The sequence below is a fragment of the Tursiops truncatus genome, chromosome 1 (assembly GCF_011762595.2).
Source record: "Tursiops truncatus isolate mTurTru1 chromosome 1, mTurTru1.mat.Y, whole genome shotgun sequence".
NCBI lineage: Eukaryota > Metazoa > Chordata > Mammalia > Artiodactyla > Delphinidae > Tursiops > Tursiops truncatus.
In genome coordinates, this window is record NC_047034.1 from 24,330,189 (window position 1) to 24,431,323 (window position 101,135).

General features: G+C 41.5%; 2 protein-coding genes and 1 non-coding gene across 4 annotated transcripts; 1 reads left to right on the top strand and 2 right to left on the bottom strand.

Moving 5' to 3' along the window:
- The first annotated feature begins 5,613 nt into the window (after positions 1-5,613).
- On the top strand, positions 5,614-32,771 carry LOC101323955 (kinesin-like protein KIF28). The gene is given in 15 exon segments (XM_073796807.1): positions 5,614-5,718; positions 5,974-6,064; positions 7,601-7,655; positions 9,198-9,321; positions 10,348-10,492; positions 15,737-15,855; positions 16,491-16,598; positions 26,709-26,983; positions 28,501-28,635; positions 29,375-29,541; positions 29,793-29,899; positions 30,159-30,236; positions 30,238-30,307; positions 30,592-30,782; positions 32,619-32,771. Coding segments are annotated over 15 exon segments (1,923 nt in total).
- On the bottom strand, positions 21,344-21,450 carry LOC117309678 (U6 spliceosomal RNA). Its single transcript, XR_004523988.1, has one exon. It is a non-coding gene; the product is annotated as a U6 spliceosomal RNA (small nuclear RNA).
- Positions 31,705-75,743, bottom strand: SCCPDH (saccharopine dehydrogenase (putative)). Of its 2 annotated transcripts, none has more exons than XM_019920541.3 (12): positions 75,424-75,743; positions 73,606-73,718; positions 68,169-68,249; positions 65,870-65,999; positions 63,504-63,553; positions 57,445-57,575; positions 56,664-56,781; positions 54,281-54,400; positions 54,135-54,191; positions 38,285-38,396; positions 36,943-37,024; positions 31,705-34,749 (listed from the first exon to the last, which is right to left on the bottom strand). In XM_019920541.3, the coding sequence occupies exons 1-12, from the start codon at positions 75,611-75,613 to the stop codon at positions 34,641-34,643; spliced, it is 1,293 nt and encodes a 430-aa protein (XP_019776100.2). In that variant the 5' UTR covers positions 75,614-75,743; the 3' UTR covers positions 31,705-34,640. The 2 variants fall into 2 exon arrangements, with proteins under 2 accessions (XP_019776100.2, XP_004324445.3); XM_004324397.4 differs by lacking the exon at positions 31,705-34,749 and adding an exon at positions 35,245-35,878 and having other exon boundaries at positions 75,424-75,740.
- Between the last annotated feature and the right edge of the window lie 25,392 nt (positions 75,744-101,135).

Sequence of the window (101,135 nt, forward strand, 5' to 3'; positions counted from 1 at the left end):
TTCTAAATCCGGCACATTCTTCTAGTACCCTTATACTTGATGGGCTGGCGTCTTGGGAAGGGGTCCAGAAGAAGGAAGAACAAAAGGATTTGTGAGAGAAGAGTGAGAGAAAATAAAACAAATAAAAGGAGGTCGAATTAGGGGCTCAGGACCCTCCTGAGCCTCTCATTTTGTCGCTCCAGCCCTGGATGGGGGAGGAGCCGTGGGCTCAAACCCATGGGAGGAAGCACTGATCCCAATCCTGATGTGGTCACTTATCTGTCCCCCTGCGTTTTCCTGCCACATAGCACGACCATTCACAGATTCCCCTTCTGTCGTCTGGGACACACGTAGAGCATAGTGGCAGGCAGGGAATTTTTGTGCTAATAATAAAGATGAGCACGTCAGAGGCACTCCCAAAGTTGGGAACCAGCCCCCGGCTCTGCCGCTTTCCGTGAGCTGCTTCTCATTTCTCCAGGTCCCACACAGCAGGTCACAGGCGTCTCCTCCCTGTGCGGGTAGAGCGGGGCTCTCACTGCTGGTTCCCTCCCTTCGGACTGGCCGGGGAGACAAGCCCACTCGATTAGCCCCTGCAGGACGCTGTGGAAGAGCTGAGTTCCTGCTTTTCAAGGCACGTAGGAGCCTACTCCTCCTGACCTGTCTAGGCAGGTGAGGGTCTGGGGAGAGGAAGCCTGTAACCAGGGGTAGAAACCGCGTGCCGCCACCACCCCGGCAGCGTATTCATGTGGTAGATTTGAGAATCCACCTCTGCCGTGTTCCCATCAGCTCCTTTCAGGAGCTTGGAATTCTCAGCCTGTGTTCCAGGCAGCTGCAGCTGACATGTGAAATGGACTTGGTTCCTATTCTAATAGGTACGGGCCTGTGTGTCAGAATCTGGCCCTGCCTGCCACGGGACCTGACCCTCGCTGGCCCTTGGTGACCTCACGTGCTGAAGGAGGTGATACCTCACTCGCTGGGTGTGGTGAAGACCACCTGAGATTGTTCATGAACCGTTTCTGGCCAAGTTCTGCTTGGCATGGGGCTGAAGCTCAAAAGTGGTAGTTGCTATGATGTCCCCAAGTAATCGCCTGTCCTTCTGGTCTTCCTTTGGCGTCTTCTCAGGGAGGGGCCCTTGCATTTTAGTCACAAACACTTGCATTCTCATTCTGCGCTGCGTGGTCTCCATATCATCTGACTCCAGTAGACATTTTCTTCCAGCATCTGTACCACTCAGATCTTGAATTTTGTCTTTAGTATTACTTAGAATGGTCATTTTCTCTCTGCTTATCAGATGTAAATCTGTTGCTAGCACTTTTTACGTGAGACACTGTGTGATGCAGAGGAAGGAGAAAATGGTCCCCAGGGGCCCTGGGCTCCAGGTCCAGATCTGCCGTGGACTGTGCGACTGTGGGCTTGCCTTGGAAACCCTCTTCCTCAGTGAAAGGAGTAAGGTTGCCAGATTTAGCAAATAAAATATAAGATGCCCAGTTAAATTTGAATTTCAGATAAAGAGCAAGTCATGTTTTAGCATAAGTACACCCCATGCAGCATTTGCTGGGAGTGAACTAGGTAATCTCTAAGCCCACTGCTGGCCTGGCGCACATGGCAGAGTCACCGGGAGCCTCCAGGGTTTGTGGTGCTATAGCAGCAGCAGCAGCAGTGACTGAAGAGAGTTTTTCATTAACCAAGTCAGCCCAGCTGGGGGAGTGTGTTCAGGGCCCAGAACACGTGGCGGGCAGGCTCCAGGCCTCGGTTGAGCTGCTCCTATTTATTTGAACCCTGGATATCTCTGAGTCCCTTCTGGTCTTCATGGTTTACTGGAACCTTACATGGTGGAGTTTCGAATCACTTGGGCATGAAAGGCTCCCACTTTGACCTTCTGAGACCAGAGCCCAGTTTCCAGCCAGTGATCTGGTGGTACTGCTCCAACTGCAAAAGGTCCAGGGCCTGGTTGTGTGTCCACCTTTGCACAGGGCTAAGAAGATCCGGAACAAAGCCGTGGTCAACACCTCGACCCTGATGAGAGAGTCCAGGGCAGAGAACAACAAACAGCTGCTTGGGTGTGGAAACTCCAGAATGGCAGGTAAACCAAGTCAGGAGTCAGCGCGGGTCCAAGCCAGCAGCCAGGAGGCTGGGAGTGGGAGGGAGGAAGGGAGGGGCCGTGGCCAGGCCCAGGCCTGGGGGCCAACCCCTGGGTAGAGTCTTAGGGGAGCCCTAGGGCAGGTTGGGGCACCCCTGGGCCTTTGTCCAGGACATTTTGGCCTGAATGTAGAGTCACAGCAGTTATGAGAAATAATGGCCTTGTCCTTTTTAAATGGTCATTTTTTTTTTATTGCCATTTTTATTTTGAGATTATTCTTTCCACCGGGACTACTTTTTCCTTACCAGATTTGGACGGTGGCCCTAAGGGCGTTTATTCGGCTGATGGCCTCATGCAGTTAAGTGATGTTTGGAGCTAAGAAGCACCACCCCCAGCACCCTCTTCTAAGACTCTGCCCAGCCCTGGCTGCACGTTGAGTCACCTGGTGACTGTGCGCCATCTGGACCAATTAATCCATCCCGGGGGCAGCAGTGGTTCTTAAAGTGCCCACCTTAAGGTGGCCCACTGTGCAGTTATTGAGGACCACTGCTTTGAGTGAAGGCCTGAGATTTCAGCATGGCAGCATGAGGTATGTGTAATTTTATGCCCATGAACAATTTAGAATGGTATGGATGGAAAGGACAAAATATAAAACTGTTGAAGTAGAATTGGTAAAAGCGTTCAGCATCAAAACAGCCAGACCAGAAGGTCTGAGAGCCCTGCGCTCAGTGCTCTTAGTGGAGTGTGACCCCACTGTCATCGTCCGGCCCTTGGTAGCTGTTCCCCTCGCCCGGCCGGGCTCCCTCGTGCCACACGGGCTCTCTGTCTGGCGGTGGCAACACTTCCCAACCACAACCCGCTCCCGCATGCACGCACACCTGGCTGCCCCCATGGATGTTCTGTTCGAGGACAGGTTGGCCCCATCTGGCATATCTCTGGGTTCCCAAGTCCTGACTCACTAAGGCTTCAGACTCAACCACGCACTTCCTAAATTAGAGGCTCTGCCCACATCTGGTCCAGGCATGACTCTGCTCTGTCACAAATCTCCGTACCTCTAAAATCCGGACATGCAGATGTTGACCTAAATATAGCATCTAATTCCCATTATTCATAAGCACAGACACGGAACACATGAAAAACAAGGTAAGATAAATCTTTGATTCTTCCTGAATCCCCTGACTTTACAGGAATGCCCTGAAATGCTCTCACATGCCCACATGATTAAAAAAACAGATTGCTGAGGTTCAGCGCTCCTCCTACAAAGGACCTCCTTGCTCTAGTTTCCTTTGAATTAAGAGGTGATCCTAGTCTTTTTTTTCTCTTAATTATTGAAGTAGAGTTCATTTACCATGTTGTATTAGTTTCTTTTTATTAATATATTTATTTATTTATTTTTGGCCGCGTTGGGTCTTCGTTGCTGCACTCAGGCTTTCTCTAGTTGCTGCGAGCGGGGGCTACTCTTTGTTGTGGTGCACGGGCTTCTCATTGCAGTGGCTTCTCTTGTTGCGGAGCACGGGCTCTAGGTGCGTGGGCTCAGTAGTTGTGACTCACGGGTTCTAGAGCGCAGGCTCAGTAGCTGTGGTGCACGGGCTTAGTTGCTCCACAGCATGTGGGATCTTCCCGGACTAGGGCTCGAACCCGTGTCCCCTGCATTGGCAGGTGGATTCTTAACCACTGCGCCACCAGGGCAGCCCTGTGTTAGTTTCAGATACACAGCAAAGTGATTCAATTATACACCTACACATATGTATATATATTATTTCTTTTCCCATATAGGTTATTACAAGACATTGAGTATAGTTCCCTGTGCTGTGCAGTAGGTCCCTGTTGTTTATCTATTTTATATATAGTAGTGTGTATATGTTCATCCCAAACTCCTAGTTTATCCCCCTCCCACCTCCCAGGTATCCCCTTTGATAACCATAAGTTTGTTTTCTCTGTCTGTGAGTCTGTTTCTGTTTTGTAAATAAGCTCATTTGTGCTATTTTCTTAGATTCCACATATAAGTGATATTGTATGGTATTTCTCTTTCTCTGATTACTTCACTTAGTATGATAATCTCTAGGTCCATCCATGTTGGGCAAATGGCATGATTTCATTCTTTTTTTTGGCTAACCTTCCGTTGTATATATGTACCACATCTTCTTTATCCATTCATCTGCGGATGGACACTTAGGCTGCTTCCACATCTTGACTATTGTGAATAGAGCTGCTGTGAATATCCTAGGCTTTCTAGAACTTGCCAAGTGCAGTCAGTGCAGTGCTATTTCCCACTCCTGCTGAGAGTGCCATGTTTTGACTGAGACATTCTGTGCCTCACCTTTGACACTGCAGACCTTAAATTGGCCTTAAGTTGCTTAAAGTATCTCCCTCCTTCCAGAGCTGCCAGCCTGTCGGCTCAGGTCTCGCCCTGAAGAGCTGAGCTGGGTGCACCAGCTGGAGCAGGCCTGGAGTGAATGGCAGCAGTACTACGTGGCCATCGCCCAGGTGAGCTTACCATCTCCACCTGCCGAGGCTGACAACCTGGCGGGGGGTGGGCGGCCTTGCCCCTTACCCAGACAAGTGCCAATGCCTGGGTTGATGCCAGGTGGATAATCGGGGTGAGGTGTATTATGTATAATATGTGAATGTGACATGTTATATGTGACGTATGACTTAATTAAATTATTGGCAGAGTTGGGGAGAGAATGACAGGGCATGAAAGGGAAGGAAGCAAAGAGGCCATGAGGCTGAGAATAGAATTCAAGGCTGTGGATAATTAGAATTTGGGGAGGATCTGAGGAACATGATTGTCTTCTGGGGTCTGTGAGTTGTGACCCTGAACCACGTATCTGGTATTCACCGCCAATTCCAGATCATAAATGGGCTGGGGTGTGAACTCTGTACCTGGGCCAGGGAGATGCCCTGCCTCCCATGACCTTCCTCCCCAAAGCCACGAGGCTCTGGACAAACTCCAAAGTCATGGGCCAGCTCTGGAGGACTTTAGAAGTAGTGGGATGGGTCCAGTCCAGATTCCAAAGGGCTCATGACACCAGGATAGATGTGAGCTCCAGGCGGAAGGAGTGGAGTCGGGTGGAGGTCTGTGGCAGCAGGGGGTCAGGTTAAGTTAGGGTCCAAGAACTCTAGAGGCGTGGATGTAATATGGCTGCACCCAGCAGCCAGAAGGGCCAAGAAAGTAACATCCTGTGTAAGGGGTACCTGGGTTTGTGACCCTTGGCTGCAGGGGTCAAGTAGGATCCAGAGTGAAGAACCCAGGACTCTGTTCTGTATGGACAGTTAGAACCAGGACTCTCATCTTCTTTATTCTTTATGAGAAATTCAGGATTTAAAAGCTTTCCTTGTGCCTGCATAGCTTATTCCAGTTCTGCTTGACTATCAAACCTCTATAACCGCAATACCAATCAACACCTGTATTAAAAAATGAAGTGCATTTTGGTCACCAAGAGAGGGTGATGCAATAGGCCCCATTTTGCTCGCCAAAGGACTTGGGGGAGTGAGATGTAGGGCAGGTGGTTTAGTGGAACCTGGGAAGAATTACCCAGGCGAGCACCAGTATGGGGCCCCCTGACAGCTGGGGATGCCGGGGGCCTGAAGAAATGGCAGGGGTAGAAACCAAAGTGCAGGGAACCATGCGAGAGCAGCTGGGAATGGTGAACAGAGTAGGAAACCGGCTGTGCTTTGCAACAGTCCTGACGGGATGAATGCAGGCCCCCGACCGCTGACCTGCCAGGATCGCACCCGCTCTGTCAGCGAAGCCCCTGGTCACACTTTCCTCCTCTGGGTTTGCTTTATGGGGTGAGTTGACGGGATGCACAGACAAACAGCTCCGAGGAGCAGTGGATAGGAAGGAACATTGCTGTCTGTGCTGTGCTGCCCTGTCTGGCGAGGAAGCCCTCTCTCTGCTCCTCCTCCAGGAGCAGCAGATGATGAAGACCTTCCCGCACCTCCTCAACGTCAATGAAGACCCGCAGCTCACGGGGGTTCTCAAGCACTTCATTGAAGCTGGTACTCACTCCTCTAGACCTGCCCTGGTCCTGCTCATGCTTCCTGCCCCTTTTTTCTTTTTGATTTTTTTTGTGGTGAAATACACATAACAGGGCTTCCCTGGTGGCGCAGTGGTTGAGAGTCCGCCTGCCGATGCAGGGGACGCGGGTTCGTGCCCCGGTCCGGGAGGATCCCACATGCCGCGGAGCGGCTGGGCCCGTGAGCCATGGCCGCTGAGCCTGTGCGTCCGGAGCCTGTGCTCCGCAACGGGAGAGGCCACAACAGTGAGAGGCCCGCGTACCGCAAAAAAAAAAAAAAAAATACACAACAGAAAATTCCCCATGTTAACCGTCTTTGAGCGTACAGTTCATTGGCATTAAGGGCCTTTGCGTTGTTGTGCAGCCCTCACCTGCACTCACCTCCAGATTGATTCTGTCTTCCCAAACTGAAACTCTGTCCCCTTTATGCAATAATTCCTCATTAGCCCCTCCCCCAGCCCCTGGCAACCACCATTCTACTTCCTGTCTCTATGAATTTGACTATTCCAGGCACTTTGTATAAGTGCAATCTTACAGTATTTGTCCTTTTGTGTCTGGCTTACTTCCCTTAGCATAATGTCTTCCAGGCTCATCCATGTTGAAGCCTGTGTCAGGATTTCCTCCCTTTTTAAGGCTGAACAATATTCTATTGTATGTGTGTACCACATTTTGTTGATCCATTCATCCACTGGAAAACGGCGCCAATATTTAGTCCCATTTGGCTTTCCCACCCTAGCCCTGTGCACACTCAGGACAGGAGAGGCTCATGCAGGACGGCAGTGGGGGCCGAATGAGGGGGCAGCCCCAGGAGGTTGGTGTGTTGCTCCCAGCACTGTCCTTGGGCTCAGTCACTGGACAGAAACAGAGCTTCACAGACCAGGGCCTTCCCTGTGGCCAGGCTTCAGTGGGTCTCCTAAGGCCCAGATGCAACAGTTTCTTCCTCCAGAACTCCCTTGAAGAAGGTAGAACTTTAAAAAAGTGAGGAAATTGAGACATTGGGGTTGACATATACTCACTACTATATATAACATAGATAACTAATAAGAACCTGCTGTATAGCACAGGGAACTCTATGCAATACTCTGTAATGACCTATATGGGAAAAGAATCTAAAAAAGAGTGGGTATACTTATATGTATAACTGATTCGCTTTGCTGTACACCTGAAACTAACACAACATTGTAAATCAACTACACTCCAATAAAAATTAATAAAAATTCATTTAAAATAACAATAATAAATCCATTAAATGTTAACATAAATGACACATTCTTAAATAAAAAATATTTTCCTAAACAAACAGAAAGTTAGGAACATCACAAAAAAGGTAGAAAGTAGAACAGTTATCCCCAAGGCAAGGTGATGTCCATGTACCATCACGACTGAACATCGCAGTGAAAAAATCCCTTCACATGATCTAATTGGAGAGGATATGGTACTTCCCAAACATCAAACATGTTAATTTACTAATGTCAAATCCTGAAAACATTTGAAAACAGCTTACCGTAATTCTTTTCAGGTTCGTGTGATGCTGGTCAGGCAGCTTCAAACGCCATCACTCTTCAAGGTTTGGGGTAAGTTGACGTGACCCAGCACCTCTGTCCAGCATTAGAGAATTGCGACCACTGCACCCAGAGGAGACTCTCAGAATTCATCCAGTCGTCCTCAGGCCAGGCCACAGACCCTGCCGGACAACCAAGGACAAGATATGACCAGACCTTCCTCGGGACCGACTCTAATGCTTATGGAAGATCACCTTCAGAGGGTTTTCTTCTGTCACCGAAATCCCTTGTGCTGCGCTCACTTTGTTTCCTTGGCTCTGAGCTTGGGAGGAAGGGAATAATTCTCCACAAATGGACATGAGTAGATGGGGCAGGAAGTGAAGAGAGTTAGGAGGACAGGCCCCCTATGGGTGGCCTATGCCTTTGTGGTCCCACCACCAAGAGCAAAGCATCCTTGGATCATGTGCTTAGAGCCCTCACCAACCGGCAAAGGCAAAGCCCAGACTTTGAGCTGATCCCCTCCCTGAGGACCCCTCAGGATCCTTGTAGGAGCCCCTGTGGAACCTCAAGGTGGGTTCGTAAACTCACAGTGGGGCCCTACCTCCGTGGCCTCTCTCCTGGGGAGGCTGCTGCTCCAGGGTTTCTGTCCCTCTTCCAGGACCACTGTGTCCTGACTGCCCACAGATTTCCAGTCAATAGACTCAATCAGCCCCTACAAAGAGGGACCTTACTGACCAGTCCCCCCGACATACCTCAGCCCTCCTGAGCCCGCCTGGGGAGCATGTGTGTGTGTGTTTGTGTGTGTGTTGGCGGCTGGGAGGGGGGTGGAGAGGGGAGGCGGGGGACCTGTGGGCACTAACTCACCCTGACCACTGGCCTCCAGGCCCTTTGCTCTGATTGTTCCTGGGGACCCCCTCATCTCCCTTTCCAGACCACTTCCTGCAGCGACCCTAGTCTAACACACAGGTCTGGAAGGGCTGAACTCCAGATGAGCTGAGGGTCAAACATTCCCACAGGACCCCTGAGCCCCAGGCAGACAAGGGCTCCGGGTGGCTGTTGTGTGTCTCGACTTCCCGAACATTCCATGACAGCCAAGGAGTCCAGGAACATTCTAGAACAGCCAGGAAGCCGGTCATTCAGGGCACAGAGATGACGTCTGTTGGGCAGCCAATCTGACACCTCTGATACTGACCCCAAATCCTGTAACATCTCAAGTCTGGATTTGTATAGATAAAGACCAAGAACCAGACCTAAACTTCTCAGCAATATGTGGCCACATTATTAAGTCACCTTCCAAGTGTCTCTTCTGAAACACCTTTCTTTCCATTTCCCCTCATCTTACCGGCCTGTGCATCCCCTGAGGGCTCTAGTACTAGGGTGGGGGAGGGGCGGGGTTCCACTGAGAAATGATTGCTTTGTTGTCTCCCCGCTGGAGGGCAGAGTCCCTGCACCCACCTCTCCATCTCCACCCCCGGAGCCAGCACCCAGGAGCCCCACAGGGCTTCCTTGGCAGCTGTAGGGCTTACCTGATTGTGCAAATGAGAAAGGACGATCTCAACTCTTCACTAAAATCGTAATTTATTTGGTCTCTTAGACACAGTCTTATCCTTTTAGAATTTCAGATAAACACGCTTCCTTCACAAATTCGGATGGTAAAGTGACGGTGACTCCACACGGCAAGGGCAAGGTCATCGTTAACGGGGTGCCCATCACGACCAAGACGAAGCTGCAGCATTTGGTAAGCTCTCCTGCGGAGCCACAGGGTTTCCTAAGTTTGTCCGAGAGAGCTGGAGGGAGGTGGGCAGGGCTGGGAGCTGACGCCCTCGTGTCCCTCTGCTACGTGTCACAGTGATGACAAGGTCACAGCTGTGGGCTCAGGAGACCTGAGATTAACTCCCCGTGTGTCCTGGGGAAGTCACTTCACCTCCTTGGACCTCGCCCATAAAGCAGAGAGGGGTGAACTAGCTGATCGCCAAAATCCTTCCAGCTCGAACCCCCTTATGACATTTTAGATTTTTAAAACCTGCCGTGGAGAGGGACTGCCAGCCCCTTGCCAACATCAGGCTCTCCCCGTCTCCTGCCACCACCCTGGCCCGAGTCCCAGCAGCACAGGGGCTCCAGTCCCTTTTCCACCTTTAGCCACAGAGAGCCTTTGAGACAAGCACACTGGAGCAGGCCACCCCTTTCTCGGAAATCCTTCGATGACCTCCCTTTTAGGACACCCCAGGGAGCCGGCCCATCTCCTGCCTCTCTGGCCTCACTGCTCTGCCTGGGCTTCCCTCGGTCACACGACCCCTTGGATGCTCAAAACGTGCCAGGCTCCGGTGGGCAGTGGCCTTCTCAGCCTCGCTGAAACTTAACACACTTGATGTGTCACCTTAAGTAGTGCACCTTCCAAGAGGTCTCCTCTAATCCCCAGTGTAAATTAGGCCCCATACACTCTGCAGAAGGCCCGCCCTTTTCCTCCCAGCATCCCGCATGGGCTGGGCTGTGATTACATCACTGTGATTACATCGTTAGTTCATCAAGTCCCAGAGGGGAGGGATGGGTCTGCCCAGTCCCCACCGACTCTCAGCGCCTGGTGGAGAGTGTGGAATAAAGGAAGGAGTCAGTGAAAGCACGAAAAAGCAAGAGGCCCCCTCTTCCCTCCTCGTTTACGGGTCTCTTTCCTGTTTGGGGGATAAACGGGGTCTCAGGATTTACACAGAGGAGCTGGCTCACCTCCTCTGGCCTCTTCCCTCCGAGCCCACTCTCTCCTCCCTAGGACCGAATTATTTTGGGATCCAACAGCGCCTACCTCTACATCGGGTTTCCTTCAGAGCGAGGCAGTGAGGACTTGAGCAGATTTGATTACGACTTTTTCCAGCTGGAGAGAGCGGCTTCGGAGGGAGTGAGTGTGGACACGCTCGGTGAGCAGCCTGGGCCTGACTGCTGGCATTTTCCACGGGTGGATGTGAAAGCAGCTGCTTCCACTGTGTGCTCTCCTGCTTTCCTTAAGAAAATAATCTTCTATTGTGTCAAAATACAATGTTTAGAAAAGTAAAGGTATGATTTTCATACAGAGTGAGCACACGTCAAAGATTTGTTTCGAGGAGTAGAGAGTGGATACAACACTGGGATAGGAGGATGCTGAAATGCGATTGCTGGGTCCGGCACAGCTAATTCATGCCTTCAGGGAGATAATCTTCTCCTGGACAAAAATTCATTTCAGTGTGCCAGTCTTCTAAATTTAGTCTTCTGTAAATTAATATCTAACGGCTCAGAGTCTGGCCCTAATCAGTAGTCAGTATTGAGGGTACCCCCTGCCCCCTTTGCAGCCCCTGGGGGACCGGAAGCTCCTTACACGGGCTCTGCTAGGAAAGGGAAGTCATCCTTTGGCCCCATCTCCATGCTTTGTATGACGTCTTGACAGCTCTCCCTTTTGCCCCTGAAACCTTTTCTTCTGTGGTCACCACGTGGCTCTCTCATGGGCACACTTCCCAAAGCATCTTGGCCAAGAGTCAGCCAGCCTGTCTTTGAGCTCAGACGCCTTTAGCCCCAGTTCTCTGCAGCCCCTTGCCAAGGTGGGCAAGCATTTTGTGGGTTATTTTTAACTCTGACATTTCTTGAAAGGTACGGAAAAGTTTCAAGAGTAGTGCACTGAACTCTCAAACACACTCTGCTCAGATTCCTGTTTAAATACTTTACCACATTTGCTTTATTATATATGTATATGTGTGTGTATATATATATATGTACACATATATATATAATTTTTTTCCTGAACCATTTCAGAGTAAGTTGCAGACATGGTGCTCCTTTATCCTTAAATACCACATTGTATACTTCCTAAAGGCCAATCATTTTGTATAATGTTCCTTTGTTTGGGTTTTTGTGATGTTTCCTCCTGATGGGACTGGGGTGATACATTTTTGGCAGGAATGCCAGCAAAGTGATGTTGTAGCCTCCGTGCCTCACATCAGAAGGCACATGGTGTCAGGTTGTCCATTTTTTGTGATCACTTGGTTAGGGGGGTGTCTGCCAGGTTTCTCCACGGTACAATGACTAATCCTATCTTTTTAATGAATAAATATTTTATGGGGAGAGACTTTGATATGTAGGTATCCTATACTCATCACACTTTCATCCACTAATTTTATCACCCTTTGATCATTGGATGATTAGTATGATTTTTGTCAAATGGTGAATTTCTAGCTCCACCATTTCTTCTACCTTTATTTGAAACAATGTTACTATAAGAAATGTGTTCCCTCCTATTTATTTGTTTATTCATTTGTTTATGTCCCTGTGAACTCATAGAGTCCTGTTTTACTCCATAAGTTATAAGCTGTTGCTTTCATAATTTATTTTGAGGTGCAAACTGTCCTGGATTTGGCCAGTGGGAGCCCCTTCAAGCTGGATTCTGTGTCTTCCTGACATTCCTCCTCATTCTTTAAACACTAGCCTACTTTCTGGCATCAAAAAACGTTCCAGGTTTGTCTCGTGGGCTCTCAGTCCCAGCTATGGTGTCAGTCATTTCTCCAAGGATCCTGATTCCTTTTGGTGGAGAAGGACATTGATAAATCAAGATCTGGGACTATGTGTGCAAACTGCTGTATAGATACGTGGTTCCCACACACATCTTATAGCTTCACCTATTCTGTAAAACCATAAGTTAGTAATACCTCCAATTCCAGTTCAATACCACAGGGTTTATTTTTATCTTTCTCTTGGTGGGCGAACATAGTACGTTTGCCCATTTTCTCCATCTGTCCTCTGGATTCCATCCCTCTCACCTTCTCAAGCATTTGTCTCTGAAGAGCCCCCTCCTCTCACCCTCCTGCATCACTAAATGCTCTCCATGGGTCATTCTATCACATGCAAACATGCTCCACTATCTTCCACCATAAAAACAAACACTTAGACCCACATCTCCCTCGAGCTACTGCCATATTTCTTTTTGTTCCCTTTTATAGAAAACTAGGAAGTTGTTTCCATTTTCTCGTCTCCAGTCTGGCTTCTGTCCCACTCGTGCCTGACCCTGATCCCTCTGCGTTCCAGATCTAGCAGGCGCTTGTCTGCACACATCTTACCGAGGTCTCAGCAACATCTTAGGCGGTTGAGCCCTCTCTCCTTTTTGAAATATTTGACTCTTGGAACTGTATGTTCTCCTGGTTTTCTTCTAGGCCACTTCTTCCACATTCCCTTTCCTGGCTTCTCCTCATCTTACCCATCTTGAAATTCGGAGAGCCCCAGAGCTTGGACCTTGGGACTCTTCTCTAGATGGATGCTTTCCCCACTCTGCTCTCATCATTCTCAGTGGCTCTAAGTGCCATCTGTGCTGACAACCCTCAGCTCCTCTGTCTTCTTGCTGTCCCTTGATATCTCTTGATACCCCCATCCAGCTGCCTTCTTGATATCTCTGCTTGCATGACTCACAGGCATCTCAACATGAAAGTGTCCAAAACAGAGCCTTGACTCCCCACTCACTCCAAGCCTGTTCTCATTCCCAGGACTTATCATCTTGGCAAACAACTGCTCAAGGCAAAAATCTAGGCCTCCTCCTTTCCCTCACTTCTTCATCCAGTCTACCTTTTCTCCATCCTCCTGTGCCACCATTTCAGTGCAAGCCATCATCTTCTCTTACCTGAACAGTGTAGTCGTCTCTGAACTTACCAGATCATGATACACTCGGGCTGCAAAGTATTCACCAACTTCTCAGTGTTCTTAGAATAAAACCCAAACTCCCTACCACGTTCTTAAGGCCCTTTATGATCTACCTCACACTCTCTCTCCAACCCCATCTCACACCACTCTCTCCTCACCCCAGTTTGAACCTCACTGGTCTCCTTTCTGCTCCTCCAACACATCAAGCCCTTTCTGCCTCAGGGCCTTTGCCCTTATTGCTTGTTTTTCTTTCCATCTTTGGCTCATTTTCATCTTTCATCTCTCAGCTCAAAAATTACCTCCTCAGATAGATCTTCCCCTTTCTTGGCTTCGTTTGTTTATTCTTTCTTATTTAACTCTATTTCTTTCCTAGCATTCATCACATTTTAAAATTATTTTATTTATTAGTTTGATTATTATTCATTTGTCCACCTGAGAATATAAGCTCTAGCTGGGATTTTTTTTCTCTTGTGTACCCATTCACTTATATATTCCTTCACTCAACAAGTATTTACTGAGCTCCTACTATGTGCCAGATGTGGTTCTAAGCCCTGGGGATCCAGCAGTGAGCAAAGAAATGCCCTGTCCTTACAGAGCTGACGAGAGCGGGTTCACTTCTGAATCCCCAGAGTCTGATAATGGCCTAGCAATGGGCCTTCAGCAAGTGTTTGTTGAATGAATGATGAATGAGATTAACCAGATCAGCTCCCACGCAGAAGCTTAGTCATGCACATGTGCATGACCTAGGGCCCAAATGTGGGCACGTCCTGCTCTGTTCTGTCTGAGAACACCCTGCCCCAGGAGGCCCATGCCTGGACATCGGGTTCCCCCCAGGGCAGGGCAGGCTAGGGCCTGTCCTCCCCACTCACCTCCCAGCCCCACCCAGGGGCCTTTTGGGCCTATAGAAGCTATGGCCCAACAGCTAAAGATGCTGACTGGGAGCCTGGAGAGACGGTGATGAACGAAAACCAGACCCTAGCCTAGAATAAATTACAGCCTTAGGTTTCTGAGTCAAAGTCTCCCCTTATCCTCTCAGACCAGCCTCCACTGCCCAACAACCTGGGATTCCTCGTCTGTAGGAGCATTCAGGAGCTCTGGCATCTTCCTTTGTCCGTCTCTTCCCTCGCCTCAGATGGAGGCTCTTGACCACCTTACCTCCCCTCCCATCTCCAGGCCCCGGCTCACTCCCCTCAGGGGAGACCATGGTACCAGGGCACCTGGAAGCCACCTGAGCTTGGGCTCCACTGAGGTCTCTGGCTGTGCTGGGCTTCCCAAACGAGGAGCGTCTCACGTGTGCCGGTACCTTCTCTCCAGCCCGCGCGCCCTGCCTGAACTTGCCTTATGAACCCATGCTTGGAGAGCCGTGGGGTGTGCCTCATGGGGTGTGCCTACATGTGTGCAAAATAGTTCCCCCCTTTTTCGTATACCAAAGACTTTTCTTCAGAATTTTAGCAAAATAAATGGACGGCACACCTGCCTTTCCAGCCCAGGGCTGGCAGCACAATGAGGTCGAGCAAGCCCCAGACGCTGGGCTGAAGGTGCTCAGCGCCAGCAAAGACTGTAGGTCCTCAGCAAGGCGGCTGGTGGGCAGTTCTGGGGAGTCAGACCTCAGGGCAGGGAATCCCTAAATAGTTGAGAGTTCCTGGCACAAGGCAGCACCAACCGAGGTCTGGCAGGGGGATTGGCTCACCCTTCATCTCCGTGATCCCCTCCTCCAAGCCACCCCAAGCAGAAGTAAGAACAGGTTGCTTCTGTGCCAGCTGCGGTTCTCGAGAAATCCCCAGACCTTCCTTTAGCCAACTGTATTCTTCCTGCCGCAGCCTCCTCCCTGGAGAGTGTGGAGCCACCTTGGGTCAAGGACCCTGAGACCAAGACGGGAAACTTGAGGCAGAAGGCCTCCTGTCACAATGCTGCTGAGATTCTTGGGTTAAGTGGAGCAATTGCTTAAGTAAAGCCAGGCAGTGTCCTCTCCTCCTCACTTAGTTTTCTTTCTTGGTTTTTGTTTCTTTGTTTGTTTTATTACATGCTTGTAATTTTTTTTTTTTTGCGGTACACGGGCCTCTCACTGTTGTGGCCTCTCCTGTTGCGGAGCACAGGCTCCGGACGTGCAGGCTCAGCGGCCATGGCTCACGGGCCCAGCCGCTCCGCGGCATGTGGGATCTTCCCGGACTGGGGCGCGAACCTGTGTCCCCTGCATCGGCAGGCGGACTCTCAACCACTGTGCCACCAGGGAAGCCCGCTTGTAATTTTTTTTAACTTTTTATTTTATATTGGAGTGTAATTGATTAACAATGTTGCGATAGTTTCAGGTATACAGCAAAGTGATTCAGTTATGCATATACATGTATCTATTCTTTTACATGCTTGTAATTTTAAAATGTAAATATTTGGTGAACAGTTGAATGAACGACTGAATGAAGGAACCAAGGAGTGTGTAAATTTATTCATGGCTGAAAAGTATCCTAGAACCAGTGAGTGACTTTCCCTTCCTCTCCAATCTTTCCTAGGTGCTGTGAACAGTGGGGATGGCAAGGCAGACCCCAGTGTCCTGGCTGTGTTCCAGGACTACATCAAACTGATGCCACTGGTTGCAGAAGCAAATCAAATGAGTGAAGAGCTGAAGAAGGTAAGGCTAGAAAATGGTAAAATCCCAGCTCCAGAAAGGACCTCAGAGAACAGGTTCAATGTACCCCTCACTCCCATTGGCTGGCTTCGTGGTGTAGACATGCCTGACACGTGGGCCTGGAGAGGGCGGGTGCTTTGCCTAAGACCCCACAGTGAGCTAGTGACGGGGCCTCAGCCAACACCCGGGCCTCCCCAGTCCCAGCCTCGAGTCCGTTCCTTCCACCTCTGGCCCCCACGGCTCTGGGACCACCAGGACCCCAGACCAACACTAGCTTGCCATGGCCACCCCACCCCAGACTGTCCTGCAGAGGCCCTCTCTGGGTGCAGGCACCCTGGTGGCTTCTCTGCCACAGAGGAGGCCTGGGCTGGCATTCGCTCTCTGGTGACACAGGGTCCCAATCATCGGGAAACTTGCATGAGATTCAGTCACTTGGTGAGGCCTACACGTGTTAGTTCCAGAAAACTGTTGAGAAATTCTGGTGCTCTGGCTTTTCTCTTGATGGGAATTCCAAGGAGCAAGAGGTAGACCATCTTCTTTTAGAAAGCCTGAGTATGGAGAGAATGAAAAATAAATTTCAAAGATGGTATAGGCTGATGAAAGTAGGATTATTTAGTGAGAAGTATTTTTCTTATCAGGGACTTAACATGGAGCTGAAAGTGAAGAACTTAGCGTCATCAGATTCCAGGGGCTATGACCTACAAAAAGAGGTCATGGTGAAGGTGACCAATCAGAGGACTCGTCAGGTGAGGCTGCCCCTTGGGGGCAGGTGTGAGACTCCACAAAGAGTTTCTGAGGAGCTTTCCTAGGGATGCAGGTTAGTTTTACTTGTTACAGCTTGTGGAGACCCAGCGAAGGGGCCAGACAGGTTCCAAGTGTGAGTGGGGCTCTGGGGGACAGCCTCTGGGGAGCGGGGACCCTCTCCGTGATCCCCTCCTCGGCGTCTCTCCCCGACAGCACCAAGACCTGGGATCTTTCCCACCCACGGGCTTTCCCACCCATGCTTTCTGCTTATTTTTATCATGACTCCAGAGCTTTAGAACCAGAAGGGAGCCTGAGAGTGTGTCCAACTGATAGTGGTGTTCGTGCGAGTGCCCGAGAGAGACAGAGCTGCCGTTCTGAGCAATGAGAAAATCCGCACTTTCATTAAGACGCCAGAAGAGGCCGTAACCTCCACTGGCTGGTCCATTCCCATTTGTGACATTGCTCACTGTCAGGAAGGCCCTTCTTAGGCACTTCAGACCCCTTTCCTTTCCCTCTGCCTAACAGAAAAGAGTGGGCCTAGAGTTGGTGTCCCTTATGCCTTCAGAGCAGCCCTCCAGCCAAATGTTCACTCCCTACTGCATCTTCAGAGGATGTGCCCCTAATTCTCAAGTGACCTTTGGGTGGGCTGCTCCCTACCAATCCTTGGTGTGCACATGCCTCCTTAGCTGTGAGTCTTGTAGCAAACGTGCCTCTGGAGGAGGGGCTGGCTGTGGCTGGGGACTTTTCCGTCATTGGATGATCTGCTCCGCCGAACGACTAACTGGTGCTTCTCTGGGTTTAACTTTTCTGCTCGTTGCCCTAAAGTTGCCAAAATTTTCTGGGTCAAGACCAATCTTTAAAAACTTTTTAAAATTGTGAAATATGACAAACAGAGAAAAGGTTATGAATGTATCTGTTCACATGGTAAACGCTGGAGTACTCATCAGCCGGGTCAAGGGGCTTTGTGTCTGCCAGGTGCTGGGGACACCAAGACCACTGCTCGAAGTGTGGGCGCCCAGAGGCACACCTGAGCAAGGCCGTTCCTGAGCCACAACCCCTGAGATGTGTTCCTGTCCTTTTCTTCTCTTCCTCTGACCAGCACCAAGGTGGCCTCCCCTCCATCCCCTAGAGTTGGAAGAAGGCAGAAACATGTCTTGTCCACCCAGGCTGCTACAGCAATATACCAAAGACCAGTGCGCTAAACAACAGTTATTTCTCACAGTTCTGGACATGGGAAGTCCGAGATCATGGCAAGGGCAGGTCCAAGTGTCTGGTGAGAGCCCACCTCCCGGTTCGTGGATGGCCGTCCTCTTGCTGTGTCTTCAACATGGTGGAAGGGCTAAGGGAGCTCTCTGGGGGTCTCTTTTATAAGGGCACTAATCCCACCATGTGGGCTCCACCCTCATGACCTAATCACTGCCCAAGGCCACACTTCCTAATACCATCACACTGGGGGTTAGGATTCAACATGAATTTTGGGGGCATACCAACATTCAATCCATAGCGGCATGTTTGATGCTGGCTCACCTCACACTCCCAGTGTAGCTGTCAGGGGTCTCAGTAAGACCCCACATCCTGGAAAGTCAGCCTTGACTTCTATGCCAAGTCCCATGAGGCCTTTGGAGCTGTGTGTGTGACTTCTGTTTTGTTTAATCCGGCAGATGCCATCAGGGCAAAGAAGCTTTGGTGATCCAATATTCCATATGCGTCTCTGGGGCCAGGCGTTACCCCAGAATTTGTTCTGGCAGTTTCTTACTGCCTTGTCAGACTTTGCTTTAAGGAGATTTTTAGGTTTTTTTTGAACTTTTCCCCCCAATGTTATTCCTTTTTATTATTGTTTATTTTTATTACAGTTTAAAGGTGATTTGAAAAAATATTTCATTCAGGCTTTTTTATTGTTAGCAGAGGGGTTACCTGAGTAACAGCCTGCCATTACCAGAAAGAGAATGCAAGATGATGTTTTCACACTTTACTCAGTGTGCCATGTGGGAGAGCTGAGGGCCCGCGCGCGTTCGGAGGTGCTGTTCTTTTGCTCCAACCTGGCATCCCGGTCACGGCCACAGATAACTGTTTGATGGGAATGCGTCTGCATAAACTGTACTGCGTTCTCTTTTAAGGGATTATGCACTAATTAATTTTATGGTGATTTCTTTTCTAGTTTTCTTTTTTCTCATGCAGAGATTAATCTTACTGATCTGTCATCTTCAAGTCTGTCCATTTTCACCTTTTAAAAGTACTAGTTACATTCCTCAAATGAAGCCCTGCCTTCCTCAAAAGCCCTGTGAAACGCTGGTAGTAACCTCTGGTAGTTTCTTGGATCGTTCGTGTGTGTGTGTGTGTGTGTGTGTGATTTTGAAGGCTAAAAGACAAGACCGGTGAAGAGCAGCAGTGGGTTCTAGGTATGGACACGAGTGGCGGTTTTTTGGCGGTCGATCGTGTAAATGTTCACCCCTGCACCACGTGCACCGTGGGTGCTCCGCCGCCGCCGCAGGGTTAGGGCAGCGACTGTCAGAGCCACCCGGGAGCAGCCAGGGCCGCTGGGGGCTGGGAGAGCCTTCTAACCGCCAGTGCTGCACTTGCTGCACCTACCAGGCCCAAGAGCTGCGAGAGCCCAGCGATCGCTCTGCGCCAGGCCCACAGGCCGGCTGCCTCGCTGACCTGCCCGGGTGACGTCAGTTTATCCGCCGCAGGGCACAGTAACGAAGCGGTGGACTGCTTTCATTACCTGGATTCGCATTTTCTTAGTTCCCTAGCCTAAAGGTCTCTAAAAACCCACGTGACTAGAATTCCTGTTGTGCTCGGCTCCAGCGCTGCGTGCGCCACAGCCAAGGTCTCCTGTAGCCTTCACCACGCCTCTGGGGATGGAGTACTGGGTTCTTCGCCATTGCTTGGGGCAAACAGAAAAAGAATGGAGTCTTTTTTATGTCTGGAGGATGTCCTTTTTTTTTTTTTTTCTAGGATGTCCTTTTTATATGAAGATACATAACACTCAGAGAGAGAATGACTTACCTGTTAGTTTTTTGGTGTTTTCCAAGTTGCTCAAAGAAGGAATTGCTACTCTTACCTGGTAACCGCGTTGTTTTTTTTTTCCTTCTAATTTTATTCGGAGATACTTGACGTACAGCACCGTGTAAGTTTAAGGTGTAGCGCATAAATGATTTGACTTGCATACATCAGGAAATGATGACCACGATAAGTTTAGTGAACATCCGTCATCTCATATAGACACAACATTAAACAAATAGGAAAAAAATTGTTTCCCATGTGATGAGCACTCTTAGGGTTTACTCTCTTTAACAGCTTTCCTGTACGACGCGCAGCAGTGTTCATTACATTCATCGTGTTGTACACATCCCTAGTACTTATTGATCTTATAACTGTAAGTTGGTACCTTTAGACTGCCTTCATCCAGTTCCTCTTCCCACCACCCCTGCCTCTGTAACTACAAGACTGAACTCTTTTTCTATAAGATTGTTTGTTTTAAAAGTATAACTGACCTAAAACCCTGTGTTACTTCCTGGTACCCAACACAGTGATTTGATATTTCTATGCATTTCAAAATGATCGTCAGTCTAGTTACCATCAAACAAGATACAAAGATAGTTTCATAATTATTGACTACCTTCCCCATACTGTCCATTTCATACCGAAGACTCACTTACTTCACGCTTGGGAGTATGTACCTCTCCATCTCCCTCAACTATTTCCTTCCCCCACCCCCTTACACTCTAGCAACAACCTGTTTGCTTTCTGTATCTATGACTCTGTTTCTTTTTAGTTATTTTTTTAAAATTGAAGTACAGTTGATTTACAATATCATACTAATTTCAAGTGGAAAACATAGTGATTCAATATATTTATATATTATACTCCATTTAAAGTTATTATAAAATATTGGCTATATTCCCTGTGCTGTACAATATATTCTTGTAGCTTATTTATCTTATACATAGTAGTTTGTAACTCTTAATCCCCTACCGTATTTTGCCCCTCCTCCTTCCTTCTCCCCACTGGCAGCCACTAGTTTGTTCTCTATATCTGTGAGTCTGTTTCTGTTTTGTTATATTCATTCGTTTTATTTTTTAGAACCCACATATGAGTGATAACATACAATATTTGTCTTTCTCTGTCAAGCTTATTTCAATAAGCATGATACCCTCTAGGTCCATCCACATGGTTGCAAATGGCAGAATTTCATCCTTTTTATGGCTGAGTAATATTCCATTGTGTGTGTGTGTGTGTGTGTGTGTGTGTGTGTGTGTGTGTATATATATATCACATCTTCTTTAACCAGTCGTCTGTTGATGGGAACTTTGGGTTGTTTCCACATCTTGGCTGTTGTAAACAGGGCTGCTATGAACATTGGGGCGCATGTATATTTTTGAATTAGAGTTTCTTTTCTGGATATATGCCCAGGAGTGGGATTGCTGGATCATATGGTAGCTCTATTTTTAGTTTTTAAAGGAACCTCCATACAGCTTTCCATAGTGGCTGTGTGAATTAACATTCCCACCAGCAGTGGGCTAGGGCTCCCTTTTCTTCACATCCTGGCCAATATTTGTTATTTGTAGATTTTTTTGATGAGAGCCATTCTGACAGGTGGGAGAAAATCTCTCATTGTGGTTTTGATTTGCATTTCTCTGATGATTAGTGATGTTGAGCATCTTTTCATGTTCCTTTTGGCCATCTGTATATCTTCTTTGAAAAAATATCTATTTAGGTCTTCTGTGCATTTTTTTTTTTACTCTAGAATATGGAACACTTCATGAATTTGCATGTCATCCTTGCGCAGGGGCCATGCTAATCTTCTCTGTATTCTTACAGCTTTAGTATATGTGCTGCCAAAGTGAGCACTCTTCTGCCCATTCTTTAATGAGGTTGTTTGCTTTTTGGATATTGAGTTGTATAAGCTGTTAATATATTTTAGATGTTAACCCCTTATCAGTCATATCATTTGCAAATATTTTCTCCCATTCAGTAGGTTGTGTTTTCATTTTGTTGATGGTTTCCTTTGCTGTGCAAAACTTCTAAGTTTAATTAGGTCCCATTGGTTTTTTTTTTTTTTTTTGGCCATGCCACACAGTGCGCCTAGTTCCCTGACCAGGGATCAAACCTGCACCCCCTGCAGTGGAAGTGGGGAGTTTTAACCACTGGACCACCAGGGACGTCCCCCATTGGTTTATTTTTTATTTTGTTTCTTTTGCTTAGCAGACAGAGCCAAAAAAATAATGCTACGATTTATGTCAAAGAGTGTTTTGCCTATGTTTTATCCTAGGAGGTTTATGGTTTCAGGACTTACATTTAGGGCTTTAATCCATTTTGAGTTTACATTTGTATATGGTGTGAGAAAATGTTCTAATTTCATTCTTTTACATGTAGCTATCCAGTTTTCCCAGCACCACTTATTAAAGAAACTGTCTTTTCTCCATTGTATATCCTTGCCTCCTTTGTCATAGATTAATTGAACATAGGTGCATGGTTTTATATCTGGGCTCTCTGTTCTGTTCCACTGATCTATATGTCTGTTTTGTGCCAGTACCATGTTGTTTTGATTACTGCAGCTTTGTAGTATAGTCTGAAATCAGGGAGCCTGACGCCTCTATCTTCATTCTTTCTTCTCAAGACAGCTTTGGCATTTGGGGATCTTTTGTGGTTCCATATAAATTTTAGAATTGTTTGCTCTAGTTCTGAGAACTGTCATGGCAATTTTGATACAGCTTGCATTAAATCTGTAGATTGCTTTGGTAGATGTGGACTTTTTAACAGTATTAATTTTTCCAATCCATGAACATGGGATATCTCTCCATTTCTTTAAATCATCTTCAATTTCCTTCATCCATGTTTTATAGTTTCAGAGTATAGATCTTTCACCTCCTTGGTTAAGTTTACTCCTAGTTTATTCTCTTTTTTGCAATTGTAAATGGGATTGTTTTCTTGAATTCTCTTTCTGATAGTTCATTATTAGTATATAGAAAAGCAACAGATTTCTGTATATTAATCTTGTATCCTGCAAATTTACTGAATTCATTTAATAGCCCTAATAATCTTTTGGAGTAGACTTTATGGTTTTCTATATATCAAATTATGTCATCTGCAGATAGTGACAGTTTTACATCTTCCCTTCCAATTTGGATGCCTTTTATTGCTTTTTCTTGTCTGGTGGCTGTGGCTAGGACTTCAAATACTATGTTAATTAGAGGTGGTAACAGTGGACATCCTTGTCTTTTTCCTGATTTTAGAGGAAAGGCTTTCAGCTTTTCACCAGTGAGTACAATGTTAGCTGTGGATTTGTCATAAATGGCATTTATTATGTTGAGATGTGTCCCCTTTAAACCCACCTGATGAGAGTTTTTATCATGAATGTAAAGCTGGTTTAGTGGTGCTGAACTCTTAATTTTTGCTTGTCTATGAAACTCTATCTCTCCTTTAAATCTGAATTATAGCCTTGCTGGGCACAGTATTCTTGGTTGCAGGGTTTTTTCCTTTCATCATTTAAAATATATCATGCCACTCCCTTCTGGCTAGCAAAGTTTCTGCTGAAAAGTTAGCTAATAGCCATGTGGGAGTTCTCTTGTATGTAACTTGTTGCTATTCTCTTTCTGCTTTTAAGGTCTCTCTTTATCTTTAATTTTTGCCATTTTAATTACCATGTGTCTTGCTGTAGATATCTTTGGGATCATCTTGTTTTGGACTCTCTTTGCTTCCTGGACTTGAATGTCTATTTCCTCTCCCAGGTTAGAGAAGTTTGCAGCTATTATTTCTTCAAATAAGTTCTCTGACCTTTTCTCTCTCTCTTCTCCTCCTTCCGGGACCCCTATAATGCAAATGTTAATATGTTTGATGTTGTCCCAGAGATCTCTTAAACTGTCCTCCTTTAAAAAATTCTTTTTTCGGGCTTCCCTGGTGGCGCAGTGGTTGAGAGTCCGCCTGTCGATGCAGGGGACGCGGGTTCGTGCCCCGGTCTGGGAGGGTCCCACATGCCGCGGAGCGGCTGGGCCCGTGAGCCGTGGCCGCTGAGCCTGCGCTTCCGGAGCCTTTGCTCTATGACGGGAGAGGTCCCAATAGTGAGAGGCCCGTGTACCGCAAAAAAAAAAAAAAAAAAAAAATTCTTTTTTCTTTTTATGTTCAGCTTTGGTGATTTCCACTACTCTCTCTTCCAGTTTGCTGATCTGTTCCTCTGTATCATCTAATCTACTGTTGATTCCTTCTAGTGTATTTTTTTCATTTCAGTTATTGTATTCTTCAGCTCTGTTTGGTTCTTTTTTATATTTTCTAAACCTTTGTTAAAATTCTCATTGTGTCACTTCATTCTTCTCCCGATTTCTTTGAGCATCTTTATGATCATTACTTAGAACTCTTTATTGGGTAAGTTGCTTATCTCCATTTCATTTTGTTCTTCTTTTTTATCTTTGTTGCCTCATTTGGAACATATTTCTTTGTTGCCTTATCTTGACTAATTTGCTTTTTTATTTCTATATATTTGGTAGAAATATATGGTTACATCTCCCAATCTTGGAGAAGTGGCCTTTTGTAGGAGACGTCCTATGTGTCCCAGCAGTGCCCTCCCCTCTGATCACCAGAGCTATATGCTATAGGGATGCCTCCTATACTGGCTGTGTGGGGCCTTCTGTTGTAGTGGGATGACTACTGTGGGTGGTCTGGTAGGCATGGCTGGCCCCCAGTCTGGTTGGTTGCCAGGTCCTGCCTTTTGTAGAGGTTGCCAGACACTTATGGTTGGGGCTGTGTTATGAGGTGGCTAGCTGTGGAGCCCCAGGGGTTCTGGGGCTAGTCCTGGCCCACTGGTGGGTGGAGCTGGGCCCTGGGGTGGCTGTTTGCAAGGCCAGGGATCTCAGATCTACTCTTGCCTGCTTGCCTGCTGGTGGGTGGTGCTGTCTCCTGACATGGCTGGCGGTGGGGCCTGGGGTGTCCCAACTCTGGTGTCGGCCCACTGGTGAGTGGGCCTGGATCCTGAGGCAGATCTAGAGATGCCCACGTTTCTCGCAACTGCTGTTGGCTTGCTGGTGGGTGGGGTTGGGGCTCAGGGGCGTCCTAGGGCTAGTGCTGGCCTGATGGCTGCAGAGTCCTGCAGGTCCCACAGTTGTTGACCTGGTGAGTGAGGCTATGTCCTGGGGTCTCTGGCTGTATGGTCCTGGGGGTCCTGGAGCTGGTTTTGGCCCACTGATGGGCAGGGTGGGGGCCTAGTGATTCCTGGAGTTGGTATCAACCCGCTGGTGGGCAGGGCTGGGTCCCCTAGCAGCTGGGGGCTCAGGGGGTCCTTAGGCAGCAGCCTGCTGATGGATGGGGCTGTGCCCCCTTCCACTACCTGCTTGGCCTGAGGTATCCTAGGACTGGTGCTGACTGGCTCGTGGGTGGGGCCAGGTCCCAGCACTAGCACACTAGAGGGAGGACTCCAAAATGTGCTTGTCAGCACCAGTGTCCTCTTGGTAGAATAGGCACCCCAGATGGCTGCCCCAGCACCTATGTCCCCTGGTGAGCTCCAGTTGCCTCCTGCCTCTCCAGGAGGCTCTCCAAGATCAGCAGGTGGGTCTGATCCAGGCTCCTTTCAAATTAGTGTTTCTGCCCTGGGTCTCTAAATGTGTGAGATTTTGGGTGCATCCTTTAAGAGTGAAGTCTACGTTTCCCACAGCCCTTTAGCTCTCCTGAAAGTAAGCCCAGCTGACCTTCAAAGCCAAATGTTCTGGAGGTTTGTCTTCCCAGTGCAGGACTCCCAGGCTAGGGTGCTTGATGTGGGGCTGAGACCCCTCACTCCTTGGCAAGAACCCCTGCAATTGTAATTATCTTCGTGTTTGTGAGTTGCTCGCCTGGGGTTATAGGTCTTGATTACACTGTGTCTCCACTCCTCCTACCCATCTCGTTGTGGTGGTTCCCTCTTTATATCTTTAGTTGTAGAAGATCTTTTCTACTCATCTTCAGGTCTTCCTCATCGATAGTTGCCCTATAAATAGTTCTAATTTGGGGCTTCCCTGGTGGCGCAGTGGTTGAGGATCTGCCTGCCAGTGCAGGGGACACGGGTTCGAGCCCTGGTCTGGGAAGATCCCACATGCCACGGAGAAACTGGGCCCGTGAGCCACAACTACTGAGCCTGTGCGTCTGGAGCCTATGCTCTGCAACAAGAGAGGCCCGTGCACCGCGATGAAGAGTGGCCCCCACTCACCGCAACTAGAGAAAGCCCTCGCACAGAAACGAAGACCCAACACAGCCATAAATAAATAAATACATTTATATTAAAAAAAAAAGTTCTAATTTTGGTGTGCTCATGGGAGGAGGTGAGCTCAGGGACTTCCTACTCCTCCGTGTTGGTCACTCCTCCTGGTAACCCTCACTTACTGAAGGGACAGACAGTACCAGGCTCTTGTCTTAGATTTTCTGCTCATTGGGTGTGAGCACACAAGTTTATTATCTTATAGTTAAGTAGGTTAAAAGTCCAACACAGATCTCACTGGGCTAAAAGCAAGGTGTCAGGAGGGATGTTTTGCTTTCTGGAAGCTTGAGGGGAGAGTATGTTTCCTTGCTCTTCAAGCTTCTAGAGCCACCAACATTCCTTGGCTCATGGCCATCTTCAAAGTCATCCACATAGCATCCCTCTGACCCTGCTTCCATCACCATCTCTCTTTCTCTGACCCCCTCTTCTACCTCCCTCTTCCACATTTAAGAGCTATGTGATTACACCGGGCCTATCTGGATAATACAAGCTAATCTCCCTATTTTAAGGTCAGCTGATAAGCAAACTTAATTCCTCTTTGCCATAAGGTAACATATTCACAGGTTCCAGCGACTGGGACATGGACATCTTTGAGGGTCATTCTTCTGTGTACAACAAGCCTTCATTTCTCCTGGGAGGGTCTGTTTTCTAACTCCATCATTTCCCCTAAGTCATTTCCTGGGATCCAGCAATGCTGAAGTAAATAGGTCAGGAATGAATGTAGTGCTTTTGAAGGACCTCACCAAAGCTAAGTTTGATGAGCGTGTTATTGATCTTGGGTACCCAAAATCCAGCCCATCAGAGACAGCATGCTGGGAAAAATCATCGAAATGAGTCGTTAGAGCAGCAGATGGAATCAAATATTGGCGACCTACCTTTGTGTTTCCAGGTGTGGATCTGGTCAAAAGCCAAGTTTATCAATAGGAAATTCCTAATGGAGGAACTTTACCAGCGTTTTCTGGATGGAGAAGATAGCCACGTAGCTCAGGAAGATGACCCTTTCTGGGATCCTGCTGAAGTCATCCACTTGGGCTCAGCTCACATCTGGCTCCAGTCACTTGCCTACTGCATGAAGTTCGAAGAGCAAGTGGAGTTTCTGAACTGTGATGGGCTAGAAGAGGCAGTGTTGCATATCCACATGGGCCCCTGCTCCCCGACAGGACAGTGGGTATCTCCTCCGCCACCTTGTCTAGTTCTGGGTCGGCCACACAGAAAACTCATAGCACGCCTGAGTTCTCCTGGAGGGGGTGGTCAGCTTGGTACCCTGAAGAGGTCATTCGTGAGGCAAATGAATGAACTCGTTCATTCATAATTTGGCTTTATCAAATCTGATTTTGCCATGGCAGCCAAAGCAGCTGACCTGGAATACTTAAAATCCCATGTCCAGCAGCCTTTGAGCAGCTCAGCACTGCCCTAGGGGACCAAAGGAGTGAGGAGGATATCCTGCAAAGAGGCAGGAGTGTAGTAGAAGGAAATGTGGACATGAACCAATAGACCTGGTTGGTAAAGAAGCCAAGGGTGCTGTAGGACCTTCTACTCACAGCCCCCCCACCCCACCCCCCGGAGCGCCCGTGAGGTCTGATACCCGCCACACCCACTTGCTCTTTCCAGTGCTAGGTCCTCATCCCTGCTGATGAGGCCCAAGAGGCAGAAGCAGAAAAGCTCATTTTGTAGCTCAGCCTATCTCCCTGCACAGACTCTGGTAATTTCTTTGTTCCTTTTCTCAAGGAAGGAACTGTGGTGTCTTTGTTTCCTTATGTGGCCTCATTCTGAGCTGTTATCCAACCTTTGTTCTAACCCCACTCCGTTACCTTTACTGTCCCCTTAGGGCGTCTCATCTGTTTTCTCTCTTTGGGCCAAAGGCAGTTAAGGGAGCTTTTACAAAAGCTAAAGTCTCTTAGCAATTCTAAGCAAAGAGGCTGGCAGGAGGTCTGGTCTGGGTGCCAGGGTCCTCATGGGTACCCGATGCAATCTTTTTCTCTTTCTGAAGAAGAAACAGGCTGAAGAAGGGAGCAGGAAAACTGCAAAGTACTGTGACTAAAAGACCAAGATGACCGTTGACTCACTGTCTTTACTGGGACTCTAAGAAAACTTCTTGGTCATTTTGCTACTTCGGGCTTCTAGGCTGCCTGATGGTGACATTTCCCACTCTGAATTAATAAAGTAGCATTCTAGTTTACAGGTTTCAATCTTTGTGAGCTCGTTGATGTGAGAGAGGTCCCCTTTTGGAAAGCTGTCCCTATTGGGTTCCGAGCCTGAGGGCCTGGGGTTGACCCTAGACCATGAGGAGTTCACTGCGGTAGATGACACCCGGAGAGGCTGCATCTGGGCAGCCAGCTGGCTTTCTCTGGGTGGCAGCCCCTCTGTCCCACTGGGAACCTACCTAAATCTTCAATGCTAGTTTGGCACCCACATCTGGGTACATTTACTGCAAGAAGCTGTTATATTCCTGTCTCCTCCTTGAGACGGTCCATATCTTACCTTGAAGTACTAGAGCATGGAGTGGGCTCTTGTTATATGTCTCTTGAATGAATGAATTCTACAGCTGGTAATATTACCCATCCTTCCTTCAGAGAATCTGGCCATCTCTTAGGAGTCTATGTAATTCCCATTGACATCACAGTCCTAACTTGCTTGGACCCAGGCTAACCTGTGACAATGTTTACCTCTTCTGTTTGTAGAGCACGTGGCGAGGAGGATGTGGTTATTGACCCACTGGAGTTGCTGGGCAAGAGAATGGACTTCCAGATTCGCATTGTGCAGTGCCTTGGCACCAAGTGGCTAAAGGAAGATGCAGAGCGGGGTGTTCAGATGGGGTACCAGCCTGCCCCGCAGAGCTGCTGAACACGAACTGCCCACTTTGTGGGCCCTGGTGGGAGGGAGTCTTTCCTCAAGTTTTAAGAATGAGCTATCATGTCATTTTCTTACGTTTTTTTTTTGCTTGTTCAACCCCCAAATGACTATTTCCTCCAACTGTTTAACAGACAGATAAGCCGCATGCCCCTCCAGTCAGTGGAATGTGATTAGCGCATACTGATCCTCCTAAGTAATTGAAGCAAAGAGTCAGAAATTTTAATTATCAGAAAGACTATCCAGTAAAACTGTTATCTAAGTAGGACGATTGGGTTTATTTTATTTAGTTGGAAACAAAAGGACTGTATTACAATATGGCAGAGGCACCAGATATGCTTAAACTAAAAGCTTAAACTAATTAAGCTAAAAGGATATTAAAAGATAAAGCAATAAAAAAGGTAGGCATTGAAGGACAAAAACAAACTGCAACCTCATGTGGAAAATTAACAATTTTAGATTATCTAAGTGGAAAGTATTTATCAAAATCCTTTTCTCTTTTTGTTAGGCATTTAATATTATCTACGTAATGATGATATCCACATTGAATAGCTGAGATGTTGGAGGTGGCAATCACGAGAATCAATTATAGGTCACCTTTTATCAACTAACCAAAGCAGGCTATAATTCTTTGGCTCACCTGATACTTTTCTTTACAAATGTATCCCTTATGGTTTTAAGTTATGTTTTCTGTTCTTGTCTCAGGTACAGAATTTATGATCTTCCAAACACTTTATATACCAAGCCTGTATGGAAAATTCTGAATCCCCAAATTGAAGAGACTGTCCAATTTACAGCCTTAAATGCATCTCAGGAGTTTCTGAATTATTTACAGACAAATGCTCTCATTGTTGATTTATGGGGCCTTCAAGGTACCATGTTTACTTCTTCTTTTGCATGGTGCATTCCTCAGTCAGATATCATGTCTGTATACCTAGGGCTGCAGAGGAGGGAGATGGAGGGAGGAGGTCAGGGTCTTGACAGCAGTGGCCAAGAGCTATCGTCCCTTGGGCCTCTGGGTTTTAGTCCACAGGTGATCATATGGCTTAAATCTCCTCACACAACAGGGGGGCTGGACAACTGAGACATTTCTTTCCTTGATGGTGTCTCCCTCACACTACAGAAGGCTGTGCCGAACTGAGCTGCTCTCAGCCAGGCCTCATGGTCACAGGTGAAGGCCACATCATGGTGGACACCAAGAAAATATCCTCCGTGATGGATAAGGGCCAGGTGTGTATACTTAAGTGACATTAAAAATAGATGTCACAGATGACTAAAAATATCTCCGATGACAGTTGCTTGGGGATCATCAATGTTCCTCCCATTAAAAAACCTTTTTCTTGATTTATTCCTGTGAACCCTGAGGGTCTTAAACCCTGGTCACCACACCTCTCCACCCCACGTAGTCTTCACATGGTAGGAACAACTGCCACTCTTCAAGCGTATGCAAATAATCCAGCAAAAGGCTAAACTGACCTGTTTTTTGTAGACTACATCAAACCAGATACCAGAACTTTATCTGAAGCTGCTCAAGTTAGAACAGGAGACAGAACTGCTCAGAAACATTTAACAGAGTGCTCAGAGAGGAAAATGTGTTTCTTAAAGAATCTCTTGAGAAAACTGGTTCTAGTCAACAAGGTAAGAGGCCGCTCAAGTCTTGGTGTTTAGCTTTTCTCTAAACTCCTACATTTGTGGTGTGTATTTTCTTTCTAAGAAATGAGATTTTAAATGAGTTAATATCTTGTTTCAGTTTTAAAAAAGGGGGGGAACATTTTTTCCTTTTTCCTTGTAAGATTTCTTTGAATGGGTCCAAACCGGTGCCTGATAAATGCTGATGTAGTAAAATGCACCAAGATAATTAAATATATAAATATCTGGATAAATAAATAGATGAATAAATAAATGTTATCTTTCAACCTCAGCACATAAGCCTTCCAATACCCTGAAGCTAACTGGGACGACAGCACAATTGCCAGCAGCCAGAGAGATTAATCAGATGCGCACCCAGCAAGCCAGCTATGACAGAGAATTTGCCAAAGCTCTTAAGGTGTTCTACCAAAGCATGAATGTGGCAAGAGGGTAGTTTCTCAAATTGAGACATCATAAACCTCCTGTAAGTAACCAGAATCCTGGGAGCAAAAGGAATTTCTTTCCATTAAATGCAGCTGTTTGATATAACTACATTTCCTGAGTGTGGGGACATGGGTGTGCTTAAGCCAAAGAGCAGGTTGAGGCCTAGAACACTGTGAGTCTGCTGCTTTCGGGGCTCCACCCATCTTTGCTCCCATTTTTCACTTTAGTGTACATCTGGCTGGTTCAAGGCAGCCGTGGCCACTGCAGCACTGATATTCCTGCACTTAAGGATGTACAGAGTATCTCAGAAATGCAAGTTCGCTTTATCATTATAAAACCAAATAAATATAATTCATCACATTAAGATATTACAGGAGAAAAATCATGATTATTTCAATATATACAAAAAAAGCATGTGATAAAATTCAGCATCCTACCACGATAAAAACTTTTAGCAAACTAGGAATAAAATGGACATTACTTAATCTGATAAAGGCAATCTTAAATGAACACACAGTAAGCATAATCTTAATGGTAAATCACCGATGCCAGCTATCTTCACTTCTGTTTGACATTGTACTTTAGGTTCTAGCCAGTGCAGCAAGTCCAGAAATAAAAGGTATAAGGATTGGAAAGGAAAAAAAGGTAATAATAATAATAGTATACATTTATGTAATACTTACTAAGTGCTTTTACATTTACTGACTCAATTCTTGCAACAACCTGATGGGTAGGTACTGTCATTAGCTTTATTATACAGTTGATGGATCTAAGGCACAAGAGAGGTTAAGTAACTTACGTAAGGACACACAACTAGTAAGTGTCAGGGCCAAGCTCCAAACCCAGGGCTGCTCCATGGTCTATACTCTTTCCCACTACACCATGATGCCTCTAGTATTATTTGCAGATGACATGTTTATGTAAATAGAAAACCGAAAAGAATTTATAAATAAATTACAAGGTTGCTGGATACAAAAATCAATATTTAATTAATTATGTTTGAATATAACAGCAATAGAACAACATTTTTAAAATAATAGTTTTTTTTTTTTTTTTTTGGCGGTACTTGGGCCTCTCACTGTTGTGGCCTCTCCCATTGCAGAGCACAGGCTCCGGACGCGCAGGCTCAGTGGCCATGGCTCACGGGCCCAGCCGCTCCACGGCATGTGGGATCTTCCCGGACCGGGGCACGAACCCGTGTCCCCTGCATTGGCAGGCAGACTCTCAACCACTGCGCCACCAGGGAAGCCCCGAAAAGATAGCATTTATAATCGCATCAAATGTAAGAAGTACTTAGGCCTATAGCTAACATAAAGTATGGACTTCTATGGAGAAAATTTTAAAGCTTGTTTGAGAGATGTTAAAGATGATCTAAGTAAATGGAGAAACATGCCATGGCTCCATGGTTTGGAAGGTTTGCTACTGTAAATCTGTCAAGTCTCCTGAGATTCAAGTAAATAACAAAATGCCTCAACCATTGCTTTTGCTTTCTCCTAAAAAGAAGTTAAGGGATCACAAGACCATGATTTACTAGTTTGCTTTGCAGGAACACACAGATCAATCACATTCACCAATGACAGACACAACGAGTCCCAAGACAGTGCTGGGAAGTCTGCAATTGAAGTCTTACAGGAAAGCTGAAATCACAGAGACCCCCTCCCCTTTACTTTTTTTTTTTAAAAAAAAACCCTGCACCCCTGGCCAGCCAGCAAGATGGATTTGAGACGAGTCTAGGTCTCCCATCTTTAGGGTTGGTGCCTCCTTGACTAATACAAGTTTCTCTGCTCCAAACTCCACCATTTCAGTTTGGCCTCACTGTGCGTCGGGCACATGAACTTGGGTTTGACAACAATATTGTTCTTTTCTTTATTTTTAGGAAGACGATCAAATGCTTCGACCATTTGTACACCAGCAGTCACAAATGTTGAAGGACTTTGGGGACCTACTTGAATCCAGCTTGTGGAAACTGAAAAATGATGTTGCTCTTATAGTGAAAAAGAAGAGAGAATGTTTATTGCATATGGAATAGTGAGGCTACACCAACTGAAACATTTGAGCTTTGAGTTGGAAAGATTATTTGTGTAGCTAATAAGCTTAGTTAACTTGGCTCTCAGAGCTGAATTGTGGACTCAACCTAGTCAACCCATTTCCCACTCACTCAACCTGTTATACCACTTTTAAGCAAAACTCTTCTTCAATTTGATTTAAAATCATGTAAAAATGAATCCATAACCAGGGTGAAGGTGAGGTGGGAAATATGAAAGGTGAATGGTCAGCACTCTGAGCTCTGGGATTGACTGCCTGGGGCTGAATCCATCACTAATCAATTGTGTGGTTTGGGGCAAACGACTTCCCCTAAGTCTCTTTCCTTATCTGTTACAGGGGAACGGTAACAGTACTTACTGCAGATGGTTAACAAATATAAAAGAATATAAAGAACTTAGAATGTGCTTGGCACACAGAGGAATTGATAAGCAACTGCCGTTAATATTTTCATGATTAACAGCTCCAAACTTCAAATAAAAGCTCTTTTGTAAGTTTCTTGCTGTCTCACCTAGAGAATGGTTATTTCATGCCCCTCATTTTGTATCCTTGTTCTGAACAAATTTGATATTCTACCTCCACTTATTTTCGGTCTTCATAGGTTTATTTGAAATAGGTTCAATTCATTAAGCATCGTTAAGTGCCTATACTGTGGGACCTGTTCAGTGCAAGGGCCTGGGGTGGCAGAGGTTAAGATTTACTATGACATCTGCCGGGAATTAGTCAATCTCGAAGAGATCTTGATTCCACAAAGAACTGAGATGAGTCTTAGTTAAGTCCCACGGGCACTGAGTGCTCTGGGGAAAGGCTTGTAAAGAAAACTTTTGCGGCCTTAGACAGACTAACAATAGCAGCAATAACAGAGACTTATCCAGGGCTTACTGTGTGTCAGACACTAATCTAAGTGCTATACATCTGTGAGCTCATTTAATTTTCACCATAATTCTATGAATTTGGCCCTATTACTTTCCCCATTTTGAGGCTTTAAAGGTTAAACAAACGACGCTTGTCCAGGCCACTGTAAGCAGTGGGCTGACTCTGGGACTGCATTCCTAACCAAAGGCCTGGGACCTTAATATGGACTGTCCCAAGGAGCAGTTTGACTGATTTGCATAAGAACAGGAAGGAGGCAACAGAGGTGACAACTCCAATACTTGCTCCCTAAAATATAAAGTTAGGGGCACTGAAACTCTACTGGCAGGAGAGGCTATCAAGGGCTCCAAGAGGAGTCTCCCTGGGAGGGCAGAGGCATCTGGGCTGGTGACTTCAGCTTACTACCAGGACCCAAGGGCTTATGGGAGGGGCTTGGGTTTTGCCTGTAGCTCAGGTCCTGGCTGAGTGTATGCATATGAACTAAAATATAACCTGTAACCCTGGAGCCCAAGTGTGGAGCTCCATGTTGGTGATGGCAGGGACAAGGGTCAGCAAAGCATCATAGAACCCAGGAAAGCCTTTGTCCTTGAGGCAGGATAGCAGTGAGGCCATGGGAAGCAGGAACGACTTCTACCTCTTGGACTGAGACTTAAAGCTCTTGGACAATTTGCTTGAGGCAAGTAAATATACTTTCTGCAAGTGAGCAGGTGGAGCCTTGGAGGGTTAGAAAGAATATCAGGACTAGACACTTGTACCTCAAGCTGGAGGACAGGGTCACACAGGTGGTCATATATCAGCATCAACACTAGAGCACAACACAGCACACGTTGCAAAAGTGGAAAGATGCACATGGAGTCTCAGCCAGTAGCTCCCAAGTGCAGATCTAAGCCACGGATTCCTAGGGCCCAACCGTCATACCTCCTGAATGCAAACTGCTGGGGTCCGCTGGGGAACCTATATTGTTTGTGGTTTGGATATGCAGCTAGTCATGAGATCTCTTGCTCTTGTCCATCTTCCTGATTTTAGAGATGATAAAACCTCTTCTAAGGTCCCACAAATTAATGCACAGCTGAGACCCGATTCGACCAGCCCTGGGCAGAGGAAGCAAAGTTAGGATGGACAGTACTATCACCAAGGATCTCCCTCTTCAAGTTAAATAGACCCTCTTTCTTTTGTACAGGCAGCACAGATGGACCTCCCAACATGAATAAGATTCCTATCAATGTCATGCCTCTCACTGTAGAGTAGAAATTCCATGAAGGCAATGGCTGTCCTCTTTACATAATGAATGTAACAGAACACTTAACGTGTGTTTATTATATGCTAATTACAAAAGGAAAAGTCCTTTGCCTTATTTTTGGGCTTCAGTGGACACCTGGTTAAAATATAAAAAGTAAATTAGAGAAAAATTTTGCTTAGGCAGTGAAAATCAATAGAAACTTAGCAGCTATATCCTTAAACCTAAGGCACACAGGTACAGAACCAGGGAAAATGAATGATAAGCCCAATTATTAGCAGTACACAGACCACTAAGGAAGCACATTTCTACCACTACTCAAATACACAGGCACGTCCAAACACAGAACCACTGTTCAATTGACAATCCTTTATTATTAAACTTAGGTAAGAGTCCAAAATCAGTCAGTGTGGATGCGCGAAAAAGTAGGCTAAAATAGCAAAAACTGCAGTTTCATTTGGCAAAGGCCTACACTATGCAGAGAAATTCTTGGGGAAGTGAGATCCCATTCAATATCATGGCGAGGAAAAGAGCAGTTGCCGTCTTACATGACCACCAGCCTGGGCGTGTCAGCCACACAGAGAGAGCCACCCATCCCACCCTCTGATCTTCCAGCTCACTTAAAAAACTGACCTTGAATTCTTCAATGAAAAAGTCAAATATTAATTTTTTCTCACAAGCAATAAAATCACAAAAATCAGCTAAGATTTGAAATTTATGGTAAGCTGGTACAATTCCCTGCTTGTACTATATACATATTTTAGATATGACAATCTTTTCCACATACAGTCAGACAGGCTTATAGAAGAATTTCAAATATCAAATTAAAAAGCTGTTAATTCATGCATTTTATGACTTCGGTTAATTATTCAAACGTTTAGACTTCAGAGCTGCTAATGACACTAAATTCAATGCCACGCTGGTTGAGTCTGTCAATCAGCTTTGTTCTGGAGAAAGCTGCTCCAGGAGTGAAGACCCCACCCCTGTAAGACAATAACAAGATGAAACAGTGCACAAAGCCCAGCTCCAGCCCTTTCCTCTGCTAGTGTGATTTACTGGAGGACTAGCTATCGAATCAATGCAGAGCTTATGAAAACCTGATTCTTGATTCCATAATGGACTGGTTTTGGTTCCATTCCTAAAATCAGCCAAATGAGCAAGGAGCTATTATTCAAAAGTAAACTAGTACCCAGCAAACCCATCTAGGTTGGTTCAGTGACTAATGAGACTGTTTCCATGATACCGGTGTGTGTGTTGGAAGGGGCACACTGAGGGTTATTAACACAAGTAACAGCTGCTGTTTATAAAGTCAGCCCTTAGACTCAGAGGATCAAATATGCACATGGGCAAAATAAATTTAGGTAATCAATTATTACTAAAGCATAAATAAGACAATTTGGATGAAAAAGAAGTTTCTTTAAATGTAATGGGTAACATTTAGAAAATGCTAAATATTTTCAAAGAGTATACAAATATTTGAAGAAAATTTAATTAGGTTTCACTTTATATAATTTTTATGTTTATTACTTACTACTGTTTCAGGTCAGACCTAAATTTATTTGTTTCTAAGCCTGCAGGCCTATGCTCATTTGTAAAGTTGGCCTACTTTTAGGGTAACAGCTATATGCTCCAGAAAGATAGTTCACTTGATACTTATCTAGCCAGGATGCCATGAATCAACTCATGCTTGGGGTCATGGCTCCCACTGCCAGCTGGGTATCATTCAGCATGGATTAGGGGCTCCTGCCAATAACATTTAACTACAGGGACCTTTTTTTGAGTAGCTGACTTTGGATCTGAGTTATTTTCAGGAGGAACTGAAGCATGGCTCTCAAACTTTTCTGTCTCCTCTCATTTACTTCTGCACTGTTCCTAGAGGCCAGTAAGGAACCGTCCTTCTCACAATATTAAGTTTACCTCTATCTTTGGATCAAAGGTACTGTAAATGCTTATATACAAACCCAATGCCTGAAAACTGAACCAAGATAAGCTAAAGTATAACATAAATGAAAAAGATATCTTCAAATTTGAAGAAAACCAGACTTACGCCTTAGGAAGATCAGAGGTGTCAGTTAGTAGAGTTATGGCTGCCTGGACCATGGCTATGGGGGTAGCCACATAGCCAGCTTCTGCAGATAACAGGTGATGAAAGAAAAAGAAAGTATTCATAAAATATGCATTCAACAACACCCAAAAATCAAATGGTAGATTTTATATCTAAGTATCAGTGTACAGAATTTCCTCAATAAATACTCTGTTCATGTAATAACAAAAATAACAACATGTATATAGTACTTATTAAGTGTCAGGAACTGTATTAAGTGCTTTAAATCCATTAAACTCATTTAATTCTCCTAACAATCTAGGCTAGTACTATTTTATACTGATTTTACAGATGAGGAAACTGAGGCATAGAGAGGTTAAGAGACTCATTCAAATTCACAAAGTTAGGTAGTGGTTGGGCCAGAATCACATGCAGGCAGCCGGCTCAAGTCCACACTCTTACCAATAATCCTAGGTTTCTTGTTTCTCTATTCATACACTACACTGATCTTTCTCAATCAAATACATCAAACTTCACTTTTAAAAAAAGACTCCATTTCTTAAAGAACAATTGAGTAACTCTCAAAGAAGTCTAACTTTAAGAAGTAACTTTAAAAGACGTCTATAAACAAGGAGAACATTAGTGTTTATATTCATGTTAAATAAGAACATAGCTTTTCTTAAAAACCCAGGTGGAAATTTGAAAAAAAGGCAAGATGCAAAGATATCTTTGCTATTGGGCTTGATTAAAACTGCACAACAGACCCCCTGTGATCTATTAGGAATGATGGTAATTAAACTTATACTGTAATTCACAAGTGGGATTGTCTCTGTACAGTTCTCTAAAATTTACAGCATAAGTTATTGAATGTTTTGGAGTGATAGTCCTTTTTAACTATCTATCAAAACTTTTACCTTGCCCAGAAAAATGCACATGTACACACACTTTACAAACAATGTCAGGGTGATCCAGACTCCAAAAAAGCTTGGATCACAGCTTCGATTATGTTATAACTACACTGCTTTAAAGTGACCCTTGACTATAAAAATAGAACAGATAAATATCAATCAGCCCCTTGTCTTCTTAATATTAAAAATTCCATTCAGAATTACTGAATCATACTGAAAGAAAAAAAAACAGTGAGAGGGACACAACAATAAAATTGAATGATACCAATAATTCCAATCCTTCTTTTGACAGAATTATTTATCATTATTACTTAAATAATTTGTGCAAAATTTATTTCTAAAACAAACTTTAAAAAGAAACTGCTGTAATAGCACACCACTTTATAGCTTAAGACAATGTAAAACTCCCAAGCATCCTTAAGTCACATGTGAAATACCTGGTCCTTTCACCTGAGTACAAATTCTGATATTTGGTTTGTTCTTATCAGGACCAAAGCCTTGGCTGTACCCTTGACCAAAAAATGTCAACGTAAATGATGAGGCATCAATCTGAGGAAAAGAAAGCAAAGGGTTTATTAAATAAATATGTCGTTTCCTCCTTGAACACAATAAAACCTACTAATATACTTCCTATAAGACATTTTCAATAAATAAAAAAATCAATATTCTATCTGTCAGAATATCCCGTCATCCTTTACTTAAGCATGGAGCAAAAAATAATTCTTTGAAAAACAACAAGTTTTGCTGACTGGAGTGATGTTGAGAGGAGGGAGTTAGTGAGGAATAAAGCTGATATAAAGATGGGTCTTAGGTTGTGGCTGAAAGAAGAACAGCACCACCAGAATAGGCAGTTTCCGAGGAAAAGCTGGAGGTAGTTTTCATTTTAGGATAGAATATGGTACTCGGGCTTTAGATATCTGTTTGAGGTGACAAGACAAAAAAATAGTCAACAAGTAACGGCAGTATGGGCCTAGGGTATAGATATAAAATTGCTCCACTTAGAAGTGTAAAAATTTGATTCAAAAATTAAATTATAGAAGATCTATCCAAGCATCTGTCACAATCACTAAATTTAGAAATAAAATAACAAAGCCATGGTGAACAAATTTTTATTAAGTATCAACCAAGGGTCAGACACTATGTTAGGTCCTGAGACATAAATAAAGTATTAATAAAATTAAAAGAAAAGAAAAGAAAAAGAAAAGGCATTCCTGGAGCTTACAGTTTAGTGTGTGTGGAAATATATACATATATATATACACACACACAGATACACATAAGAGATCTAATAACAATATGAGACATGAATTAGAAGTGCAGGACTAGTTTAGCAGAGAGCATTATTAAGTTTACTGAGGAAGAGGTGAGCGCATGTGCGTGAAGTTTATTACATAGAAAAGTAAGGTGAGTACCAGAAAGGAGAAACCATTATTTAAAGGCAAAACCAGACAAGGATGCCACAAGAAAAGAAAATGACAGCCAATATCACTGATGAACATAAGTGCAAAAATCCTCAACAAAATATTAGCAAACTGAATTCAACAATATATTAAAAGGACCGTATACCATGATCAAGTGGGATTTAGTTTAGGGATGCAAGGATGGTTCAACATCCATGAATCAGTCAATGTGATATACCACATTAACAAAATAAAGGATAAAAATCATATGATCATCTCAAATGCAGAAAAAGCATTTGACAAAATTCAACATCCATTTATGATAGTCTCAGCAAACTGGGTATATAGAGGGGATATACTTCAACATAATAAAGGCCATATATGACAACCCATTGCTAACATCATTCTCAATGGTGAAAAGCTGAAAGCTTTTCTTCTATGGTCAGGAACAAGACAAGAGTGCCCACTCTTGTCGACAGTATTCAACATGGTACTGGAAGTTCTATCCAGAGCAATTAGGCAAAAAATTGAAATAAAAGGTATCCAGGGCTTCCCTGGTGGTGCAGCGGTTGAGAGTCCGCCTGCCGATGCAAGGGATATGGGTTTGTGCCCTGGTACGGGAAGATCCCACATGCCGCGGAGTGGCTGGGCCCGTGAGCCATGGCCGCTGAGCCTGCGCGTCTGGAGCCTGTGCTCCGCAACGGGAGAGGCCACAGCAGTGAGAGGCCCGCGTACCGCAAAAAAAAAAAAAGGTATCCAAATTGGAAAGGAAGAAGTAATACCATCACTATTTGCAGATGACATGATGTTATGTATAGAAAACGCTAAAGATTCCATCAAAAAATCAGAACTAAAATGAATTCAGTAAAGTCATGGGATACAAAATCAACACCCAAAAATCTGTTTCATTTCTATACATTAATGAACTATCAGAAAGAAATATTAAGAAAGCAATCCCGTTTACAAATGCATCAAAAAGAATAAAACATCCAGGAATAAATATAACCAAGGAGGTGAAAGACCTACATGCTGAAAACTACAAGACATTAACAAAAGAAATTGAAGACCCAAATAAATGGAGACAGTCCATGATCATGGATTGAAAGAATATCATTATAATGTGCACACTACCCAAAGCAATCTACAGATTCAATGCAATCCCTATCAAAATACCAATGGCATATTTCACAGAACTAGAACAATAAATCCTAAAGTCTATATAAAACCAGAAAAGACTCCAAATAGCCAAAGAAATCTTTGCAAGAAGAATGAAGCTGGAGGTACCATGCTCCCTGATTTCAAACAATATTACAATGCTATAGTAATTAAAACAGTATGGTATTGGCATAAAAACACGCACACAGATCAACAGAATAGCACAGAGAACCCAGACATAAACCCACACATATGTGGTCAATTAATTTATGACAAAGGAGCCAAGAATATTCAATGGGAAAAGGACAGTCTCTTCAACAGATGATGTTGAAAAAACGTAACTAGACTGCTGCTTACACCATACACAAAAATTAACTCAAAATGGATTAGAGACGAATATAAGACCTGAAACCATACACCTCTTAGAAGAAAACATAGGCAGTAAGTTCCTTGACATAGGTATTAAAGATGCTTTTTCTGAACTTGACACCAGAAACAGAAACAAAAGCAAAAATAAACACGTAAGATTATGTCAAAGTAAAACGCTTCTGTGCAGCAAAGGCAACCATGAACAAAATGAAAAGGCAACCTACTAAATGGGAGAAAATATTACAAATCACATATCTGATAAGTGGCTATTACCCCCAAAATATAAAGAACTCATACAACTCACTAGCAAAAACCAAACACTTGAACTGAAAAATGTGCAGAAGATCGGAAGACATTTTTCCAAAGAAGACATACAGACAGCCAATAGGTGCATGAAAAGATGCTCTACATCATTAATCATGAGGGAAATGCACATCAAACCACAATGAGATATCACCTCACACCTGTTAGAATGGCTACCATCAAAAAACTAGAAATAGAGGAATGACCAAGATGGTGGCGTTTAGGAAGTCCCTGGACACACCAAAATTATAACTATATACAGAGCAACTATCAATGAGAACAACCTGAAGACTAGCAGAAAAGATTTTCAACAACTAAAGATATAAAGAAGAAACCACAACATGATGGTAGGAGAAGCAGAGATGCAGTGTAGGCAAGACCCAAACTCCCAGGTAGGCTACTCCCAAATGGGAGGATAATTACAATTACAAGCATTCTCCCCAGGGAGCAAGGGGTCTGAGCCTCACACTGGGCTCTCCCCAGCCCGGGGGTCCTGTACCAGGAAAACAAGCCCCCAGAACATCTGGCTTTGAAGGCTAGCAGGGCTTGCATACAGAGAGCTGGAGGGCCATAGGAAACAGGGATTACACTCTTAAAGGACTCACACAAAATCTCACATGCCCTGAAATCCAATGCAGAGGTAGTAATATGAAAGGAGCCCAGGTCAACCCACTTGCTGATCTTGGAGAGCCTTCCAGGGAGGCAGAAGGGAACTGGGACTCCCTCTGGGGACAGAGATGCTAATGGGAGCCATTTGGGGGCACCTGTTCTGCCATGAGGACACTGGTGCTGGCAAGCACCATTTTGGGGTCCTCCCTCTATCTCATTAGCACCAGGTGCTTCCCTGCCCAGTAGCAGACCAATACCAGCCCTGGGACTCCCTGGGTCCTGCAGCCAGCTATGTTGGGACCCCAGTACTGCCCACCCCAGGGGGGTGGCACCAGCCTGAGCCCCCTGGATACCTGGCGCAGCATGCCATGACTTGGCCACACCTACTATCAGGCTGGTACCAGCCCAGGACCCCCAGGGCCCTGCAGACAGCCTCTCCAGGTCCAGGCCATGCCCACCAGAAGGGCAGTAGCCTCGGCATGAGGCAGGGAGGGCCTGGCAGCCATCTGGGGGCCAGCTCTGCCTACTAGTGTGCCCACAGTAGTCAGAAAGGCCCATACAGCCCACACAGGGGGCACTGCTAGAGCATATAGCTCCAGTGACCATTGGGGACTATGCTGCTAGGCCCCACTGAAAGTCTCCCACAGGAGGCCATTCTCCAGGATTGCAAAATGTAACTGACTTACCTAATATTATACACAGAAATAAAAAACAGAGACATAGGCAAAAGGAGGCAACAGAGGAATGTGTTCCAAAAAACAACAAAATAAAACACCAGAAGAACTAAGATAAGTGGAGATAAGCAATCTACTTGATAAAGAGTTCAAGATAATGATCATAAAGGTACTCAAAGATGCTTGGGAGAAGAACGGATGAACACAGTGAGAAGTATAACAAAGAGTTTGAAAATATAAAGAAGAGTCAAACATAGCTGAAGAATGTAATAACTGAAATAAAAAATACATGAGAAGAAATCAACAGTAGATTAAAGATACAGATCAGTAAACTGAGAGTAGTGGAAATCATCCAAGCTGAACAGAAAAGACAATGTTTAAAAATGAGAACAGTTAAAGATACCTCTAGGTACTAATGTACTAATTTACTAATATTTGCCTTACAGGGGTACCAGAAGGAGAAGAGAGAGAAAGGGGGAGAACTTATCTGAAGAAAAAAATAGCTGAAAACCTCTCTAACTTAGGAAACAGACATCCAAGCCCAGAAAACACAGAGGGTTCCAAACAATATGAACCCAAAGATATCTACACCAAGACATACTGTGATTAAGATGGTAAAAATTAAAGATGAAGAGAGACTCTTACAAGCAGAAAGAGAAAAGCAAGCAGTTACGTACAAGGTAACTCCCGTAAGGCTATCAGCTGACTTTTCAGCATAAACTTTGCCAGGAAGAAGGGAGTGGCATGACATATTTTAAAGTAATGAAAGGAAAAAACCTACAACCAAGAATACTCTACCCAGCAAGGCTATCATTCAGATTTAAAGAGAAGTTTTACAGACAAGCAAAAAGCTAAAAGAGTTCAGCACCACTAAACAGGCTTTACAAGAAACATTAAAGGGACCTTTCTAAGTGGAAAAGACAAGACTACAACTAGAAATATAAAAATATGAAAGGAAAAATCTCATCGGTAAAGGCAAATATATAGTAAAGGTAGTAGACCAACTACTTGTAAAGCTAGCAGAAAAGTTAAAGGACAAAAGTAGTAAAATCACCTATTTTTACAGTAAGTAGTTAAGGGATACACAAAATAAAAAGATGTAAAATATGATTTCAAAAACATTAACATGGGGCTTCCCTGGTGGCACAGTGGTTGAGAGTCCGCCTGCTGATGCAGGGGACACGGGTTCGTGCCCCGGTCCGGGAAGATCCCACATGCCGTGGAGCGGCTGGGCCCGTGAGCCATGGCCGCTGAGCCTGTGCGTCCGGAGGCTGTGCTCCGCAACGGGAGAGGCCACAGCAGTGAGAGGCCCGTGTACCGCAACAAACGAACAAACAAACAAAAAACCAAAATACATTAACATGGGGTAGGGGGGAGTAAAAATGCAGGGTTGTTAGAAATGTGTTCGAACTTAAAGAGATCAGTAACTTATAATAATCACAAATATATACAGGGTGCTATATATAAACCTCATGGTAACCCCAAACCAAAAATCTATAATAGATACACACACACACACACAAAAAGAGATCCAAACATAACACTAAAGATAGTCATCAAATTACATGGGAAGAGAGAAAAAGAAGAAAAAATCAAAAAACTACAAAAACAACCAGAAAACAATTAACAAAATGGTAGTAAGTACATACCTATCAATAATTACAGTAAATGTAAATGGAATAAATGCTCTACTCAAAAGACGTAGAGTGACTGAATGGATACATAAACAAGACCCATATATATGCTACTTACAAGAGACTCACTTCAGATATAAAGACACACATAGACTGAAAGTGAGGGAATGGAAAACAGTATTCCATGTGAAAAAAAATGAAAAGAAAGCCAGAGTAGCAATACTTATATCAGAGAAAATAGACTTTAAAACCAAGACTATAACAAGAGATAAAGATGGATATTACTAAGTAGAAAGGGACCAATCCAACAGGAGGATATAACAACAATCCAACATAGGAGTACCTAAATACATAAAGCAAATCTTAACAAACATACAAGGAGAAATTGACAGTAACACAATCATAGTAGGAGAATTTAACACCTCACTAACATCAATGAACAGATCACACAAACAGAAAATCAATAAGGAGACGCTGGCCTCAAATGACATATTACACTAGATGAACTTAATAGATATATACAAAGCAATCCATCCAAAAGCAGCAGAATACACATTCTTTCCAAGTACACACAGACATTCTCCAGTATAGACCACATGCTAGGCCACAGAATAAGCCTTGGTAAATTTAAGAAAATTGAAATCATATCAAGCATCTTTTCCAACCACAACACTATGAAGCCAGAAATCAACTATAAGGAAACACTGCAAAAATCAAACATGCTACTAAACAACAAATGGCTTAATGAAGAAAGAGGATATCAAAAAAATACCTGGAGACACATGAAAGTGGAAACACAACAATCCAAAATCTACAGGGCACAGGAAAAGCAGTTCTAAGGGGGCAGCTTACAGCATTACAAGCCAACCTCAGGAAACAAACAAACAAACAAAATTCAAGTAAATAACCTAACGTTACACCTAAAGGAACTAGAAAAATAAGAACAAACAAGACTCAAAGTTAGTAGAAGGAAAGGAATCATAAAGATCAGGGCAGAAATAAATGAAATAGAGGCTACAACAACAATAGAAATGATCAATGAAACTAAAAGCTGATTCTTTGGATAGATAAACAAAATTGATAAACTTTTAGCCAGACTCATCAAGAAAGAAAGGGAGCTCAAATAAATAAAATCAGAACTGAAAAAGGAGAAGTTACAATTGATATCACAGAAACACAAGGGATCATAAAAGATTTCTGAAACAACTGCATGTGAATAAAATGGACAATATAGAAATGGACGAATTCCTAGAAATGTACAATCTCCCAAGATGGAATCAAGAAAAAATAGAAAATATAAACAGACTGGTTACCAGGAATGAAACTGAATCAGTAATTTAAAAAACCCTCAACTCCCAATAAACAAAAGTCCAGTACCAGAAGGCTTCACAGGTGAATTCTACCAAACATTTAAAGAAGAGTTAATGCCTAACCTTCTCAAACTATCCCAAAAAAATGCAGAGGAAGAAATGCTTCCAAAGTCATTCTTATGAACGTGCATCACCCTGATACCAAAACCAGACAAAGATATCACAAAAAAAGAAAATTACAAGCCAATATCATTGATGAACATAGATGCAAAAATCCTCAACAAAATGTTAGCAAACTGAATTCAACAATACATTAAAATAATCATATACCATGATCAAGTGGGATTTATCCTGGGATGTAAGGTTAATTCAATAACTGCAAATCAATCATTGTGATACAAGGTATACAGGGAACATACTGGGTATACAGGGAACATACTTCAACATAATAAAGGCCATATATGACAAGCCCACAGCTAACATCATCCTCAATGGTGAAAATCTGAAGGCATTTCCTCTAACACCAGGAACAAGACAAGAGTGCCCACTCTTGCCACTTTTATTCAACATAGTATTGGAAGTCCTAGCCACAACAATCAGACAAGAAAAAAGAAATACAAGGAATCTAAATTGGAAAGAAAGAAGTAAAACTGTCGCTGTTTGCAGAGGTCACAATACTACATGCAACAGATCCTAAAGATGCCACCAAAAAACTATTAAAACTAATAAATGAATTTAGTAAAGTTGCAGGATATGATACAAAGTTAATATACAGAAATCTGTTGTATTTCTATACACTAACAACAAACAATCATTAAGAGATTAAGAAAACAATCTCATTTACAATCGCATCAAAAGGAATAATACCTAGTAAAAATCTAACCAATGAGGTAAAATACCTGAAAAATTATAAGACGCTGATGAAAGAAACTGAAGACGACACATAGAAAGATACACCATGCTCATGGATTGTAAGAATTAATATTGTTAAAATGACAATACTACCCAAGGCAATCTAGAGAATGAATGCAACATCTATCAAAATACCAATGGCATTTTTCACAGACTGAGACCAAATAATTCTTAATTGTGAAGTCAAAAGACCTCAAATAGTCAAAATAGTCCTGAGAAAGGACAACAAAGCTGGAAGTGTCATCTTCCCTAATTTCAAACTATACTACAAAGGTACAGTAATCAAAACAGTATGGTACTGGGAATTCCCTGGTGGTCCAGCCATTAGGACTTCATGCTTCCACTGCAGGGGGCACAGGTTTGATTCCTGGTCATGGAACTAAGATCCCGCAAGCCACATGGCATGGCCAAAAAAACAAAAAACAACCCAAAAAACCCAGTATGGTACTGGCAGAAAAAAACAGACGCATAGATCAATGGAACAGAATAGAGAGCTCAGAGATAATCCCACACGTACATGTTCAATTAATCTACGACAAAGGAGGCAAGAATATACAACAGGAAAGACAACCTCTTTAATAAATTGTGTTGGGAAAACTGGACAGCTATATGCAAAAAATCAAACTGGACTACTGCCTCACACCATATAGAAAAATAAACTCAAAGTAGATTAAAAACTTAAGTGTAAAACCTGAAACCACAAAAATCTCTAGAAGAAAATATAAGTAGTATGCTCTTTGACATTGGTCTTAGCAATATTTTACTGGATATGTCTCCTCAGTCAAGAGAAACAAAAGCAAAAATAAACAAGTGGGACTACATTAAATTGAATTTTGCACCGTGAAGGAAACTATCAACAAAACAAAAAGACTGCTTACTGAATGGAAGAAGATATTTGCAAACAATGTACCTAATAAGGGGTTAATAACTAAAATATACAAAGAATGTATATAACTCAACATCAACAAAACCCCAAACAACCTGATTAAAAATGGGCAGTGGAACGGAATAGACATTTTTCCAAAAAATATATATAGATGGCCAACAGACACATGAAAATATGCTCAATATCACTATCATCAGGGAAATGCAAATCAAAACCATAATATCACCTCACACCTGTCAGAATAGCTATTATCAAAAAAGACAAATAAGTGTTGATGTGGAGAAAAAGGAACCCTTGTGAATTGTTGGTGGGTATGTAAATTGAATGCCACTATAGAAGAGAGTATAGAGGTTCCTCAAAAAATTAAAAACAGAACTAGCATATGATCCAGCAAGTCCACTCCCAGATATTTATTTGAAGAAAACAAAAACACTAATTTGAAAAAAATATATGCATCCCCATGTTCACTATGGCATTATTTACAATAGCCAAGACGTGGAAACAACCTAAATGTCCACTAATGGATAAAGAAAATGCAGTGTGTATATATGTATGTGTGTGTGTGCGCGCGCGCACATATATATATTAAGGTCATATATACAGAGAACAGATTGGTGGTTGTCAGAGGCAGGGGGTAGGGGTGGAAGAAATCAATGAACTGGATATTTTTTTTAGATTAAATAAATTGAATAAAAAATAAAGAAAAAGATAGGAGCTTTTCAGTACATTTATCAAAATTAGGTAACTATTATTTAAAAGTAGCAATAGATTCATCTACTAATGTATGCCCAAGGTCATATGCTGTCAAAGGCCAATAATACCAAAGAAGATGAATTCCAAATAAAAACAGGAGGAAGCCAAGTTGGATATGTTTCACAAAAGAAACCAAGTGGACTTCCTTGGTGCAAAGATATTTGGCAGCTTTCTCAGGCATGACAACTTTTCCTTCCCATGTCCCTCACTTCATCCTACAACATGTAGCCTTATAAATGCCTGAGCATTACATTATAAATTGTAAGTGAGTTCATGAGATCTGAGCAGAGATTATCTTAAAATAATGGGATGAAAAAAATAAAATAATAGGATGGCATCCAGGCCTTTCAAGGCCTGATTGATTGTTCACTATACACTAAATCTCCCAGAATTAGTGTTGGCAAGTAGAGAAGAAAGGAAAAGAGGAAACAAATAGGGAGAGAAGTTATTGATTTTTTTCTGTCCAAACATGTCTAAGGGAGAGGATAACTCTTCCAGGCTACCTGCACTGTAGTCCATCTCTTGTGAAGATTGATTCCACCAAAAAAAAAAAGTGAATTGTCTTCTGAAATTTGCTTAAATGGAGAGAATAAGTAAGCAGGACAATGCCTTGTTCTGAAATTATCTTACCTACCTAATAGATATATTTCTGGTTAATTAATTGCATTCTGGTTTATATACCTCAGGCTCTTGTGAATTAGTTACAGTGAGTAACCAATTCTTCTGGCCGTGATAAATCTAAACAGTGTTAAGAACCCATATAATGATTAGTAAGTTTCAGCACTGGAATCAGGACCATTGTAAGCTCTTCCTTCTTTTCACACTTATACTGCTCCTACACCAGTGGTTTCTAATTTTTAACTCAAGAACCCCTTTCAGGGGAAAAAGTCGAGAAGGGATGCAGTAGCATGGTGGATCGCAGTCTAACATGGCTAGAACATACAACTGAAGAGGAACAGGGTGTGAACAAAGTCAGACACACAGGTTGTACTTGTCTCCTCCCCTGCCTGAGGCACACATGCTATCTGATTGTAACCCTCTCAGGCATGACACATTCAGTATGAGACAATTTTCAACAGTCTCTAGGATGCTACTACCAATTAATCAGAGTTGGCATAAAAAAAAAAAGCCTATCTGCTATCCAGGGCTAGCTCATGAAGGCCCTCACATCTGCAGAGATGGACTTCAGTCACTGGTGCTCTAGGAGTGTGGACCAAAATAACCCAAACATCACCCAGAACCTTCCTACCTCCACATCAGTGATTCACAACCTTGGCAGTGCATTAACATTACTGGGGAGTTTTCAAAAAGCCCAGTGCCCAGGCCACATTCCACACCAATCAAACCCGCATCTCTGGTCATTTGTTTTGGGCTCTCTCCCAAAGCTGAGAACCACTGACCTATCCTTCGAGGCCCCACTCCACACCTACTGAATCAGAATGTCCAGATGCCAGGGTCAAAACATGTATTTGAAAACATCTCACTGGGTGATTCTGATATATAAAGTCCCAGCTGTAAGAGTCATTGTCAAAGCAATAAGCCAGGGAAGTATTTTAAAGAAGGTGATAACAGGGTCAGATTTTATTGTTTATTCAAGTATAGTTGATTTACAGTATTGTTAGTTTCAGGTGTACAGCAAAGTGATTTAGTTATACGGGTGTATATATATTTTTTCACATTATTTTCCATTATACGTTATTACAAGATATTGAACATAGTTCCTTGTGTTATATAGTAAATCCATGTTGCTTATCTATTTTATGTATAGTAGTTTGTAGCTGTTAATCCCCTTCTCCTAATTTATTCGCCCTTTCCCCTTTGGTAACCATAAATTTGTTTTCTATCTCTGAGAATGTTTCTGTTTTGTATATAGATTCATTTGTATCAATTTTTAGACTCCACATATAAGTGATATCATATAATATTTGTCTTCCTCTTACTTCACTTAGTATGGTATTCTCTAGGTCCATCCACCTTGATGCAAATGGCAATATTTCATTCTTTTTTTATGTCTGAGTAATATACACCACATCTCCTCAAACCAATTGTCTGTTGACGGGTACTTGGGTTGTTTCCATGTCTTGGCTATTGTAAATAGTGCTGCTATGTACATTGGGGTGGATTTATCTTTCTGAATTAGAGTTTTCCTCTTTTCTGGATATATGCCCAGGAGTGGGATTGCTGGATCATATGGTAGCTCTATTTTTAGTTTTTTAAGGAATCTCCATACTGTTTTCCATAGTGGCTGTACCAATTTACATTCCCACCAACAGTGTAGAAGGCTTCTCTTTCCTCCACACCCTCTCCAGCATTTATTATTTGTAGACTTTATGATGATAGCCATTCTGACTGGTGTGAGGTGATAGCTCATTGTGGTTTTGTCATTTCTCTAATAATTAGTGATGTTGAGCATCTTTTCATGTGCTTCTTGGCCACATGTATGTCTTCATTGGAGAAATGTCTATTTAGATCTTCTGACCATTTTTTTTTTTTTTTTTTTGCGGTACACGGGCCTCTCACTGTTGTGGCCTCTCCCGCTGCAGAGCACAGGCTCTGGACGCGCAGGCTCAGCGGCCATGGCTCACGGGTGCAGCCGCTCCACGGCATGTGGGATCCTCCTGGACCGGGGCACGAACCTGCATCCCCTGCATCGGCAGGCGGACCCTCAACCACTGCGCCATCAGGGAAGCCCTCTGACCATTTTTTAATTGGATTTTTTTTAATATTGAGTTGTATGAACTGTTTGTATATTTTGGACATTAACCCCTGGTTGGCTGCATTGTTTGCAAATGTTTTCTCCCAGTCCGTAGGTTGTCTTTTCATTTTGCTGATGGTTTGTTTTGCAGTGCAAAAGGTTTTAAGTTTAATTAGGTCCCATTTGTTTACTTTTGCTTTTATTTCTTTTGCCTTGGAATACAGATCTAAGAAAATATTGCTATGATTTATGTCCAAGAATGCTTTGCCCAGGTTCTCCTGTAGAAGTTTTATGGTATCGTGTCTTAGATTTAGGTCTTTAAACCATTTTGAGTTTATTTTTGTATATGGTGTGAGGGAGTGTTCTAATTTCATTGACACATGAAGTTGTCCAGCTTTCCCAACACCACCTGCTGAAGAGACTGTCTTTTCTCCATTGTATATTCTTGCCTCTTTTGTCAAAGATTAATTGCCTATAGGTGTGTGGTTTTATTTCTGGGCTCTCTATTCTGTTCCATTGACCTGTTTTTGTGCCAATACCATGCTGTTTTCATTATGATAGCTTTGTAGTATTGTCTGAAGTCTAGAAGGGTTATGCCTCCAGCTTTGTTCTTTTTCCTCAGGATTGCTTTGGCAGTTCTGTGGTTCCATATTAATTTTAGGATTATTCGTTCCAGTTCTGTTAAAAATGTCATGGGTAATTTGATAGGGATGACATTAAATCTGTAGATTTCTTTGGATAGTATGGCCATTTTAACAATATTAATTCTTCTAGTCCAAGAGCATGGGCTATCTTTCCATTTCTTTGAATCATCTTCAATTTCCTTTATCAATGTTTTACAGTTATCATATAGGTCTTTCACCACTTTGGTTAAGTTTATTCCTAGTTTTTTTTTTGATGAGATTTTAAACGGGATTTTTTTTTTACTTTTTCTTTCTGATATTTCATTGTTAGTGTAAAGGACTGCAACAGATTTCTGTATATTAATCTTGTATCCTGTTACCTTGCTGAATTCATTTATTAGTTCTAATAGTTTTTGTGTGGAGTCTTCAGGGTTCCCTATATAGGGTATCATGTCATCTGCAATTTTACCTCTTCCCTTCCAATTTGGATATCTTTTATTTCTTTTTCTTGTCCGACTGCACTGGCTAGGACTTCCAATACAATGTTGAACAGAAGTGATGAGAGTGGGCATCATCTGTCTTGTTCCTGAATTTGGTGGGAAGGCTTTCAGCTTTTCACTGTTGAGTTTTATGTTGGCTATGCGTTTGTGGTAAATGGCTTTTATTATGTTGAGATATGTTTCCTCTGTACCCACTTTGGTGAGAGTTTTTATCATGAATGGATGTTGAATTTTATCAAATGCTTTTTCTGCGTCTATTGAGATGATCCTATGATTTTTGTCTTCTCTTTTGTTAATGTGGTGTATCACACTGATTGATTTGCATATGTTGAACCATCCTTGGGAACAGAGTCAGATCTGCATCATAGATTTCTTATACAGCAGTGGGAAGATGAATTAGAAAGAAATCATAGGAAGGCTATGAACAGTTCAGCTGAAAGATAAGGGCCTGCACTATTAACAGTGAAAAGACAACCCCACAGACTGGGAGAAAATATTTGCAAATCACATATCTGATAAGGGATTAATATACAGAATATACACAGAGCTCCTCGAACTCAACAATACAGCACAAAAATGGGCAAATGACAAGAACAGACATTTCTCTAAAGAAGATATACAAATAAGCCAATAAGCAGCACATGGAAAGAAGTTCAACATCACTAATCATTTAGGGAACTGCAAATCAAAACCATAATGAGAGATCACCTCACAACTATTAGGATGGCTACTATAAAAAAAAAAAAAGGAAATAGCAAGTGTTGGTAAGGATATGGAGAAATTAGAACCTTTGTGCACAGTTGGTGGGAATGTAAAATGGTGCAGCTACAGTGGAAAATAGTTTGTTGGTTCCTAAAAAATTTAAAACTAGAATTACCACAGGATCCAAAAATTGAATTTCTGGTAATATACCCAAAAGAACTGAAAGAAGGGTCTTGAAGAGATATCTGCACACCCAATTTCATAAAGGCATTATTCAAAATAGACAAAAATAGAAGTAACCCAAGTGTCTATGGACAGATGAATGGATAAGCAAAATATGGTATATACAGTCAGCCCTCCATATTCATGATTTCTGTGTCCACACTCATCCAATGTCAAATCCAAATTATTTGGGAAAAAACTTCCAGAAATTTCCAAAGAGCAAAACTTGAATTTGCCTTATGCCACCAACTATTAACATACCATTTACAATTATTTATGTAGTATTTACATAGGTATTATAAAGTAATCTATAGATGATTTAAAGTATACAGGACAATGTCTATAAGTTATATGCAAATACTATGCTATTTTATATAAGGGACTTGAGCATCATGGATTTTGGTACCTGTGGGGCATCCTGGAACCAATCCTCTGAAGATACTGAGAAACAAGCCTATATACAATGGAATATTATTTGGCCTCAAAAGAAAGGAAATTCTGACACATGCTACAACATGGATGAACTCTGAGGACATTATCCTATGTAAAATAAGCTGATCACAGAAGGACAAATTCTGCATGATTCCACTCATGATGTTCTAGTGTGGTCAAACTCATAGACACAAAGTAGAATTGTGTTTGCTAGGAACTGGGGAAAAAGGGGAAAGGAGAGTTATTTTCTAATGGGTATAGAGTTTCAGTTTTGCAAGATGAAAACAATTCTGGAAATGGATGGTGGTGATGGCTGTATAATAATATGAAAGTACTTGATACCACTGAGCACTTAAAAATGGTTAAGATGGGGAATTTTGTCATGTGTATTTTACCACAATTAGAAGGAAGAGAGAGAGAGAGAGAGAAGAGAAGAGGGATAAGAGCCTGAACTAAGGTAGTTATGATGGATTTGGAGAAAAATCTAGAATGATGCCTACATTCAGGACTGGGCAGATGACAGTGCCACCAACTGAGATGGGAAACACAGAAGGAAGAAGAGGGTTCAGTGGAAATAAGTTTAGCTTTTACACATGAAATCTGAAGTGCCTGAAGCAGTTATATTGAGGATACCGGACAGATGGTAATTCAACTTATCTACCATGGGGATCCAGGGTGTGTGAAAGAGGAAAGGGAAGGGAAGCTTGGAGGAGGGGGAGAGAAGACGTAAAAAAAGGAGGAGATAATGAAGGAGAAAAATTGAAGAGTAAAAATATTTGAAATCTCTATGAAGTAAAGAGAATATAATTTCTGGAGCCAGATAGCTGGGTTCTCATCCTAACTTGGCCATTTACTCACTATAGGACTTTGGCAAGTTTCTTAGCCTCTCTGTGACTCATTTTCCTCATTTGTAAAATGGAGATAACACCTCAAGGAGTGTTCAAAAAGACTGAGTAATCTAATTTATGTAAAGAATATAAAAGAGTGTCTGAAACACAGTAAGTGCTTCATCAGGTCTTAGCTGTTATTTTCACTACACTGAGGAAAAGTAAAAATGAAATAAAGAAAAATATTATTTTAGAGACCTGGATACAAAGGAAAGAGTTACCTGTTTTTGTGTTGGACCTTGTTTTGAAAAATAACCAAAGGAGAAGAGCCATGGGAACTAAAGGAAAAAAAAAAAACCTTTAGTGATATTTTCAAAACTTCATGGAAAATACTTCTAAGGTCTAATTTCATAGAAATATTACTTACTTTTATGAGAAGTTGCCTTCCAATGCCAAACTTCACAAAGAATAAAAAGAAAAGTCCAGCAAACATCAGCTTAATAACAGAGGTGACACCTCCCACAGTTACATAAGCAGCATACTGAACCTAGATGAAGAATATAAAGTCAGGATGTTACTCCCTACTTTCTTAGACCAAGTAATACAAGAATGTTAGCTACTAATAACTTACTCTATAGTCATAAATATCAAACAAAAGCAGTTTCCATTTTATGAATGTGTTATGTTCCAAAAGCTTGTCCAGAAATCAGACACTGGGAAGACTTTTTTTTTTTTTTCCGAGGTACGCGGGCCTCTCACTGTTGTGGCCTCTCTCGTTGCGGAGCACAGGCTCTGGACGCGCAGGCTTAGCAGCCATGGCTCACGGGCCCAGCCGCTCCGCGGCATGTGGGATCTTCCCGGACCGGGGCACGAACCCATGTCCCCTGCATCGGCAGGCGGACTCTCAACCACTGTGCCACCAGGGAAGCCCCCAGGGAGGACATTTTTTAAAAGAAATTATTAAAATGGGCAGAAGGCCTAAATAGACATTTTCCAAAGAAGATATACAGATTGCCAACAAACACATGAAAGGATGCTCAACATCACTAATCATTAGAGAAATGCAAATCAAAACTACAATGAGGTATCACCTCACACCGGTCAGAATGGCCATCACCAAAAAATCTACAAACATGGGCTTCCCTGGTGGCGCAGTGGTTGAGAGTCCGCCTGCCGATGCAGGGGACACGGGTTCGTGCCCCGGTCCGGGAAGATCCCACATGCCACAGAGCAGCTAGACCCGTGAGCCATGGCCGCTAAGCCTGCACGTCTGGAGTCTGGAGCATGTGCTCCGCAATGGGAGAGGCCACAACAGTGAGAGGCCCGCGTACTGCAAAAAAACAAAACAAAACAAAACAAAAACACTACAAACAATATATGCTGGAGAGGGTGTGGAGAAAAGGGAACCCTCTTGCACTGTTGGTGGGAATGCAAATTGATACAGCCACTATGGAGAATAGTATGGAGGTCCCTTAAAAAAATAAAAATAGAACTACCATATGACCCAACAATCCCACTACTGGGCATATACCCTGAGAAAACCATAATTCAAAAGTAGTCATGTACCACAATGTTCACTGCAGCTCTATTTACAATAGCCAGGACATGGAATCAACCTAAATGCCCATCAACAGATGAATGGATAAAGAAGATGTAGCACATATATACAATGGAATATTACTCAGCCATAAAAAGAAACGAAATTGAGTTATTTGTAGAGAGGTGGATGGACCTAGAGTCTGTCATACAGAATGAAGTAAGTCAGAAAGAGAAAAACAAACACTGTATGCTAACACATATATATGGAATCCAAAAAAAAAAGGGTTCTGAAGAACCTAGGGGCAGGACAGGAATAAAGACGCAGACGTAGAGAATGGACATGAGGACACGAGGAGGAGGAAGGGTAAACTGGGACAAAGTGAGAGAGTGGCATGGAGCTATACACACTACCAAACGTAAAACAGACAGCTAGTAGGAAGAAGCTGCGTAGCACAGGGAGATCAGCTCGGTGCTTTGTGTCTACCTAGAAGGGTGGGATAGGGAGGGTGGGAGGGAAAAGCAAGAGGGAGGAGATATGGGGACATATGTATATGTATAGCTGATTCACTTTGTTATACAGTAGAAGCTAACACACCATTGTAAAGCAATTATACTCCAATAAAGATGTTAAAAAAAAAATTGTTGCAAAAGGTAATTAGCTCCCCCTACTTGAACACAGAAGTCCACATAATCTATATATAAAAAGTCCATAACAATATACCTGAGTTTAACAATTATACATTATAGAGTGTAGACTCCACTTACAATCTCTTCTATAAGAAAATACTCTCGTTTTTTGTTTTTTTTTTAAACTTGACACAGTTTCCTCTTCAAGTCTCAGCAGTGGGAATAATTACTTCCCTCACCAAATGGAGTAGGATAGTTCTCTAAAGGTAGCAAGGAGATAAGAGAGAAGAACCTAGACACCTCCATAAGCAACAGAAAGAGTATTCTAGCAGCTGAAACTCGCAACAGGACTGTTGGGTATTTATGATACCAGGATTTCCTATATTGAACTTGCTGCTATTGTGTTACATTAAAAAGGTATTCAGAAGGTCAGAGTTGAATTATGGGAGAAGGCTATTACCACCCCCATAAAATGCAAAATGTTCTACACTACTAATTCTTTATGCTTCCAGAAACTGAAACATGCACTATTTTAGCTCTTTCATTTTTTGCTTTATAAACATAAAAATCCTACATTAAAATGATAGGGGAACTGAAACAAACATAGAATACTGTTTATTAAAAAATAAATCATATACGCTTACAGGTGATTGCTGTAAATTTTCGTGCAAGTAACGCTGAGTCCGCTTCACAACAGACACATCTGCTCCCAAGAAAGGAATGGAATAACTGTTGAGTTCTCTGCAGTAAGAAATTGGCCACCTGCAAGACAGAAGCATGTTGTATCTTCTCCATTTACAGTGACCACAACTATAACTGGTAAATTTCTGAATAAAAACCTTAACTCTTCTTGAGGCAATTAATAATAACAGTAAAGATGGCAGATCTGCTCTTAATTAAAATTTACTTCAGTATTTGTCCTTTGTTCTCTACACCTGCACCCAAACAAGTGACAAGTTGGAACAATGTAGTATTCTTCACACCATGGGCAGTTAACACATATAGTTTAACCATTTTTATACCCCATCAATTTCCCTAGATAATGATAAGAAGAACACTCATTTCAACAGCCAAACTCTGAGTTTAGAGTTCTCACATATAAATACTAATTAATAGGTTGATTAATATACATAAGATCATCACATTTTTACAGCATGAAATTTAATTGATGTTTAATTTTGATATTGATAGTGAAGAGTCATAAAACTGATTTTTTCCAGAATTTTCCCAGAATCCAAATGTATTATTATATATGAAGTACTTAAACTTAGGGTAACATATTAATTATATTTTATTTATCTTTGAAAACAATCCTGAACTCACTATAAAAGTCTCCAGGCTTTTCTTAGTAGCATATGTTATTAACAGTCAGATAAACAACAATATGGTTAGATAAACTGAAGAATAGATTTTGAGATAATATACCTTCTTTTCAATTTTGGACCAACAATTGGGACAGGCTTCAAATTGGACTCATTTCGTAGTTTTTTCAAATTACTCTGATCTCCAAAACCATAAACCGCTGACTTCCAGGTACCATCATGAGTGCACAACCCCTAACAAAATAATTCAAGAGTTAAAGCAACTTGTCTTAGAACTGACACAATATTGTAAATTAACTATACTCCAATAAAATTAAAATATTAAAAGAAACATGTCTTAAGGGATAAGTACTAAAATGTAAAACCAAGTAATTTATAATTGATACAAAGAACATTTCACCTCTATTTGAGCAAGGCATAATCCCTTATTTAATAATCTTGAGATAAATTTTTATGACTGGCTAGGCAGTAGTAAAACTCATTAGTTTGATCACATTCACTATTTATACCCTATTTATATATTATATATTTACAAACATATGCCCTTTCTTCTTTCCTCCTACCATTATTTATGCTCTTTTTAATAAGTTTCATGTCATCATTTTCACTCAACTATTTATCACTGATTGCTTTAAGCAGAAAAATAGAAACACTAAAACCATCAGAAGATTCAGGTTTTCATATAACAGCTTTGATGAAACTGAAAGGTAAAGAGACACCAACCTAATTTCTATTCTGGTACAGATTAATTTCTTCTGTTTGTTAAAACTAAATCAGAGCTAAAAGTCTTAAGAGTTTGATTTGTGAAACTATCCTCAGTCTGCACCTAGCCAATTTGACCTACTTGCAAAGATTTCCAAAAATCAGGAGAAAATAGTTTTTTTAAAAACGTTAAGAGTATCTTCTCATACAAATAAGCCATCAAAAAGGCAAAAATTACATTCCATTTTAAAAACCTTTTATTTTGTTGAAAAATAGGAAGAAAAGTGCACAAGACATAAAAGTATAATTTAATGTAATTATGAAGCTAACATCTATGTAAACCCAGAAGGCCCTCCTTCTGTCCTGCCTTTGTGGTAATCAAGAAAACTCCTTGCTTCTTTAAGAGTTTTACCACCTAAGCATTCATTTCTAAACAGTGCAGTGAGTTTTGCCCGTTTCTAAATTTTACAGAAATGGAACCATATCATGTATATTCCTTGAGTTTGGCTTCTTTTGCTCAAAATTGTGATGTTAGGATTCATCATGTGTTAGAAGGACCTCCTACTCTGCTGTTGACCTTCCATTTTCTTAATGGTGTCTTGTGATATAAAAAGACATACTCAATTTAAAATTTTAAATGTATTCCACTTTTTTTTTTATATTTAATGCCTTCCGTGTCTTTTGCAAGCAGTCATTTGTTCCCTGTACAACATGGTGACTATAGTTTATATTATATAGAAAATTAGAAATTTGCCAGGAAAGTATACAGAAAATCCTAAAAGTTCTTAGGACTTCCCTGGTAGTGCAGTGGTTAAGAATCTGCCTGCCAATGCAGGGGACACGGATTCAATCCCTGGTCTGGGAAGATTCCACATGCCGTGGAGCAACTAAGCCCGTGCACCAAAACTACTGAGCCTGTGCTCTAGAGCCCGTGAGCCACAACTACTGAGCCTGTGTGCCACACTACCGAAGCCCATGCGCCTAGAGCCCATGCTCCTCAACAAAAGAAGCCACCGCAATGAGAAGCCCACGCACTGCAACGAAGAGTAGCCCCTGCTCGACTCAACTAGAGAAAGCCCGCATGCAGCAACAAAGACCCAACACAGCCAAAGATAAATAAATAAATAAATAAAATTTTAAAAATTGTTTATATGCTTAAAAAATAAACATATAAAGAGCTGTTGATAATCAGATTCCAAATAAAGAAAAGTTACTTCAAAAAAAATAAATACAAGTTCTCATCACAAGAAAAAAAACTTAAGTATGGTGATGGATGCTAACTAGTGGTGATCATTTGTAATATAAACAAATATTGAATTATTATGTTGTACACCTGAATAGTACAATGTTATATGTCAATTATACCTCAATAAAAATAAATTAACAAAATAAAATATATTTCTGGAAAAAAAGAAACCATTCCTGACCTTGAGGCCATGAAATATTCATCTTCTAAAAGCTTACTGTTTAGCCTTATGCATTTAGGTCTATAACCCACCTAAACTTGATTTTTGTACACAGTGCAAAGTATGAGTCCAATTTCATTGTTTCCCCACACCCATCATCTCCCGAAAAAGACCCTTTACCATAAATCAAGTGCTCATATATGCACAAACTACTCTGAGTTCTTTACCCTAATCTGCTGGCCTATTGATATCTCCCTGCCAATGTAACACTCTGACTTAATAATGTCTTGACATTCAAGAACATCCTTCTACCTTATTCTCCTTTAAGAAAGTGTTGGTTATTCTTGGCCCTCTGCATTTCCATATACATTTTAGAATTAGTTTTTCAAATTGCATACTAAAACAAAACAAGCAAGCAAAAAAAAAACCTGTTTGCGATTTTGATTGGAATTATATGTGATTATAAATTAATTTAAGGAAAACTGACATTTTAACAAAATTGAGCCTTCCACTCCATGAATATGGTGGGTTCTTCCATTTATTTGTCTTCTTTAAGGTCACTCAATAACATTTTATAGTTTTCTTCACAGAAATCTTGTACATTTTATATCCCTTACTCTTAAGTACTTGATTTTTTAATGCTACTATAAATGGTCTCATTTTAAAAAATTCATTTTCTAACTGTGGCTGGTATACAGAAATGCAACTGATTTTTATATTACTGTTGTATCCAGCAACAATAAAGACTAGAGTGGAAATAAATGAAACAGAGAATAGAAAAACAATAGAGAAAATCAATGAAACCAAAAGGTGGTTCTTTGAAGAAATCAACCAAAATGAAAAACCTTTAGCTAGATTGACAGAGAGAGAAAGAAAAAGAAAGAGAGAGAGAGAGAACTCAAATTACTAAAATCAGGAATGAAAGAAGGGGCATTACCAACCTTTCAGAAATAAAAAGGAGTATAAGGGAATACTATGAACAACTGTATGCCAACAAATTAAACAACCTAGATGAAATGGACAAATTCCTAGAAAGACACTGTTACGGATTAAATTTTGTACCCACCCCAAATTTATATGTAGAAGGCCTAACCCCCGGTACCTCAGAATGTAACCTTATTTGTAAGGAGGGTTGTTGTAGATGTCACTAGTTAAGCTGAGGTCATACATATTGGAGGAAGTGGGCCCCCAACCCCAAACCACTGGTGTCCTTATAAAAAGGAGAAATTTGGACACACACACATATGAAGATGGAAGAGCGGTCTGAGTGATGCATCTACAACAAAGGAACACCAAAGATTGCAAGCAAACCACCAGAAGCTAGGAGAGAAACATGGAACAGATTCTCCCTCACAGCCCTCAGAAGAAACCCTGCCAACATCTTAATCATGGACTTCTAGCCTCCAGAACTGTGAGAACAATGTTTCCCTTGTTTAAGCAATCCAGTTTGTGGTACTTTATTACAGGAGTCCTAAGAAACTAATGCAGACACAAACTACCAAAACGGACTTAAGAGTATACAGAAAATCCTAACAACCTATAAGAAGTGAAGACATTGAATTCTTATTATCTCTTCACTGATTTCTAGTATAATTTCATTATAGTCTAAAACATACTCTAGAACGGGGGTTGGCAAACTATTTCTGTAAAAGGTCAAACTAAATATTTTAGGCTGTGCAGGCCACATCTGGTCTCTGCTGCGTATTTTTTTTTTTATTATAGCTCTTTAAATATGTTAAAATTATTCTTAGCTTACAGCCATATAAAAGTAGGCCATGGGCTGACCCCGCTCTGGAGCTGCACTAACTGGTATGGAAGCCATTATATAGCATATATGGAACACCTTCATCACTGAGGGAAGATTTACTGGACAGCACTGTCCTTGAGTATATGATTCCAACTCTCTGAAATTCTTTTGAGTCTTGCTTTATGGTCTAATACACAGTCTAAGATTCAATTTTTTATGTAAAGTAACAAAGCTTAAGGGGAAAAGTAGGATAAGGAGTAGGAGGAGAACAATCCTGTGCCAAGGGATGCATAGAATCAAGGCAGTTACCTCTGTCCATCCTTGTGAAATTAAGGCTCTGTATTTTGCTTTAAGGGGAATGAGAAGGAGCTGCATTGATTTCGATGTTTTCAAATGTCTCGTCCTGATTAAGGCCCAACTTTGAGTCCTTATAATAATAGGACTTAATAACATTTATTGAGTGATTGTAAAGTGCCAACCACTGTTCTGATTTATATTCATTGACTAATTTAATCCTCATAGCAACCATATGAAGGAGACACAACTCTCATCTCCTGTTATAGATCATCTCCTGCTCCTCTTTCAAAAGAAGCCTCTTTTCTAGCTCTGTTTTCTCACTATCTCCCTGTAGTGGACATCTGTTTTTTGTCAGTCCTGCACTAATTTCCTGCAGGGAATTCTTAATTCCCCTACCCTATGTTCTGCTTACAACACTCTCTTTCCTATTGGAAGTTTGTTACGTGTTGTTGAGAAGGGCTTGGCCCTGATTCCCTCTCCAGAGGCCCATGACCCAGGCCTGGGCAACCTTATTACTCCATTACCGCAGGTCACACTGTTTGGCTCAAGAATGACCAAATGACCCAATACTTGACTAATCTTCCCCATCTTTGAATATTCAAACGCTGCTAGCTGTTCTTGGGAAATCATGAACCTTATGGACAATGCATACCTGGGGCTGCCAGTACCTTCCCCCCAACCCCCGATTGTGAGAGCCTACACTGAGGAGCACAGAAGTAATGCAGAGACAGGAAGAGGAAGAGAAAAAAATGAGTTCCAATAATACCATTTGAACATCCAGATCCAGCCATACTGTTTACTTGCAGATGTTTGGTTACATGAATCAATAAATTCCTTTCTGTTTTGTTGGTTTAAACCAGGTTGAGTTGGCTTTCTAACTCATGTTCCCCAGAGCTCCAAGCATGTCCTTCTTTCTCATTTCTGAGCCTTTGTTTAGGTTGCTGCCTCTCACCTTCCAAATGCTATTCACTTTTCAAGGTTCAACTTAATAAGACTTCTATGAGGCATTCCCAAATTACTCAGGCCCACTGTCACTTCCCTTTATTCTGATACTCTAGTGGATATTATCTGTAACCACAAATTTTAGCAAGTTTTATATAGTTCTTCATGTTTATTCATCTGAACCTACAATCCAGACAAATAAAACCGTTACTTAAACATGCTCCACTCCATCCCACAGTTACATCTTTATTAAACTATTTCCTTTCTCCCTTATCCACATCTCCTCAGCACCAACCTTTAAAATTCCATATCCGAACTTCTCCAAAAAGTCCTTGATCTCTGGCCTCCCGGCTAGATGTAACTCCCCATTCTCAGAATCCTATAGTATTTCATCTGACCTCTTTAATAACAATTTTTGTCTCCTGCTCGTCTAAATTATTCCCTTTAAGGGTCTGCATGTTGTTCATTTATGTGTCACACTATCTTGCACTACTATATATACTTGTATTACACAATATGTGAAATACTGAGTATTTTTTAAAGAGAATAAATACTTATGAAGCCTCAAGTATAGACAGAGAATTGTGTTAGACACTACTGGCAGTAAAACTACTACCACAAAACATGGTTCTTTCCCAGAAATGCAACTATCTTATGCTCCCAAATAGACCATAAATTCAGTAAGATTACATTTACATTATACATTTCTTGTATGGCCACAAGAACACCTAACTCCAAATTAGGCACATAATAAAAATGCACTGATTTGCACTAAGGTGATAATTTTCTAGGCTGACAACATTCATCACATAACAATGATAGATCTTTAGTGTTAGGATGATGGTAACTCATTCTAATAATGAACTGTGCAGTTTTAAACAAATTCTATTTTAAGTCAAAATAACTCACAGCAATCTTTACTTTTTAAAATTAAACAGTGACTTTCATACACTAAAAATTACAACTGTATATACAATTTAATTAATTGAAACCTTTTTAACAGGCAAGTATCATTTCCAAAATGTTTTTAATATTAACAAAGAAAACACGTGACAAACAAAAACTAACCTCAGGTCCTGAATGTATAGTCAGGAAACTTTCCACAGCCGTCAATGTACCTAAAAGAGAAGGAAAACGGTAAAAGTAAAATCAAATAAAAATCTATTAACCCAGGATAAGTAATAATAAGCTATTCCTATTCATTTAGGGAACATTTTTATTAGGCCTACAGCTGATATAATCAGGAAAATCTGTGCTATAACAGTATTATTAGGTTATTGTAAACAGATTCAAGGAGCAGCTAAAGCCAGATAAATTATCAGAAAAATAGTAGTTTAGTATAAATTAACTGCTGGTACTCACAAAATCTTTTCTAGTATTCAAACTGACATTGCAAAAAATCTCTTCCAATAAGGCAACAATTTAGCTCACTGATTCTGGAAGGCCATCAGTTCTCAAAACTACATCTATGGGCTTCCCTGGTGGCGCAGTGGTTGAGAGTCTGCCTGCCGATGCAGGGGACACAGGTTTGTGCCCCGGTCTGGAAAGATCCCACATGCCGCGGAGCGGCTGGGCCCGTGAGCGATGGCTGCTGAGCCTGCGCGTCCGGAGCCTGTGCTCCGCAACGGGAGAGGCCGCAACAGTGAGAGGCCCGCGTACAGCAAAAAAAAAAAAAAAACAACTACATCTATGGGAATTATTCTATTTTCCAATATGAAAGCTTTCAAGAAGACTCATTAGTAGTGACTTAAAATGAATATACAGAAACCCTACCAAAATGGGCCTTTGTGATGGCTTATTAAATACTTAAAGTAAGGCTATTTAAATGAAATAAAAATATAATGAGTAAAAACAAAGTAGAAAACCAAGGCCAGAAAAAAGGGGAGAAATCAATTATATTAACCATGAGGACTAATACATACGTATAGTGGTTAAGTATTTAATTAATCTTTGAGCTTATCGAGAGCAGTAAGACAAAAGAAAAACATAACGGGCTAGCTAATTCTCAAAATCTGATAAAATATACCAATTTGTTAAGAGACAGTATTCCTAGTTTTAATTCCAAGAGAAAATTAAAGCATGGGGCCTTAGAAAGTTGACAATGAGCAAGGTAACAAATAACCACACCATCTACAATGATGTTACAGCAGAAAAGAACTAAAGCCACATAAATATCACTTATCTAACACTGTCAAAAACCAAGAATAGATCATTAAATTCTAACTCACTGGAGAGGATTCTGAGAGTTGTTAAGAGAAAGCGGCCTGGATACATGACTCTTTGATCTAACCCTGTGCACAGAAAGAACATGGATCGCCTAAGGCAGTATGTAATGCAATGTGAGCCACCTGAATCAACAATTAGCTGGGGTATTTGTTAAATGCTGACTCCTAGGTTTCAGTGACTGAAAAAAAGTTCTAAAATAAATCTTAAAGTAATATTTCTCCCTTAAAAATAAAAAAGGACCTATTCAAAATAAAAACTATTAAATATTTAAGAATAACCTCAATAAGAAACACGTAGGACCACCATAAAAATACTCTAAACTTTTTCAGTAAATGGAGATTTTTTTAGTACGTTTTTTAATAAATGGAAATATACCAAATCCATGGGTTGAAGACTAAATATATATTTTAAAGATGTTCAATTCATGCCCTTCTCTTTATTGGGAATGGTTCCAGCGTTTCATCATTAAGTATGATGTTGCCTACTGCTTTCTGACATTCACTGTGTTAAGAAAGTATTCTATTCCTCAATTTCTAAAATCTAAAATCAATAAATGGCAGGCATGCGTATTACCTTTGTTGAGCTTTGGTCTCAGAGTTACCGTTCTAATATAAACTGGAACACTTTCCATAATTTTAAGCTCTAGAATGGTTTATATAGAACTGGACTTATTTGCTTCAGGTCATTTTTATAAAGGGCATTTTTTATGTATGTATAACATTCCACTGTTTTACTATAATAGTGATTATTTTCCATTCTTATTGTCTCCATTTTATAAATGAGCTAAAAAAGATGTCAAAAAGCTTGTTCAATACTTTCTAGCTTTGTTCATTAAAAAAAATTAAAACTTTCCAATTATAGTATGTGTATAAATTATACTTTAAGATGTATTAATTCCTAAACAAAGCAAGTTTGAATTTATAATGCCTGCCAAAAATTTTTTCCAGAAATTTTATAGCTATAACCACAACTAAATTCTAATGGAGAATTCCTTCCTTTAGAACACTTATAGTATTATCCATACCTCAAAAAACAATAGTGTCAATATCATTTTCTAACAAGTACAGCTATATTAAAAACAAAGTATGTGTTTTAATACTACCCATTAATAGTTGTTTCTTTTCTCAAGAAGATTTTAGTTCACCACAATTACAAACATGAAACACCTCTATTTTAAATTCCATTATTGCTTCTTGATCAATAATTACCATTCATTTTATTTCTGGTATATATTACTCCCAGATCTGCTGGAATGGAGTCAAAGCCACTGCTTCCAATGATATAAGCCCCTTTTTCTGCAGCTTTCTCATGATACTTCCAATACATTAGTTCCAGAAACTAAAGATTCAAGACAAAAGATCTGAATCAGAGCTACAGAGAAACATCTAGACCAAAATTAAATGATTTACCTTTAAAAACAAAGCAATTAAACTGTGAAAATGCTAACCAAGATGGCTCTGCAGCAAAATATTAACTGCCAAATAGCTGGCACTTACTCAGCAAACATACCTACTATGTTCCAGGTGGTGTGAGAGGTATGCAGATCTGACTTAATTCATTTTTTAGAATGACTTTTAAATGCAAAAGCAATACCTATTATGAAAAATTAATATAGAAAAATACAAAGAAAACAAAAAAAAGTTACCCCGAATCACATCTTCCAGATGAACATCATTACAAACATATATCTGTGCACATATGTAAGTAGAAAGAGTGGTAGGAAAGGAGGGAACACAAGAACGGGATAATGTCTGTTCAAATTCTTTGCCTGTTTTTTTTAAAAAACAGTTCTAGATTTACAGAAAAAAATTGAGTACTAGAGAGTTCCTAGGTACTCTTCACTCAGTTAACCTTATCATTACATCTTTTACATTAACATTTATTATAATTAATGAACCAATACTGATACATTATCACTAACTAAAGTCCCTATTTTGTTCAGGTTTCCTCAGTTTTTATCTAATGTCCTTCTTCTGTCCAGGATCCCATTCAGGATACCATACTACATTTAGTTGTCATGTCTCCTTAGGCTCCGCTGGCTGTGATGGTTTCTCAGACTTTCCTGGGTTTTGATGACCTTTACAGCAGTGGTCAGGTACTTTGTAGAATGCCCCTCTATTGGAAATTGTCGCATGATTTTCTCATGACTACACTAGAGTTACAGGTTTTGGGGAGGAAGACGGGGTAAAGTGCCATTTCCTGATGTCATATCAAGAGTACATACTATCTCACAGACACAGAAAATAAACTTATGGTTACCAAAGTGGGAGGGAGGGAGAGATGGATAAATTAGGAGTATGGGATTAAAAGATACACGCCACTATGTATAAAATAGATAAACAACAAGGATTTACTGTACAGCACAGGGAACTATATTCAGTATCTTGTAATACCCTATAATGGAAAAAGATCTGAAAATATATATACATATAGCTGAAACACTTTGCTGTACATCTGAAACTAACACAATATTGTAAATCATTTAAAAAAAGAAGAGTGCATACTATCAACATAATTTCTCACTGGTGATGTTGACCCTGAACACCTGGCTGAGGTGGCATTTGTCTGGTGTCTCCACTGTAAAGTTCGTCTCCCCCCGCCCCCCCCCCCCCCCCCCCCCCCCCCCGCCGCTTCCATACTGTACTCACTGGAAGGCAGTGACTGTGCAGCCCACACATAAAGAGGGAGGAGTGAAGCTCCCCCTCCTCAAGGGCACAGTAGTTATGTGAATTATGTGGAATTCTGCACAGGTGATTTGCCTCTTTTCTTCCCTTTGCCCATTTTAAATTTGTATTTAAATCTGTATTTTTGACTTATATATATTCTGGCTCATTACTAGGCTTTGATGCCACGTTCATGGTACTTTATAAGATAACTTAGCAGCTTTCCACCATTTTCTCTGCTCTAGAATATTTTAAATAAGATAGGAATAGTTTCTTTTACATTCATATTTCCTACCTCTTCTTTTATCAGTCTTGGTAATTTACCCTTTCTTAACACTTTCCAATATACATCGCCAACTGATAAGCTCTAAGTATGTATATACCAGCACACTGATGATGGTACTCAGCAGAGACTATAGGGACATATGAGGTTACAGTTATAAAGGAGCTAGTGTAGCTCAGTGCTTATTAACACTCCACTTCCTGCAGTGTTAATTCAGGCAAACCCCAATGCAAGTCCTAGTTTTCCTACTTAATGGTTGCATGACTCTGAGCAAGTTTTATTTTAATTAATTCTGTTTACAGCATGCAGTAGCAATAAAAATCAACACATCCTATACACAAAGGCCACGGAAGAAATTAGGATGTAGGGAAGAAAAATTCAAGAAAACTGAAGCTAAGACCTTACCATCATGCTCTCCTTCAAGCTTTCAATGAAATACCATCTCTAAATGCTACAGAGTCATCACCTTCTAAAATCTGTCTGCAAAATTACACTAAATATTTTTCACTTTAACAGAAAGTTGTATTGTTAATTTTGTTCCTTCTTTTCCATTTTACATACCTGAGGTTCTCCACAGATGTCAATACAGCTAGTTCCATTTTCAACACATGCTTTTACTACAGGTTCTCCATAAAATCGGTACTGGGAGAATAAAGAAAACCAACAGTTTACTCTTACTTAGCAAGCTTAAATGAAGGAATACCACTGAGTGTTGGAAGTACAGTCTTCACTATTAAGAAATCAAATATTAATTAAGTAGCCTAATGAGAAAATGAGAAAACAATGTAACTGCAATTTACTGACTCTCACAGTGTAAATAAAAGCATGATGGAATTACCCCTAACTGAAGACAAAGTCCAAAGTTTTATAAAAGAAGTGACTCATTTGAGTTGAATTCTGAAGAACAGTAAGGATTTGCCAGGAAAAAGAAAATCCAAATAATGGAAAAATTATATGTAAAAGTGTAAAAAAGGGTGATGCTCAGGATACCTGAAGCACAGAGTAGTTGAGAGGGAAGTGGTAAGAGATGAGTCTGGAAAGAAACACTTGGGCCAGATCAGGAACGACCCTGAGTGCCATGTTATCAAGACTGAACTTTATCTTTTCTGCATTGCTGAGCCCTCCTAGAGTATTTTAAACAGGACAGTGGTGGAACGTTTATAACACAGACATATCACTCTGCCTGTGGTATTGGAAAACAAAACTCACGGCAGGTAAGAAATGAAGGACAAAACTAAGGAAGCGAAAGGATATACTAAGAGTGAGATATACTTAAAAGACAGAAATGACTGCACTTCCTGATTAGCTGGACATGGGGACCAACAACTAATGGCAGCATTAGCAAAATAAAGAAAGGACAAAGAGGGTTGGAGGGGATAAGTTTAATATTGTACAAAGTAGCTATTCTGAGCCTGTATGATTTTGGATCTCCCAAACTATTTGTTGCTCAAACTCAAGGAATTAAAATTAAAAAAATTTTATATAACAGTTAATACATCAGAGTCAGTCCCATTTCAAAGGAAGCATGACGAATTTTCCCTTTGTGAGGGAAGGGTAAATGGAAGCATAAACTCCTCTGCTCCTCTCATTCCTCACAGCAAAAGATGGAGAAAGGAGATGGTCTGCTTCTTCTAGCCTTCAAGAAACAGGTAAACGGACACTTAAAAGAAAAGACAGAGCACTACAGGGATTGCCCTTTTCAAGTGGGTCACTTAGGCTCCTCTCTACCTGACTCCACAGCCTCATCTCCACATCCTCCTCCCCCTTCTTAAAAACAGCAAATGACACTGGAATTACAGGACTAGAAAAGTGTGTTTAAGTTCTAGTTCATCCCTGCTATTTATCAACCATGCAAAATTACTGAAAGCACTTAACTTCTGAGGCAACGTAGTACAACAGAACAAACAAGGGCTTTCAAGGCAGCAGGACCCAAGTTCACATTCTAAATCCATCATCTACTAAATTGTATGAATTTATTTACAAATGACATATATGGACTACTATACTAATAAAATATACACTTTAAACATATATAAAATGGACATAGAGTTGAAATTAAAATGAGTACAAGTCAAAGCTCTATTTTCTTTCTGTACCCAATGGATCATCTTGGGTAATTTTTACACATATCCATTTGAAACTCACTTAGCAATTTCCTTGGCCTCCTGGTTATTTTACCCCCGAATACCTCAAGTTGTCCCGTAGTTCACCTGGGTCAGAATCAGCTGGGTCGCTCGTTAAACATGCTGGTTACTCAGTCCCACCCCAACTCCCTCCAGTAATAAGTTTTCTGGGGTAGACTGCAGTAACCTGCATTTTAAATGAGCCTCACTGGTGACTCTTACGTACGTTAGAGGTGGAGAATCACCTCCCTAGACATTCTCCCTGGAAAATCTCACCAACTTTCTGGATTTCTACTACAACATGTATACTGATGACGTCCAACTCCTATCTCCAGAGCTGCTCACTGATGAGGCTGCCTCATCTGTGGCTTCTGTTATAAACTTCAGGACCCGCAAGAGCTCAGGACATGGGGCAAAATGAATTTCACTTTGGCTTCTTTTCCTCTCCTCTATTTCCTCTTCACCCTGACTTCCTCACTTGCTTAAGAAAATAATTCCACTATATAGTACGCATTTCCTGTCTTAATTCAAAAATATCTAGCAGACACCTCAGTTTCAACACATCCAAAATCAGATTCATCATCTTTCTCTCAACAGCAGTTTTTCCCCCTCCACTTCCTAGCACAGGAGACAATAAATAATGCTTAAAAGTACTGATTCAGTCATTTTCTGTATATTTTGACATAATACTTGTTTACATATGCCTGACTAGTTTTACAGCTATCATTTAGCTCTCATTAAAGAGACCCTCACAAAATAGAGAAATGGGTAAAAAAAATACCTTCAAAGAAACAAATTATGACACCCAAACTGGTAAACTGGAGTCTACCCCTGGGAGTATAATCCATATTACAAAGTGAAAACGACCTTCCAAGTAGAGCTTAGGAAGGAGCATGTTTTGGGGTCAAAAAGCTAGAGATGCCTATAAACCATCCAACTGGAAGCACTGAGAAGGTAATTCGATCCACCAGTCTGGAGTTTAAGGGGTAGTTCCTCAGTGGAAATAAATTAATGTAGGCATCATCAGGAAACAGATGGTATTGAAAGCCATGGCTTTCAATTCTTTCTGACTACAACCCACCCTAAGAAATTCATTTCACATAGTAGCTCCACACACAAATATATCTGACACAAAAGCTTCATGAACCAGTACGTACCTGTATTACGTGTAATTCACCCTATTTTCTATTTCAGTCTATCTGATTTTTCTTTTCAATGCCTAGTCTTAACCTACTGAACTGATTTCACAAAGTTTAAAAAGTACTGGCCCAGTTACAGTTTCTGTTTGGGATGGTGAAAACGTTCTGGAAATAAAGAGGTGACAGTTATATAAGATTGTGAATGTACTTAATGTCATTGAAGTGTATACTTAAAAATGGTTAAAATGCTCAATTTTATGTTATGTATATTTTACCACAATAATAATAATATTAAAAAATGGTCCAGGGAATATAAACAGAAAAGAGTCTCTAAGGCTTAAGCTCTGAGACCTCTGGCATTCACAGGAGGATAAAAAGATCCAGCAGAGGAGACTGAGACAAAGCTGGTAGAGAAAAAGAAAACTAGGAGAGGGCAAGAATTCACATACCAACTGAAGAAAGGGAAAAGTGATCGACTGTCACAAATGCTGAGAGGTCTGATTAAGATGAGGACGGAGAACTGATGATTGGATTTGACAGGACGGGGATGCTGGCAGAGTAGTTTCATTTAAGGAGTACGGATAAAAGCCTGACAAGACTAGATAGAGGAGGAGGTGAGGGAGTGGAGACAGTAAGTAAGGCAAACTCTTTCAAGTTTTGCTAAAAAGGGGCACAGAAAAATGGGAGTAGTTAGAAGAGCATGCAGAATTCAGAGAAGTTTTTCTTTAAATGGGAGATATAATCCCATACTTGTATGTTGAGATAAATAATCCAATCAAGAGGCAAAATTTGATGAGAATAAGAATATGTGTAACTGTAAACCTGTAAATATAAAGTCTTTGAGTACCGTGTCCATGAGAAGCAGGGGTAGTTTTTCCCTGTAAAAGGAGATAAGGCAGAGTCAGGACACAATGCAGATACGAAGATCTGGTGGTATAAATTCTCTTCTGACAGCCTGTATGTTCATAGTTTAAAAAAAAAAAAAAAAGGAAAGAAAGAAAGGAAGGGAGGGAGGGAGAAAGGAAAGAAGGAAGGAAGGAAGAAAATCACGAGGTAAGAGTGAGGAAAAAGGAAGAAAGGGGTGGGATGCTAAAAGTATGAGAAAAAAGAAGTTATAAAACTGCTGCTTCAGTGAGTAGGAGAGAAAACAGCCTAGGAAAATAGATTAGAATTGCTGGAGGGACTGAGGCTGCATGTGAGGTTTGTAACCACATATTTAAAGTGGGACTAGTCAGCATCAGGATGCATTTTTCTCCAGCCAGACTGGGTTATACATGTTCAGGTAGAGTAAGCAGCGAGCTGGAATAACCAGGGCTGGGGTTTCTCCAGAGTACTTCGGAGGGAGGGACAAGCTGGCTGAGGATGTATATAAGACAGTGATTCAAGCAACGAACCACAGACCACATTCTAAACTAGTTAATGAAATAAATTGAAATAAACAATAGAAATACATTTCATTTGGTGACAATCAAAAACCTTTCTGGTTTCATTTGATGAAATTATCAACAATTTTCTAGATGCTTAGTTTTCAAATGTTTTGACAATTGAGAAAGCTTCCTCAGATCCATAAATGTCACCAACATTCACCCTGTTACACAGACCACAAGTGTCTCTTTCACATCCAGTCCAATAGCAGCAGCTAGAGGTTCTCCTTTCAAAATATCCGCTTTCAACCACTTCTCACCACCTCCAACACTCCTACCCTGTGATTGGCTTGCTTGGCCCATTCCACTGTTGGTTCCCTACCATCTATTTTTCCTCTCAGAAGCCAAAGAACTTCAAATACGTAAATCAAATCATGCCCTTGTTTTTAACCATTCAATGGCTCTTTCATATTTAGAAGGAAACCCAAACCCTGATCTTGACCTTGCAGACCTAACCACCTAGTTCTAGGTACCTCTCCAATCTAACTCCCCACCTCTCTGCCCTGCTCACGCTCAACCACGCTGGCCTCTCTCACATCCCTCAGTCAGGCCAAGCACATGCTCATCTCAGGACCTTTGGATTTGCTCTTTCCTGGAACACCCTCTCCTCAAATACTCACAGGATTTACTCCCTCACTGCATTCAGGTCCCTATGCAAATTTCAGTTCCTCACAGAGACCTTCCCTGACCATCCATCTAATAGAGACTGGTGTGCCAATCTTTTTATCTCCCTTCCCTGTTTTATTTTTCTTCAAAGCACCTGTCACTTACTATTATAACATTATTTTTCTGTCTCCCCACTGGACTGTAAGCTCCATGACGGGTTTTCTGTTTTATTCACCATTATGTCCGTAGACTAGTTCAGTGTACATATAATAAACACTCAGTAAACATTTATTGAATAAATGAATGAATCTTTTTTTAATATCTTTCTTTGTACATGCACTAACATATGTACTGGTACAGTAATACAAAGTGTAATTTAAAAACAAATAAAAAGTAAATTATGGGTACATGCTCAACCTTTTTTAGTTAAGGGACATGCAGCACAAAAAAAAGTTTGGCAATTATAGCTGTAACCACTAAATAAACCAGCACACATTCCTGGAGTCTAGTGTCACTCTCTCTCTCAGGAGACTTTGGTCATATCCATTTGCTTCTCATGAGAAGTAAAAACTCCCCATATGGGGTTAAGGCCCTGAATCAATTCTTCTGTCCCCTGCCCTTATGTTTCTCTGGAATATAAAATACCAGATTCTGCTAGAAATGAATAGATTGTTTGTTCTGATTCAGAGAAGGGCAGATTACTTACTGGTCCTACACAGTTGAGGACAACTGTTGCCTGTTTAGCCATTTCATCAAGTGAGGCTGGATTAGTGATATCACAAATTATTATTCCAACTTCAGATGACAGTGTCGGCCTTCCTAAAATAAGAAATAAATTGTTTTAAGCAAATCCCGATACAGTATTAGATCACCCAGCCCTTCTTTTCATAATAACCACTGACGGCAAATTTACTAAATATACTAAAAGCTGATTCTCCCTCTCAAACAAAAGATAAAACTGTTTTTAACCAGGTAATTAAAAATACGGAAAAGACTATGAGGAAAATGGAGTTAAAACTAAGAGTTAATAAAACACATTACTAACCTTTAAAAGAAAATCTAAGATAAGGAATGTGTAAATGACAACTCTATGCAAAACGCCAATTTTACAAGTTTTCAGATAGAAGACGATTTTCCTGACCTCCTCTCCAGGAAGAATTATACTATTATACTATAAAAGCAGTTTCTCATCAACGATTAAACAACTACATATGATAAAATTATGAGGAGGGGAGTTAACATCAACATAATGAAACAAAAGAGGACTGAAGTAAAAAACTGTCTAGCGAAGAACACTCAAGTTCATAATAAGGAAATAACTGGAATAAACTGAATCAATAGAGTAACGCAGGTTTCATGGCTCAAGGTGTATTTCCTGCAATAACCTGATCTGGGCACTACAAATGTTAGGCAACTAGGCTATACCTGTACAGTCTCGTTGAACAGAAAAGAAGAAAGGGAAGCATATATTTTAGTCGTGGAAGTATTTCTCTTGGAAAAGTAAAGACCAAAAAGCTTTTTGGTCAAGATTCTGTACTTGGGAGTGGCAGCAGGAGAGCTGTAGGAGAGTCCAGCCTACATGGTATCTTCTGTACCAACCACAAACAAAACAGGTTCCATAAACAGGGATCTGTGTGGAATTATGTGAGATGAAGGTGAAGGTGAAGAACAAAGTATGCCCGAAACTCTAATAGGTGCTATCTGTCTGTATGACAGGGCAGTAGGGTGGAAAACTGACAGCCAAAGTTAAAGGCGACTGACTCCTAACTTAGATGTTCTCACCACGGGGAACATGGGTAGGGTCTCTGCGTGTGTGTGTGTGTGTCTCTCTCCGCCACATCTGTATCTCCAGCATTTACACTAGCACCTGATATTAAAAAGACCACTCAATAAAAACAGGCTGAATGAATGCCGAAAGAGTAAGTAAACTGCCGAAACAAAAACACCAAGAAAACTTTCTGGATGAAGAGTGCGACTGCTGGAGAATGCTTACAAGTAAAAATTAAATTAAAAAGTAAAGCCACAGCAACGTTCTCCGTAAAACTCCTAAGCTTCCTCTCCCATCTCCAAAACACAAGGCAAAGGGAGAGCACAAACCATCCTGAAGAAACCAGTGCTCTACTTTTGTACCCGATCAAACATCAAGAGACTTCCAGGCCCACCAGGTTACCCGCCCCCCCTCCCCCCCGCTCTAGAAGGGGACGGAACAGAGAAAGGAAAAACTAAAGTTCCTATTTCGCCAGTGGGGATTCCCTAACTATGGGAGAAATTCAAGGGGCGGGGGGGATGTCTCTCTCTCTTTTTTGTTTATGGAACGGAACGAAGCTCTGACGTTATCAGGAGCCCCGTGCTCCTCCTCCTGACCGCTAACAGGGTTGGGGAGCTCGAGGGGCACCCAGGGAGAGAACCTCTCATTTCAGGCGACTGAAACCCCTCAGCCGGGAGAAGGGGGCTTGGGGATGAGAGCCGCGGCGGTGGGGCCGAGACCGGGGTCCCGGGGCCCCGTCCCAGTCGCCCCCTTTACCCAGTTTCATGGCAGCCCTCTCCAGGACTCGCTGCAGCTTCTCCCGAGAACGGCCAGCCACAGCCCAGGGCAGGCGGGAGCTCCGCTCCGGGGACATCTGCTCCCGGGCCACCTCTTCGGTCACGAACTGGCCGGTAAAGCCAGAGGCGCCGAACACCACCAGGTGGAAAGGCCTCTGCTGGGTCGCCATTACGAGCCCACGGCGATGCAAGGACCAGGATGGGCTGAGTCCACGGCGCCTGCGCCTCAAGCAGCGACCCCGGGACCCGGCGCAGCAACCGCCTCCTCCGCGGCCGCTGCGGTCTCCGCTGCCTGCGCGCCGCGTTCCCGAAGGCCCGCGCGCACCGCTGCGCCAAGGCCCCGCCCACACCGCCTTTTGCCGGCGGCGCCAGTACGCCTCCTCCTTCTCCTCTGGGGTGGGTCCCGCGTTGCTGCTGCAGGCTGCCCTGGCTCGCGAGGCCTGTGTGCTTGCGGGGCTGGCGGCAGCAGGCGGCAGCCCATCCTCCGCCCCGTTGTGGGTCCTGCATAGCTCTGACTGCCCCAGGCGTCGTATCTTTTCGCTCTCCCGAAGGTTGTAGGGAGCTACGCAAAGAGAGAGCTCACGAAAACCTTCTGACGGCTGAGAGCACTTCCCGCGCCGAACCCCCCCCCCCTTTTTTTTTTATTTTCGAAGCACGTTGTCCAAGGGGGTGGCTGCGGAGCCAGGTGTAGGGTGGACACTGAGTCTGGGGTCCGCCTTCTGTCGTAGGCCCCGCCTCCACCGCCTCGGTGTCCGTCACCTCCGGGACCCCCTTGGTGATGCGGCACACAGTTAATGGTGAACCTCCGCCGTAAAGAAACTCCCAGAATTGTCGTGCCTATTGAGCTGTGAGGTAAAGGTGAATGGTGGTTCAGGACGTCCTGGAAATGCAGAAGAAATCAAAAGTTTCTTGAGCAGTCGTTATTTATATAGTCAAAAACGTTTTAATATAAATAAACGAATAAGTGAATACATAAATAAATGGGGGAGAAGAGACACATCTCCCAGTACAGAGGCATTCCAAATAATTTGTCATTACGACCTTCTCCAGGAGAAGAGTTTAACTCCCTCCCCTTTGAATATAGGCTTTGCTTAGTGACATACTTTAAAGAGAAGAATGTGGAAAGGGGGAGGAGGGGTGGGAAAGAGAAACCAGGTAAAAATTACCCTGGCCAAATGATCAAGGTTAACATCATCAATACATCATGTTGATAGCACACATCCCTAATATGATGTGATAAGGATGATAGATACTTCATCTCTGTCGGGTTCCTCCCCCAAACCCATAACCTCATTCTAACCATGTTGAATATTCTAGAAGATACCTGCCCAATACTCCCCAAAATGTCAAAGTCATGAAAAAACGGGTGGTAGGAGAAACTGTCAGTAACTAAAGGAGCCCAAAGGGACATGATGACTAAATGTAATGTGGTATCCTGGATGGGACCCTGGAACAGAAAAAAGACATGAAAGAAATCCTAGTGAAATCCAAATAAAGTGTGCTTAGCTAATCACAATGCACCAATATTGGTTTCTTAGTTGTGACAAAGGTACCAAAGTAGAGTTAAATGTTAACAGTAGGGAAGACTGGTGAGGGGTATAGAGAATGCTCTGTACTATCTTTAACTTTTCTGTAAATCTAAAACGATTGTAAAATTTAACATGTAATTTTTTTTAATAATAGGAGTGATTTTAAGACAGTTTATTTTATTTATTTATTTATCTATGGCAGCGTTGGGTCTTCGTTGCTGCATGCGTGCTTTCTCTAGTTGCAGTGAGCGGGGGCTACTCTTCGTTGAGGTGCGTGGGCTTCTCATTGCAGTGGCTTCTCTTTGTTGCATGAGCTCTAGGTGCAGGGGCTTCAGTAGTTGTGGTTCGCTGGCTCTAGAGAACAGGCTCATTAGTTGGGGCACATGGGCTTAGTTGCTCCACGGCATGTGGGATCTTCCTGAACCTGGGCTCGAACCTGTGTCCCCTGCATTGGCAGGCAGATTCTCAACCACTGTGCCACCAGGGAAGCCCCAACATATAATTTAAGAAGAATTTTGTGCATTTGTATCAGATGCGTATAAATATGTCATCTCATTTAATGCTATTCATCAAGCATTTCCAGAGAGCTTATGTTTGTCAAACTCTGAAATAGATACTGGGAATACAGTGATTCCCTAATTGGGGAATAAATAGTTTAATTGCAGTACACGTGGCAAATGAAGGAAGGAACTATCTCTAGGGCAGAAGAAACAAGAGAAGCGTGTGCTAGGTTACATGCTGTTGATGATGCCCAGCTATGCCAGGGACGCCTGCGTGTGCAGTCATGGGTACAGTTCACTGAAGAGGGAGTCTTCCAAGGGAACTTGACTTTGATTTCAATTAGTAGAGCTTAGATATAGACGGATTGAGAGAAGGACAGGTGTTTGTTTATTCATCCAATAAACATTCAGTGTGTGTGTGTCATATGTACCAGATCCAGAAGCCAGGGCCAGATTTTGAAGTAAAGTTATATTAATAACCCTCACTAAAATATGAATAGATGGATGCTTTTTAAATCATGAAATATATTAATCATACAAAAATGGTAAAGCCAATAACAAATATGTACCCACCACACAACTTAAGAAAACTATTCCATGGAGTGAGGCTTCTGGGTACCCATCCCTGAACACATTTCCTTCCCTACCCCCTAGGTGGCCACTTGCTCCAGTTTGGTTTTATCATTCTTGTACATGTCTCCTTGAGCACATGTGCAAGGGAATATTTTAATACATATCTAGGAATCAAAATAGTCCTAGAATATGCACATTTGAGATGTAATCAAACTGCTCTCCAGAGCAAATGTACTGATTTACACTCTCGGCAGGATATGAGAATTCTCTGTTGTTTAATCTATGCCAAAACTGGGAATTGTCAGACTTTGAATTTTTGTCCCTCTGGTGATTATAAAATGGTACGTGTTCAAGAATTTATTGAACACCTGTTACATGCTAGACACTGCAATAAACAAACCGAAGGCTCTGCCTTCATGAAATTTACATTCTAGTGCAGTAGACTATCAATAAAAAATAATCTTACACATATGCACGTTTGCAAAAATATTTGTCCAAGCATGCTCATTGCAGCATTGTTTGTAATAAGAAGAAACTGAAACAACTGCAGTGTCCTTCATTAGAGGATGTGTTAAATAAAGCACAATATCCTATCCACTTAATAGAAACTATGCATGTAAAATGAATGAGGTAGGTCCATGTATAGTGGCATGGAAAATTGTTCAAGATATATTATAAGTGAAAAGAACAAGTTTCCTAGCAATCTGAGAGCATAAATCCTTTGTTAAAGATGAAAATGGGGCTCCCCTGGTGGCACAGTCGTTAAGAATCCGCCTGCCAATGCAGGGGACACGGGTTCGAGCCCTGGTCCAGGAAGATCCCACATTGCCACGGAGCAACTAAGCCCGTGCGCCACGACTACTGAGCCTGTGCTCTAGAGCCCGTGAGCCACAACTACTGAAGCCCGCAGGTGGGCTTAAAGCCTGGGCTCCGCAACAAGAGAAGCCACGGCAATGAGGAGCCTGCACACCGCAACGAAGACCTAACACAGCCAAAAACTAAATCAATTAAATAATTTTTTTTAAAAGATGAAAATTACATGTGTATATTGTTGACTGAAAAAAAAAAGGCACAACTTGAGAGTTGTGAGTTAAATTTTATTTGGGGCCTAATAAGGACTGTAGTCTGGGACACAGCCTCTCAGATGGCTCTGAGGAACTGATCCCAAGAGGAAGGAGGGAGGTCAGTATCTATGTGATTTTAGTGAAGGGGGATCAAATCAAGCACACATTTTGGCAGAAGGTTGCTGCTTGTCACCAGAAGGTTGCTGTTAGTCACGAGGAACAGATGTCTCTGTTAATGATTTTAGTGCTTTTCTAGGTATGAGAAGATGCAAGAAATTGGGCTCATAAAATCTTCTTCTAAAAATATCTGACTATCTGAAGGCCTGTTCTGCCAGGTTTTCCCAGAGCACAGGGTGTCTCATTCCTGATCTCTGCCCTGAAATTCTTTCAGAGTGTGTTGAAGATCAGTGACTACTGAGGCTAGTGACCTCATTCTTGTAGAACCAGATGGTGAGTGACAATTTTTAGTTGGCAGTAGGCATACAAAATGTTGGAAGAATATATGACAAATCTTAATTTTAAGAAAGAGCTGTAACAAAACCTAAAAGAATAATGTGAACTGTTGGTGGGGTGTGCACATAGGAGATAAATTGAATACACTGCTGTGTTCACATGCTTTACTATTGCTCTTTCAACACTGTGTCCAAACCGGTTCCCTTCTTTCACCGGCCGTTTTAGAGGCTCCTCTGTGGCTGGATGTAGCAAACTGCTATCTAGTTTCCTTTCCTCTGGATGCAGAGGTGCTTTGGGCACTGCAGGTGGTAGCGCAGTGCTGGGCTCACTTCCTAGTGCGGCCCCTGCTTCCTCTCAAACCCCTGTTGTCCGTGTGTTCTGCAGCACTCCCTGTGTTTATCTGTTCCCTGATACAAGTGATAATGAGATACTGTGCTTCCCACCATCCCTTAATTTTAGAATGAAAACATGGGCCTAGAATCTAGCACTTCACTTGATGAATTGAGAATTTGACTATGCAGAGCTGTCAGATAACTGGTAGGTGGCTTGAGGTCACTAGGTCCCAGCTTTAGGACGTTCACTCCCACATGAGTGCTGAGTGAGTTCAGCACTCACCCAGGCTAGGCAGCCAGGCAGTAGCTTTTGAGCTTGAACACCTATGTGTGAACAAATTCTTTAGCACCCGAGTCACACTTCATCCCCTTGGGAGCAGTTCGGGGTCAGCTAGAGCCCCAGAAAAGACAGACCCTCACCAGCATGACTGGAGGGCTGGGGGCAGGCTGGCCTACTCAGTGTGCTTAGAAGGTAGCTCCTCACTAGCTGCCATCCTCGGCTTCTCTTATTTTCTCTTTGTCACCAGGTCTCAGCAATTTACAGAACTCTCCCTCCTTTCCTTCCTTCCACCTGTCGTCTTTGCTTCTGAATGAGAACCATTTGTGTAACACCAATACTTACCTTAAGAAAGACATGCATTATGTGGTTGTAATCAAACCTGATGCTTTCAGACGAGATCGGGCACGTTCAGGGTGGTATGGCTGTAGACCAAACCTGATGCTTTCAGATGACCTACTTACATCTTCAATGTGGAAAAGATTAAGAACAAAACAAATTCATCTAAACTTCTGGGCAATCCAGTTGACTTTTAAATGTAAGGATGGAATTCCAAACACAACACATTCAGCTATATGACAGAAAGTAAAGCTATGGATATGGTATTTTGTGAATGATAAAAGAAAACCTTACGTTAAAAAAAAAAGAACGGTAAAATGCTTAAAAACATACCTTACACATATTAGTCAATAATTGTTAGCTATTGTTAATAGTAATAGTGATAATTACTGAGAAGTAGGTTTGTATGAATTACAGAACAGGAAAGGGACTTATACTTTCCACTTTTTTAACCTTTTTATACTGTATAAACTTTTGTTTTTTAACAGCAAGTATATATTACTTTTATGATCATACTTTTTAAAAAGGAGGAGGAGGGACTTCCCTGGTGGCTCAGTGGTTAAGAATCCGCCTGCCAATGCAGAGGACACGGGTTCGAGCCCTGGTCCAGGAAGATCCCACATGCCGCAGAGCAACTAAGCCCGTGCACCACAACTACTGAGCCTGCGCTCTAGGGCCGGTGAGCCACAACTACTGAGCCCATGTGCCACAACTACTGAAGCCCACGCACCTAGAACCCGTGCTTTGCAACTTCAGTGAGAAGCCCGCACACCACAACAGAGTAGCCCCCGCTCGCCACAACTAGAGAAAGCCCACACACAGCAACAAGGGCCCAATGCAGCCAAAAATTAATGAATTAATTAATTTTTTAAAAAAGTATGCCGCGCCAGGCATCAGTTGTTTAAAAAAAAAAAAAAAAAAGCAGCAGGAGCTGGCTTTGCAGAAGGGGTTGAGGAGCAGCTGTGGGGATCACCCCTGATCATTTGCAGTCCTGCCACTGAGGCCAGGTTCCTGTTGCCACCAGGGCAGGTTTTTTGGTCCACTGTAACAATAATGCAAATGAATCTCACAAACATTAACTTGAGCAAAGAAAGTCAGGCAAAGAAAGAGCACATCTGTATGATTCCATTTATGTGAATTTCCAAACCAGGCAAAACCAATCTATGGTGACAGGAGTCTTGGAAGGATTTGCTCTTGTGTTGAGCAGTCCCAGAACGTCAGGCTCTTTTTTTTTTTTAATTTACTTTATTGAACTATAGTTGATTTACAGTGTTGTGTCAGTTTCTGGTATACAGCAAGGTAATTCAGTTACACATATATAAATATTCTTTTTCATATTCCTTTCCCTTATGGTTTATTACAGGATACCGAATATAGTTCCCTGTGCTATGTAGTAGGACCTTGTTGTTTTTCCATTCCATATATAACAGTTTGCATCTACTAATCCCAAACTCCCCATCCATCCCTCCCTCACCCGCCCTCCCCCTTGGCAACCACAAGTCTGTTCGTAAATAAGTTCATTTGTGTCCTATTTGAGATCCCTCATATAAGTGATATCATGGTATTTGTCTTTCTCTTTCTGGCTTCCTTCACTTAGTATGATAATCTCTAGGTCCATCCATGTTGCTGCAGATGGCATTATTTCATTCTTTTTTATGGCTGACTAGTATTCCATTGTATCTATATACCATATCCGTTCATCTGTCAATGGATGTTTAGGTTGTTTCCATGTCTTGGCTATTGTGAATAGTGCTGCTATGAACATAGTGGTGCATGTATCTTTTCAAATTATAGTTCTGTCCAGATATATGCCCAGGAGTGGGATTGTTGGATCATATGGCAACTCTATTTTTAGTTTTTTAAGGAACCTCCCTGCTGTTTTCCATAGTGGCTGCACCAATTTATATTCCACCAACAGTGTAGAAGGGTTCAGGCTCTTCTTATAGTAATCCTCCATCTGAAGGATTTCCAAGGAATTCCTCCTTTCCAGGGACCAGCATAGAGGTTCATTTCAGCCCAAAGGTTAGTACAAAGAAGAAGGGAAGACACCTCTTCTACTAGAGAAGATAGGTTGACTTGTGGACAAGGCTGCTAGCCACCATCTTCACAAAGTCAGAGACCCAGCCCTCTGAGGCTCAGAGGTGAAGGGTAGGAAGTGGGGGGAGGGGATTGAGAAGGGAGAATTCCTGGAGCATCAGCTGTGAGTGGTTGCTAGGTAACAAGGATTTTCTCCTTGAGCAAACACTAGCCAAGCTCCTCTGAGCCCTCTTCACAGCTAGGCCTCAACCTTGGCCTATAAAGACTTGAACAAACACTAACATAGTTTATAACAGCTCAAGGATGCAGCCCTAGGATGACACCACACTCCCTTACAGTGCCTTCAGGAGAAAAATCAAGGCTGCCGAAGTAATTTACCGTTTGTTCCAGCCAACACCTGAGGATAGGGCCTCTGTCTACCAGCCTCTGTGGGAGGGTAAGAGCCTAACTTCAGAAAGCACAATTAGCAAGCCCAGATTGGTTACAGAGGGACCAGCTGCTTACCACATTTTGTAATTTTTCACTTCCCTGACTCTACTGAGCCCCTGCTCACCTCCCTCCCTATTCCCTCCTGCTCCCTTTAAAATATCCAGACAACTCTACTGAGTTCAGTTCACACTGGACTCTTTTCACTATTGCGATAATATATTACTGATTAAACTCCCTCCTTATACATTAACTCATATCTGGCTTTGTTCATCTTTGATGAAGTAAACCAGAAAGAGACAAAGAAACATCTAGGTAGTTCTAAGTGTCCATTTGAAGCTGAAAAAAGAAGAAAACCAACTTGCACTGTGCAGGTTGTGCTGCAGCACTTTGGAGCCCAGCAGGCAGAAAGCAGACGTGGGCATGACCCACCTGAGGACATGGTGTGGCAGTTATGGCTAGATATGAAGGGGGAAGAGAGACCTTCAAGATGGCGGAGGAGTAATACATGGAGATCACCTTCCTCCCCACACACAAACACATCAGAAATACATCTACACGTGGAACAACTCCTACAGAACACCTACTGAGTGCTGGCAGCAGACATCAGACTTCCCAAAAGGCAAGAAACACCCCACGTACCTGGGTAGGGCAAAAGAAAAAAGAAAAAACAGAGACAAAAGGATAGGGACGGGACCTGCACCTCTGGGAGGGAGCTGTGAAGGAGGAAAGGTTTCCACACACTAGGAAGCCCCTTCACTGGTGGAGACGGGGGGTGGGAGGGGGGAAGCTTCAGAGCCACAGAGGAGAGCACAGTAAAAGGGGTGCAGAGGGCAAGGCGGAGAGATATCCGCACAGAGGACTGCTCCCGACCAGCACTCACCAGCCCAAGAGGCTTGTCTGCTCACCCACTGGGATGGGTGGAGGATGGGAGCTGAGGCTCGGGCTTCGGAGTTCAGATCCCAGGGAGAGGACTGGGGTTGGCTGCGTGAACACAGCCTTCAGGGGGCTAGTGCAACACAGCTAGCCGGGAGAGAGTCCAGGAAAAACTCTGGAACTGCCTAAGAGGCAAGAGACAATTGCTTTTGGGTGCACGAGGAGAGGGGATTCAGAACACCACCTAAATGAACTCCAGAGATGGTCGCGAGCTGCGGCGGCACAGCTATCAGCACAGACACCAGAGATGGGCATGAAACGCTAAGGCTGCCGCTGCCGCCACCGAGAAGCCTGTGTGCGAGCACAGGTCACTATCCATACCTCCCTCCCAGGAGCCTGTGCAGCCCGCCACTGCCAGGGTCCCGTGATCCAGGGGCAACCTCCCCGGGAGAACACACGGCACGCCTCAGGCTGTTGCAATGTCATGCTGGCCTATGCCGCCGCAGGGTCGCCCTGCATTCCATACCCCTCCCTCCCCCCGGCCTGAGTGACCCAGAACCCCCTAATCAGCTGCTACTTTAACCCGGTCCACTCTGGGTGGGGAAAAGATACACTCAGGCTACATACACGCAGAGGCAGGGCCAAAACCAAAGCTGAACCCCAGGAGCTGTGTGAACAAAGAAGAGAAAGGGGAACTTCTCTGTGCAGGCTCAGGAGCAGTGGATTAAATCTCCACAATCAACTTGATGTACCCTGCATCAGTGGAATACCTGAATAGACAATGAATCATCCCAAAATTGAGGCGGTGGACTTTGGGAGCAACTGTAGACTTGGGGTTTGCTTTCTGCATATAATTTGTTTCTGGTTTTATGTTTCTCTTAGTTTAGTATTTAGAGTTTATTATCATTGGTATATTTGTTTATTGATTTGGTTGCTCTCTTCCATTTTTTAAAAAAATATTTTTTTTCCTTTTTCTCTTTTTGTGAGTGTGTATCTGTATGCTTCTTTGTGTGATTCTGTCTGTATAGCTTTGCTTTTACCATTTGTCCTAGGGTTCTGTCTGTCCGTTTTTTTGTTTGTTTGTTGTGTTTTTTTAATATAGTTTTTAGCACTTGTTATCATTGGTGGATTTGTTTTTTGGTTTCCTTGCTCTCTTCATTCTTTCTTTTTTTATTACTCTTTTATTTTTAATAATTTTTTTTATTTTCATAACTTTATTTTATTAGTTTTCTTTCTTTCTTTCTTTTTCTCTGCCCCTTTTCTTCTGAGCTGTGTGGCTGACAGGATCTTGGTGCTACAGCCAGGTGTCAGGCCTGAGCCTCTGAGGTGGGAGAGCCAAGTTCAGGACATGTGTGCACCAAAGACCTCCCAACCCCACGTAATATCAAACAGCAAAAGCTTTCCCAGAGATCTCCATCTCAACACTAAGAACCAGCTCCACTCAATGACCAGCAAGGTACAGTGCTAGACACCCTATGCCAAATAACTAGCAAGACAGGAACACAGCCCCACCCATTAGCAGAGAGGGTACCTAAAATCATCATAAGTTCACAAACACCCCAAAACACACCACCGGACGTGGTCCTGCCCACCAGAAAGACAAGATCCAGCCTCATCCAACAGAACATAGGCACCAGTCCCTTCCACAAGGAAACCTACACAACCCACTGAACCAACCTTACCCACTGGGGGCAGACACCAAAAACAATGGGAACTATGAACCTGCAGCCTGTGAAAAGGAGACCCCAAATGCAGTAAGTTAAGCAAAATGAGAAGACACAGAAATATGCAGCAGATGAAGGAGCAAGGTAAAAACCCACCAGACCAAACAAATGAAGAGGAAATAGGGAGTCTACCTGAAAAAGAATTCAGAGTAATGATAGAAAGGTGATCAAAAATCTTGGAAATAGAATGGAGAAAATACAAGAAACATTTAACAAGGAATTAGAAGAACTAAAGAACAAAAAAACAATGATGAACAACACAATAAATGAAATTTAAAATTCTCTAGAAGGAATCAATAGCAGAATAACTGAGGCAGAAGAATGGATAAGTGACCTGGAAGATAAAATGGTGGAAATAACTACTGCAGAGCAGAGTAAAGAAAAAAGAATAAAAAGAATTGAGGACAGTCTCAGAGACCTGAGACAACATTAAACACACAAACATTTGAATTCTAGGGGTGTCTGAAGAAGAAGAGAAAAAAAGGGGGGACTGAGAAAATATTTGAAGAGATTATAGTTGAAAACTTCCCTAATATGGGAAAGGAATAGTCAATCAAGTCCAGGAAGCACAGAGAGTCCCGTACAGGATAAATCCAAGAAGAAACACTCCAAGACACGTATTAATCAAACTATCAAAACTTAAATACAAAGAAAAAATATAAAAAGCAGCAAGGGAAAAGCAACAAATAACATATAAGGGAATCCCCATAAGGTTAACAGCTGATCTTTCAGCAGAAACTGTGCAAGCCAAAAGAGAGTGGCAACACATAGTTAAAGTGATGAAAGGGGGAATCCTACAACCAAGATTACTCTACTCAGAAAGGATCTCATTCAGATTTGACAGAGAAATTAAAAACTTTACAGACAAGCAAAAGCTAAGAGTATTCAGCACCACCAAACCAACTTTACAACAAATGCTAAAGGAACTTCTCTAGGTGGGAAACACAGGAGAAGGAAAAGACCTATAATAACAAACCCAAAACAATTAAGAAAATGGTAATAGGAACATAGATATCGATAACTACCCTAAATGTATGTGGATTAAATGCTCCAACCAAAAGACAGACTGGCTGAATGGATACAAAAACCAGACCTGCATATGTGCTGTCTACAAGAGACCCACTTCAGACCTAGGGACACACACAGACTGAAAGGAAGAGGATGGAAAAAGGTATTCCATGCAATGGAAATCAAAGAAAGATGGAGTAGCAATTGGCATATCAGACAAATTAGACTTTAAAATAAATACTATTACAAGAGGCAAAGAAGGACACTACATAGCGAACAAGGGATCAATCCAAGAAGAAGATATAACAATTGTAAATATGCACCCAACATAGGAGCACCTCAATACATAAGGTAAATGCTAACAGCCATAAAAGGGGAAATTGACAGTAACACAATAATAGTAGGGGACTTTAACAACCCACTTTCACCAATGGACAGATCGTCCAAAATGGAAATAAATAAGGAAACACAAGCTTTAAATGATACATTAAACAAGATGGACTTAATTGATATTTATAGGACATTCCATCCAAAAACAACAGAATACATATTCTTCTCAACTGCTCAGGGAACATTCTCCAGGATAGATCATATCTTGGGTCACAAATCAAGCCTTCGTAAATTTAAGAAAATTGAAATCGTATCAACTATCTTTTCCGACCACAACGCTATGAGACTAGATATCAATTACAGGAAAATATCTGTAAAAAATACAAACACATGGAAGCTAAACAATACACTACTAAATAACCAAGAGATCACCGAAGAAATCAAAAAACACCTAGAAACAAATGACAATAAAAACACAATGACCAAAAACCTATGGCATGCAGCAAAAGCAGTTCTAAGAGGGAAGTTTATAGCAATACAATCCTACCTCAAGAAACAAGAAAAATCTCAAATAAACAACTGAACCTTACACCTAAAGCAATTAGAGAAAAAAGAACAAAAAAAACCCCCAGGGCTTCCCTGGTAGCGCAGTGGTTGAGAGGTTGCCTGCCGATGCAGGGGACACAGGTTCGTGCACCGGTCGGGGAAGATCCCACATGCCGCGGAGCGGCTGGTCCCATAAGCCATGGCTGTTGAGCCTGCGTGTCCAGAGCCTGTGCTTTGCAATGGGAGAGGCCACAACAGTGAGAGGCCCATGTACCACAAAAAAAAAATAATAATAAATAAATAATAAAATAAAATAAACCCAAAGTTAGCAGAAGAAATCATAAAGATCAGATTAGAAATAATAAGGAAATGAAGGAAACAATAGCAAAGATCAGTAAAAGAAAAAGCTGGTTCTTTGAGAAGATAAACAAAATAGTTAAACCATTAGCCAGAGTCATCAAGAAAAAAAGGGAGCAGACTCAAATCAATAGAATTAGAAATGAAAAAAGGAGAAGTAACCACTGACACTGCAGAATAGAAAGGATCATGAGAGATTACTACAAACAACAATATGTCAGTAAAATGGACAACCTGGGAGAAATGGACACATTCTTAGAAAAGCACAACCTTTCGAGACTGAACCAGGAAGGAATAGAAAATATAAACAGACCAATCACAAGCACTGAAATTGAAACTGTGATTAAAAATCTTCCAACAAACAAAAGCCCAAGACCAGATGGATTCACAGGCGAATTGTATCAAACATTTAGAGAAGAGCTAACACATATCCTTCTCAAACTCTTCCAAATAGAGCAGAGGGAGGAACACTCCCAAACTCATTCTACGAGGCCACCATCACCCTGATACCAAAACCAGACAGAGATGTCACAAAAAAAGAAAACTACAGGCGAATATCACTGATGAATATAGATGCAAAAATCCTCAGCAAAATACTAGCAAACAAAATCCAACAGCACATTAAAATCATCATACACCATGATCAAGTGGGGTTTATCCCAGGAATGCAAGGATTCTTCAACGTATGCAAATTAATGTGACAAACCACATTAACAAACTGAAGGAGAAAAACCATGTGATCATCTCAATAGATGCAGGAAAAGCTTTTGACAAAATTCAACACCCATTTATGACAAAAACCCTCCAGAAAGTAGGCATAGAGGGAACTTACCTCAACATAATAAAAGCTATATATGACAAACCCACAGCCAACATCTTTCTCAATGGTGAAAAACTGAAACCATTTCCACTGAGATCAGGAACAAGACAAGGTTGCCCACTCTCACCACTCTTATTCAACATAGTTTTGGAAGTTTTAGCCACAGCAATCAGAGAAGAAAAAGAAATTAAAGGAATCCAAATGGGAAAAGAGGAAGTAAAACTGTCACTGTTTGCCGATGACATGGTACTATAAATAGAGAATCCTAAAGATGTTACCAGAAAACTACTAGAGCTAATCAATGAATTTTGTAAAGTAGCAGGATACAAAATTAATGCACAGAAATCTCTTGCATTCCTAAACACTAATGATGAAAAATCTGAAATAGAAATTAAAGAAACATTCCCATTTACCATTGCAACAAAAGGAATAAAACACCTAGGAATAAACCTACCTAAGGAGACAAAAGACCTGTATGCAGAAAACTATAAGACACTGATGAAAGAAATTAAAGATGATACAAATAGATGGAGAGATATACCATGTTCTTGGATTGGAAGAATCAACATTGTGAAAATGACTCTACTCCTCAAAGCAATCTACAGATTCAATGCAATCCCTATCAAATTACCAGTGGCATTTTTCACAGAACTAGAACAAAAAGTTTCACAATTTGTATGGAAACACAAAAAACCCTGAATAGCCAAAGCAATCTTGAGAAAGGAAAACTGAGATGGAATAATCAGACTCTGGGACTTCAGACTATACTACAAAGCTACAGTCATCAAGACAGTATGGTACTGGCACAAAAACAGAAATATAGATCAATGGAACAGGATAGAAAGCCCAGAAATAAAACCACTCACATATGGTCACCTTATCTTTGATAAAGGATGGAAGAATATACAATGGAGAAAAGACAACCTCTTCAATAAGTAGTGCTGGGAACACAGTTACATGTAAAAGAATGAAATTGGAACACTCCCTAACACCATACACAAAAATAAACTCAAAATGGTTTAAAGACCTAAATGTAAGGCCAGACACTATAAAACTCTTAGAGGAAAACATAGGCAGAGCACTCTATGACATAAATCACAGCAAGATCCTTTTGACCCACCTCCTTCTTCCATAGAGAAATGGAAATAAAAACAAAAATAATCAAATGGGACCTAATGAAACTTAAAAGCTTTTGCAGAGCAAAGGAAACTATAAACAATACGAAAAGACAACCCTCAGAATGGGAGAAAATATTTGCAAAGAAAGCAACTGACATAGGATTAATCTCCAAAATATAAAAGCAGCTCATGCAGCTCAATATCAAAAAAACAAACAACCCAATCCAAAAATGGGTGGAAGAACTAAATAGACATTTCTCCAAAGAAGATATACAGATTGCCAACAAACACATGAAAGGATGCTCAAGGTCACTAATCATTAGAGAAATGCAAATCAAAACTACAGTGCAATATCATCTTACACTGGTCAGAATGGCCATCATCAAGAAATCTACAAAAAATAAATGCTAGAGATGGTGTGGAGAAAAGTGAACTCTCATACACTGTTGGTAGGAATGTAAATTGATACAGCCACTATGGAGAACAGTATGGAGGTTCCTTAAAAAACTAAAAATAGAACTACCATACGACCCAGCAATCCCACTACTGGGCATATACCCTGAGAAAACCATAATTCAAAAAGAGTCATGTACCACAATGTTCATTGCAGCTCTATTTACAGTAGCCAGGACACAGAAGCAACCTAAGTGTCCATCGACTGATGAATGGATAAAGAAGATGTGGCACATATATACAATGGAATATTACTCAGCCATAAAAAGAAATGAAATTGAGTTAATTGTAGTGAGGTGGATGGACCTAGAGTCTGTCATACTGAGTGAAGTAAGTCAGAAAGAGCAAAACAAATACCGTATGCTGAGACATATATATGAAATCTAAAAAAAAAAAAAAAAAATTGGTCATGAAGAACCTAGGGGCAAGATGGGAATAAAGATGCAGACCTACTAGAGAATGGACTTGAGGACACAGGGAGGGGGAAGCGTAAGCTGGGACAAAGTGAGAGAGTGGTAGTGTATATATGTACATGTATACACTACCAAATGTAAAATAGCTAGCTAGTGGGAAGCAGTCGCATAGCACAGGGAGATCAGCTCGGTACTTTGTGACCAGCTAGAAGGGTGGGATAGGGAGGGTGGGAGGGAGGGAGATGCAAGAGGGAAGAGATATGGGGATATATGTATATGTATAACTGATTCACTTTGTTATAAAGCAGAAATTAACACACCATTGTAAAGCAATTATACTCCAATAAAAACGTTAAATATATATATATATATATATATATATATATATATATATATATAAAAATAGAAAAAAAACCCAAAAAACTACAATGAGGTATCACCTCACACTGGTCCGAATGGCCATCATCAAAAGGTCTACAGAGAATAAACGCTGGAGAGGGTGTGGAGAAGAGGGAACCTTCTTGCACTGTTTGTGGGAATGTAAATTGATAAAGTCACTATGGAGAACAGTATGGAGGTTCCATGAAAAACTAAAAGTAGAACTACCATACGACCCAGCAATCCCATTACTGGGCCTATTCGGAGTGAAGTAAGTCAGAAAGAGCAAAACAAATACCGTACGCTGAGACATATATATGGAATCTAAAAAAAACAAAAACAAAAAAACCTGAGAAAACCATAATTCAAAAGAGTCATGTACCACAGGATTCAATGCAGCTCTATTTACAATAGCCAGGACATGGAAGCAACCTGTGTCCATCAACAGATGAATGGATAAAGAAGATGTGGCACATATATACAATGGAATATTACTCAGCCATAAAAACAAATGAAATTGCTTTATTTGTAGTGAGGTGTACTGTCATACAGAGTGAAGTAAGTTAGAAAGGAAAAAGCAAATACCGTATGCTAACACATATGTATAGAATCTAAAAAAAATGGTTCTGAAGAACCTAGGGGCAGGACAGAAATAAAGACACAGACGTAGAGAATGGACTTGAGGACATGGGGAGGGGGAAGGGTAAGCTGGGATGAAGTGAGAGAGTGGCATGGACTTATATGTACTACCAAATGTAAGATAGATAGCTAGTGAGTGGGAAGCAGCATCATAGCACAGGGAGATCAGCTCGGTGCTTTGTGACCACCTAGAGGGGTGGGATAGGGAGGGTGGGCGGGAGGGAGACACAAGAGGGAAGAGATATGGGAACACATGTATATGTATAACTGATTCACTTTGTTATAAAGCAGAAACTAACACACCGTTGTAAAGCAATTATACTCCAATAAAGATGTTAAAAAAAAAAATGAAGTGAGTCACTAAATCCAGCCCACACACAAAGGAAGAGGAGGTAAATGCCACCTCTTGAAAGAAAAAGTGTATGGTGTTAGGGAGTGTGCTAATTTCATTCTTTTACATGTAGCTGTCCAGTTTTCCCAGCACCACTTATTGAAGAGACTCTCTTTTCTCCATTGAATATCCTTGCCTCCTTGTAATAGATTAGTTGACCATAGGTGCATGGGTTTATCTCTGGGCTTTCTATCTTGTTCCATTGATCAATATTTCCGTTTTTGTGCCAGTACCATATTGTCTTGATGACTGTAGCTTTGTAGTATAATCTGAAGTCAGGGAGTCTGATTCCTCCAGCTCCATTTTTTTCCCTCAAGACTGCTTTGGCTATTCATGGTCTTTTGTGTCTCCATACAAATTTTCAGATTTTTTGTTCTAGTTCTGTAAAAAATGCCATTGGTAATTTGATAGGGATTGCATTGAATCTGTAGATTGCTTCGGGTTGTATAGTCATTTTCACAATACTGATTCTTTCAACCCAACAACATGGTATATCTCTCCATCTGTTGTATCATCTTTAATTTCTTTCATCAGTGTCATACAGTTTTCTGCATACAGGTCTTTTGTCTCCCTAGGTAGGTATATTCCTAGGTATTTTATTCTTTTTGTTGCAGTGGTAAATGGGAGTGTTTCCTTAATTTCTCTTTCAGATTTTTAATCATTAGTGTATAGGAATGCAAGAGATTTCTGTGCATTAATTTTGTATCCTGCAACTTTACCAAATTCATTGATTAGCTCTAGTACTTTTCTGGTGGCATCTTTAGGATTCTCTATGTATAGTATCATGTCAGCTGCAAACAGTGACGGTTTTACTTCTTCTTTTCCAATTTGTATTCCTTTTATTTCTTTTTCTTCTCTGATTGCTATGGCTAGGACTTCCAAAACTATGTTGAATAATAGTGGTGAGAGTGGACATATTTGTCTTGTTCCTGATCTTAGAGGAAATGCTTTCAGTTTTTCACCATTGAGAATGATGTTTGATGTGGGTTTTTATTATGGCCTTTATGTTGTTGAGGTAGGTTCTCTCTATGCCCACTCTCTGTAGAGTTTTTATCATAAATGGTGTTGAATTTTGTCAAAAGCTTTTTCTGCATCTGTTAAGATGATCATATGGTTTTTCTTCTTCAATTTGTTAATATGGTGTATCCCATTCATTGATTTGCATATATTGAAGAGTGCTTGCATCCCTGGGATAAATCCCACTTGATCATAGTGTATGAACCTTTTAATGCGTTGTTGGATTCTGTTTGCTAGTATTTTGTTGAGGATTTTTGCATGTATATTCATCAGTGATATTCGTCTGTCATTTTCTTTTCTTGTAGAATGCTTGTCTGGTTTTCATATCAGGGTGATTGTGGCTTCATAGAATGACTTTGGGAGTGTTCCTTCCTCTGGAATTTTTTGGAAGAGTTTGAGAAGAATGGGTGTTAGCTCTTCTCTCTAAATGCTTGACAGAATTCCCCTGTATAGCTATCTGGTGCTGGACTTTTGTTTGTTGGAAAATTTTTAATCACAGTTTCAATTCTTTACTTGTGATTGGTCTGATCATGTTTTCTATTTGTTCCTGGTTCAGTCTTGGAAGGTTACACCTTTCTAAGAATTTTTTCATTTCTTCCAGGTTGTCCATTTTATTTGTATAGAGTTGCTTGTAGTGCTCTCTTAGGATGCTTTTTATCTCTGTGGTGTCTGTTGTAACTTCTCCTTTTTCATTTCTAAGATTATTGATTTGAGTCCTCTCCCTATTTATCTTGATGAGTCTGGCTAAAGTTTTATCAATTTTGTTTATGTTCTCAAAACACCAGCTTTTAGTTTTATTGATATTTGCTATTGTTTTCTTCATTTCTATTTCATTTATTTCTGCTGTGATCTTCATGATTTGTTTCCTTCAACTAATTTTAGGTTTTGTTTGTTCTTCTTTCTCTAGTTCCTTTAGGTGTAAGGTTAGATTGTTTATTTGAGATTTTTCTTGTTACTTGAGGTAGGCTTGTATAGCTATAAACCTCCCTCTTAGAACTGCTTTTGCTGCATCCCATAGGTTTTGGATCGACGTGTTTTCATTGTCATTTGGCTCTAGGATTTTTTTCATTTCTTCTTTGATTTCTTCAGTGATCTCTTGGTTATTTAGTAACATATTGTTTAGCCTCCACGTGTCTGTGTTTTTCATGTTTTTTTTCCCTGTAATTGATTACTAATCTCATAGCATTGTGGTCACAAAAGATACTTGATATGATTTCAATTTTCTCTGATTTACTGAGGCTTGATTTGTGACCCAGGATGTGATCTATCCTGGAGAATGTTCTGTGCGCACTTGAGAAGAAAGTGTAGTCTGCTGTTTTTGGATGGAATGTCCTATAAATATCAATGAAATCTATCTGGTCTGTTGTGTCATTTAAAGCTTTTGTTTCCTTATTTATTTTCATTTTGGATGATCTGTCCATTGGTGTAAGTGAGGTGTTAAAGTCCCCAACTATTATTGTGTTACAGTCAACTTCCTATTTTACAGCTGTTAGCAGTTGCCTTATGTATTGAGGTGCTCCTATGTTGGGTGCATATATATATTTATAATTGTTATATCTTCTTCTTGGATTGATCCCTTGATCATTATGTAGTGTCCTTCCTTGTCTCTTGTAACATTCTTTATTTTAAAGTCTATTTTATCTGATATGAGTATTGCTACTCCAGCTCTCTTTTGATTTCCATTTGCATGGAATATCTTTTTCCATCCCCTCACTTTCAGTCTGTATGTGTCCTTAGGTCTGAAGTGGGTCTCTTGTAGACAGCACATATATGGGTCTTGTTTTTGTATCCATTCAGCAAGCCTGGGTCTTTTGGTTGGAGCATTTAATCCATTCACATTTAAGGTAATTATCAATATGTATGTTCCTATGACCATTTTCTTAATTGTTTTGGGTTTGTTTTTGTAGGTCCTTTTCTCTTCTTGTGTTTCCCACTTAGATAAGTTCCTTTAGCATTTGTTATAGAGCTCATTTGGTGGTGCTGAATTCTCTTAGCTTTTGCTTGTCTGTAAAGGTTTTAATTTCTCCATCAAGTCTGAATGAGATCCTTGCCAGGTGTAGTAATCTGGTTATAGGTTCTTCCCTTTCATCACTTTAAATATGTCATACCGCTCCCTTCTGGCTTGTAGGGTTTCTGCTGAGATCTCAGCTGTTAACCTTATGGAAGTTCCCTTGTATGTTATTTGTCGTTTTTCCCTTGCTGCTTTCAATAATTTTTCTTTGTCGTTAATTTTTGCCAATTTGATTACTCTGTGTCTTGGCGTGTTTCTCCTTAGGGTTATCCTGTATGGGACTCGTTGTGCTTCCTGGACTTGGTTGGCTATTTCCTTTCCCATGTTAGGGAAGTTTTTGACTCTAATCTCTTCAAATATTTTCTCGGGTCCTTACTCTCTCTCTTCTCCTTCTGGGACCCCTATAATGCGAATGTTGTTGCATTTAATGTTGTCCCAGAGGTCTCCTTGGCTGTCTTTATCTCTTTTCATTCTTTTTTCTTTATTCTGTTCCACAGCAGTGAATTTCACCATTTTGTCTTTCAGGTCACTTATCTGTTCTTTTGCCTCAATTATTCTGCTATTGATTCCTTCTAGTGTAGTTTTCATTTCAGTTATTGTATTGTTCATCTCTGTTTGTTTGTTCTTTAATTCTTCTAGATATTTTTTAAACATTTCTTGCATCTTCTCAATCTTTGCCTCCATTCTTTCTCTGAGGTCCTGGATCCTCTTCATTATCATTTTTCTGAATTCGTTTTCAGGAAGGTTACCTATCTACACTTTGTTTAGTTGTTTTTCTGGCATTTTATCTTGTTCCTTCATCCGGTACAAAGTCCTCTGCCTTTTCATTTTTTCTATCTTTCTGTGAATGTGGTTTTTATTCCGCAGGCTGCAGGATTGTAGCTCTTCTTGCTTCTGCTTTCTTCCCTCTGGCGGACGAGGCTGTCTAAGAGGCTTTTGCAAATTTCCTGATGGCAGGGACTGGTGGTGGGTAGAGCTGGCTGTTGCTCTGTTGGGCAGAACTCAGTAGAACTTTAATCCTCTTGTCTGCTGATGGGTGTGGCTAGGTTCCCTCCCTATAGGCTCCTACAGTGGAGCCTACCCAGACTCTTTGGTGGGGCTAATGGTGGACTCTGGGACGGCTCACACCAAGGAGTACCTCCCAGAGCTTCTGCTGCCAGTGTCCTTGTCCTCATGATGGGACACAGCCACCCCCCACCTCTCCAGGAGACCCTCCAACACTAGCAGGTAAGTCTGGTTCAGTCTCCTATGGGGTCACTGCTCCTTCCCCTGCGTCCTGATGTGCACAATACTTTGTGTGTACCCTCCAAGACTGGAGTCTATCTTTCCCCCAGTCCTGTTGAAGTCCTGCAATCAAATCCTGCTAGCCTTCAAAGTCTGATTCTCTAGGAATTCTTTGTCCCGTTGCCGGACTCCCAGGTTGGGAAGTGTGACGTGGGGCTCAGAACCTTCACTCCAGTCGGTGGACTTCTGTGGTATAAGTGTTCTCCAGTCTGTGAGTCGCCCACCCAGCAGTTATGGGATTTGATTTTATTGTGATTGTGCCCCTCCTACCATCTCATTGTGGCTTCTCCTTTGTCTTTGGCTGTGAGGTATTTTTTTTTTTTGGTGAATTCCAGTGTCTTCCTGTCAAGCAGTTAGTTGTGAGTCCAGTGCTCTCTCAAGAGGGAGTGAGAGCACGTCCTTCTACTCCACCATCTTGAACCAATCTTCTGCTGTGTTTAGATTTGAATCAAATGTAAATAAGGCACAATAGGTAACTTTTGAGCAGTAGTGTGATATGATGGGAGCACTTCTACTACATTTGGACAATTCTTAGATACTGAAAATCATTGTGCAGGAAAGCTTGATTATTAAGGATTGATTATTCACATCCTTAAATATTTGTTAAATGGAGCCATATAAAGATGAAATTTGAAAAAATGTAAAGTTATGAGAATTATTCATTACAACAATCTTTTGTTATATTGCATATTTCAAAATGACTTTGATAGTAATTATTAAAAAGTTTATTAATTTTTATCACTGAGAAATGTTTTATCTTATTTATTTATCTTTCAGTTGAATATTTCCCATTACTTGGCAAGATTCATGATACTACAACAAATGCTCTTTGTGATATGTGTTACAGTGTTTACAAGGAGCCAGGCCACAGCAGGAGAAAACTCTGTGGGACAAGTGCTCCCCTTCCTCCCTGAACTTATTCCTTCAGGACAGAAGGTAAGGCTGCGTTATGAGGACAAGCATGTCAACATTGAAAACGTTTAGGATTGTGGTGTTCACAGGGTAGAATGAAGTAGAACACACCACAAGAGGAAAAAAACACGAGGCATTTGTGCAGTTGATGAGAGCAAGTACCAGGAAAAGCAGGCTGCTCACACCTGATGCCCACTGAAAAGTGCCTAAGAGGATGCCAAACATCAATGAGAAAAACAGACATCGACACAGATATGATTTTTAACTCTGTCAACGGACACCTTTAGCAAAAAGGCATTAGGCCACAGATCAAGCCAACAGAACCCTTCAAACAAGGTTTCCAGGTTAATTATTATAACCCATTCCCAGAGATTGCTTCTTTATACTCACACATGTATATCCTTCCAAAAACACAACCCATTGTGACCTCACACTAATAGCTAGTCATTTTGATTCACTCAAAATCATGACCAATTCAGGTTTAATTGTAGTTTTAGTCAATAATGGAGAGTATAACTTAGAATTATGTACTAAATACAATCCAAAAATTATTCACAATTTTTTCAGTTCTAATAATATGTATGTGTATTTTGTATTCTTCTTTGAAAATACATTGTCTATTTCAGCTTGGGTAACAAGGTGAAGTCACAAAGAAGTTTGCAAGCCAATAAAAGTTTATTGACATCAAATATGCAGTTAAGTTTTAATCTTTATCCTTTAAAGAAAAAACAGAGTTGGAAACTGAACATAAATTTATAGATTTGTTATACGTGGGATTAAGTTGCAGATTTTTATAATGGGGAAAATGCTCTTTCCACCAAATTCTATGGCATGGTATTTTCCTTCTTTGGACAAATAATTTTTTCTCTCTGTTCCTTTGCAGAGAAATCTGCCCCTTCATGCATTCCCACATTTTCTCTCTCTCTTTTCTCCGTAATTCTGCATTCCACACTTTATCCTCTCAATTGATCCACTAACACAGAAACATATTTTGTTTGCAATCAAAATGTTTTTTATTAAAATTGGTTTTACAATAAAACTCCAAGCAGACCTTCAAGATGGTGAAAGAGTAAGATGTGGAGATCACCTCCCTCCCCACAAATACATCAAAAATACATCTACATGTAAAACAGCTCCTACAAAACAGCAACTGAATGCTGGCAGAAGACCTCAGACTTCCCAAAAGGCAAGAAAATCCCCACTTACATGGCCGTGTGGCTGACAGCATCTTGGTGCTCCGGCCTGATGTCAGGCCTGAGCTTCTGAGGTGGTAGAGCTGACTTCAGGACATTGGACCACTAGAGACCTCCCAGCTCCATGTAATATCAATTAACGAGAGCTCTCCCAGAGACCTCCATCTCAACGCTAAGACCCAGCTCTACCCAACAGCCAGCAGGTTCCAATGCTGGAAGCCCCATGACAAACAACTAGCAAGACAGTAACACAACCCCACCCATTAGCAGAGAGACTGCTGAAAATAATAATAAGGTCACAGACACCCCCAAAATACACCACCAAACGTGTCCCTGCCCACCAGAAGCACAAGATCCAGCCTCACCCACCAGAAAACAGGCATCAGTCCCCTCCACCAGGAAGCCTACAGAAGCCACTGAACCAACCTCACCCACTGGATACAGACACCAAAAACAACGGGAAATAGGAACCTGCAGCCTGCAAACAGGAGACCTCAAACACAGTAAGTTAAACAAAATGAGAAGACAGAGTAATATGCAGCAGATGAAGGAGCAAGGTAAAAACCCACCAAACCAAATGAATGAAGAGTAAATAGGCAGTCTACCTGAAAAAGAATTCAGAGTAATGATGGTAAACATGATACAAAATCTTGGAAATAGAATGGAGAAAATAGAAGAAACATTTAACAAGAACCTAGAAGAACTAAAGAGAAAACAATGATGAACAACACAATAAATGAAATTAAAAATTCTCTATAGGAATCAATAGCAGAATAACTGAGGCAGAAGAATGGAAAAGTGACCTGGAAGATAAAATAGTGCCAGTAACTACTTCAGAGCAGAATAAAGAAAAAAGAATGAAAAGAACTGAGGACAGTCTCAGAGACCTCTGGGACAATATTAAACGCACTAACATTCAAATTATAGGGTTCCCAGAAGAAGAAGAGAAAAAGGAAGGGTCTGAGAAAATATTTGAAGAGATTAGAGTTGAAAACTTCCCTAACATGGGAAAGGAAAGAGTCAATCAAGTCCAGGAAGTGCAGAGGAAACTTGCACAAGCCTCTTAGATAGCCTCATCCACCAGAGGGCAGACAGCAGAAGCAAGAAGAACTACAATCCTGCAGCCTGTGGAACAAAAACCACATTCACAGAAAGACAGACAAGATGAAAAGGCACAGGGCCATGTACCAGATGAAGGAACAATAAAAAACCCCAGAAAAACAACTAAAGGACGTGGAAATAGGCAACCTTCCAGAAAAAGAATTCAGAATACTGAGAGTGAAGATGATCCAGGACCTCAGAAAAAGAATGGAGGCAAAGATTGAGAAGATGCAAGAAATGTTTATCAAAGCTCTAGAAGAATTAAAGAACAAACAACAGAGATGGACAAGACAATAACTGAGATGAAAACTACACTAGAAGGAATCAATAGCAGAATAACTGAGGCAGCAGAATGGATAAGTGACCTGGAAGACAGAATGGTGGAATTCACTGCTGTGGAACAGAATAAAGAAAAAAGAATGAAAAGAAATGAAGAAAGCCAAAGAGACCTCTGCGACAATATTAAACACAAATACATTTGCATTATAGGGATCCCGGAAGGAGAAGAGAGAGAGACAGGACCCAAGAAAATATTTGAAGAGTTTATAGTCGAAAATTTCCCTAAGATGGGAAAGGAAATAGCCAACCAAGTACAGGAAGAACAACAAGTCCCATACAGGATAACCCTAAGGAGAAACACACTGAGACACATAGTAATCAAATTGGCAAAAATTAAAGACAGAAAAACTATTGAAAGCAGCAAGGGAAAAACGACAAATAACTAACATACAAGGGAACTCCCACAAGGTTAACAGCTGATTTCTCAGCAGAAACTCTACAAGCCAGAAGGGAGTGATATGACATATTTAAAGTGATGAAAGGGAAGAACCTACAACCAAGATTACTCTACCCGCCAAGGATCTCATTCAGATTCAATGGAGAAATCAAAAGCTTTACAGAAAAGCAAAAGCTAAGAGAATTTAGCACCACCAAACCAGCTCTACAACAAATGCTAAAGGAACTTATCTAAGTGGGAAACACAAGAGGAGAAAAGGACCTACAAACACAAACCCAAAACAATTAAGAAAATGGTAATAGGAGCATACATATCAATAATTACCTTAAACATGAATGGATTAAATACTCCAAACAAAAGACACAGGCTTGCTGAATGGATACAAAAACAAGACCCATATATATGCTGTCTACAAGAGACCCACTTCAGACCTAGGGACACATACAGACTGAAAGTGAGGGGATGGAAAAAGATATTCCATGCAAATGGAAATCAAAAGAGAGCTGGAGTAGCAATACTCATATCAGATAAAATGGACTTTAAAATAAAGAATGTTACAAGAGACAAGGAAGGACACTACATAATGATCAAGGGATCGATCCAAGAAGAGATATAACAATTGTAAATATTTATGCACCCAACATAGGAGCACCACAACACATAAAGCAACTGCTAACAGCTGTAAAATAGGAAATTGACAGTAACACAATAATAGTGGGAGCTTTAACACCTCACTTACATCAATGGACAGATCATCCAAAATGAAAATAAATAAGGAAACAGAAGCTTTAAATGACACAATAGACCAGATAGATTTGATTGATATTTATAGGACATTCCATCCAAAAACAGCAG

Bases quoted from the DNA above. Each gene is read 5' to 3' on its own strand.
- SCCPDH (XM_019920541.3), bottom strand. From the start codon at position 75,613: ATGGCGACCCAGCAGAGGCCTTTCCACCTGGTGGTGTTCGGCGCCTCT. The intron at 68,250-73,605 runs GTAAGTAATCTG...TTATTCTCCCAG, and splicing joins TCCTCAACTGTGTAGGACCA to TACCGATTTTATGGAGAACC. The intron at 38,397-54,134 runs GTAACTCTTTCC...TCTTTTCCTCAG, and splicing joins AAGGTCCAACACAAAAACAG to ATTGATGCCTCATCATTTAC.